Genomic DNA, 122,459 nt, shown 5'->3' with positions numbered 1-122,459 from the left:
ATTAACTTTTAGTTTCCATGTTGTACAGTATTCATGCAGTGAGTCGAGTTGCTTTTGTAAGTCTATTTCTGATTCTAATAAAAGAACAATATTGTCTGCGTATAATATTAAGAAATGGTTTACAAAATAACAAATTCTCCATCTACCCTACAAGAAGGACCAGTAACATTATTACTGGACAAAATTTTCCAAATCATTAATATATTAAGAAAACAGAATAGGTGTTAAATTTTCTCCCAGTCTAACACCACCTGTGGCGAGGGAAAAAATGAGAATATTCTGTACCGTTGAAGACTCTAGATTTGATATTACTAAACATGTTTCCATCAACAAGGCCCGGACGGACGCAAAACACCATCGAATGACTTTGCAAAATCAATGATGGCACAGTAAAGCTTTTTTCCTTTTTTTCTGTCAGCATTTCATACAGCAAATATAATCTAAAAATACTAGTAGAGTATCTCTGACTGAATCCAAACTGGTTTCCATTTAGTAAAAGATCATCCTCTAAAAAAGTATTCAATCCGACATTTAGGATGGACGTAAATAGTTTACCCATACAAATAGTAATGGGTCTATAATGTTTTGGATCTGTTTTTGCTCCCTTGTTTTTGTAAAAATTAATAATATTCCCAACTAACCAACTCACGGTTTATACGAGCCAAGCACATGATCGGAAGGTTTAAGTGTCAGTCCCTGTAAGAATCAGGCAGTGGGTGAAACATTGTATGAAAAAACCATCATATTGATAGAGTTATTTGACTATTTGCACGATCAGAATCAAGGACAAGGACAAGATTTTCCATATCATGTTGGTGCATTGAGATATAGTTTCATTGAAATGCACTGGTTTCCATAATTTGTTTTCACAGTGTCCATACTATTTCGGTTATACAGCATGTCATACAGGGGTAAACATTTGCAAAGTTGACGAAGTTATCATAGGGACCATGTTTATCACTTATCTGCATCATTACTAGTTTTCCCATTAACATCTTCATTTAGGAGAATTTAGCGATAGTTTTGAGAAGACTTCAAATAATCTTGTTCTATTTCATAAAAAGAATTTTCTGATTTACAGTCTTAATTTTCTGGAGGTATATAAACGTTGCCAATGATAATATCCCCGTTTGTGTCAAACATGGTTTTAAATATTTTAAAACATGAGAGTAGTTGACTGTCTTAATCCATTGCTTGAATATATTTATCATACTCAATTTTGCATCCAAAAGCAATACCCCAAGATTTTACTTCTATTTGACTCAAAGATTTTATATATTTCAGTACAAACATATACCCTGATATCATAAGTACATCTAGATCACCAGTTTTGGACTCAACAATAGAAATGAAATCATAAACATTCACCAAATCTATAAATTCAGGATAATTTACTTTATTTAACACCCCACCACAATTTAAAGTCAATAGTCGGTAGGATAAGCTTCCTCTTCTTTTTTTAGAAAGACTCGCCGAGTTGCTCAAAAATGTTAAGTCTGTAGTAGACGAAAGAGGAAAGGAAACTATGACACATTGAACAAATCAGCTTTCATAGTACAGATGGATACACTGTAATGATCCACGAGTTCATGATGACGACCATAAAACTTCTGCAGTGATGACTTCGATCTTGTAGCAACATGACCCTGTTCCAGAAGCCGAATTGTAAAAAGTCCAGAGCGATACAAAAAGTTTGCGCAGTTACGGCAAGCTCTGGAATAAAGTATGAGTTGTGATATGAAAACTATATATACGCAGGTGCTGAAAGGATGTCACCACAGATGAAAAAAAAGTTGACATTTCTGAGTGAAAAGTCATCACGTTTGTCGTAAGTTTGGTCAATAGTTTTACTTTACCATCAATCTCTAAGTGTAGATCAAGATATGATGCTGACTTCATAGTCTCTGTAGTATCCTTTATCTCAAGTTCTTTGGGGTCAAATTCCTAAAACTAAGACTGTTTCACGATAATACGTCATGTATATAGCAGAAACTGAGATAAATGGATCTAGCTAAATAATGTTCTTTCTTTCTGGTCTGATCAATTATAAGGTCAGCCTCATTAGGCCAGCAAGTAGAGGAGCACAATTAGTTACTGTTTGTTGAAAAACGCGTCCACCACACTGGACAAATATGGTGTCGATAAAAAAAATCCGGCATTCTGAAAACACCTTTTTTATATTTGGAAGCCGATATGGAATTATTTTTTACAAAGAATAGGGAATCTCTACCAATAACTATATATATATATTTGTATTTAGGTGTATCATCTTTTTTTGGAGAAACAGCGATGTATAATGTTTTTAAGTCGGGATTTTACCTGATTATGAGGAATTGAAGTATAAAAAGTTGAAAAATCATAGGTTTTAATGCTATTATAATGTGATAATAATCTTGATTGAGGAGCTCCAGAAGATCTTTCGAATTGTTCAGGATCCACATTGAATTAATACCACTACGGGAGAAACAAGTGATGTGGTAGGACTGGGGACCCTCTTTGACAGCTGTGAGTATAGAAGTTAGAAGTTTTGAAAGAGGTTTGGTGGTATATTTTACACATCCAGCTATACAGCGTTCTTTGTATGGATTCTTGGGGAGTTTAGGAATTCAGTACATAGACGGTAAATCACAATTATCGTCCTTGGTAGAGAGACCAAAAGAGGATAGCACAGATTTATGGTTTTCCATTATTTTTTCTTTGGAGAGTGTAGTGGCAGTATAGGTTTTATCACTGCTATTATTCTCTCCGACTATCTCTGATAATAAAGATTAGATGAAATACGTTTTGCAGTTAAAACAATGTGGTTTTGGGCTTTGTTAGATGGTACGCCAACATATTTGTCATGTATAGTAGACAATGTTTTTGCTACATCGGGGTCTTTGAAAACTGGTGTAGCATTGACACTCATTGACCTACTTAAAACATTCATACGTTTCAAAATTGAAGACTCCACGGCCTTTACCGACTCTGACAGAGAGTCAATGCCTTCTTGTTCTCGTTTTATCATTCTTCTTGTGTAGTCCTCCACGGAATCTATAAGAACTTTAATGTTATAATTAAAATTTATGGAGCGTGGTTCACGGTACGTGGGACCTTTAGAAAGGACCTTACGCAGAGATTCGTTTTTTATGACGCTTAAATCTCTCGTAAAGACGTGACCGGAAGGATCACATTTGAATGGAGAGTTTTTGCTGCTTTTATTACTTTGTATGTATTATTTTAGTTACTTTGTGTTCTTTGTTGTGTATGTCTGTTTTCCATGCCTGGTCTTTGTCCCTGGATTACATTCTTTTCATTACCGCTGTAACCTTGGTTCCCTTGATTACTCTTTGCAAGAACAGTCAGGTGGTTTAGCTTTGAAGTCCTCAATCTCGAGGTTCTGCAATAGCCTTTTATAACTGAAAATTTCAGATGCAATAGGTGAAGTATAGGAATATGAAATAATCGGTATTGATTTGTCCTTGAAATATGGGGGAACTTTGTTGGTTACGTTTTTGTGATGGAGGATGTTACCCAAATTAATTGCATCTATATTGACAAACGGTGGCGGAAGAAATGATTGTTTTTCTTCCTCTTGTGACCCTTTACACAAACTGGTTTAAAGAATCTGTGGAAACCAATATCCAAAATGATGGCCACAAGTCTGTATAATGATAAGGTCGGTTCGGGAGTGTCAAGACTTGTTTTGTAAAGGGAGTGTAGTAGAGTAAGAGGTATGGAATAGAGTTAAGTTTCAATGTGATGAAATCCAAGAGGTTTTTGTATGGAAGAAAGAAGATCATCTATGAGACATCATGCATCTTAGGTGACGTATAATGGCGATGGCCATGACTCTTTATCCGTCTCGGATTTTTGTCAAATAAATTTATCACTTTTATGTTATTATTGTATTGGCTTGAAAGGTTTCCTATACCTTTGATATTGTCATTGCACCCTAAGGTATTGCAGTACCTAGTCTGTTTATCCAATATTCCTCTCTTTCTCTGCAATAGTTTTTACTTGGGACATGATTGTTCGTTGGATTGTATTTTTTTTTTCAAGAATACGAACTTATAGAATCACCCTGTTGATTAATTTGGTAGTATTAATTTTCGAACGATGACCGCACATTCGTTCAATCAAAGTTGATATTCAGGATAATTCCCTCTAGGTATTGAGCTTTGGATTTTTGATCCACGAAAAAGCGAGGCCGCTTTTACAAAAAAAAAAAGAACGTAGCTTTTCTGAGTGATTCAGACTCTCTAGAGCTTCTAGTTAATGAAAGTTGCCCACTTTGGCTTCCCATACGACTGTGTAACATTGCAAAATGTGATATTCGGCGTTTGCTGGATGTATATTTTTTTCTATTTGAAGACCAAAACATTTAGTAGCCTTTCGGGTCTCATGCGGACGGAACTAATTGTCATTTCATGTTCATTTTATCATCCACTTCATGTTCATCGCCTGAATATAGCTGAAATACTGCTGCTCGGGCGTTAAAACCCAACAATCAATTAATCAATCGGAACTAATTGTACTTCACTGTACTCTATGGTTTAAAATATAAGTGTTGGTTATTAGCTAAACTGACGAATGCGGAGGAATATTTGCAGACGACGCACCTGTTTTAAAAAAGAGAAATAAACGAAAATTTTCCTGACCTGTTTGTAATGAAATAAGATAAAATATAAAACGAAAAATGAAAATATTTTTCATATTGGGAGCTAAGTCCACTTAATATTTGTGATGCTGTAATGATAAAAACCCAATTACACGTTGTTTGAATTCGCGAAAAAATAAGTTCGTTATCTGACTTTCTTTCAGTTATAAATGCAATGTTTTAGAAGTATTTTTTTTAATCGAAGCTGAAGTTTTTTGTTTTAAACATTAATGGTAGGTAAATAGAGTGCAGTGGCTGCTTTTTTAATATTTAATTAAATCATGCGAAACTACGATGACGTTGGTCGGCTAACTCGATGGTAGAAACATTGGCGAGATGAACGGTACAGTGCATTGACAAATTCTGGTGTTTTGCATCGTGGTCTTTGATGTTTTAACTGTTTCTTTACTCAGATCTGTTATATTTTTTGTGGATTTACAGTGACTAGATATGAATTTTGAAATTCCGGCAGGATTAACCGACCTTTTACAGGATTTTACTGTGGCTGTTCTAAAAGAGAGACCCCCTGATCTGAAACAGTTTGCTGCTGATTATTTTGCTAGGCTAAATGACCAGAAGAACGAAGATGAGAAACCAAGAGGAGTTAGATTTGCTGGTTCAAATGCTGAGCCAATGCAGACCGAAGATGATGAAGATTCTGATGAACCAATGGGTAAAGATCTGACATTTTTCTCTATTTATGATATACTTGTCACTTGGTTAGCATGTTTAAATGGTATATGTGTTGTTGTTTTTTTTTGCATGTACATTTATAAGAATTTGATGTTTGGTTAAAATTTCGATGAATATAGGTACTAAATTATCCTCCCATTCGTACATTTTTTTCACTACACTGTTTGGACATCTGCAATAACAGAATACATGTACATTATCATAACAAATTTTTTACAAATTATGGTTTACTATCAGTATGTATATGTTCATGGATTAACACCAGCCTTAAGATGAAAAAGGCTGGGACTAGAATTGGTTTAGAATTCTAGTTAATGGTGACAATAACTTAAATGCAAAGTTAATAAATTGAAAAACTAATTTATGAAAGGGACAATCTCAAAAGATTAAAGTTTAATACCCCAGAATTGGCCCAGGGGACAATTCCCATTGTGGCAAAATGATAAAAAAATTGTGGGAATTCTGCAGTGGCACCATCCAGATTGAACACTGTTTGCACATGTACATGTACATAATGTATATGTATATACCCATAAAAGGATTTACACGTAAAAAGTATTTTATCACTAGTCTATGTATGTATTATTATACATGTACATGTTATGTTTGTGCTCAAATTTTCACACAGGGGTTCAAATTAATTTGAGGAAGGTGAAACCTAAATCGCTTTTTTTTTGTAATTGGTAAAATGTGTACTGATACATGTATACGATTTTTATTGTTCTTATGCATTCTCATATTTTCAGGGCCAAATTCTCGAGCTTTGGAACGGCGGGTTGTCATGGTCCGAAATGTCTTTGTGTCTAATTGGTTGTAGTTAACATTCTGGTGCCATGTTTTGACCATGCCTATGTTAGAACATAGCTCAGATTTGATTTGTATTTAATCATTGAAGCTAGTTTATTATTCCTAGACTGGTGTTGTCCTCAATCGCATTTGCCAAGTATACGAAAATGAAGCTACATGTACCATTATACTATTTACATATATACATTGCAAGCTCCCGATTTTACAAACTGGATGTTGATGCTTTTTCTGTCCATAAATATGCGGGAACCAGTTGATACAAATGTAATACAGTAATTTTTACAAAAATGTACATGTACATGTACATAGTAGCTGTCTAAGGTCCTGGAGCCTCAATTTCTGTTCTAAGGCCTTTGAATTTGCAGTTTCCTGGGTCCCAGACATTCAATCCTTTTCATTGATAATTTATTTAGGACTTTGAACCTTTGACTAGAAAATAGGGAAAGTCCAGGACCTTCTACTCTTGAAACAAAAATAACAAACCCTGGTTTAAATACATGTATAATTTGTAACTAAGAATTGAGAGCATCTATGAAAACCTAGACTGTACCTGCAGTATTTACACTCATGACAAAATGTGTCTAACAGTTGTCAATGTCAAAGTTTGTTAGGTCAGGGAGAATTTTTAACATTATATTGTAGAAAATATAACGAAAAAATGCCTACAGTACTAATCCTGAATTCATAATTACACTTGTTTCTTTTACTGTATGTTTACTTCCATTTCAATGATTTCAGGTTTTTTTGTTGTTGTTATTGTTGACTGTTTTTCTGTTAATTCCTCTTTTTTTTTGTGAGAATTGCAAGTGCTTCAGATTTTTATGTGATGTCATGTTTTCCTTATTATACCCTTTGCTTGAGGTGTCCACCTGTTTGTCTATGCCATATTCTAATCCAAAACTCCTCTGAAATTGTCGAATGGAATTCCTTGAAACTTTCACAGATTCTTAATTACATGTACATGATGCCATTGATTGTGCATCTTCTATTCTGCTTAATAATATGAAAGCCTTAAATCACTTTCAGAGTTTCCTATACTTTTTGTACATGTGGTTTCTAAGGATGAACTGCTTCATTGCGATATCGATGTATCACAATACTTTTGCCATTTTGGTCATGATACCATATGATATATTTGACTGAGGTTTCGATACAGGTCAAAATACAACTTTTTTTTTAAAACAATTGATGAAATTACTATGTATTTGGTAGACATGTCTTGTGAGAAAAAAATTCATTGATCTTTACTAAGATCAAAGTTATAAACTATAAGAATGTAACTGGCTTAAACGAAATTCATCATACTTACACATGTAAATCTGTTGAACATTCTTTATTCCAAATTGAAGAAAACATATGCATTATAGGCCAGCATGCTGTAGTGTATTGTATCAAAATGTATCGTATTGTTACCCCTGTATCACGATACATATCATATCATGAGATCCATTGTACATAATGTAGGTGTATTGTTGCAGCCCTAGTGGTTTCACATTATGACTTTGGCCGCATACGTGTATATGTACTTGAACTTTGATGTCTCTATTTGGTTATACCCTCCCCTAGAAAAATAGGAGGTACAATGTACATGTCAGTACTTTAGGCTTTTTCTAAATTTTTGGGTTTCCATGGAAAAAACTCTAAATGAAGAATAACTTTCCCACACATGAAGTTTGCTGTCCAAACTTACATGTAACACATCCTTTTGAAAAATTCAAGTTTTCTACTTACATGTACCAGAGGGAAAATAGGGCATAATAATAAACTTTCCCACACCAAAATTGCACTCTACCAGGGTTACAGGAAAGTGGAATCCTTGATCACTGATTATATCCACTGTACATGTTACTGTACAAATGTACATTTTACATTATACATAGTTGTCATGGTGTCCCTCAGTTCTTGTGTTTGTCTGTCCCCAGTTCTAATCTGCAACTCCTCTGAAACTGTTGTATGGAATTGGATGAAACTCAAATTCATGCATACATTTTACATTATACATAGTTCTCATGGTGTCCCTCAGTTCTTATGTTTGTCTGCCCAGTTCTAATCTGCAACTCCTCTGAAACTGTTGAATGGAATTGGATGAAACTTTCTAATTCATGCATACTTTATTACATGATAAAGTCAGTATTTGTATTTGTACATGTAATTACATGTATAGACCAATCTGTCATGTGACTTTTACCAAAAAGACAAATCAAAATATTCTTCAAATGAACATGGGAGGTTAGATTTATGTAAATATGTAAAAACTGTTTGACACAAAACTTTTAGTGACATGAATCCAAAATTCAGTTCATATTATTTCTTTAAATGGGTAGATAAAGTCGTATAATACATTGTATATGTAGGTATTTCACAACAAATTATCTGTGTTACCATTTGCAAGTGTACAGTATATAGTACAAATTGTTTATGCCACACATAATAATTATGGACTGTTAATACCGGTGCTGTATAAATATTTCATATGAATAAAGGATTCAATAAAATGAAAAGATTCTGTTAAAAATCTATCACACAGTATCATTTGACATACACTACTAAGAGTGGACATGTTATCCAATCAATTATGACAATATATTTATCTCAGATTTGCTGTCTACTTTCATTGACTGTGGTTCACCCCAATACTTTTTGTGGCTAAAACGTATATAAAATAAAATTGTGTATGTCTCTGTTTGGTTTCATTCATTGTATGGTATTGCATCAAATATCAGTGCAGACATTGGAAGACAAGCCATTATTGGGGAAACATAATGGATTTGCTGTAGAAGGGAAAAGGAAGGACGTAAAAGATTTATTTCTTTTGAATAATATGGTATCTGGTATGGAATTCTCTCAAGAAAACATTTTTAGCAGTAATTTGATTTCCGCAAGCTTCAGCTTGATGTAACGCTATAGGAAGCTCACTGTCGCAGGCAGTCTTTTACAAATTACTATTGATTAAGTCAATATCTCACTTATGGAATACAATAAACACAGAAGGAGGGGCGTTAGCGGACATTGTTCAGGTATTTGTTATTTCATTACATTGATTTGTATGGAATATGGATGTTGTTTTTGTTGCATTTGTGTAAAAGATCAGTTATTTACTGCCATCTCAATTTTTTTCTGTTGTATTTAAATTGCAGTTTGATATTATACATGTATGTCAATGGTTTTTATAAGTCTAAAAAGGTGTATAAAGTCAAGCTATTTCTTGATCTGTCTTAAGTTGTGCTATATGAACAGTATGTGGTGTGTAATTGGTTGACTTAGATAAAGCTATATTGAATTCTCTTATGTAAGAAATATTTTCTAACTTCTTGTGATCTGAATTCATACAAATTCATGTGCATGCATATGATCCCTGTATGCAGAAGAAAATACAATTGTCGAACGATACCATGGATGGAGTTATTGCCCCTAGTCTGACCTACTTCTGTGTAGAAATGATCATAACAAAATGATCATATCAATGTATTCATTGTTTATGTGACAAATTACCTTTTTACAGGCTAAGTGCATATGTGTTCTTGTATCTACTTTGTTAACCTGTAATTACTGTCAAACACAGTAGATGTTTATGTAAGGAAATGTAGACTGCACATGTCATGTTCATGATCGATATTAAATGCATGATTTCCATCAGTAATATTAAACTGTATCTAGGGAATATCTCACTTATATAATATCATTATTGTATGCCATTCACAGATGCAATGATTATTCTAGTGCTACATTTTATTTGTCTGTGTATTCACTTAACCTATACGAGTTTTTTCTGTACATGTCCAGTACAATTTTAAACGCTTGCAGATATTGACATGATTTTTGGTATATAAGTTCACCATAATAAGTTACAGGTCAAGTTTAGATTTTGTTCCACTCAGATAATTTTTACTGAAATTATGGGCATTGAACTATGCAAAATTCACAGAAAAAAAACGTTTTCTGAACAGATATTGACATGATTTTTGGCATATAAATTCACCATGAGAAGATACAGATCAATTTTAATTTTTGTTCTTCTTTGATGATTTTTATCTAAACTACAGGCCTTAAACTTAGAAAAATTCACTGAAACAAGTTTTCTGGACTTTTTTTCTTAACTCTTGCAGATATTGACATGATTTTTGGTATATTAATTCACCATGATAAGTTTCAGGTTATGTTTACGTTTGGTTCCGCTCTGATGATTTTTACTGAAATTGTAGGCCTTACACTTAGCAAAATTCACAGAAATAACTGTTTTCCGGACTTTCTTTCTAAATGTTTGCAGATATTGACATGATTTTTAGTACATGTATATCAATTCACCGTGATAAGTTACAGGACAAGTGTATGTTTTATTCCGCTATAACAGAGTTAGAAATAGTAGTCTGCCCACCAGCCCGAGACTAGCTGTTTTTTGGCATGGCTGGCTAATTTTAGCAAAAATCTATATAGCCATATGGTAAATATATTGAAAAATTGTAATCAGGACTGGCTACAATTCTAGTGAGTTTCCTACCCTGGCTATGATGATATCTACTTTGGATCTCAAAGAAATCACAGTCTGGAGTTTAAAACTACCATTCTGAGTAACAGAATTTAGTAAGAAGATAAAATTCTAAAGCCGAAAAACACAGTGATCAAATTTAAGGGGAAATACTTGCTAAATGCAAGTTGAAATTCAATTTTGTTAGTAGAAATTATTTCCACTTGCTATAATATGCTAGTGGAATTCTGTATGTAATATAGGTAAAGTCCAGAAATAACCCAAAATACTTAAATTAAGCAAGTGTAAATTTTTAGTACTTGCTAAATTTAGCTAGTGGAAAAAATTCTGAAATTCAATCCCTGAAACACTCTTTATTTCTTTTTTTTTTTTATCAGGGTCCTTCTACATGTATTTCTCTTACCAACAAATTTACTTGAGTATCCAACATTAGGATGTGTGGAGTATGTGAGCGCTCTCACTAAAGTTCTTTAATTAAATTCTGAGTATTTATCTTTTTTATAAAATTTTGAGTAGTTGTGTAATTTTAGAAGAATTTTTTTCTCCAAAAAGAATTTCTTTTATTATGGGTTTGTCCCTGGCAATGAGTGGTCTAGGGTTTGATCCTCGGTGGTGTAGTATAATTTTGTAAGTCAAATCATGCTCTCCTATTACACAGTAACATTGCACTTCCGGTTTGGTTACATTACGCAATGTTTCTTGTACCAAAATCTTTTTCCAATTCCTGTATATATTGATGCATAATACACACCTCATACTCTGAAAATGATTGCTATGTAAAAATGTGTGCATAATACACACCAAAATACGGTACATGTAACTATGGAGTAGTAAAAAGTTGGAATCTTTAGTTACGGACACATTTCATCAGGCACTGGTCATTTAATCATGGAAAGATCAACTCTATTCCCTGTAAAATTGAATTTTTGTTGCATTTTTATCATGATTTTTGATAGTTCTATTCCTTGAAGTTAACTAACCTAGTGGGCTATGCAGTGTAAAATCAAAGTCAATGTTGCATTTTTTATCATGATTTTTTTAAACAGTTGACGTTATATTTTTGATTTTATGTTTCAGAACCTCCACCATCAAGACCATTTACTAGAAGACAATCTGGTGAGTTGAACAAACCATAATGTATCTTGATACATGTAGGTTTATCATTAAGTTTTAAACATGTAAAATGCAGGCATTAGAGGGGTCATATGCATGTGCCATTTATCACTTTTTGGCTGAAAAAAAAATTCCATCAAAATCAGAAATTTTTACTAAAAATGTTGAAGAATGACTCATTGATTTTCTAATGGTTTCTCAGAAAGGCCTTTTCATAAAACTTTTCATGTTTGTAATTGACTCTTAAGTCTGGTTTGTTCTTCAGAACTGTTTGAAAATGTAAGGAAAGGAAAGATACTACTTCATTTCCAAGTTTTTATATAACTGCAAAAAAATTGCGGTCGTATATTAGTATGATGCTGTCATCGTCATGGTCTGTGTGAAGTAGTCCATAGACGCTTTGTTTTCATGCAATAAACTTTTGAGTTCGAATATCATTGCTGCTATCCTTTATGAAAGAATGTGACGATGTCAATAAAAATGTGAAACTTTGAAACCGTTTAAATATATAAACAAACTCTAGAAGATACGTTAACAAAACTCTTTTTTAACTGGAAAGACGTTATTGAGTTTTCTGGAGTTACATTTGTGTATCAGTACTTTAATATGTAAATTTATGCCCATTTAGGGTATGTCATAAGACATTCGCACTTGGCTCAAATTATAATTAGTTAATGTGCTATCTAAATTGCTAATTGCAACCAAATTTGCAGGTAACAATTATTTTTTACTGTATTTTGTAATACCAGGTAATATGGTTTATTAATACCGCTTGTAATTATGACCAATTCATTGAACAAATTTATAGCTTATTTCATGCAAGATTTATACACCTGATGATCTAAGGCTTCAGAGCCATTGACATGCCATTCAATAAAAATAATTGAACTCGCGGACAAAGTACACTTAAGCAAAAACACAAATATTAATTTAATTCATAAAAAATATACTTAGTAACATCACTGGAATAATATGCTCTTGAAAACAAACTGCTCAACTTGGATATAAATGCACACGTCCAGGGGCAGAGCCAGGATTTTAGAGGGGGGCACACAGTTAAAATTTAGGCGGTTTTAGGCTAAAACTTAATTTCTGGCTAATTTTACCACAAAATATATCTAAATTGCACCCACTCTAGAAGAATACTTCAAAAATTTGACCTGAAAAAATTTGGGGGGGGCTACACCTGCCATGCTCCCCGCCTGAATCCGCCCATGTGATTTCACTATTTCATTGTGAATCTGCCCCTGATGTCTGACACTCAACTTATCTGCCGAATTCGACTTGTCTATGTTTTTTCGTCGATTTTGGTCAAAATTAGGCAATTCGACTTACACTCCACATCGATTTATAGTCCAGAAAATACGGTACTTGACCAATTGGAACCAAAATTGGTATGAATGTTCCTAAGAGTACCCTGCATAGAACTGATGTGGGGATGTTGGATTCATTGAAAAACATGGCTGCCATTACTAAAAAGTTGAACTAAGGGGTCAGACAGAAGTCTTCTCATATATCTCCTATTAGGTTTAGCCAAATTCATACTGGGTGAAAGTGTTCAGTATGATGAGATCTATGTGTGGTCAAATTTTGTTTTAATCTGTTAAGCCATGTTGGGGTTATTGCTGTTTTTCTACATTTGATTCCAACTTTTAATGTTAGTTTATTGAAAATCGTTTCCTTTGAAACTGTGTGACCAATTTGAACCTAACTTGGTATATATATTTCTTAGGGTATTTTGCATAGATCTGGTATGGGGAGTTGTGATCTGTTGAAAAATATGGCCACTATTTTTAAAAATAGAACAAAGGTGTCAGACAGAAGTTTCTCTCCAAAACCATATGGTTTAGCCAAATTGTTTTAATTGCTGAAATGATCTTATTTTAAGGCCCACAAAAGTCGGCAAGGGATCAAAATTGTATGATGACTCTTTGTTAGAGTTATTACCCTTTAAAATGTAAAAAAATGATGTTTTTACAGTTTTTAGCATATGAATTGAAAACTATGATAGATAGAAAGAAACTTTGGAATGTTGAAATGATCCTTATGATAAGGCCTTCAAATGTCTGCTGGAGAACAATGTTGTTGGATGACTCTTTGTTAGAGATATTGCCCTTGAAAGGAGAAAAAGGATGTTTTGAGCAGTTTTCAGCCAATGTCTTGAAAACTATAATAGATGGAAAGAAACTTTCAATTGCTGAAATGACCCTTATGATAAGTCCTACCAAAATCATCTTGAGTCAAAATTGTCGAACAACTGTTTGTTAGTGTTTTTGCCCTTGAAAGGCAAAAATTAAACCAGGTGAGTTATTCAGGCTCCTAGGAGCCTCTTGTTTATTTTTAGGTCTGACTTAAAAAAATATTTGAATTTCAAACTTTGTGCAATTTAAATGTAGTGTCCAAACCATAATTAATTGTATGTCCCTATGCTTACAAGTGTGTCAAAAACTAATAATGTGTCCACACTTGCCCCATCTGATTCGAGTTTGACAACTACAGTTGTGTCATGCTGCACTCTGGGAAACTTTTTTTATTACACATTATTTCAGCTACAAATTACAATCAGTAGTTGTATACTTCTCTGATGTGGAAGCGAAGAAACATATACATTTATTTGTTAAAGCTAGACAATGTAGACTTGAAATAAAATATATTCAATAACGGAATATTGATAATCTGTCTAGTGGTCATTCAACCAGTAATTTAAGTCATTTGAGGATACCAAAGTAAAATATTTTTTACTGACTGTAGGCTAGACATTTATGTACTAAATATATACATACATGTACATGTATGTGCATTGTACAAGGTATACATGTATTTGTACAGTGAAATTAAAGCTACACATGTAGTATGGTAGCCTTGAAGATACCACCTTTACTTTAACTTACATGTAGACCTGTAGCAAAACCTGGCTGTACTTGTATTACCATGTGAACTGTTATTGAAATTGATTGTTTTTACGAAGAACCATTGTATTTTTCTGAATTTCATTGTAAAGCAAATACCACTGAATGATTATCAGGCTTACTACATACATGTACAAATGTATTTGGTAGGAATCAGAACTACATGTACATGTACATCCCATCAATGGCTTTGGGAATTCACAAAAACAGAATAAAATACATCATGTCATAGTCCTAACTGTTTTCCTAGTATGTATGAATTGACTAAGCTGAAGTTGATTAAATCCATATTAATGGATTTCACAGGAGATGGTGAATTCATGCTTCCTGAAATTGTAAATGAAAATGTCAGACTTTCATACTAATTGTGCCAGAACTAAGATTTGTATCTGATGAAATCTGACAAGCTGTCCATGTACATGCAATAGTAAATTCCATAAAGCAATCAGTGTGCTCATTCATCTGCAGATACTTGTTTATTAAGTGCATTTCATTGCTTCTGTAGATTATTAGATATGAAATGCTAGACTATCCAAGATTTTTGTGAATCCTAATGAAAGGCCCCAATTTATGCTTCACAGACTTTCATCCTAATAAAGTTGTAGACTGATATATTAGAATGTTTTGTATTAGTTCATTGGCCTAACTTAGTTCTAAGTACAGTTGGTATAATGCCAATGTATAGTAGTATGCTGTTGAAGTACCAGTTCATGTTACCAGTAATAAGTCTGATTGTGTTGGGTTGATAAAAACTATTCAGCAAGGAATTCTGTTTTATAAACTATAATATTTAGAATAACTTTTCCAGGTGTAAAATTATCACTTACTGCATGTAGAAACCAATAAAAGACCAAACATATAATCATAGATATTAAAGTCTGTTATAGCTATTACAATGTCTGAGATAGTTAGCTTTTAAAGTTTAAGACTTTATTTTGTAAAATATCAAGCAGGCTATCCACAAATAAAGTCCATGTAAGGAGAATGGATATTGTATGTCAAAAAGATAACAACCCCACTGGGATGAAAAATGTCAGCTCAAGGCTACCCATGGGTCCTTATAGCCTGAGCTCTCTAATTTCTGCTAAATTTTCACATCTTCTGACTGGTGTGAGAAAAAGTTTTCTGTTCTCTACACGACATTTATGATCTCTGCAAATGATTGATTCAAATTCCTTTGGAACATCATCAAAGCATATTGTTCTATTGAATGAGTTATAGGCAGAGATGCTTAAAGCATAACTTTATTGGATGTCACCACTCACCAGTCATTAGCAAAACAGAACAATACTTTATATTTACATTTCTACTTCCTTTATTGCTATCAACACTCATCAAACATTGCCCTTTTAGTTTAAAATTTCACTGCTTTGAATGTAGAAATGCCTTCTGACACTGGAAGCATTGTAAGATTCTACATTTCTTTGGCAGATACAGGGTTTGATACTAACTTTTCTAATTAGGTAGCCTACAGGGTTATTTGATGGATTAATTAGGTAGTCCTCAAAATAATTTTGTGGTCCTGTCCTAACTTAAAAACTAATAAAATTTTAATAATAAATTGAAGTAGCCCAAAGGAAGTAGTAGGTAGTCCTTTCTCTAATTAGGTAGGCATAGCACCACTGGTGTTCTGTTTGAGTCGAATCTTGAGATACATGTACTTCGTTAGTCAAAATTTCATCTCATTATGTGTACTATACTAGTTGTTAAAGTGAATCCTCAGTGATGAAGGTTCTTGGAAATCAGTAAAACATACCATTAAATGTACAGAAATTTGACACTTATTGAATTACTGAGTGGTACTTAGATATACATGATGCTTTTTTATTTTGATGTCAAGTTCAACTTACACAAATCTAAAGGTTGAATATTTATTCCATAACCACTGAATGACTATAGTATCCAAGTCATCATATCTTTGTATGCTTATTCCTGAGGGATGTTAATGCAGCATGTGATATGGTTTGTAACTACTAACTAGTTATTTTTTATTGTTTATTTCAGTATCTGCTGAACGTTATGATCCTGCTGATGATGAAGACTTAGATGAAAAAGTAAGTTTTTTGTTTTTTGTTATTACCATTAAACAGAGAATGTAACTACTACACAGATAAACAGGTACAACTCTTGCACAAGTACATGGTTTAGATGTAATTTAGAGTCTAGATGTGAACTCACTCATTTACTTTGTTTTCACTCTGAAAACTACTTCTCTATTCGTGCTCCACTTGGTTAAGCCTAAAAAAATTCCTGTGTTTCTGCTTACCCTGCTGACCCTAATTCTCTGTGCTTACTCTTCAAGTTTTTTGGCCATTTTTTTGACGAGCACTATTCAAGTCTGAATGTGTCTCCTATGCAAACCAGTAAAAAAACTTTTGTTAAAATAAAAAAGTTTTGCTTACCTACCAACAGAGAATGTTAGTGGAAACAGATACATATATATTTGCTCATTGCCTTATCATAGAAATGACAATTTGTTTCTGTACCTTGCCATTTGATGCATTTCAACTAGAACATCATTGAATTAAGTAAATGAATCCATGGGGTAATAATAAATATATACTTTATGCTTAGGATTGTAAAATCTGATCTTTTTAAAAGTAAGTTTGTTCTTTAATGAGATTTTTTCCTGTGTTTTTCATAGGTGGTGTATCCCAAATCAGATGAACAAAGATGTAGGCTGAATGAGGCAGTAAAACATATTCTATTATTCAGATCACTAGAACCAGTAAGTCTGTTTATTTTTAGAACAAGAGAATTTTTACATATATATTGTTTACTTGTAGGTATTAAAGTTTCCTTCTCTTAAGGGTTTTATATTTACATTTTGTGAACATCAGGTGGGTTGATGAAAAGTCAACTGGCCCACATGAAAAATAGGTTGTCCTTAGTTTAATGCATTTTGAAAAAAAAAAACAAACTTGGTTGTCCTTTGGACAAGTATCATTTAACTTTTGTTCATAGTATTTCTGGTGTGAAGTTGGACCCAAAAATGAAGATTTAATGTTTCCTGCAGTTCTTATTCTAGAACAAGTGAAAAAAGGCACATTTTAACAGTTTTGTTGTAGTGTTGTGTGTAGTAGATCCTCCACCAATATTTCTTTCAATATCAAAATCTCAATGAAACTTCAACCATGTTCTTATGTGATTTCTTAGACATTCTAAAGTGTGTATTGTATTAAAATTAATGCAAGCCCAAAAGAATGGAATAATGTTTGTTGGACAGGTCTGATTTTGTATTGGAATGCATGGAAACCTTGGAAGTCTGAGAAACAATATCAATGTACAATTATCTTGTTTTTGTCTGAAATATCACTGTAAAGTTAACTAGGTTTCCTAGAAAATTACTGATTCGCTTTCACTGTCAGTATTAGTTTGGGTCATCTTTATTCACAATACTACAAGGACTTGGTAATGGCTATTCTACAGGATTAAACTGGTCATTATTGATCAACCTTACAATAATAATATAGAGTTCATGCGTGGACAGTATTAAAAGAAATAAGATTAACCTTTCAAAGACTATTCAATGTCTTAAACTGAAGGAAAATTGCCTTGTATTTTACAGTAATTTGATTATAGCCATCCATGAACAACTATTGTCCTGTTTAACAATGATTTCCTGTCTTTATTGCTTTATCTCTTTAAAATTGTATCTCATGATTATGTATGGAAAGTATAATGGTTTTCTGATCTGCTGCAGTGTCTGGAAGATGCATTAATTCTTCCATAGTTTCTATATTCACTGTCACTGCTGATGTGTTTTACATTGATCAAGATTTCATTGGATGCATTAAACAATAAATGCACATTTGTTGACTCTAAACAATTGGTGGATATAAAGGTCAAATTTAAGTTTCTAGTTTCATAAGAAAGGTTTTAAGGTAGTTTTATTTTCTTCACATTTTTCACTAGATAGTTAACGCAACTTTACATGTAAATAGATATGATGCACTATTTGCATTGCAATAATGGATATTGCTTTTCTGGATAATGCATTACAATGTATGATTGGCAATCATTTTTCTCTCTACACTTACAATAGCTGGCCATGTCAGCAGCTCATTTGATTGATTATATTTTAATTCTCCTCTTATATAGAAAACATTGTTGTAATTAGTATATATTTGCAGAGTTCACTTACCAAGAGGTCATTTTCAGTTAATACGATGGAATTCAGTTCTCCATTACAAATGTATCTACATAAACTGTTTGTAGATTGCTGTTGATGTATAACGGTCAGTCTTATATGACCTTCAAACAGTTTTCTAATACCAATCATTAATGATGTTCGACACATGTCAGTTTTCATTCCCCCTTACCACAGTTTTGTATGTTAATTGGAGGTTGACAAGTCTTGTGATAGTCTTTGGAATCAGTGACTCTCAAACTTAAGTAAACATAAACACTTTGAAATATCACATCTTTGAGATCATTTCTTGGAAGTTTAAAAGAAATACAATGTATCACATTTTTGAGGCTTCAAAAGGACAGTTAATGGCTTTCATATTGACCAAATACTTTTTGTTTGGGGTCTGTTGTTGTTTCTCTATAGTTGTTTGTTTACAACAATCCTCTCTTAAGTCATAGATTTAATTAAGTCTATTGTTCCTTTTTAGCACACCTCTACATGTACTTCCTGTTTTGCAGTTTTTGAAATAGTTTGACATAATATTTTTTGGCCAGATATACCCTTTAATATCCCTACTTTTTTGTCTTAATGGCTTATAACATTCACTTGGCAATCTGATTTCTGGTAATTGTTTACCATTGCATAATGGAGTCTCTGGCAAACCACCCATTTAGTACTTCTTTTTAGATCTGTATTTTCTATTGTTAGTATGTGATATAAACATGGAATGTAGATCATTATAAACTGTTTAATCATGGCTTTTAATCCATCCGTCGTCTAATATATTAATACAGATTGGGATTAGTCTTCTTATTAAAACTCACAGTCTTTTAAGTTGTATAGCAGTTTTATAATGAATATTTTATGGTACTTATTTTTTAAAAATGAATTGATTTTGAAAAATTTAAAATTAGTTCATTAGTAAGACCAGATTAGTGAAAATCATTTACCAGTTATAATATTACTACCAGTATTAGAAATTTCTTCTGGAGTTTCTTCGGACGCTTTTGTTTAAATTGTTTGTTAAATTTGCATATAATTTTTGTCACTGCTAAAGTTTTTGAAAGATTTCTGACAATGATGGTGGTCAAAGAAAACTTGATGGAATAGAATCACATCTTTATTTTTTGTTGGATGAACTTTGATGGGATTTTAACGGTCAGAGTTAGTTTGGGAATAATGCAATTTAGTTCACAATTTAGTTTACAAAACAAAACACATAATAAAGTGATTGAAAAAGATTAAAAGTTTGATAGCAGGATGCTTTCCAAAACTAAAAAAAAAGTGTTGACAAATACAAGGATTAAAAAGAATTGTATGGATTGAAATATACAGTGAGGCCTGCCTATAAATCAGAGCCTCTTTTGGGCTTTAAATTCAGTTCAGTTCGACATTTTTAACAGTTCATTTTAAAATTTTAACTGATATGAAGGACTTTGGAAATTGACTGGTTTTTGTTTTATTTGGGGTTTGGTGTAGGCAGGTTTTTGGTTTATTCAGGGCTTGGTGTAGACAGGTTTTTGGTTTATTTGGGGTTTGGTGTAGACAGGTTTTTGGTTTATTCAGGATTTGGTGAAGAGAGGTTTTTGGTTCATTCAGGGTTTGTTGTAGGCAGGTTTTTGGTTTATTCAGGGTTTGGTGTAGGCAAGTTTTTTTTGTTTTTTTTGGGGTTTGGTGTAGACAGGTACATGGTTTATTTAGGTTTTGGTTTAGGTAGGTTTTTGGTCTATTCAGGGTTTGTTGTAGGCAGGTTTTTGGTTTATTCAGGGTTTGGTGTAGGCAAGTTTTTTTTGTTTTTTTTGGGGTTTGGTGTAGACAGGTACATGGTTTATTTAGGTTTTGGTTTAGGTAGGTTTTTGGTCTATTCAGGGTTTGGTGTAGGCAAGTTTTTGGTTTATTCAGGATTTGGTGTAGACAGGTGTTTGGTTCGTTCAGGGTTTGGTGTAGGCTGGGTTTTGGTTTATTCAGGATTTGGTATAGGCAGGTTTTTGGTTTATTCAGGATTTGGTGTAGACAGGTTTTTGGTTTATTCAGGGTTTGGTATAGACAGGTTTCTGGTTTATTTGGGGTTTGGTGTAGGCAGGAATTTGGTTTATTCAGGGTTTGGTGTAGGCAGGTTTTGGGTTTATTTGGGGTTTGGTGTAGACAGGTTTTTGGTTTATTTAGGGTTTAGTGTAGGCAGGTTTTTTGGTCTATTCAGGGTTTGGTATAGGCAGGTTTTTGGTTTATTCAGGATTTGGTGTAGACATGTTTTTGGTTTATTCAGGGTTTGGTGTAGGGAAGTTTTTGGTTTATTTGGGGTTTGGTTTAGGCAGGTTTTTGGTTTATTCAAGGTTTGGTGTTGACAGGTTTTTTGGATTATTTGGGGTTTGGTGCAGACAGGTTTTTGGTTCATTCAGGGTTTGGTGTAGACAGGTTTTTGGTTTATTTGGGGTTTGGTGTAGGCAGGTTTTTGGTTTATTTGGGGTTTGGTGTAGGCAGGTTTTTGGTTCATTCTGGGTTTGGTGTAGGCAGGTTTTTGGTTCATTCAGGGTTTGATGTAGGCAGGTTTTTGGTTTATTCAGGATTTGGTGTAGACAGGTTTTTGGTTTATTTAGGATTTGGTGTAGGTAGGTTTTTTGGTTTATTCATGATTTGGTGTAGGCAGGTTTTTGGTTTATTTGGGGTTTGGTGTAGACAGGTTTTTGGTTTATTCAGGGTTTGGTATAGTCAGGTTTCACCATATAATATGGAATACTTGTATAAATAACTTCTTCGTATACTTAATGATAGCCAGTGTCCCTAGTCTTCTAGGACTTCTTATAATTTAGTAATACACAACTGACGTAGTGGAGGAGTCATTCTTTGAAATATTTACGAGAGGAATATTACTATTCAGTTCCCACTTTTATTTACAAGTCAACAGAAAAAAACTGATAGTGACAATTAAGTTTTCTTTGACAAAGAATTTGATTGGACAAAACTTTGGTAGTAACACCAGAATTTTACAGCTTTTAAAATTATATTGGTTGTAGGTATCTTAACAATTTATATGATGTGGTGTAAATTACATTGTATGTAACATTTACAAGTCTTGTTCTAGTCATTCTATAAAGTTCCTTCAACGTATGGATTAACACTTCATACAAAATTCTAATACCAAAGTTTAATATGGTTTAATACCACTGAATTTTTATTCTCTATTTGTTTAAGTAGTGGATTCATTGACATTCAACAGAAGATCTTGATCCAATGAAATAATATATAATCATATAACTGAAACAGAACTGTTCTTACCTGCTTATACTCTGTAAAGTACAAGATGAATTGATTTGACAGTTACATTGTACTCTTACATGCATTACATGTTCTTTTTTGCTTTATACTCACCTTAGTCATTGTTATTTTAAAAAAAAATGTTTATTATATATTGAGTGTTAAATACGATGTTTTTTTTGGGGTTTTTTTTTGTGGGGGGGGGGGGGAGAGTTTGATCCTTCAGGTTCAAAATACCTTATGTCACCAGTATATCACTGGAACTTTCTTACTATTGCTTAACATGCACAGAAATATAGTTCAAATGTAATTTCTTTTCTATCATTCAATACCTTTTATAAACAGTATCTTGCAATTAATCAGTTCAATAATATTCTATTATTTCTGCAAATAAAATTGAGATCTAGTCTTCATATCTACTCAAGATTTGAGGGACTCTTTTTTGGCCTGGAAAGATCTTTAGTAATAAATTTCTATTTAGGAAATTCATTTCTTCCAGTAATGTGTTTAGAAGCATAAAATGTGTTAAGCGGGTTCATTTTAACATGCCTGTAAGTCAAATTATTTATAAACTTTAAGTGAAGAGCAGAGATTTTAACTAAGTAATATTGACTGGAAGATTCAAATGGATAAATGTGTCTAATTTTTTAAAATCTTGTGTTAAGGAAATTATTTCTTTAAGGTAAAATTGGTTTATTTAAGTATAATTAGAATGTAGGATAAATGCTCTGTTATTATAGGTCTTGAATGTAAATGCACAGTAACTTTTGAATAGGTTTAAAATTGGGGAAAAAGGTGAAATTGAACAAAATTTTGTAATTGTGTGTGAAGTTGTATTAGCATGAATTTTATTAACTTTTATTTCAACAGGAGAAATTTGGATTTGAACAGGTGAAAAGAGATTTTTTTCTGCTTAAGTTATAATACAAAATTCAGATTTTAACAGGTGATTTCATTGAAATGTTTCAGTGAAAATTCGCCTGGTACCTCCTCTTATTGAAAACCGTGGATCAGTAGTATGGATTGCCTCTCAGTTTATACATATTAGAAAAAAGACAGGTCATAATGTTATTTAAAATCCAAATATATGATCACAATTTTATTTAACATCATGTAATTTTTTAAAATTTTGTTCAGGCTACAATTTTTACAAGAATCAAAAACCTGCAGTGCTGTCAGCCCTTTGATTATATTTTATTACACGTACACTATATCAGAAAGCACTTGGAACTTCTTTTTTCTTTCAGCTAAAAATATCTTTCTACATGAAATTAAAAAAAATCTTAATATATTAGAGCATGATAAAATTGTCTTTATACAAGTGATGCAAAACAACAAATGGCCTTGAAGTTGGTGTAATGAAATCATTACTCGGTTATGAAGAACCATTAATTTATGAAGATATGAGCTAAAAGAGAAACCCCTGTATATTATAGTCATTTAAACAATTAATTTATGAATAAGTAATGGGATACAGTAAATATTGTTTGTTTGTTGGGGTTTAACGTCAGAGCAGCAATATTTCAGCTATATTCAGACGATGAACATGAAATTGATGATAATATGAACATGAAATGATGATGAAATGAAAAAGGAATGGGACACAAGGACAATAGGGTCGACAAATTTTGATTGCCACTGGAAATAGGGAGAGGTGGGTAGGGTCGGGCAATTTAGCCTCCTGTGGCGGAGCCCTATGGTTCCTAGTCCGGGAGAATACCACAGTAGGGTTCTTTAACGTGCGAGGAACGTGGCATCTTTCCCAACACGGTGCACCACTATGGTTTGCGGTCAGGTTTTCTGTATTATAGCCTGACAACCCCAGCATGTAAGAAACCAGGGGTACCCCATTCCACCACCTGGGGCACACATCCCAGCTGCTCTGTGGGCAGAGCACCCTAGCCCCTGGCTAGCGTTCTGAGCACTATTTAGTCACCTTTTACGACAAGCTTAGCACTGCTGCAGGCCTATTCTTTTAACACCCGGACCTGCACGGGGCAATACAGTAAATAAAAGAACAAACTGTACAAATCATGACTGGTGTGATACATAACATTGTAGTAAGATATAAAATCTACAACAAGAGTGAGTTGATTATGGAAGTTTCTCACATTGAGGGAAATTTCATAATTGACCAGCTGAAGTTGTAGATTCTTTTTCTTTTTAATTTTTCTAAATGAAAACTTGGGCATCATTCAGCATCTGTGTCATGGTGGAAATTCTAGCTATTGTCTATCTATGACTTCAACCATTGTTACAGAAAAACATCATTAGAAACGTTACAATGTCTATATCGACCAATGAGATTTTATAGACAATGCCATACAATCACACAACAATTAATCTCCTCTTTCTGTTTTGGCCAATCAGGGCCTGAGAACTTGAATCTCTCTAGAGATGAAAACTTTTTTTCTCACACTGATCAGGCGGTGTGAAAATTCATTAAAAATAGAGAAATATAGATCCTTTAGTGCTTACTGGTAAATTGAAAGTGTTAAAAGGTGTAACTACACTTAATGATAAAACAAATCTCCTTACAAAACATTTTTTCTACAATAGTAATTATTTTTAGTATATTTTATAATGTGGTTTCACCTCATATTTTGTTCATGATAATGGTTATATAACATGACTACATTGATATTTCGGCTTTCATTGTGCAATGTATTTAACTTTTTTCCAGGAACAAATGCAAGAAGTATTAGATGCCATGTTTGAAAAGAAGGTATGTAAATATTACGTTATAGTATTATATAGTTTTACCTAGACTGTCACATAAATAGTTCAATCAACATGATATTTCCTGTTTTTAATGTTACTTCAATAGCTTGTAGTCCTTATGTTGAAGTCAATGTACTTGAGATTGAAATTTATTACTTTATATGCTTGAAATTTCTCTGATGTCTAGAACAGCTACTTTGAATTGCAAATCAATTTGTTTATTAAGATCCCGGTGGATGTTTATGTTCATCCTAATCATGCTTACTGCAGCATTTCATTGACAGAAGGCTGAATGTGATTGACATTCAGCTTCTTTTTGTTTCCCATGACTTTTAATTTCAGTTCTATTTGATGGAAATAAATCTGCAGGTTACAATTAGATCTGATTTCTAGGTTTAATTGGAATTACTCTTTTTGATTCCTTGTTTTAAATCCTTTGCATACAAGTATATTGTAATAAAAGTGGTTCTCATACTAGCCCCCTTTTTTGTTGTGATGAATGTCTTTAACTCGAAATGCTTGCCTCACTATTTCTTGTATTGTTACATTTAGGAAATAATGACAAGATTTTGGCAAGTAAAAAACTTTCTGGTTTTAAATGTAAGAATTTGTTGAAATCCAAAATCTTTTTCTTAATCACTTTTAACTTTAAAAGTAAATAGAATTCAATGTTAAGAGTATTGGATATATGTGTAATTAAATTATTAGTATATGCCATATCTTTGAATGCATAATTCTTATTTGATTGACCTAAGATAAAGAAAATATACTGTAAACTACATCACTATTTTATATTGATATTGTGATAAAACTGATATAAAATGTGCACATTATTTGTAACCTGAGTTAAGTTTGTATTCTAGAAAACGGGCCTAAATCTTCAGCTGAATTAAAATCTCCTAATATTATTACACTTCTAACTCAGGAGGAGGAAATTGAATTGTTATTTATCACAGTTCAACAACAACAAGTCATAAAGAAATGTCATTTTATTGCCAGCTTTTGAACCTTTCAATCCCCTGTAAAAGAACAGGTAGTTAGGTTGTATTAAATGCTTTTCTACCAGAATAATGTATCCATGGGAAGTATAAGAGTTAAATCCTTGATAAATATTAATGTTGGTGATATACAGATTCATTTGACTGATCAGTATCAATTAAACCTACTGACATTTTATCCTTTGTCCTTGTACCCAAATACTACTATTGAATCATTTTAGTCTTGATCATGGTGATACACTGTGTAAGATATGTTCTGTCATGATCATGGTGATACACTGTGTAAGATATGTTCTGTCATGATCATGGTAATACATTATGTAAGATACGTTCCTGTCAAGGTGTATTTCTTGACATTCCTAGTTATGATCAAGTGTAGTATTTGTTCATCATTATGTCTAATTGTATTTGTTCTAAATATTCTGATATAAAACACTGTTTTCCTACTTCTTTTCGATATAAAGGCCAAAGTAAAGATGGTCCAGTTCACAGATCCATCTTTCTTTGTCTTTTCATTTTATATACATGTATAATACCTTGTATTTCTATATCTATGTTTTTCCTTTTTTCTAAGATTGAGCTTTCATAGATCTCAAGGATATATTACTTGTTTTATCACTAGTCCTTATTACTTGATTGCCATAAATCTTATTATATGTTATTTGCACATTACAAACATGTAACAAAGTGTTAATGCACTAATTACGTAGGAATGATTGGTTTTGCTATTAAAGAAACATTGATTGCTACTCCGACTTCTTATTCAATCACATGCTTGGTTCTTCCTTAGGATTCTATATTCTGAAACAACATAATCTGCAAGCCAACTGTTTGTTCATTTTATGTCAAGGAATACAAAATCTGTACTTGACTTGGAGATCATCAGCAATAGTCTAGAATTTAGAACAAGGTCAACATGTCCTCTGATTCCTTCACCTTGCTGTTCATTTATACCCCTGCATTCAAGATAAAATAATTGTTGAACCCTAAGATCATTGATTTTGTGTGTGTTTTTATTTTATTAAGAAACTAGTTGTATCAGGATTAAGTTAAACATATTGACATTAAAGCCCTGTAAAAACCAAACACAAAAACAAAAATCTAGTTTCAAGGTTGATTCTAAACTAAAGTCATTGATGTTTCTGGGATTTCCAAAACATAAGCTTACATGTAATTTTTTGTTTAATGTTTAAGTGATGGTTACCTTTACAAATCTGTTAACAAAACCCTATAGATATATCAAAACTTCACAGGAAGCATTCGGTAATGATTGACTCCCAGCTCTAATGATCAATTCAGATTCAAAATATGTATTATTTAAAAGCATAAGACAGGCTATTCTAGTTTTTTTAATCCAGTTACTTTAATGTAGACATTTTCATGGTGCATTGTGAAAATAAGGCACTAACTTGGGTACACTAGAACAAGTTGAACTAAAAATTTGTAAATATATATTTTAATGAGAAAAAAAGGACAATAGAACTATCAAATGAGAGCACATCACACAACATTTTTTAATCAGTGCTCAGCACTTTGATTGATATATAATTCAAGGACATGTTGAATGTTATATGCATTGAATAACTGGTATTGTGCCTACCACAGACTAGTATATTGTCTTAATTGTCGATTGTTTTTGATCAGATTATGACATGATCATAATAATCAATTCTTCTGGGTTGTATATATGTAGCCCAAACAAAACGCTTATTTATGAAGTACAATGACATCACTGTATTTAAATTGTGGAAGCAGGAAGGTTGGTTTTTCAAATATTGATTACAGTGTTTTAAGAGATTGAAATTAAATGAAATTTAATGGTAGTAGAAGTTAAAACCATTTAATTTTTAACTTTTCAACCATTGCTTGACATCTCAAGGGTATATAGTGATCCATATATCCATTCTTTTCGTGAGTCTGTTTTTTTTTGTGTTTTTTTTTTGTTTTTTTTTGTTCCTGGATAAAATTAAGTAACTACTTTACAGAATTTTCTCATCTTGAAATGAATTGTGTGGACCATATAGAACTAGACAAGTTTCATCATTGTATTTTTGCATTTATTGTTCAGGAATAGCATCCCTTATTTGGAATCGGTGCATCTTGGAACACTGGATCAACTTCATCTTGTTACTGAAAGCACTAACATTTATTAAAAATCGGGAAATGTCCTTGAGGAAGTTTAATGGTGTCATGTACCTTAACTATTTAAGTTATAACAGTATATAACAACTATTTAAGTTATAAAAGTATATAATTGCTCTGTCATGATTGTTGGGCTTATTGACATACATACTGAGAGCAAAGTTTCATTTGTTGGTCCTAAATGAATTCAAAACATTATGTTTAGAACTATGTTTGTAAATTCTTTATCTATAAACGTAGTATCAGTAATGTAATACAAAACCAAACTAGCAATAATGACTAGCCTATAAACTATAGTTGGGTTAATGTTTGTTAAAGCTACATTAAGACTGAGACTGGTACTGAAAGTGATGATAAATGTTTTCTATGGAAGCATTCTTTATAATGATGTTTTAGATTGATTTGCTTCTTCTAACAATTGGTATTTATACTCCAGATGATATTCTATGAAATTTGATTGTGATGACTTGATTCTGTCAAAATTCAAATTTTGTAATTGATTTTCCTTGGGCTGAATGATTGTAGATTAGTTAATGAAGAAAATTTAGATATCATTAGTTAGTATAATGATGCAGAAAATTGGTTCTTGATTTGAACTGATGCTGTTTGCGTCATTCCTACAGGCAGTTGTGATATCAAATTGATGGCAGTGTTGCCACTATGTTTGATTTTAACTTTTTTTCTGTTGGTATTTACATACAATATAAAATTCAGAATAATTAGATGTGGTTTTAGGGCAGTAGATCATGTTTAGTTGGACTTTTGCATGAATTATCTTCCTCTGTAATATTTTTCAACCCGCCAGAGAAGATTTCAAGTGGTCGACATTACATATCTAACCGAGTCATTCAATACTTCATGTTTAGGTTAAAAAAATAACTAATCATGCTTAAAAAGACATAAAATTCACTTGTTCACTTCTGAATGGGATTTTTTGCATTTTTTTTTAAATACTTGCCAGTATGTTTGTCCTTTGAATTTGGTTTATGCTGTGGAAGTTATTATTGATATCAAAGTGATCTCATATGATTTAAGATAGCTACATGTTTGTTTTTCTGTTTCTTTTAGGTTCAAGTGGATGAACATGTAATTGATCAGGGAGATGATGGTGACAACTTCTATGTTATAGACAGGTAACTACATATCTATTGACTTACTAGATCTCAGGATAGCTGATACCCATTAATGAAGATCTGGAGTACTATGAACTTACTTCCCATTTCTATCATTTAGTGTACAATTGCCAATTACATTGTATATTATTTTTATCTAATTTAAGAGTCATTTATAAGGGCAGTGGAATGATGACTGCAATTTGTCAAAGGCTGAAAGATAGTAAATATACTAAGTTTTACTCCAGATAAAGAAGAAGTTGCATAGTTTATAGCCAGTAAAATCATTTACCCATATCCCCTTTTAAAAGAGAAATACTGGTCTTGTGATTTGCAACTAATGTTGGTTTGATTTAGAGTGAATACTAAATGACAAAAGCACCACTGATTTACATCATTAATATCTTCGTTAGTAATCCTTGTAGCCATACAATTTGGACTAAAATTTCAGTTCTTATTACTTTTATTGCTGCAGGAAATAACAAGTTAAAAAAACATTTTTCACAATTTTTACTGTAAATCTTCTAGTAATTTCCTCTTAAGGCAAGGAAATCGCTTTACTTTCAGAAATAAGCATTGAAATAAAATCAACCAATACAAGTTACTATAAAAAAGGGTTTTGAAATTGCTGGGATTTATTAAATTGAAGTGTTACTAAGTTGTGTAGAACATTGATTTTTGTGGCTGTAAATGGTTTAAATAGATCTTCCTGGTTTTTAGATTCTCTTAAAACATAAGGATTTAGAACGGGTGAAATATATGCATGGTCCACTAATTCATATCATGGTTAATATTTAGGAGCTGCTGAAATTCAGACACTTATGATATTTCTTTGGTTAGCTTGCCATACTGTCATGCTGTTTGACATGGTGAAGGTAGTACCCACTTAATGAAATAGTGACATCACAAGGGTGGATTCAGGCGGGGGTGTGGCGGGCGTGCCCCCCTCCCCCCTTAAAGTTTGCAATGCATGGGTTGTCAGAGGTAGATTTAGGCAGTTTTAGGTTGAAACTTTAATTTCTCACTAATTTTACCACAAAAGGTATCTACATTTCACCCACTCTTGTAGAATATATCAAAAATTTAACCTCAAAATTTTCTAAAAAATTTTAATTGTGTCCCCCCCCCAAAAAAAAATCTTAGATCCTGGATCCACCCCTGAATCATATAATTTGAAAAAAAAAAAGATGGTATATTTAAAAACAGAATAATATTGAGTGCAGCAGGATCATTGAGTATCTGTTTATTTGTTCTGTCAAAAGTGTGCACTTTTTCAAAGTTGTTCTGACTAAAAGCGTGCAGTTTTTCAAAGTTTATCTTTTGCTTGTTTTATCATCAATAAGACCTTAATATTTTTCCTTATTACATATATTTAAGTCAATATATTCCAACATAATATATCTTGATAAAGTAGAGTTTCAGTTATAACATAAAATTTATCACAAATGGGTGAGATTTAAGGTACTGTGACGTAGATTCTATCGTTAACAACTGTGTCATTAGTATGTCAGATTTAAATCAAACTTTTATCATGGAGGAGTTCGATTTGTAATTTATTTAACCCTTTTAGCTGTTTATCAGTAATTATTAGAAAAGATAGATCATTGTACAGATCTGTACATGACTTTCTCAACACCCACTTGAAGTTGTTTATGTTGTGTCTGACTTTTAGATAAGACCATTAATGTTAGTGGATGAATGGAATCTGTAACCATATTAAGTATTCGTAATCTAAGTTTTCTAATTAGATTTACATGTACATGTTAAGATACTAGTTATTGATTCAAGTCCTACTGTTAACAAGGCTTGAGAAAAACTATGTCATTTGTGCACAGGTTTACATGTGTTCAGAGTACTAGATTTCTATGATAATTGAAACCATGATGCCAAGAGAAGAATTTCAAAAGTGTTTGATTTATTTGTCATTAAAGTGATTAAACAGATGTTAAATTCAGTCTTAAGATATATATTTTTAAAGCATTTGTCTTGATCTACAGGAATAAGCAACAATGTTTCAAAAGTACATAGACTTCGTCAATTTTTGCTACTCCTAATTGAGAAACTTTCTAGGTTTCCATATTGCTGTACTTCAAAGGTCTTTGCCATACTTTGTCTTTCATGACATAATCAGCCAATTAAATATTGCTAAGGAGAATGTATAGATGATTTTTACACAGGCTTTCACATGTCACAGGAGATTTGTGATTTTGCTATGTATCATCATAGTGAAAATAGATTACATATATATTGCCTGAAAAATGGTGCTTACATTTGTCCCTATTGAAACTGAGAGTTCTTCCACACTGCAGAGGAGTTCATTGAAACGGATAGTTCTTTCACACAGGAGAGTTCATTGAAACTTTGAGAGTTCTTCCACACTGTAGAAGAATTCATTGTCTTTTCATTTGTTCTGCTGCACTCCCCTAATGCAAAAGACAGAATTTCTCAACACTCATTCAAGAAATCCTAGATATAAAATAGGGTCTCGTGTAATTATTTATTCCTAACTACAATACATGTCAATAAACTCCACCTTGTTTTTGAAACATGCAAATATTATGTAAGGCAACTGAAATAGACTAAACCTCTAATTTCTTTTTTAAAATATGTTCACAACTTCCCCTGTGTAATTTAAATATTTCTGATAATGACTGCTATTCAGAGGAACACATACGGTGTTTACTTCCTCCAATGCTGCCAGAAAATTTGATTAAATTTCTACTACTTATACTATACTGAACTGTAAAATTTCCTGTTGGAAGCTGTAAATTTTGATGTGTTATTAATATTTTTCTGTTTCAGTGGAAAATATGACATATTTGTAAATGGGAACTTGGTAGGAAATTATGACAGCAAAGGAAGCTTTGGAGAATTAGCTTTAATGTACAATATGCCAAGAGCTGCCACTATAGTTGCTACTACAGAAGGAACATTATGGGCTATGGTAGGTGTTCAGCCACAAAAGTTCAAATTAAGTAATCAACTCATGTATTTAATTTCTTTTTAGCAGTCCTCATGAACCATTGTTATGATTTTGAAACTTCAATTTGAAAACTTTGCATTATATGTAGATGTTATATGTGCTTAAAGCAAGGCATATATTATATAATCTGTGAATTCAAAGGCTAAAGTGTAATCATTTAATGTCAGAAGAGAATTCTTCTGTTTTTTTTGTTTTTTTTGTTTTTTTTTAATTTATTTAATAAATTTCATAATAAAGATGTTACTTGAACAAATGACATTGACTCAGAACAGTTAAAACAGCTCTCTGAGGAATCATCGATTATTTTAAAATTACCAGGTCAATAGGCTTGGTTTATTGCTCTGCAAAAAATGTCTTTTAAGGTGCTTTTTATTACACTTGAGAAATTACAAACATGCATTCCATTAGTGTAATCTCTGGGATTTTGTAGTAAACCTTGTTAAGTTTATTAGTATTGTTACCCTTGTTGTATAGTTAATTTTAGATGTTCGAGACAGCATGTTATATGAGGAATATGATGATCTTATACTATCCAGTGTTTGTTTCTAAAATTTTGAGAATGGATATTTTTCGAACACATTCAGAATTTCTAGGAACTATTTTCCTACATTATTTGGAAAAAATCTTATGTTTATCAAGGAAGTTATTTTCTTAAGCTGAAATTGGATTGATTTGAGTATAATAAATAATCTGTTAGTTACTATAGTTTTTAATGTTAATACAAATGAACTTTTGGACAGTTTTTAAAACTTAGGAAAAAATTGAAATGGAACAAAAGTTTCATTTGTGTGTGAAGTTGGATCAGAAGTATGGATTGACATTCAGTTTATACATATTAGGGAAAAAACAATTATTGATATTAAATATGAAAAGTGCAAATGTATGATCACAATTTTAGTTTGATTACCACTCATAACCAAATTAAGCTACACATATGCAAAATGTATTTTACTTTGCATGAACATTTGTACATGTGTACATTTTTATCTCAGCTCAGATCTGTTCAGTACATATGCTCTTAAATTGTTGGCTTTTTCAGTTGACAGAGCTAAGTACACATGCTTGATGTTTTTTAAAACCATGCTACACTTTACCGGTTTCATCTTATAGTGTATGTTATTTAAGGTGAACTAATAGTTCTTATGTAAATACTTCAGTGCAGTATAAATTTTATTTCAGTATTTCTTATCAAATAATCTACATTGACAGATATCAATATTTTCATTTTAATTCATTACTTTAAACTTTTTATGAAGAGTTATGCAAATACTTGGGTAAGCTTCAGACCATTTAAATTTGAAAGATTCACTATTGAACATTTGAATATCTTGTCTTTTAATGTTTTTGATGTAAGAATACTGAGTATTTAATAGACATATCTTTTTTCTTTTCTTTCTTCTGTGTACAACTGTTTTTCTTTCTTTTGAAACCCTAGATTTGACATTTAATATTTTGTGCTAAATCAAGATTATGGTGACTTGGGTTTGATATTGTAATTAGACTATACGGTCAATAAATAGGACTCAGAATGAATTTTAACAAGTAATGAATTTACTACCAGTATTCAATTTTCTGTATGTCAGCCTCTTTATCAACAAAGTATGTGTCAAGATCCTTAGTCAGTCTAGACCAAAATTAGATCAATTGGTAAGATTTGCACAAAAACAGAAATGAATTGAAAAAATATTGTTCATTTAGGAGGAGGTATTCAGGAACTGTGATAGATATAAATGAGTTTCTTGTAAAATGCTTGCTTCTAAGTATTATATTGACTTCTATACAATATATTGTATTGTGGTGATCTAACTTCTAGATAGAAATATTACATTTTAATCAATGTCTTAAGTGACCTTATTTGGTAAACTATGAAAGTGTTGTGTATTTGAAGCTAGGGAGCAACTTACAGAATAAGTCTTAATTAAGTTCCTATCAGAAAATCTTTTTTACTGTTATTTTGATGTATGTACATGATGTAGATATGTTTTGGACCACCTTAGATCGATGACAGAAATGTGAAAAATAGGGAAAAGTTATCTGCAGAATTTCCCTTGTGGATTGTGTAAATGTCTATTAACTATCAGTATTGACAAAAATGCTTGGTATTTTCCAAGATATATGGCTGATAATCATCATACAGTAGTGGTAAGATTTGAGTAGCAAAGGTATAACGACTGAGGAAAAGGAAAACACAATAAAAAGAATCATGTCTACAGTTCATTTCAAAGTCTCAAGTTCATGGAAAACAAAATTTTTAGTAAGGCCTTTGCCACTCTTTCTGATAATGTTACAGCAATATAAGTCCAATAGCAATTTGGTAAACCTAAATACCTCTTGACCTGTAAAAAGACCAATTTATCATGGATTAAGCATTTACATAACTTATTGAAAATTTGGAGCATCTGGTTTTTCCATTTTTATACTCCCACCTTTTTAGATGTACATTATTATGGTATACAATTGTCTGTCTGTTGGTGTCACACTTCACACAATAACTGAAAAAGCCACCACCAATTTTTATGAAACTTAGGAGATGCTGTCATCAATTACAACATTGACTTTTTGAAAGATTGAAATTTCTCTCAACTTCTGATTTGATAATATTAGAGTCAATAATATCTTACATGCAAAATTATATTTAATGTGTATTTTACAGGACCGACAGACATTTAGAAGAATAGTACTAAAGACAGCTTTTAACAAGAGAAAGATGTATGAAACTTTGTTAGAGACTGTACCAGTTTTGAAAGCTTTAGAGGTATGAATGCATTCTTTATATGGTTTACTTGAATAGCAGCTAGGAAAACCTTCCATAACAGACTAGTATAGTTACTGAAGATTGATTAGAGGAATTAAAACAAAAATCACTTCATGTTACTTATCCAGGGTTACAGGTTACTGCTTGGAACTACCATTAATTTTTATCATTATGTGATACCTGTTCTGCCATGAAATAACTGATAAATAGTCTTGTGTAAATTTGTGTGTGTGCATGTTCGTGTGTCTGACCCATGTGTTGCCTGGCCTCTGCACTATTGTTACATAAGTTTTTGAAAAGAGGCTTACCAAAATATAGGATGGAGAATTTTTAAATAAAGTGCCTTTTTTTATACTTTTTTTGAAGAAAATGAATGAGTAATTTTGCATTATTTATAAACAGAACAAAGTAACTATGAGGTTAATGTATGGATTTTTGTTTAACCAGATGCTCAGAGAAAAGCAGCAATAATAATTCTGCCATTGGATTGTTACATGGTTGTGCTATTTAACAAATTTGATAAAATTTGTTTTAAAGGATACAGTTATGCCAATTTGGCAATCCATTTGAAATTCATCAACATATAGGCTATTGTCAGAATTTCATAACTTCTTTCTTATCATTAAGTAGGGTTAGACAGCTATAATGCTAAGTTTCAAGCATCTTATGATTTTTTTTTATTTAGAAATATTTTTATTCAAATCTTGACATCATCAAGTACCAGTACCTTAGGCTAAGTAAGCATGCACATGATGGACATTTCAGAATTTCATAATTATAATTGGTACTGTCCATGGATGGAATTATATCTCTCAAATGTATTTTTTTAATTATCTAATAATTTGATCAAGAAGTACAGTTCAGAAAGATAGATATCTGTAAGAAAAAAACAGAAGCATCAGCAGTTGGATGATTCAAATAATCGATTATTTATGTAATTATATCATTTCTTAACTTTGAAGGAGAAATGTTCAGTTAAGTGACGTCAATAATTTTTATAAAGGCTCTAAGATTTGCACATTCGACCTTACGACATTCCAAATAGACCACAAATCATCTGTAATACATACTATGTTTATGTATAATTATATATAAAAGTACAGATGTGAGTGATAGTCTTCCTTTTTACCAGTACACCAACTTCACTTTAAATATTGTTGTCATAATTGAACATTAAAAACACTTCATTTCAATTTCACTGTCCATGAAACCTATCAGTATTGTTATATTTAAGATACTGTCAAAATATGTCTCCCTGTTCATTCAAGAATGATAATGTAAATGTTCTTTTAATTACCATAGATTTAGGAGACATTTTTTTCCCCAAGCATGTACAGGCTTTGGGAAAAACTTATAAAAATGTACGACTAAATCATGACTTGCCTATTGAAATTTTATTGTATAAATTATACTGAAGGCTTAACATTATATTGGAGAGATAGATTTAACTGTTCTTACTGCTGTGATTTTAAACTTTTGATATAAGTTACTCTTCAAAATTAGGCATGTGGTGGACTTTCCATTGAAATATTTTATTTGAATCCAAATTTACCAACTTGATTCCTGTAGATGTGTATTGGTACCGAGTTTTATTTGTATCCCATTACTTAGGGTAGCCTAAAATGAAATTATTTACATTAAGCATGAGGCCTGATTACCCATGCCAGTAAAGTTCAGGTTGTCATGGGCTTGTCTTATTATGAAACAAAATTGATTGTAGGTACTTTGGAAGTACTGGAAATGTAATATTTAGCCGTGTAATTCAAGAAATGTAAAATGATTTGCTGCTTCAGGCAGAAGTTTTTTCCTCCTTTTTTTTTTAACTTCATGAAATTCAATTAAATTTTTTGTTAGTATGATTAAGTCTGCCTGATTTGTAATTTTAAGAGTACTTTTAATCTTTAAGATTGTTAAGTCCATTACAAGAATTTAGCAATCCTCCTTAATATTGATTTACTGGTACCGGTAAATACAAATAAACACAAGAGAGTTTAGGTTTCAATAAACTGGATTCAACTTGTGTACTGAAATACCAGTCCATGTAAAGACACTGCCTGTGGTAAGGTGATTCATGGTGTAGAAAAAACTTGGATCAGACAATGCTTTTTTGGTCTACATATGCCATATTTTTATGTGGCAATAGTCCTTTCTGTATTTAGATCTGTACTTTTGAGAAAACTACACTTTAAGCTCCCACTTAAGTCAACCAAATCAACCCAAATCAAGAATGATAACTCTTGCAAAGTGCTAATTTTATGTACAATCTATACAAATTTTATCTCAAAAGCACAACCCCAAAAGAAAAAAGAAAGACTGGTTATGTGATCTATAACAGTTTCTGAACAAGAAGTAAAACTGAATTTGCTGGGTTTTTTGACATGCATGAATCACTTCCTGTTTGATTTTTATAAAGACTGCTACTTAAATGATAAGTGTAGAAATCTTAATATGGTACAGTCTCTACTTAAGAACTTTGCATTTACCTGCAGTCACGAATAACATTTAAAGCAATCAATTTATAACTTATATTTCTATCATTGCATTACAGAAAATTATCATTATGTTATCCTTTTTGTAAGCATAACACTTAAAATTAGAAAAAGCATTTTATTGACTGCTTTTAGTCTTTTTAAAGGAGGTTCTGAACTGGCTTATGTGGTACATAACAAATATATCTTAATTAGTTGTACACCATTCAGCACTTAACTGTATTCAGGATTTACAGAAAAATACACAGTAGTTATGTTTGTTGTAAAGGCAGTGGGAAAATGAATATTTCTATACCATGATGTGCCCTTTGATAATCTGTTTATATCCCCTTACTGTTCACCATGATGATTGATTTTGAGATTTTCCTGTAAAGCACTTTCATCCTTATGGTTGATTTGGTCAATTAAGTAAGAGATGAATCCAGCAGAACATGACAAACTTGTATTGTTAAGTGTTCTGATCAGAGATCAATACTACATCCACTCAGTCTTGTCATGTAGATTAGGTTTTCATTATAATCCTTTCTTCCTAAAGCTTTTAAGGTGTGTTATGATTTAACAGGATAATGATAGCTTTGGTGCTCTATGTCAGTGAAGCAGTTTGTTAATCAGATGTCACCAAGAATTGGAGAAGCCTGAAATTTTAAGAAAGTATCAATTTTTGTCTATGTGAGTTGGACATAAATTCAATCAACAGAAATTTTTTTTAAAGATTGAACCGTGACATCCTTGTATATTAAATTGATTTTTTTCTCTGTTAAAAGTTTTGAGTGACATTGTGGCTGACTTGTTGCTTGGTTTTAATGGCTTCATAAAATTGCTGAAGTCAACGAGGCAGAATCAGTAGGAAAAAATTGTCAGCAGCAAATGTCAAACCTTAAATTTACCCTTAATATAAAACTCAAGGGAGTCCTTCAGTAAATTGGTTCTGAAACCAAAGTGCTATATTGTATAGAGATTTAATGAATGATGCAGATGTACTTTTTTATGTGATTAATGATTCCTTTCTACAAAGATACAGTATTTCTGTTTTAGGAGATCATAGAAATTTCTTAATATGAACATTTAAACCTTTAATATTTTCTTTTTACTGTCTTAAAACAGTTTAGTTCAGGGAATTTCGAGTTCATATTTTTTTGTATTTAATTTCAAGTATGAACCTTCAAATGAAAAATTTTCATAACCAAAGAAATGATAAGATATTGCCGCTTTCCTGTAGAATTTATTTTTTATTCTTGGTTTTTACCATTTTTACTCAATTCTCCTAAAATCAACCCTAGAATGTGAATTTCATGTTTCCTACTTATGTTAGGCATTTACAAATCAAATTTTGCAAAGGGGAACATCAACATATTTTCTTAGTGTCATTTTAGTGGGGCTATCAAACTTCCTGAACTTGATCACAGCAAAGCATCCTTAAATTTTAATCCCCCTTGGCTTTAAAATCATGAAGTATATAGAGATCATGCTGTGTAAATGTTAGCTTCAGTCACCAGTTCTAATCTACAAGTTCTCTTAAACCGCTGAATGGAATTTGATGAAACTTTTACACGTTCTTTATCAAATGATGCTATTGCCCACCATCTATTTTATTTTTCCATCTGAATGATTTGTTCAGTTCTTTATGGTTTCTAGGTAGGAGAGCTGGAGTATCTATATATGAGCTTTACTTTGTTTTTATAGTTTCACATGTACTTTCATTTCAGTTGTATGAAAGGCAGAATGTAGCCGATGCCTTATTTTCCAAGGCTTTTGAAGATGGAACGTGTATTATTAAACAGGTATAACATAATCGATTTTCTTACAAAATTAGCCTATCATGTTTCATAGAATATTACCCTTTAAGTAGCAGAGTAATGCCTGCTGTTTAATAAGATTTTCCAGGAATTTATTGACAGTTGTTATGCAACTCTATTTGATTTAGATGAGAATCCCAGTACAAAGTACCGTTTTCAATCTCTGTATTTAGATTTAACTACCAGTTCTTCCTTTATTGTAGAATCTTGTTGCATCCTCTACACCTATTAATTTAACATCTCCAGTATCAGCACTTCAGGATCATTTTTTTTCTTAATTTCTGAAATAGACATTTGAGGGTTAGTTACATGATGGCAGTAACATACTGTTAATATCTGTATATTTTAGGGTGATGATGCTGATTGTATGTATTTTATTGAAGATGGAGAATGCAGGTGTACAGTTACAAATAAGGTAAAATCGGAATAATTGGAGGGACATGGAATATTACTTGTCCGTCTCTCAGTTGATCCTCATTAAAAAAAAAAATTATTTCCTATGAAACTACTTGGCATAGTGCTTAGAAATTTTTGTTAGACACATTTTTATGATAATAAATACTACCATTTTTATTTATAAAATTTTGTAGGAGACATGAGACTTATACTATTTTTAATTATTACTTAATTATAAGGTTTTATCTTGTTTATTAAATATACACATATTTTTCTCTATTTTCAAAATTTATTCAGGACAGGGCGATCTATTGCACTGTCGATGTACTATTGCACAGTGCAATAATCTCCTTGAGCAGTCTATTGCACTGACCCCATAATGACCTTTATCTAAACCTTTTGGTTGGTTGAACTTTTTTTAAGCCCTTCATTGAATTGGAATTCACACACAAAAAACTCGTGTGTAAAAACGTAGATGTGACTCTCGTCTGCCAATTCGTTAACATGGAGCGGTCAATTTCCTATTCCTGGTCGAATGGTTGTCTCTGACATATTCCCCATTTCCATTCTTTATTATATCTCATAGACAAATTAGGTAATAAAACAGTTATTAAATGGGTTGGATGCAATAGACCAGAACATTTGTCCTTTGGTACTGAGAATGATCAAGTGTTCTATTGCGCGAGGCCAACTTGATCATTCTCAGTACCTCAGGACAAATATTCTGGTCTATTGCATCCAACTCATTTAATAACTGTATACTATAACACTAGGAAACCATTTGGAAGCATTTCCTCAGATTGCTTCCATATTTGGTAATGAGTAGATTTATGCATTGTAGATGTGCATACTATAACTGAATTTTGATTCCCAAATTTGGGACTATTTTAAAATTTTCTCAGCAATACTTAACCTTGAAAAGATATCTCCTTGGAAACTGCTGGGCAGACTGCTTTTGGGTGTGGTTTAGATATACCCATTACACTGGCATTTAGATTCATCATTTTATTAGATGTTAAGAGACTATGGCAATTTTCAAATGTTTGCTGTTTCGCCAGTGGTGGAGGACTATGACTTTGAACAATCTTGTTCTGATTATAGTCAAAATAGAAGCTGAATATAATAGAATAAAGAAGTCCTAGTGTTTTCTAATGAAAATTCTTCATGGCTCTAATCTTGGTTGGAGGTGTTCTTTTTTGGAGTCCCAAAGTACCAGCCTACCATAACTGAGAGGATACACTCTTATTGTCAATGTATACTGACTGTTTTACTGAAATCCTTTACTCGAATGATCTAGCCTGAGTATAGTTTTACTTGAGGCTAAAAATGTACTGAAATGATAATTTTGAGTCTGAAAATGGTGTTTGGTCATAAGGATATATTTCTACGCAGTTTAATACCTATTTCCCATTGAACTCATAAAAAATGTGGGTATGGTGCATAAACTGGAAGTTCAATAATGCAATCTATAGTATTTGCCCATTTTATGTTGAATGAGCTGATATTGTTGGCTACCATGAAGTCATTGGTTGTAATGAATTAAATAATGTAATTGTGTTCTAAAGAATTAATGACTTCTTATCTTTTCCCAATTGACTGTTAGGTTATTACCTCTTTCTGGAGAGTGTAAACATCCATTTGTAAAATTTATCAATTTGACTTATCAGTTAGATCAAAAACTACCATTAAACCTGAAGATGAAACTGTATTAGACCATACAGGTCAGGAGTATACTCAGTAGGGGAAGCAGTCTAGACATGATGGGGTCAGCTTCATCAACATTTGAAAGGTTATTATATAAGTCAACATATAGGATAACTGTTTCATCTTCACAATGCAGGAATTCTTCATTTTTATTTTTCAATCAACATTTTATTGTTATTTTGCATGCTTATGTGTATTTAAACCCCCCCTTTCAATGAGTATTAAGAACAGTGTAGAGTTCAAGATTACCCACTCCATAGAAATATTTGATGTTGTTAAGGTAGTTCAATTTAAAACTCTAAATCTTTTTAATAAAATTTAGGCTTTTTTGTGTACTTGAGCTTGAGGTTATAAAATACAAGTTAGTTGTATGTAACATTAAAAATATTTGTTTAAAGGGTTCATTTTATTCCAAAGACATTAAGTTTGAAGTCACTGAAACATTTTGAAATGTTCTGTTAAATGTGTATTAAAACTGGATTTAAAATTTGAACACATAAATAAGTTTTCTGTAAATGAAGTGTGAATAATTGGATTGTTGAAAATAATGCTTTGATAAGTTTCTTTTGCCATTTAAAGATATAATGGTATCTTAAATTCTAAGCAGATATATAGTAAATAAATAGTGATTAATGTTAAAGATTTATGCCTGTTTTGTTATGGATAAAGGAATCAAGTTTAATACTTGTTTTGGAGAACATATGTACTTATAATTGTTTGAAGTGTTTGGTAGTAAGAGAGATCGATATATTTCACATTTACTGTTACATCAAGTATCTTTTCTCCTTTCAGTCAAAGAATTGTCTCCACTTTGTAGAGTTATCTTCTCTTTCTGTTTTAGTTTTTTTTTTTTTTGAGAAAAAAAAAATGTTTTAGTATCTAACATTTCAAGGTGTAGCCAGATATCCACAGTTTAGTTGAGTTTTGCACCTTTTGCTAGGGAAGAAAAATGAAATATAAATGGAAACTGGAAACTGGTGGTTGCTTTGGAGTTCTATTGCAGATGAGATATTTTCTGAAAAAGTAGACTTTTTTGCAATGTTTCATACATTCCAATGTGAAAGGCTTTTTTTTTAGTGACTATTTGACTTTAATGTGAAAGTGAAAGTAAGGCAATTTTTTACTATGTTAAATTGATAGGTGGATTAATAGTGAAATAGCTAAAAATCTAACTGGTAAGGCCTGTATGAAGTAGGTGTTTTCCAAGGAAGGAGTTTGGTAGTTTCAGGCCATGAAATAAAAAAATTACAATATTTTGCAGGAAATCTGCCTAATTTCATTATTTTTTGTGTGTGCAAATTTTAGCATATTTTTGCATGGTAACCATATTCAATGAGGGTATTATTTTTTTTCAGAAAATTTTTACTGCATTCTGAAGGCCTTGGTCTAACTGTTTCTATGTATAAAGATTTACAGTTGTTTGGCTTTTTTTTAAGTGATAAATGTTATAAGGCATCAGATTACAAGACCAAAATTAGGCAGTTCTACAATACTGTGGAGTGGTGGCAAGTAAATTATATGCCATATAATATTAATTTTTGTATTTTTGAAGTTTTCAAGGAAAAAAAGGGGTTTTATTTTGATGAACTTTAAAGGTTTTATCATAAAGTGAATATTTATAAACCCCAGCTTGAGTGCTATAACATCTGGTTGATGCAAAATGGTACATGTATACTGGTAAATTTGGGTCATCAGAATTTTTGGAAGCTTCCTTACCCATTGTGGTTGTGTTAAAGCATGTCTGTCACTTGGAGGACTAATTCTTTATGATGTGTATTTTAAAAGTAGTTAATATTTCATTGTTTTCAATTTTTGTAATATTTAGAAGAAAGAGCAATTAGCTTTAGTATTCTATTGAGACACTTAGTGTTTAATTGAATATATCAGTGCTTAAATTAGTCAAAGCAAAATGGGGAAAAATTGAATCTTTCATTTCAGGCTGAACCTAATGGAGATGAAGTAGAGGTTAAGAGGTATTCCAAAGGAGGATATTTTGGAGGTTTGTAACAGTACTGCAAAATTTGTACAGACAGACATGTATGCTAATAATTATTTTACTGAGACTGAAAATTATGTCCTAAAATTTCCCCCCATATTTTCTTTATTTTAGCTAGATCTGTTATGTAAATGGAACAAGCTATTTTTAGATATCACATTTGAAAGAAGGTGGTATTTTATGAAGCAGTAGACTTATTTTTTTTGTTGAGGTATTCTAATTTGGTTTGTGTGCTCTGAAACTTATTTTGAATATTATTCATCAGTTAAGTAGAACAGTAAGATTTCAGTGTATTATTCCATTTGATGTATAAGTACTGTATCTTATTACATTATTTCCTTCAGAACTTGCCTTAGTAACACATAAACCAAGAGCTGCCAATGTATATGCTGTAGGAAAGGTCAAAGTAGCAGGTAGGTATAAATAATCAATGCTTTATAATTTGGGGTATTGAGGAAAATGGAATTCAGACCATTTGTTTGGAATTTTATTCTATGGCTCAGCATAACCTCAAGAATTGGTACAAATGTACTTTACTAACAACAATTCCTATACAGTATTACATTCATTAGGAGGAAGATTGCTTGATTTGGTATCAGAAATGGGTGTAGAATTTAGCTTTGGTTATGTTTGGGATGTGATATCTTGGATAATGGGTGTATTAGACAAGTGTTTTTTCTTTCACAGTGAAATACAGTGAGGTTGTTGGATTTATCCTGTTCATACACCTCATGAATTACTTTAAACCAGGAAGTTTCTGATCTCTGTAACTTTATCTTGTCTTTCCCCAGGAGGAACTTGGATCTTCATCCATGACCTTGAATTATCAAAATTTCATATTAATCATCATTATAATCAAGATTATGAATCTGTAAAGAGTTATGAAATATTCACATGAATAATCCAAATCTCAAATCTAAATTGTCTGAATTTATTAAGTTAATTATTCCATGAATCAGAGAGTTATGAAATATTTACATAAATAATCCAAATCTCAAATCTAAATTGTCTGAATTAATATAATATGTCAATTATTCTGTGGAAAAATGAAGTGCAAATGTACCTGTTTTGAACTTTATGGATGATATACTTAATAAAATTATCACATTTTTTTCACCAACTTTTTGATTAAATCATACTTTCATATTTGTTAATGTTGTATTACTAAGTTATGTACATGTTTTAATGATGGATTTAAATCGCAGTTGGAAAGAACTAAACGAAGACCATTTATTGCATTATTGACTCTACTTATACTTGGCAACTATATTCAAGTTTATGTTACAACATTCCTGGTTGAACAAGAAAATTTAGTATTGGTTTTATTGGATTTCACATCTGAACCAATAAAAAAAATTCGCAAGGAGACAATATGTTCAATGTACTGCTGATTAAACTAACATTGTCTTATATTTACACTCTCAGATATGTAAACTTAATTAGTTGTAGTTTTAAATAGTTTTGAATATAATGAAATGCAGTTGTTCCTTAAAACTGTTAATTTTAAAAAAAAATTTTGCATAAGCATTAATGATGACAACATTATCATTGAATTACATGCTGACTCTTGATGAAATCAGAAGCCATGATACACTTGTGTCCATTAGTAGTTTTCTTACTGAATTCTCCTTCAACTGTAAGATTGATAGGTTCTTAAATGACTCTCCCTTGAAAATCTAGGGTTCCTTTCTCAAGTGGATCACAGTAGAACAAATGTAGAGACAAATGAATTTTCCTTAGGAGTTGCATTTTAAAAGCAATCCACACATAATAAGGAAGAACACTATCATTAATTCCCACAACTATTATTATGATGTTGTTTTGCCAAAGCACTGTTTACTTTTAATCAATGTCAATTTGCCAAAAAAAAAATAAGAATCATTTGAGGAATGTCCTTCACTACAAAGCAGTTGTTTTTGAATATTGTTTATTTTGTTTTGTCATATGGGAGTTTATAAAATAGGGGGAGAGGTTCGGCATAAGCTTTAGCCTAGCTGTTTAAAAATTCTTGTTGACCATAATCATGATTTCTAAAATGCTTGTTAACTTCAATTAGCATTGAATAATATGACAAGGTTTTTCATGATTTGATTATAGGTGTCAGCCTATAGTGATTAATGACAAACAATCTGAATATACTGGAACCCTTTTGTTGTGACAAATTAGGATATCTCTTTATATTGATTTTGGTTATTTTTCTGTATGTAAAAAATTGTAAGACTGGGAACATCTAATGATGTAGCTAGGACAATGTTAGTTGTTGATGTCAGAGGTCAAATAAAATCCTTTTCTCAGAATTTCTAAAGAACATGATTTTATAGTTCTGTTAGATTAGTGGATGACATGAAGGATGAATTTAGATGAGTACTGGGATATTGATTACTTTGTTGACATGAACAATTCTAGTATAATTCTTATAGCTTCATTTTTCTTCCTTGGTTCTGTTGATTCTATGGATTTATCAAGTAATTACTAATATTTAATAAGAACTAACTGCGGTGTATAATTTTAATGTCAGATGTAGAGAATCATTGATATTAAAGCTGTATAAATATAGCAGGGGTAATTTTATGATTTCTAAGAACATTCCTCAATGAAATAATGATATTTAAAAAGTTTATAGTTATAGACACAACCCTGAGTAAATTTCCTAATAAAGCCCACACAGATTATCTTCTATACATCTTCTGATGTTATTTGTACGTCATTTATTTTGATCATTTGTGATATTTATGAGGCTTCTAATTTTCCTCATTCCAGCATCAGAAAGGAAGATATTGTAAAAACAAATGAATCAAATCTTGGATGGCATTTTCCAATTACAGTCAAGTTAATCTTTCTTGAGTTATTTTGGTATTATGTAGATGGCTTTTAAAGATGTTCCTGTTTGTTCAGTTTATGATGATTGTCTATAAATTACATAAGTCTTAGTGTTTGTCTCAGAAATAGGCCCCAAAAAAGTTTCTTTCCTGCTACACTATGTTCCCCTTTTTGTGCTTACCCTAAACAATTTTATGGCCATTTTGGCTCAAGCAACATTAAAGTTAAGGTTATGTCTGATCTGTCAGAATAAATATGATAACTTTTGTGACAGATGAATGTTTTACACTAGACTACCACATATCTCCATATTTGTATTGTAGGATTTTTTTTTTTTTTAAATCTTCTAATCACATGTTTAGATTGCTTAATAATCTTTAACACAATAAAGGTTTATATAGATTTTTATATTTAGATTATGAAAACAGTTCTGAACTTGTCTTGAATCTTTATTTCTATGAAGACCACATTTTCATGGTGTGTTTGTAATGAGAACTGGTACTTCATAGCATATCAAGGTACAAAATTATTAAAATTGATAGAACATAAAACAGACCTGCATATATGGATATAATTCCTATATGTAGTACTATCAAGTAGGCAACAGCTTTGTATGAGTGCAATTCAATAAGAGAAGTGCCTGAAATTAAAAGACATATACTGGTATATCTGATATATTTTTGAATTTAATTTATGGTGATAAGGGTCTAATAAAATTTGTATTTGCAATATGCAAACTTCTGGTCAGATACCAACTTTAACTCATGAATATAGCCGATCAAATTTAAGCTATCACTTGTTCTTGATGTCATGGCCTATTATATTGTTGATGGTTAGATTTTTTTTTTTTTTCCAAATTGTCCATTTACACATTATGATATAAACTATATTTGCTGTTCATTTTTGTCAGCCCAGATTCTTTCAAATTACAGAACAGAATTTCACGAAACTTAGTACTAGTACGCAGTATGGATGCAATAGGTAGTTAAGCATATTACTTGAAATTTTGATCCTTCAGTTTTTTTCCCCCAGGACGTGTTGCGAGGGGACTTGGCATTGCTTGACAGGCGTCCGTCCGTCCTTCTGTCTGCGTTTTCCGCACTTTTGTTTGTAATGCTTGTACCAAATATGGTTGTTTTTGGTATGTGGCCTTATTATGAAGAGTTACAGATTAAGTTCAACTTTGGTTACTGTTTAATAATTTTTACAGAAGTTATGGCCCTTGGAAAATTGCAGTGAATTTACAGTTTTCTGCACTTTTTTTGTAATGCTTTCGCCTATTGATTTTATAATTTGTATGTAGTCTTACTATGAAAATTTACAGATGAAGTTCGACTTTGGTTACGGATGAATGATTTTTACAGAAGTTATGGCACTTGAATTAAAGGTTTTCCACACTTTTTTTTTCTGCGGGGGACATTGGAATGCTGTTTTTTTATTTTCATGAGTATTTTGCCCCTTTGAACTTAGTTTTCAGAAGTTTATGACCAAAGCTTCTTGTCATTGCAACTCTCTACAGACTACTATACAGAAGTTGAGAACTTTGTATGAAGTAAGGTCACAGTATTTAGCTGTGCTGATAAGTAAAACCCCTCCCATCATAAATCAAAACTGTTTATTTGCACAATCAATTTACCTTCAACCTTAAATTGACCCCTCCATCGATATGGTGAGTAGTGGTATGTTTGTATGCTCACAGTCATTAATCCTTGAATGTTGCATTTTACAGTGTTAGATGTACAAGCATTTGAACGTCTGCTAGGACCATGTATGGATATTATGAAGAGGAACATAGATGAATATGAAGAACAGTTAGTACAGGTATTTGGTTCCAAAGCCAATGTACATGATTTGCGATAGATTCCTGCAACAGACATTATCACTCATGTTTAGTTTTGAAGGCATCTTGAAGAAAGAAGGATATTCATTTTCATTTAGATCATTGTGTAGTTATGGTTCTTTGATGGTGCTGGCGTGACTTGTTGCAGTTATGTAATTAATTGATCTGGACATGATATTCCACCTAGCATCAGTTTAACAAATTTAGTGTTTGGACAGATAATTTGTCCCCAGAAGATAACTTTATACTTATCTTGTTTTTGTCTTGGTCAGTTTTCTGTTTACTTGAATAGGGCAATTTATCAAAGTTTTTAAAAGTATGTATTGCTTAGAAATGAAATGCTTCACACTTGTACATTTACATGATAAAAGACAGATCACAATACAGTGGAACTAGTAATGTTTTTCATCCTGTAAGCAAAATGTTTTTCAGAAAACGAATTTATTGTTGGAAACATTTTTGTAACTTTTAATGCATTGTAATAACATGACCAAGATTTTCCTCCAAGTTATATTACCAAGTACATGTAATTCCCAAAATGTTTCAAAAGCCCACATGTGTTATATTTGGCCACTATCATATTCTATATTGGTAAAGCCCACATGTGTAATATTTGGCCACTATGATAGTGTATACTGGTTAAGCCCACATGTGTTATATTTGGCCACTGTCATAGTCTATACTGGTTAAGAACAGAAATAATAGTGTTAACAGTATAGTCTTTCTAACCACCAAACAAATCCCTTTAGGTAACCTTTATGAATTCCAATCCTAGACAATTACAGTTTATAGTATACTTTGATATTAATGTGAGCATTAAATATTAAGGAACATAAACCCCAGGAGAAATGATATTTATTACAGTAGACACAGAATTAGTCTATAATGTTTAGCAACTGAAATGTTTTGTATGTGTAATTCTAGCTCCAAGCCCAACCCATATAGCAGTTAAAGGTAACCACAAAGCAACACTCTTATGATCCCCTCTTCACTACACTACCTCTCTAATACTTTTATTATTTGGTATAATCTACCTCAAAATTGTATTTTATTTAACAGTACACTTTTTCAGTAGAATCAAGACATTCAAAGTAGTAATAAACATATACATTTTTAGAATTATTAAACTATAGATAATCTCCCCTACCCCTTTTTTAATTTTTACATTTTCAGGAAGCTTTTTCTGTATTTTTCTATTTTCATTTTAGCTTTGAAGCTTAAAAGAGACGTAAACAAACCAGATACATATACTGTAGAATGCTTAATCAGTTCAGAAAAAAAAAACAATTGTAGGACCAATACTTTTAATGCATTTTGTATATTTGGACATAGAAAAATTTCAGCAGCAGCTGGACCTTCTGGTAGGAATTGTGGTCTTAATCTATTAAAGTTTTCTTAAAATGTTTCTGTATAAAACTGTGTGGATTAAATTAAAAATATATATTAAGGAATTATTAGTGGGTTTGTTGATTAATGCACCCAATAACATCACAGAATTCAGTCTGGTTTGTCACATTTCTGATTTTGTGTGTTTCACTCCCAAATAAAAATATACATTTGCAAAAATGCAATGTAGATGATTTTAGTGAATATTTTGTTTATTTTGCAGCTTGACTTGGTTGATGCCAAGCCTCGATAGTATCAGTAATGTAAGATTTTCTATCTTCTAATTGGTGTAGTCTTTATTTTTAACCATGATTTTGATATGAAGGTCAATGGGATAGATTGTAGTATGTCTTAAATGGCATTTAATTCACCTTGCTTTGTTTTGATTTTGTAACTACAACTACATTGTTTTTAAAATGAAATTTCAAATGAGGAATGGTAGGGGTAAATAAAGAGGAACACAATACCTAAACCTTTTACACCAAAAAAAATAAATAGACAGTTGTTAGCTTGACATAGAATGATACTCAGATGTAGAATCAGTTCTTATTCTATTTCCTGAAAGTACAGTACCGCATTGTACAAATACAAAATTATTCAAACAGGAAAAAAGTTACTTAGATTTTAAATCTTTCCATACAACAATCAAGTTCACTGAACTTATTTAAAAAAAAACATCAAGAAAAGATGGGCATTTTTTAGGACTTGTCTATCATTCCTCATCAGTTATTGCAGTTTAGCTAAGCCTATGTTGTTCAATTTTAATACACTAAAAGTGTGTGAAAAAAAATCTAAATTACAGAAAAGTTCATAAAGACTACTTCTTTGTACTAGTAGCTTTTAATTGCTTATGTATAGCTAACTCTTTCAATTCAAAATGGAAATTGAGTAAGTACTTCATGCTGGTGTTAAAATATGAAGTTCAGTGACCTGAGTATCAAATGAGTATGCGTTGTGATGTACCCCAATACAACTGCCCAGTTCCCTTTGATTTTGTCTTGCTGCAATGTTTTTAGAATTAATCCGTTAAGATTTACTATACTGTGTAGTAATTGGTTCTTCAGCTCCGTTTTCTTTCAATGTCCTGTGCAGTTTAAAAGCAATTTTGTTTTGGTAAAGAATTTAATTTAAGTTTTTGATGATATATACTAGTATGATACATGACAGGTTAAGGAGTTATGTTTCTTGATTAAGTTGTCTCTATGGAAATGCTTTATTCACTACCAGCTTAGTTTGAATGACTAACTGACTGACTCTAGTATAGGAATGGCTCAAATACTGCTTTGGGCATCTGCATTCAATTACAATACTACTACAATTCTGTGATCTAAATTCACTATTGGCTAGGAATATATTACTTCAAATTCTATGAATTAGCCACCTGTGTTCCCCTTTCTTCTTTTCTTTTAAAAACTTTTCATGAAAAGATAATCTTGGTGGATTTTAGTAGCACATTTTATTCATTTGTTTTCTTTTTCTGTCTCATTCCTGTATCTTGAATTACAGTAGTGTTGTAGAAGTTTATTATTTTAATATATTTGGATACATGAATATAATTTATTTAGGTTCATATTTGTCTCTTGTTGTCTGTAAAAGTATTTATTACAGTTGCATGACAAAAGTTTTATAAGCTATATATCTGTAGAATCAAGTATATTATAGATCAGAATTAGAATTCAGATATATTGTTCTGAATTTCATTTTACAGATGGAAATTTTAGGCAATATTCATCGAAAAGCATTGGACTGTTTGGGAAATAAGAAGCTATTCAGATCACCGGGAGATTGAAGTTAGTGCTGAACATTTGATTTCATTTGTGATCTCTGTTTCATTTTGTATTTTGCTCACCAAGCTGGTCATACGGTGCTGTTGTAATGTACCAGAGTTGTTCTGTAGGAAACATATTACAATACCTCTTTTTTCTGCTTCCCTATGTGTTTGAATGACATTGCATTTTCAATGTGTTGCAAGCATTTATGTAAGTTTTTTTCCTGATGCTCCACTTAACTGCTTATCTCTATAGACTCTACAATAAGTATAATTGACTTTAAACTGTTCTCTGGAATCTATCAGTGAAAGTAGGCCTGGTGATATACAAATTTTATCTTATGTCAGCAGTGTACTAGGATTCGACTTTCCAACATATGAGGCAAGCACTGTTTTGGTGTGGGAATTTTTTTTTAAATTATGTTCCACTTTCCTTTGGCATGTAGAAATCTTGATTTTTTTTAAAGGATTTGTTTAATTTAGAAAACAGACTTTAATTGAGGAAAAGTTAATCTTTATTTGTTTTTGTTTTTTCATGGAAAAACCCTAGAACACTGTAACAAATACAAACTACTATCTGTAAATCAAAACTTAAGTCTTCAAACTTTGCTGTTGATATTATTAAATATTAGTTTTATATATCTATTAATATCAGAGTAGAATGACAGTTAGTTCTATCATATTTCAAAACTGATTGTTTTCTCTTGCTGTGTATTATCCTGTAGTTGTGAGATACTGTTTTGTTTAGTAAATATATATATATTTTTTTAATTTAAATTTAATTTTGCACCTTGTGTATGTTTTTGTACTGTAAATGGTTAAAATAATACCATTCCAGATGGGAAAACTATTCAGGTGATCATATTTACTGTCATCATTCATGAGAAAACTATAAAAATGTGTTCTAGTCATATAGATGGTTGAAAAGATGTTTTTTTCTTCTCAGTAATGATGTTGTCTCATTTCTGGAAATATCTGAATTATGGAAATGTTATTAAATTTATCATAAGTATGAGTACTTTAGCAGATTGTATCTTGGAGGAAAAAATGGTAGTAATGGTAGAACCAACCAGATGCTTTCGGAGGGAATTGAATGGAACCCATGATCATATACAGAATTGACTCTGGTTATAGAAATTGCAAGAAGAGCTACCAGATTATGAGATTTTACAAATTTAGTTGTAACATTTTCATTTTTCAGTATTACCAAGACTTTGATATGGTCATCTTGTTTCAAAACCTAATACCAAACTTGCCATAGAATATTATTCCATCAATTGTGATAACTTGCTATTGTGTTATGTGTGTGTTGAGATGTGTGTCAGTGAATGTTCTATTTAACAGGTATTTTTGTTTTGAAATACATGTATGTACATGGAATTTTTATCAGATGTAAAAAATTGATATTAACAGTACCTGAAATAATCTTTCAGTAATTTATTATTTAGGAAGTTTGTTTTTTTTCTGTTTTGTTTATGTCATTTACAGTAGAATACTATTACATGTATTAGTTATTTGTGGATATTATTGAGAATGTCTTATTATATGACTAATTTGGTATTAGTGGACATCTATCCACAACAGATATAATACCTTTAGATCTGAGCTTAAAAATTAATTTTCAATTATTAATATAATAATTAATATTCACATTATAAAAACTTGAATATTAGTTTCCAAAGTTAAAAACTTTGATTTTGTTTTGTGCTTTAGTTGATTTTTAAGCATGTTTATGTTTTTTTGTTTAAAGGCTAATTAAGCCATTGTATATAAAGTTAATAAAAGTGCTGTAATCAAGGAAGATTAATGCCAAACATTTTCAGTTATTATTGTTAAAGCATGGCTGTTTCCATTCTCTTTATCTTTTCTGAATGGACATTTTATAGCCATTTAGTTCAGAATAAAACTAACGATATTTACATAAAATGATGATTACATCATGTTCCAGTAGCTTTAGTTGGAAATATAACAGAAACTGATTACTGAAATAAATGTACTTCTGTAGTATAGATAGATGGATTATAGGCCACAACAAGGTATTGTTTAATATTCCCAAATCACCATTAACTTAACCTTCAACAATTAAATACATGTACAACTTTACTTCAACTGAGATTTCATAATTTCCATGGCATTTTTTTTTCTTTTTATTTAAACCTAAGACTTATCTATTTTCCAATTTTACAGTGAGGGAGTATTATTGCATTAACTCTGTTGTTACCTTAATGAAATGTTAATGGAAAGGAGATTTTTATAGTTTGTTCCTCTAATATATTATAGTGTATTTAATATTATTTTGATATTTAGATACTTAGTTATAGTGCTTTATGATTTTCACCCAAAGTATTGGTCTGTAAATGAATGTATAAGATAACATGGAGGGAATGGTTTAGTTCCTTACTTACCTGAATTAATGCTGAGTTGTCAACATAATTTATGGTCATTTTTTACATTATTGAGATAAAAAAATGTTAAAATTATTGGTTCCTACTTGAAACAATTGTTTTATTAGAGAAAAAATATTAGCATGACAATATTAAAGTTAAATAGCTATAAGCTGAAATAATTTGCTTCTGTGAAAAGGCATAAATTTGTTTTCAAGTCTTCATAGTTTGTTGTTTACATCTTGCATACTTCTCACATGTTATTGAATATATTCAAAAAACATCATTACATAGGGAAAAATGTAAAATCTTCATTTGAATAAAGATCTGACTTATTGTTTGTTGTAGTCTGTTTTAAATAATTACCATATTCTACAAACATGCCATTAGTTTGGTCTGTTTTTGAACTGTTGGGATGCATTTTCATGGTACCAAGATAGTAAGTGGATTACATTTCAGGTAAAACTTTTTATTTTTTCCTTGGTAATTAATAATATTGTACATGAAGCTATAGAGAAAACTCCCTTGAAATTACACAGAACATGGTAATTAGACTGCAATTTCTTGAATAATAAAAAAAAAAAACAATTCAGTACAGGTATTTGGTTTCAAAGAATCTTTTTTTTCAATAGTTTTTAGAAATGTTTTTCTTTGAATGGCTTTGTGGAAGTCTTCTATTTTGAGAATCAATTTTGTGCATGGTCAGAGTTATTATACTTACTATTCGATGATGGATAAATGCCCTTATTATACCCTTTGAAAACTAAGTAGTTACATAGGAATCCCTTGGTCGAGGTCTGCTTTTCTGTCAGGCCATTTACGTTTATAGTTGAATTCCTTTTCTGTCTAATGTACTTTTTTAAAAGAAAAAATAAAAAAGTTTTAGGGTTGGTTAGTAAAACAATTCAGGGTATATAGGAAATACCTTGGCTGTGCACAATGTTTCCATTCAAATATTTACCCTGTAAGCTTAACTTCATTTGAATTGTTAGGCAGAATTTGGACCATATGTGTTGGATGGTGCAAGGTACCGATAATTAAACCCGTTGCTTATGAAGGGAAACATCCGCTCTCTGGATTTTACTTTTCTATGACCGTTTACGCAGTTGTAGTATACTACTTTCAGTTAAAAATTGTTGAATATGTTTGCTGTTTAAAAGGGAGATGATTCAATTGATACTTGAACTCTCAAGTATGCATTGGAATAGTCATAGTATAATCTAGGTAAAAGATTGTTAAATATTGAGGAACTAGGTAATGGTTATTTTTAAGGTCTTTCTGAAATTCATATGGTATGGCACTGTTATCGTCCGTGTCGTCAGTTTTCGTGCAATAACTTGAATATTAGTTGTTTGAATATCGTTATTAATATTTTACAAGGGTCCAAACCACAAAAGCTATGCTGTATTCGATTTTGGGAATATGATCAAACCGCTCGGGAATTAGGAGCCTAAACAATATAGAACTTAACTAGTATAGTTACCTCAGTAAAGCGTATGGAAGTCCATCATATTGTGCCACAATAGAGTATTTTATACCACTAAGTCTGACTAATCATTTTTGACCCAACTGTTCAGGGGTTGACTGGTGCGCTCGTATCATGCTGTGCCCTGCAAAGCATTTTATTGAATAAGGTGGAAAAATATTGAATTCATAAAATACATATACTAGCAACTGTATAACTGAAGTATAAGCTGTGCCACTTACCACAACATTCTATACAAAGGTCAAACCAAAATTTATTTTTGGGGTTATGACCTGAACCATTTAGGAATAATGGGCTGCAAAGTACAAAAAAAAAAAATTAGATAAAAAAATAATTAAGAAGAGTACGTTTTTTTTTCATTTCCAAACAATAGATTTGGTAAAAGTATGGGACTCTTTGAAGTTGAGCAATACGTTCCATATCACAAAAGAATGGTTTTAGATGATTTATGGGTTTTAACCATTCTTATTTAGTAAACGAGATCAGAAGCATGTGATAATTGTTCTTATCACCAGTATCCGTTGTTACACACGATGAACTAATTTATAGAATTCATAACTTTAATCAAACCATACAACCTCTTAGTAAACGTCCGCATGATTCAGTCCGAAATTTAAAATTTGAATTGTATTTTATTCAAATCCAATAGCAAAGCAAATCTGGAAAAAATCTAACAGAACAAAAATGCCACAAATTTGAAATCAGTTATGATTTTTTTATTATTGTTATTGTATTAGTATTACCCTAGTAGTGTGTCATGTGCAGAAAAATGGAGGACCATCATCTTAAACAAAAATCTAAACGGGTTTCGTATGACTTCGTTCCCATTTTAGGACCTTTTAACCAGGGAACGAAACCGCTGAAGCTTTATTCGTGCGACTTGAATTACGCAGAAATTCACTTTCAAATGAAATGAAGTCTTATTTTATGTTGAAGAATCAGATTGATTAACAATTGTTACCAAAGGGTATGTTTGGAAATTTAAACGACTAAATGATTTTCTTAGGGAAACTTCATGTTCAGTGATTATTTGGTTCGGTTGACAGAGATTACAAGACAGTAAGTGACATTTTCTCGTTAGTAACGTCGACCAAAAGGCAAGGGCATTGAAAGAAGTTGTATATCTAAAATAGGACGGCGGGCAGGGTAGACAGGGGTATTGGGCGAGAGAAAGGAGAAAGGTACACCCTGTCTGCCCCTCATAAACAGGGACTTTATATTACAATCTACTATACACTCCCTGTCTTAAACAGTAATCAAGGGAACCAAGGTTATAGCGGTAATCAAAAGAATGTAATCCACGGAGAAAGACCAGACATGAAAAACAGACATACACAACAAAGAACATAAAGTAACTAAAAACATGCATACAAAGTAACAAAAGCAAATGAGCAACATGGACTCCACTAAAAACTGGGAGGATGGACCAGGTGCACCGGTAGGGTAAGCGTCCTCTGCTTTTCTAGAAACACCCGCCGAGTTGTTCATAAAAAGTCAAGTCCGGAGTAGACGAAAGAGGCAAGGAAAACTATGGCACGTTGAACAAATCAGTTTTCATGGCGCAGATAGATACACCGTAACGATCCACGAGTTCATGATGACGACCATAAAACTTTAGTAGTGATGACTTCAATCTTGTAGCAACATAACCCTGCTCCAGAGGAATATTTGTTAGAATTCTAGCGCGATACAAAAAGTCTGCGTAGTCTCGGCAAGCTCTGGCATAATGTATGTGTTGTGATAAGAACACTCCATACGCAGGTGCTGAAGGGGTGTTGCCACAGATGAAAGGAAAGTTGACAATTTTGAATGAAAAGTCTTCACGTTTGTCGTATCGTAAAGTTTGGTCAATAGTTTTCCTTTGCCATCGATTTCTAAGTGTATGTCAAGATATGAGGCTGTCTGTAGTATCCTTTATCTCTTTGGAGTAGATGTGATGTATCAAATACCCAAAATTAGGATTGTTTAAAGATAATACGTCATCTATATAGCGGAAACTTAGATTAAAAGATCTAGCTAACGATAGGTTTTCTTTCGGATCAGATCAACTATAAAGTCAGCCTCATAAGAGTGAAGGAATAGGTCAGCAAGTAGAGGAGCACAATTTGTTCCCATCGGAATGCCGACCGTTTGTTGAAAAACGCGTCCACCACACTGGACAAATATGTTGTCGATTAAAAAAATAGAAGAAATCATAGGTTTTAATGCTATTATATTCTGATAATAGTCTTGAACTGATTGTCTCAAAAATATCTTTCGAATTTTTCAGGATCCACATCGAATTAATACCACCACGGGAGTAACAAGTGTTGTGGTAGGACTGCAAACCCTCTTTGACAGCTGTGAGTATAGAAGTTAAAAGTTTTGAAAGAGGTTTGGTGGTACATTTTGCAGATTCAGCTATGTAACGTTGTTAGTAAGGATTCTTGTGGAGTTTAGGAAGCCTGTACATAGACGGCAAATCACAGTCATCGTCCTTGGTAGAGAGACCAGAATAGGATAGCACAGATTTATGATTTTCCACAATTTCTTCTTTGGAGAGTGTGATAGCAGTATAGGTCTTATCACTGCTATTATTTTCTACGTGTATCTCTGATAATAAATATTGAATGTATAAAACGTTTTGCAAACAAAAACAATGTTGTTTTGGGCTTTGTCTGCTGGTACGACAACATATTTGTCATGTATAGTAGACAATGTTTTTGCTACATCGGGGTCTTTGAAAAACTGATGTAGCATTAGCACTCATTGACCTACTAAAAACTTTCATTCGTTTCAAAATTAAAGACCTCACGCGGCCTTTAACAACTCTGACAGAGAATCAATGCCTTCTTGTTCTCATTTTATCCATTTTCTTGCGTAGTCCTCCACGGCATCCATAAGAACTTTAAAGCTATAATTCCAATTCATCACATTTATGCTATTGTTATATTGGCTTGAAAGGTTTCCTATACTTTTGATGTTGTAATTGCATCTGTAATGTATTGCAGTAGCTAGTCTACGTATCCAGTACTCCTCTCTTTTCCTGCGATAGTATTTACTTAGAACGGGACTGTTCATAGGATGGTATTTTTTTTCCAAAATAAATGAGTATTTATACTAGTCGGGCTGCATATTTGATAGTGGGAGAAAATTAAGCCCCTGTGGATGGGCATATAGTTCCGAATCCCGAAAAATACTTACTTCAGCCGCTAGAGGTTGTCTGGCAAACTATTTCCTGACTAGGTGTCATCCTGGTGCCTTGGAGTATGGAGGAAAGGAATTCCAATCTCTTACGTTGAATGAGTAGAACATTAGAATACAGTGATAAAAATGAATTACATAAAACAACACATGGCAAAATCGCAGTCTCGTGTTGTTTTGAACTTTTTATGATTTCGCAAACGAACAAAAGTATTTTTAAAAATAAATACTTACCTACACCAACAAAAAATCTTAAAAGTAAAAGCGTTGTGGAACGTTCTATAATGGGGCGAATATGTACTAGGGCGAACGGACCCTGATTCGGAACGACATCGTTTTTTTGTCGTTACAATTCCCGTTCTGTAATTTACTCATTACACATGCGAGGCCTTTCCAAAATCAAAACTGAGTAAAACACCGTAAGTGAGGTAGTTAAGTAATTCAAGTATGAAAACCAACACCATTTTATACAAGTGAATGAATTAAATTTAAAATATGACATTAATTACAGATAAAACACGCTTTAACTTGACATATTTTATTTAAACTTGGCGAGAGTGTTCCTTATAATGTATGGGCCAGTTACTGAGTTGTGGTATGCTGCCCAAAGCACGTGTTTTGATTTTTAATCTTTTTAAAATATAGCCAACATGCCCATTGACAGAAAACAAAGGAGAAAGCCACTTATTTCAAGGAATATCTAAAAATCAGTAGCTCAGCAGGAAATCTGACATACTCCTACAGATATACATGTAGATAAATAAACAGAGTTAGAAATTATAGCCTGCCTGCTAACCCTTCCACTGAGATGGCCTGTTTAATGATTGGGCGGTCAAAAATTAAATTTCAAGAGCTTGATGGTCGGGCTATTTTTACAGGTGATTGGGATTACCCTTTTCTGGTTTTTCAATGAGTTTTTGGTATTACCTCATTCATAAGAATCAAACCGATCAAGTAACGTTACATTACCACATGTTTTGACTCTATTTCTGCAGGGAGCATGGTAAGCTCTTGCGTATGTAAAATGAAAGATAAAAATATTGACAAAAAGGGAGAGAAAGAATTTGTTTTTGTTAAATTTGCAAAAGTTATGTCTTTATGACAATATTTTAGGCTTCCCTCCCCTAAAAAGCAACCTGCTCTTGATTCCAAGGAAAAGAATAAATTGTTTGATTAATCTTAGCGAAAACAATCAATTGTCAATTGTTCCAAGTTGGAAAACAGAGTTTGAATGGTTCATTTGCGACGACCAGCATGGAAAATTATATAGTCAACCATGCTCACAAATAGGGCTGATTTTGAAACTGCTGCAGCCAGCACTGATAAAGCTGCAGAATCAGAATATGTTTAAAATTTAAGTAACAATAAATAAAATCAAAATTTTTATTTATTTACTTAAAGTGGTTTCAGATAACAGGTACAAACAGCATGCTGAATTATATTGTAGACCAAAAATCTACCCATTGAAAATGAAACGCTCATAATAGTCACCAGCTATATGCAGTGTGTTTTCACCAAGTGAAAAATCATAAGTCATACATATTACAGAACATGTTTAAGTTATACTTTTCAGTCATGCAAACATTTTAAACATCAAAATCCATTAGAATCTGAGAAGGGAAATTGATTGGCATTTTATTGCATAAATTTTCAGATCTGGTTAATTTTAATCAGGACAGGTAACTTTTTGATATAGGCAGCCCTGTGGTCTGGCAGATATTTTCAGTGGGTTTCCCACTCTGAAATAAAGTGACCTACCTTCCTTGGCTTGAATAGGTCTTGAATAGTTTTCATTGGCTTGAAGTCGTAAGACAGCTGTTTATTACAGTAATTGCCCCTGAAAGGTGATAAATGACATTTTGCAGTTTTTCATCAGACAGTATCATGAAAACCATAATAGATAGAAAAAATCTTTCAAATGATGAAATGATAATCACAATAAATCCTCCAAAAGTCTCACTGAGTCAAAATTGTAGGATGACTCATTGTTAGAGTTATTGCCCTTGAAAGACTAAAGATGAACCAAGTGACTGATTTGGGCTCCTGGGAGCTTATATATCTTGTCATTTTTTTAATTCTTTTCAGATAAAGTAAGAGATTTAAGTATAGTTAAAGAGTTAAAGACATGTTAACTCCTGCATTTGAGATTCAACAGGATGAGATCTTTATAAATATAATTATAAAAGCACCATATGCAAGGGTATGTTGGATTCATATATTATAAAACGTGTTATATTTTTTAACAACTTCAATTTTTTGGGATAAATTTATTTGTGGCAAAGTTTTTAATATACTGTACCAGTACTTATTCTGAACAGTAATTAAATACATTTTCAAGTTGGATAATTTGTTCACAAATGTTGGTTTATGAGAAGTTCATACTTGTACATCAACTATTTAATTGTTTGACCTTTATTTGGCATCCTAATAGCAAAATACATGTACTTGTTCATACAGATGCTAGTGGATGGACTAACTATGTACAAAATACATGTACTTGTTCATTCAGATGCTACTGGATGGCTTAACTATGTACAAAAATGTATGTTGATTTATTTTACTAGGATTTACATTTTAGGTCTCAGATACAGAAATATTTATTGAAGAAAATGAATTCAGGTTTCATTCCAAGCCATATTTTTTAAGGTTTGTAAGATGTACATGAAATGTAAAAAAAAACCATTTATTATCAATATTGTGAACATATTACATAGACAAAATATCAGATGATTTTTTGAGTTGCTCAAAATGTTCTTAACTGGTTACCAAAAATTGTATTTCACTGTATTTATACATCAATGCTTTGATGTTGTTTTTTTAATTTATTTTACAATTCATCAACACTTACTTAATTTTAAAAGAGATATTAACACAAAATAAAACATAATCAGGTTAATTTATGAAATACAAATGCCACCCTATTTGTTTTGACATTAGAGACAGACAGGTTCTGAACTTTGGTCTTGTATATTTTGTTGAAGTTAATGTTTTACAATTACTGCAGAGCGTCTTATTGCTATTTATGCTCCATATTCTCAGATGGATATTTATGTCATTTGTGAATGGTTAACTCTTTTGATGCTGAGTTGTAAAACTTTTTTTCTTGTGCATCATTTTGTAGGTTGACACTTCCCGGTAATATTATTGAAGATGGTAGGGAAGAAGCTAAATATGATGCAGATCAAGGTACATGGAATATACCATTATTAATGGAAAATACTGAATATCTACATGAGTTAAAGGACCATGATATAAATGTCAAAACAATTAAGTACCGGTAGTGCACTCTTCATGTTAGATGCACAAACTAAATCTGATAGTATTATCAGCATGAGTGGTCATATAAGTTTTCAGTACTTCTTGGTGATAATGTTTTTCCAATGATACAGATTGCTTTTCCCTTAATTTTTTCATTATCAGGCGATTGCTCACATTTGTTGTGTGTAGACACTTGGTTTTGAGGCATTGCTTAAGTATATTTGAATGGATCTCTATAGATTTATACCATAAATGAAAGTTGGGGTTGAATCTAACGTGTATTATTTTTTTTGGATTTTGAGCTGAACAAAAAAAAAATGTTAAGAAGTCTTTGTAACTTTTAACATGAGAAATAGTTTGATGTATCTATCAACTAAGATTATTTTCATTAATAGAAATTCTGAATGAAATGACTATTTAAATATATTAGTCCCTTAAAACTTCAGATACTGCCCATACTTAAGCGATTCATGGTGAGGAAAATTCTACCAAACAAAGAATATTTTTTTTCAGTTTACATATGCTATACTTCAATGTAATGATAGTCCCTCATGTATTAGAATTTGGGTTTTGGAGAAACCTGTATATTCATCTCTCTCTTCAACCCATTCAAACTGAATCAAGAATGGTTACTCTTGCAAAGTGCCAATGATACTTTTTTAATCTCAGAAGTGCAAAGTCTAAATGACAAACTAAGACAGGTGGTCTGTACATGTTACTGAAATATAAATAAAAGTGAATTTGGTGGGTTTTTGACATGCATGAATGACATCCTGCCTGATTTTTAAAAATACTGCTATTTAAAGACTTACTAAATGCTGAGTTAATTTTTTCATTGTCCATGTATTTTACCTTTTGGTTCAATGATCACAACCCAAAATTTTATTGAAAAACAAGCACCTGGTAAACAAATAAGGTTTCTACTACCTTATTTTCATGCAAAAACAAAGCCTTGTTTGCAAATTGTATTTTTTTGCAACATATGAAATAACACTGATTTAAAAAAAGAAGAAAACAAAATAGACACATTTGTGTAAAAGAAAGTAAAAGAGAGAATGTGTTATTTCTGGCTGCCTAATGAAGTAACTTATTGTTATTAAAAATTTCCAGGAACTTATACTGTTAAAGTACCAAAAGAAACCAATGGAGAGGTCTTTGAAGGTTTAGATATGATAACCAAACTACTCACCCCAAAAGGAAAGGACAAAGTAGATGCCCCTTTAATTGAAGTGTTAAGTAAGTACACACTATAAACTTGTACCTATTAAGAGAGTGTCCATGCAATAACCAGGCAGTGGGTGGCAAATTACAAATTTTGTTTTCAAAAATTGTTCACCCATTTCATATCACAGATGAATCCTTTCTCAAATTTGAATGTTGGTTTTGGATCAAATGAAACGATAAAAGAGAAATAAATTACCATACATAAAAGCTTTGAAATTCTTTGAAAAAAGGGAGATTACTCCTTAATTTGAGCAAAATTTGGTAGCTTTCCAAAACATTTTCTGAGCCATCAGTTGCTGATTCAAAATGTACTTTATACGTTTTTGACATGGACAGCCTCTTAATAGAGAAAAAAATGGAGTCAGGGAATGCATCAAAGAGAGGACAACCCTACCATATTATAAAAATATAACAGTCAAAGGGAGTCTTTAGTCTTGAACAGTCAGAAATTTCCAGTATCCATAGTCTGTCAAGTTTGTTTCGATTGTATGCCACCTGTTACCTTACCAATACATCAATACAATGTCTTCAGAAATATTTTTACAGTTTCAAAAAAATGCATGTTGTATAAACAATTATTGTTACTCACAATATAACTGTTTTATTTTAAATGATGCTTAAAATAAATGATGTTTTGTTTCTTCAATTCCATGTCCGTAAACCCTCCCACATTAGTTGAGAGACTCCAAAAAAAATATATATAAAAATTAGAATCTCCCACGTAAAAAAATAAAGATTTGTTGGAGATTTTTGGTTAAAAGCACTATTTTCTGTGAAAAATATTACTGGTAAATAATTAAAAATTTTACATAGAAATTTCATGGACACTGTTAATGGGGAGAATTTCCCACATGAACTGCTCCAAAGGTTAACATGTATGTCAATCCTCACCATCAGAAACAGTGTAAATAATAAAACTTCATTGCCAGAACTATATCAGATATCATTGTATTCATTTTCTGTTTTCTGGTTTGCTTCCATTTTGATAAAAAAAAGAAATGCATATATTGTCTTGCTTACCTCCCTTCAGTTTGAAATAAACAATGTACATGTACATGCACATGTATTAATGTTTGGCCTTTGAAAAAAATGACTTAATTACAGCAATTGATGTCTGAATTAGGCCAAAAAACTATGTCTTGTTTCCTGCTACCCTACCTATCCTAGTTTTTTGTACCTACCCTGAACATTTTATTACCATTTGACTCAAGCACTCTTCAAGTCTAGATTGTTCCCCAGTTAATGTAAAATGTTTTGAAAAATAAAATGATGTCCCTACCTACCTATCTTAGCAAGTAGTAGTAAGCAAATAGGACATTTATAAAAGACATTACACAATCAAATTGTCAAATAAAATTACTTTATTTTATACCACATCATAATATCCTTGAAATTTATCTTTTATGACTATTTACGTGTATAAGACTATATTTAAGATTAGATGAAGAAAAACATAGTCTTGTGTTTAAAGGTGAAACAACCAATGAAGATCAACCAGAAAATGATTCAGAGGAAGAAGAGGAAGAATTTGATTGGCATGTTGAACAGGTCCCTTTTACAGAAGAAAAGATACTATTGGATGGCCAAAAGTATGGATTTGCCAATCAGATGTCAGGAATTTTTACAAGATTACAGGTTTCTAGTTATTTCAGAATAGTATATGACGATTTATCTTTGTGTAGGATTCTTTTACAATTCTTTTGCAGTAATTATGTTTTTTAGACATTAACCCTTTATATGACAGATAATTATTACCTCAAATATTTTTTTAGGAAAAAAAAAAAAAATATTTGTGTATGATTTTATAGTATTATTGTGTAAGGTTTTTCATATTGGCGTAGATATTGATCCGAGGCTAGCCATATTGGACAGAGGCATAGCCGAAGTCTAATATTGCTAGCAGAGAACCAATGACTTGGTCAATTTGGAAAACCTTACTCAATTACACCTTTATTGATTAATTAATCCAGGCCAATATGATGTATTTGACAGGTAAAAGCCATTTTGGATGGCTAAATCACGTATTGGTGCACTTTGTATTTTGTATTGTATTGGCAGTTTTGATCATATTTAGGCTAATATTCGAATGTTATTCAATAAAGGTTAATATTACACACTTATCTGTTAGAGTAAGGAAAAGATAATGTGGTCCTCTAATACCTAATGTGAGTTGATAATGATAAAAATCAGTCAAAATAGATACGTTTTTTTCATCAGGAAGCTAATAATTCAAATAAAGAATTCAAGCAAACCCTTTCAGATTACCTCCATATCAACCAGATTTAGTTGGACTTATGATGCACATCTATAAACTGTATATAAAGTTTGTTTTAAATCAAGATTGTATGACTCAGAAAAAACGAATTTCAAAGTTCCTAACAAAGCAACCAAATTTTACTCAAATTAAAGAGTTATTTCCCTTTCTTCAATGGATTTCAATGTTTTTTTTTATGTATATTATTTCTCTTTAATCAAATATCAACATTTAACTGTGGGAAAGGATGCATTTGTGATATAAAATGGATGACATTTTTTTTAAAATAAAATTTGTCATGTGCCACCCACAGTCTGGTTTTTGCATGGACTCCCCCAAAAACTAATTGTATTTATGTATTGTTTCCAATTTAGGATGAAGTTATAGAAATTGTAGATCTGAAGGATCCTGATCATTGTTGTACTGCAGAGAGACGAGAGAAAAAATTGACAGTGGAAAACGACAAGTTTGATGAAGATCATTACATGTAAGTGAGGATTAGCATGCGTGAGATGAAATTAAACATGTACAAAATGCAATTCAGAAAAAAACTTCTTTAACATTATAATTAACTAAACACTAAAAGTAATTAACAACATAAACAATATAGTGTTACCCAGGAAATATTTCACAAAATTATAGATATTGTTGTCAATGAAGATTATAATACACCAATCCATAAGATGTAACAATGCAGTGCCTGAAATAAGGGCCAGCCAGACTTTCCGTTTTAGAAAGGGGCCAAAAAGTGTAAAAATAGGAAAATAGGTGTTTTATTAAAACCATTGTAAAATGTTTACTTAAATTATTCTTGTTTATTGTGTGCCTTATTTAATTCTGGTAAACAAATGTATCAGCAGATTTTATGTCTTTTGGACCTATTTCAATTTATAGAGGGACGGAGTACCTTTTTTTTTTTTTTTGGTCAAATATGGAAATTTTTTATATTGCATTTTTTCAATTAGATTTCAGATATCTTTTCAAGTTATATGGGGTCAAAGGGGCCACACCTGAAAAAAGTCGACTTTGTAATTTTGGTTTGATTTTGAAATTTTTAATTGAATATAAAATTTGTGCAATATAGTGTACAAACCATTTGTTGTGTCCATAATAAATTGTAAGTCCTTATGCTTAAGTGTGTAAAAAACTAAAATTATGTCCACACTTGCCTAAACTGTTCAGGGTTTTACCACTGCAGTTGTATCATGCTGTGCTCTGTGAAGCTTTTTATTCTGTATCATTATAAAGTTCTCATCTCATTGACTTTGAATTGTAGCGCTGACCTTTATGATGACAGTGTCATTCAAGATTTGATCTCCTACAGCCCTGATATGTCAGGTACTTATAAACTATAAATAGATTCTTCCTTGATTAGAAAGTAGGAAAAAAGTCATGGATAAAAAGTCTCAGGACAAAAGTCACAGGAAAAAGATAACATACAATAGCAATAGCTTTCGATTAGCATGTGACATCACTAAGTTGGTTCAGTACTGATACAAGTACTGCATGTTAATATGTTACCAAAGAATATTCTGTAAATATTTTTACGATCCTGCTTTCCTTATCACCAAAACATGCTGTCTTGTCAAGTTTATAATTGCACAAATGATATTTTTTTTTGTTTTTTTGGCAGGCAACACAATCACTCTTCGGAGGTAGCCATTAGATTTCCCCAGAAATACTGACTGGTCTTCTAGCTGCAAATAATCATCAATGTTTTCTGACATTTACTTACATGTTGTGACCAATCTCTTCTTTTGTGTATTTAGGATTGAAATTGTTGGGGAAAAGTCCCTAATTTAAGCTTTCTTCAGACATCATAATCATTGTTACTTATTTACTTTCACTTTACAAACCAACTTCTTGACATCACAGCTCAACCGATCATGTCCCACCCATATGCGCAGAAAATTTAAATTCCTTAATTATCACTAGTTATTAGTTAAGAAAAGAAAATCATTTCTTTTTCAATTTAATTTTCACAAACATTTAGCTGATTAGTTTCTATATTCATGACTTGCATAATAACATAGTTTTCTCCTTTAATACATTTATGGAGTTTTTAAGGAACATATCAACTGTAAAGGGCAAGTAAGTCATTTACTTATAGTTTCTAAATTTACTTATTATATGTAATTAAAAAAGGGGAGGCTACATCTACGAGAACAAAGGTGACACTAACCAGGGCCTGTTTTGTTTGTTTTATATATAATGAATTATTATTACATACTGCAATGGAAACTTTTATGTGACAACATGGTTACAATTAACATGTACATGAAACCATACCTACTAGGATGTATGATTTTAAACATTGTAACACATGAATATGATATTTTTCTCTAGCAAATATTGTGACCATTTTTTTCTGTGACATTTTTCCTGTGACTTTTTTCCTACTGAAATTGTGACTCTTTTCCTGTGACTTTTTCCCCGTTGACTGTTGATTATTGTATTCCTACAAATGAAGAGAGTTAAACTTTTGAATTTCCAGACTATGCTAAATTTGTGTGTTTAACTTAAAAGTTTTGATGGAATAGCCAGCTATTAGTTGAGTAAAATTCTTTTTCTTTTGAACTTGAAATAGCATCCTGTCAGCTGTATTTGTATTACATATAAAACTAAAATTATGCATATTGCTTGCCCAGTATAGCAAAGTGTTTTGACAAAGGAGTTCTAAGTGGCAGATTTACAGCACAGTAATAGGTCTTTTTAATCATTGCTTTCGACCAAAATAAGTAACAAATACCTTTCTTCAATTTTAAAAAGTCTTCCTGTCTTTATGGTTTGTAATGATAGAAGTTCAATCCAATTTGTCTTTAATTAAACATATTTGTCTGAGCCTATTTATATACTGATTTGAAGAATGCACACATATACTGTGAAAGTACTTTAATTCGTGGTTACCAATTTTCGTGGATCAAGGAATAAATACAATTTTGTGGATTCTTGAGTTCGTGGTCAGGAAGTTTTCAGTATACACATCAATGGGAATCTACTATTCGTTTGGAACCAAATTTCGTGGTTTTTACCTACCCTCGAAAACCATGAAAATTGGTACTCCATGAACAAAAATACTTTCACAGTAAATATTTTTTTTTAATAATTTATGTAGGTATTTCATCATCATATTCCTTGACCTTGGAAACTTCAATTTTATTGGAAGTTGTATTCTTATGTAAGCACTGAACAAGAGCTCAAATAAACAATGGTCTCAATAAAAGGGCATGACCGGTTACTGCATTTATTTGTAGAGTGGTTATCAGACAAAACACCTTTAAAAATGCAAGTCACATGACTCTTCAAGATCATAAAAATTGTATCTTTAAATGCATTTTTTTCAATATTTTTAGCAGGAATGAATAAATTTTCCATGAAAACTAGAGTAAGCTTTTTGCACACTCAGATTTTGAAATAATTACGACCTTACACTTCAAATATAAGTTTTATAATATTGCAATCTTCACTTTGAACTTATGATATCATTTATTTGTATTAATAGTTGTTATCGCATTATGAAAAATATGATGAAATATGATTTTTTATATTTCTTAGAATCTCTTTTAGTATAAACATTAAAGCAGTGTATATTTACAGAAGGTTTGGATGATGAAGACAAAGAATTAATGAGAAATTTACCAAAGAAACAGTGTATCCTTGGTATGCAAAACTTGTTTAAAAATGGAAAGCTAGTCGATCATTTCTTGTTTCACTTACCAATGGTGTTTGTGATCTCTTTTCATTTGTTTCTTCAAAACTATCAAGCATAATGGAAATTTTGTTATAAATACTGCAGGAAACACTTCTAAGGTGCAAGAATTAATCACGAATATAAGCATATATTTGATTGAATACAAAATAGTACATATTTTGTGATTTATTTTATGTGTATGTTTAAGCTTGACGACTATTGTTATTTTTTATTTTGACTTGAAAATGTGGAAGGCAAATTTTGGAAAAGTGCAAACTCTGATGTTTTTAGCATGAGAGCACAAAATTACAATCTTAAGCACACCATCTTTGCTGTCACATCAATGATTTCCCCATTTGATATTGGATTCAGAGGTTGTTTCAGCTTGTTTCGAATGTTATTTTACAACTTGTACATACTATTATACATGTTAAACAAAACCAACTTTAAAAAAGTATCATGGAGCAGGACGATTCAAGTGAAAGTTCTTGAAAATCGAAAAATCTATAGCTTCTGGGCTGCTGAAAGTGGACACCAATCAAATTATCTATCTACAAAAACAATCAGTACGTGGTAGCTTTCTTTTGACTTCATGGGGGTGACACTGGAAAGCTTTATCAGTGTTATACCTCATAGGGTATTTTATACCTTGTAAATTCCCTACAGATTGGTAATTAAATGTCTTTGTTCAATAATGATTTTTATTGTGTCAACCTAACAAAAAATATTGATCTTAACAACCCTAGACATTGTAGAGAACAAAGTATCAGTTTTTCTTGGCCTTGTTGACATTTTATTTGCCTACTGCTATGATGTAAGGACTACAGAAGGAGAACACAGTGTAAGTATTTGTTGGCCTTGTTGACATTTTATTTGCCTACTGCTATGATGTAAGGACTACAGAAGGAGAACACAGTGTAAGTATTTGTTGTGTAACAGTAGTGCACAATCATCTGCTAAAATCTTAACTATACCAGTTAGGAATCATATGCCAGACCCTTGGCACTGTAAGCCAGTGCTTTATCCAAGTGAGCCAAAGAATTCTTTACTATCACAGCTAATGGATTATTGTGTATTAAAGTTACTTTTTGATAGAGGTGTAAATTACTACTTTATCAATTTGAAAAAAAAACAATGTTTTTGATCAAAGTATCAAATATAGGAAAATTAAATAAGTATGCTTGCTTTGGAAACTTAAATGTGAAATTGTAAGTACCAATGAAACATAAGATGCAGTGCTTGGAAATAGTTATTTCCTCCTTTGCTTTTCCATGCATGGGAAAAAAAGTAAAAGACAATAAGTCTGAAATATTATTTCTTTAAAATGGTATTAGGACTTACTGGTATGGTCTCACTAACCACTTCCCATTACTTTTCATGTTAAAAAAGTAATTTTCTAAGTTTCACTGTTAATTCCCAGGACAGATGACATCTTGATGTTGCATACTATTGCATAGGATGGAAATTAAGGCTTTCAAAATCATTATGCTAATGGCACAATAATTGTTGAATTTTTTCACAAAATTGATTTGAATGAATAATACATGTACTGAAAATCCACATTTTTACCTTTTCTGCTAACTGACAGCATGACACATATGTAAACAAAATTCATATACTTTTGTAGTAAATTACAAATATGATTTTAAACTACATTTTCTCAGCTTTATGTTGACTAATTTTGATCAACATACACTCAGATTATGCTCTTACAATGCATAGATCTAGGTCCAGTGTGTTTTTGGTACTATTTAGAGGGAGGCCATCTGACCTGGAAGTGGTAAGTGAGACCTATGTGTAATTATATGATTACATACACAATGTGAATTATAAGTAGAATAATGGTGAGCTCAATTATAAATTTAAATGATTAAGGCATTTAATTGTTTGGATTGTTATTTTGCAGGTTGAATCACCTTGGACATTAAGTAAACTAAGTTCAACATTATCTTGGCTTGATGTAAGTCTAGCTTTTAGATTTCAACTAATGATTTATTGTGGTTGTGGTAAACAAAAAAATATGCATACACAATATTGTATGTTATTATTACATCTAAGTAGCATTTAAGAAATCAATCACAGAAACTCCATTTTATCATTGTTTTACCAAGGGTTGGATTCTAATAGAACATTTATTGTGCTTTTTCAATATTTTGTGACCGAAAGCTCTTTCATTTGGTGAACACACACCATATGACAGAATTAATACATGTTTAAGGTTGTGGTGTTCATACATGGTCCTAAATTTTACAACATGTGTACTAAATCATTGTGTTGTGTGTTTTGTCTACTGTAAGGCCATTATTTTTTTTTTCAAAAAATTTCACAGAATTCTGTTTATATTGTTTTACAAGATCAAAGAATTTATGGGAGGTAATTATAATTTTCACAGACACAAACCATATCCGTTTCAGCACTTGCTTCTCGTATGGCAATTGAAATTCAAAGCCTTTAAAGGACATTGAGTAAGAGCACATTGTTTCACCTTAGATAGATGTCAATTACATAAATCTCAGATAGAACTTCTACATATATTTGCTACTTTAAATTCTTCATTAAAATGTATTGTTTTTATTGTTATGGGAACTTTCACTGTCTGGTATTGTCTATCTATATCAGGGTACTGCTTCAGTAGTAAAAAATCTCACCCTATTTAGACTTTATTTGATATACATCTATCTTGACTTCATTAAATTGTCTTTATTTTGTATGTAATATGTAATTTTTATCAGATCATGCAGGATTTAAACCTGATATTTTATTAAATCACATCAACTGATTGTATTGTTCTAAATGATTTCAGACTTTTTCATCAGTAGAGGAAACACTGACAGCTTGCTATAGGAGGTGTTTGTCATACCCTCTCTACAGAAATTGGCAATTATTGAAGACAGTACAACAGGACACAGCCTGTATATTCAATAGTGGTAGGTTGTAGATATATAGTTGAATTGCTTAAATATTTCTTATCAATTTTTCAACTTCCAAAAAAAAACAAAACTTTGTTTCAGCAATGGCCCTTCTTAGTAACCAGTTACTCTTTTTTGTGTTCTATTGGTTGAAGATTTTCAACATTGGGTTAAAATATTTGAATAATAATTTATCCTGGATAGTGATAAGACACAATGTGATTTTTTGTATTATGTGTACATGTGTGATATTGATATAGAAAATTATGTATTTTAAAATAAAAAATAACACATGCTGAAGAATTATAGAAGACTGTCTATTTTACCTGTTACAAATGATTTCTACAATTGATGGACATATTCTCAGAGATGACTCTCACAAAATTACAAGTATGATGTCATGCTCAGTGTAAATATAAAAAGGGATTTATTGTCCAATTTTGAAACTCAAAAATATTAAACCCGTCCATCTGAATTTTGTTGCAATTATCTTGGCTCCCAATGACTGGATTGTTTTCAAATTTGGCATGTAGCTTTACATACATGGAGCATGCCTTAAAAACGATATTAAATTCATGTACAAGAGGGCCTAGCATGACAATGCATAAGACTTAACGTTTGATTTATTGTTACAAGAAGTAGAGAAACAGACTACCTAACTGGAGATGGTTTATTATTGTGTCTCAAAGTCTTATATTAGGCTTAGAATTTGAATAAACTTGTAAACTTCATGTATTTACTTTTAATATAAACAGGTCGACAAAGGATTCTTAAGTGTTTATTGGATATTCACAGATGTTTTCAAGGCAGTTATCCTCACTATTTGTTGAACGATCTTTACATAACGGACTACTGTGTTTGGATCCAAACTGTAGAGTAAGTTCTCATAATAGGTACATAACTTGGTTATTTATGTGTGAGCCTCAAAATAGTGATTTCCTATTTGGCAAATTAAACTTATATTTTTCTTATTGTGTTTAAAATTTTGGAAGCTTGTGCAATTAGTTAACAAACATTAGAAATATGGTCCAACTGAAACAATCTAATGGCTTCAGTACTGTTGTATAAATAGTCGAAGTTAGCTAAAGTTCCATGTTAGAAAAATGCGAAAAAAAAACTAAGGTAAGGTTTCCCCAAATACCGTATGTTTACCTTTAACTTCAAATTTATTGCTCTCACAACATATCAGTGTCACCTTGGAATATTTTTTTTCAATAAATGTTATTTTCTCTTTTATATAAATAAAAAAAACAAATGAATGGATCTTTCTACTTTATTTGATATGAAGTTAGGATTACCTTTTGGATAAAAAATACTGAAGTATATATATCTCATTTATAACCAAAGATTTGTCTGACCAGTTAGTATTCATTTTCATTTTCCAGAGAAAAGAAAATACAGTCTTTATCAGAAGCCATCAAACAGGTATACACCATGTTGTATTCATGCAGTATTTGTCCTATCTTTGTCTTGTTTACTTAAAATTAGCTACAGTAACAAATTACGACGTAATCAGTGCCATACAAATAGAACATAATATGGTAGGTTGATTATACAGGTACTAAAATTGTATTCAAGGTAGTAAGTAAATAACTGATAAAATCACCTTTTGGTATTGAAAAGATAATTGATTGCAGCAAAAATAGAAAAAAAAACTAGAAATACTGTAAGCAAGTTGAGAATATTCCCCACTTTAAGTGACTTAAATGTGAGATGCTTGTTGGATTATCTGCTTTTGGCATCATCCAACAGTAATTATATTCCTTCATGCATATCTACATATGATACGAACCTTCCTATAAAATTACATCAAAATCCCTTGAGCGGTAAAGGAGTTAGGCTTCAAGATTTTACCATGTAAAACCCTTAATTTTAGTTATCTCCCTTCGGGGACCTCTGACAGTAACTGTATTCCTTCATGAACATGTACATATGATATCCAACCTTCCTATAAAATTACATCAAAATCCCTTGGGGGTTTAGGGGGAGTTGCTCTTACAAGAAATATGGACATATGGACGGACAGACAGGGTGATTCCTTAATACTCCCCAACTTTGTTTGCAGGGGGTATAAAATATTTTTTTTATTTACCAATATATATTGATGATAATAGTTAAAAGTCCAAACATAGAAGCATTATGTTGACATTATTGTGGATATTTTGCAGTGTAACATGAAAAAGTCAGAAATTGGATTTGATTTAGATTCTATTGAAAGAACAGCAGAAGTTGCCCTAGCAGACGATTCAGTGGATAACTTAGCAAAGGATGTGTCAAAGGTTAAATTGTCACATGACAGTGATGATGACAGTACAGATAGTTCAGGGACATGCACAGATATTGATGATGAAAGCACAAGTTCTGAGACAAGTTCAACACAAAGTGCTGATGAAGTAGACAATGAAACTATTGATAATGGGTTTAATAAATTGACACACAAATGTGTAGAAACTAATCAGAAGACTTTAGATAATAGTTTTAACGATGATAAAAAGGAGGATCTCCAAACCAAACATATCTTGTAAATGATGTAAGCTAATAAATATCAAGTACGCTATATTGTTGATTTATCAAAATTTCCATGTGTTATGTCCTTATGATAGCACATACTCTGAAAAAATGGCTAGATTAAATACTTTTAAGTCACAGATTACCCAAAGTGAACACCCATTAATATACTGGACAGACAGATTGGAGCGGCTACTAGACCTGCCGCTATCACCAATATTAGTGATGCTGGTAAAAAGATTAATAGGTTCTTACACAAGTCTCTATTGAAGTTTGGGGATTTCTTCCACAATGTAAAAAATTCGGTCTGATGAAGAGTAGAGCACAGTGGAATGAGTGAAAAGACGAATATCTCACACAAGTGGAAGAAATTCAAGATCTTTAATAGATGATGAGTGTAAGAACATATTTCTTCCGTTTGACAGCTAATTGTTGTGGAATTACAATAAAGGTCAACAAGTAATTTGCATAAAATATGTGCCTTATTACAGGGCACAGATTAATCATGTGCAATTAACAGTTATCATCCCAAAAATTCTGTTGTGTAGCAATGAAGTTTTTGTATAATTTGAATATATATTAACATAAATTGTAATATAAAGATGTGGACCTGCGTACAAAAAGTTGGATAAATTTATTTATTGACCCTCTGAACTTTACTGGACTACTTTTACTTTCTTTGTTGCAATTGGCTATTTAACCTGTGAGAGATACAGTCCGTCATAGCCAAAAAACAAAAATGAAAGAACAAATGTTCTGTAAATCTTTTCTGACTTATAAAACCCTACCTCTCATTAAACAAGAAGTAGATATTTTTGCACAGGTTCATAATCTTACACCATTCCTTTATAAAGCTTAAGTCAAAATATTGAATGGCTGTGATGAGTAACTAACAAATAACTAAATGACATAGTGTAATTCTGAAATTACATGTTAAGCAATTGTTATAATAAGAACAGAAAAAATTGTTACAAAATTTTGTTAAATGATTAAAGGACAGACACACAATACCATTTTACGCCCTCCTCCTACATGGTGAGCTCTAAAATGTTGGTTAATACACATCTCTCTTTATTAAAGAAAACAACATGATATGAAAATACTGTTTATTGGATAAACATGATAATATGATAACAAGTAAAGCAGGGCATGATTAATAACATGACCACTCCCATATGTAACATGTTATACTTCAACAAAACAAAACACAAAACATTTCATTTACCTTACAAAAAGAACAATTTTAAATCCAAGATTTAGTACCAATACAAAACAAATATAAAGGTCTAGTTAGAATCTGGCCCTCCAACTCAAAATTTTCAATTTGATACACGTATAATTAATATTTAGTGAAACATTTGACTTTTGGAGAAGTTGGGGTCAAATTTGAAATACGGGTAAAAATTGCAAGATACCGTGTAATTGGCTATGATAAAAAAAAAGGGGGGAAAACATCACTGTATAGATAATAATAATCTAAGCAGAACAGATTGGCAGTCATCTGAATGTTGCAATATGCTACGTAGGTGAAATCCATTTATGTATCTATACAATTTCTAATATTACTAATATAACCAGTGTCAAAACAGCATTTTAGTTAATAAATTAATAGAATACATAATATTTCTAAAAATATTGTGGTGTAAATGTTTTCTTAGGCATTACAATCAAAAGTTTTTGCCCATCTTAACAAATAGAAATCATTTGCCCTAATGTACGAACATAGAGAAGCTTACCATTACTGCAACCAATTTATGAACGAATAAGAGGAACTTTATTTTGGCCTACTACATATATTTTTAGATAGTTATTTTTTTAGGTGAAGATTTTACAACATAGACTGAAGTATTTTTATACAAGTATGATGCAACAAAACTTATCTGTACAACTACTGTATTTTTACTTTGTAAGTCATTATGAATAGAAGCAACACAAGTTATAAGCAATCTGAATCCATTCTTTTTTGTTTAATAATATCCATGAGCTCAAAATAAATATGCAAGAACAAAACAAAACAATTATGTCACAATGAATTAAATTCCAACAAAACAAAACATTGAAATTGGCTGGAAGGGGAGTTCTCCTGACATGTGAAATTTGAATATGAAATAAGTCAGTAAAACATAAGGCCACAAAAAATTGATTTATAAGTTCTTCAATATTTCAAAAATACATAAGCAAGTAATTCTTTAGTAGTTCTGTAGTAATTTCACTTTCCTACAATTTTTATTTACTTTTACCTTATGAACTTGATAGCAGAGCAATAAACATTTTTCAAGTAAAATAATATTTTTTTGCATAGTAAGAAATACAAAAAGGGTAGCAAAATATGAAACAAAGAGGTTTTCTTAAAATTTGGAATATTTATTTGAGACAAAAGAACAAGTAAAAATTTAAGAGTGGCCTAATAGGTATGATGTTTCACAAGACCCAAACATGATAAAAAAAGAGTTTGACCAGCAACATTACAACAAATTCTTTTAATTTTTTCTTTCACCCATGATTCTTAGAATATGTAAGAAGAGATTAACAATGTCTAGGTATAGATTAACAGCTGCCACAATGTATTCCTCCGGACTATGCTTGTGCATCAGAAGGTGAGTATCAAAGATGATAAACAAGGAAAATACCAAGGCTCCTCCTACACCAATAGCTTTGTCCATTATCTCAGTTGGGAAGAAAATCTACAACAAAAAAGTATTTCATTCAAAACCATAGTAGTAATGCAGTAGCTCAATACAGTATGCAACCCTTTTTTTCATTGGTACACATATATTTTGATATAATTTATGACACCTTAAATGAAATGTATTTTACTGGAGTTAAATACACAAACTAATTCTGCAATTTGATTGGTTAGCTTGACAGGAGATCTGAGACCATATACCTGTGGCAGATGTGGGCATGTGAATAACGTTTTCATAAAAGTGGAGATAAAATAAATATCCAATCATACAAATTATGCGGGAAGTCGATGTCTTTTTGAATAAGAATATATGAAAATAAAGAAAAATAGCTGTTTATCTTGATGTGTCACGTCACAAACTTCATGCATATTTAAGGTTGATGACTGGAACAGATTTTTAATTAGAAAAAAAATAAACCCCAGAAGAACATATTTGTTATTCAGGACATCCAATGGGATATGGTCTCATATTCCCCGATAACTTTGGGAATACAGAATGCTGAGAGAGAATATGAGCCTAGTATATCACCTAAGAAGATCCAGTATAATATAAAATATTCATATAATAAAGGTAAAACTAGTTTTAGCTTAGTGGGGTGCACAACAGAATGAGAACCAAGGCCTTAACTTCAAAATTGAGTTAAAAGATTTTCCAGTTATAAATTGTAAAGGTGTCGTTTTCTTACTTTTAAACCTTGTATTTCTATGGTTATTCACTGCATTTAACTTGAAAAAGTGCCATTTACTGGAGAATATATATATTCTTCCTGTGGACGCCATATTTTATCATCAAAATATACTTACCTGAAGTATGCCAGCAATGATTAAAACCCACAAAGCTGCAAACAATCTGAAACCAGAGAAACAGTGGTTTTATTAAAATCTGACATTCTACAAAAACATGGTCACAACTGAAGTTCTATCAACATACTAAAACTGGTACGTCAGGACAGTCAATGTCAAGAATTGCATAGGTCGCTATAGTCATCGTGAAAACAAAAACTTTCGAGAAAGTGAACTAATTCGTATACATGCATAATTGTTCCTGATTCAAACCACTTCAGTTCCATGATAATTCCAGATAATGCATCTTCACAATATTAGGGCTCATGTGTCAAATTTGATTTCATGTGACCCCTGACAAGCTTCATACACGTAAAAATACAAATACAAATATTTTTTTTGCCCCAACATAACAACTCAAGCATTTTAATATAAGTATGATGCAACAAAACTTTTCTGTATCATTATTGTATTTTTACTTGATAAGTCCTTATGAATAGAAGCAACACAACAATAATTGGTTCAGGTCTTTGCTGACATAAGTGTTTACTGCCAGTGATTTAGACTCATGATATCTCTATACTGAAATATTCACCGATCATGAAGTTGGTCTACATGAAAATTCAGTTATTGTTATGGGCACCTTCGAAGTTAAATTGTCGCCAAATATATTCCTTCTAATAAGCCAAACAAATTAAATATAAAGTATTTATGTTTGGAAATGTTACTTGTACTTCAGTGATTTTTTTATTGCCTGTGTAACATACTCAATATGTTACTAATGACAAATGGCTAATAATCAGTTGAGATTTATGAATGAATGATCTTTGAACCAAGATATACAAAATTACTTAGAAAAAGATGAAGTTTCCATTGTAAAGAAATGCTTAGTACATATCTTCTTTTTTTTATTTCCTATTTACTTTATTAAAGCAATGATATGGATAAAAAATTTTGATAATGAGCTATTCTTAATCAATAGACATTAATTTGTTATAAACTTTTGATATTTATAGAACATTTCAGCTTACATGGCCTAATACCTCTAATGAACTTTCAACTGAGTCAGACAAAAAAGTAGTACTACACAGAAACAATAATGTAACTGCTTTTGGAATTATTGTGCAAATACCATCACCACTGTAATAAAGCTAGACTGCAACTTCACAAAAAATGTGTTAAATTAGAGGTGAAATTGAAAAATTTTTTTGAAGTGAAAATAGTGCCAGTTTCTTGGATTGTTTTTTGGCATGGGGGGACTCATTACACCTTTCCTTCGGGTTAAGAATAATCATATATATTCCCGATTTTTTAACAGGAGTCTATCCCAGTCGATTTGAGTGGCTTTTTATGTCCCAATGGATAATATGGTTCAAACTACAACAAAAATTTTTGGTGAAATATGTATGGAACCCTATGGAATCAACAATTAAAGAGCTGGGTCATATGTGATGAGTGATAATCATTTACATTAAAAATCCTGAATAAAAAAAACATAAAAGACCACTTCAATAAATGCAAAATATTTCACTCTCTTAGGTCTGCACCAGTTTGACTAACTTTGTGCTTGTCTGTATCATTAAAAATTTACCCTGCTCCCCATGAACTGAAATCTCTCTTGCTCTGTAGCGTATATATAGTAAGTGCAGCAGTCACAGCAAAAGTCAACATAAAAGCTTCAATCACTGAATGGACCTTATAAAATGTTACTGTAATAACAGAAAGTAAAGTTCAAGGTTCTCAATTTCATAATTATATTGTATTTTCATAACAACACTGACTTTCATAATTACATTGTATTTTCATAATTATATTGTATTTTTGTATTCATATTGTACTTTCTTAACAGCATTGACTTTCATTATTACATTGTATTGTCATAATAACACTGACTTTCATAATTATATTGTATTTTCATAATTATATTTTATTTTCATAATTATATTGTATTTTCATAATGACATTGAATACCAACATAACTGCCTTAAAAGAAGTGAAGTGTAATAAATCTACAGAAAATGTTGTAGATGACTTGTTTGTAAACTGTTTAAATACACAAATTATTGTTTGGAAGATTTTATAAACCAAACCCATATACCACAAGTTCTTTGTTCATACACTTGTTCTGTCATCAGAGATCAAAATTTCACAGACATTATAATACAGTGCTACAAAAACATGACGTGTTTTGGAAGGTTTCTGCTTTACTCAGGACTAGTTGGACAACTTTTGCTGTTTTTTATCTTTTTTACAAGGTTTTTTTTTCGTGAATGTACCTTACAAAAATTTCAGATTAATCTATAGACCTCAAGCTTGTGCTTTTAAAGATGTCCATGCCAAAGTATGGAAATTTACCAGTATAGGTGATTCAAAACCAGAAATCAGTATTTAACGCACGCTGGTCATATAAGAAATTTTGTACACTTTGCAAACATGCATAAGCAAAGAAACTGAAGCTTACCAATCACACCAATACTGTATGCTTCCATTAAAGTCTGCAAACAAACAAAAAAATAACATTTTGAAATAAGAATAATCAAATTTGATCAAATTTCAGAAAGCACTCTAGGCTGAAACTACATATTACAAATAAAAGTTGAATTACAAATGAAAAACTGATTGTAAACCGCTAAGTTAATCTTAAGACTGAAATAAATAAATTTATGTAACAATGTCCTCATATTCTGATCCTGATTAATTTTTAGGATATGCCAAATTACTTACGAAAATTCCCAAAAATATGTAGTTATGTGGTGTTTGATGTCTGAAGATCATCAGAGGAAACAGTACACCAAGTGTTCCAATCAGAGCAATAAGTAGTAGCCAATTGCTAAAAAAAATCAACAGAAATAAAGGAAGAAATCAAAACCAAATTGCTCAACAATTATACAATTCAATGCAATGTAGCTGCTTTATGCCACTAATGAATGGTTTTAACTGACTGTACACAACATGGCATGTTTTTGGTTTTTTCTTAACTTCTATTTTCCTAGTATTGTGCAAATATTTTTTTTGAAATCTTTGTTGAATCTTTATACATGTATGGTCTAGAAGCAGAGAAAAGTGGCTTTCTGATGAATATAAATTGCATGAAATAATATTTTGGGGATGAAAATTGAGCAATTTGAAGCAAAAGGGCAAATGAAAAAGTTTTGGCATTTCTAACTGGCCAATGATATTAGTGCACTAATTACTTAGGCTTTCGGTAATTTCAGACAGAGCCCTATATAATACCAAAAGCTTTTTTGAAAATTACCCACTATACGATATCTACTATTGGACTAAAACCAATCAATCAAAAGTGTACAAATACTGTAAAATGGAAGTTATTGTGTGCATTTTTAATTAAGATCTGGTCATTTTAAAATAAAGCATCATTTTTGATATTTTGACAAAATGCACACATTAAGTACCATAAATAAAAACCAAACTGGGTGCCAAAAAAATATCATTTTATTTTTTTTAAATTAACAGTATTAAGTCCACTGATGAGTTATCTTTGTCAATTCATAAAAACAACCCCTTCATTCATGACATACATGTACATGTACTAAAGATTCACTCTTGATGCATGTATAAGGCAGGTCTTAAGTCAGGATCTAAAACCATTAGTCACTTTCACTTTGCAAAATAATGAAGTACTATTTCAGAAACAGGCGTTTTATTTCCATCAAGGACTTTATATTACTATGCTCATATAGTTCCTGATTCTAAAACATATCATTTGTGGTCTAATTAAATTTATCTTAAAATATAATATAATTTTTTTTTATAAATTTTCAACAATCTTGATTCTTTTTACAAGTGAAACCAGTTTTAGCAAACTACCACAGACCATTTATTGTGTCCCTTTTTAATCATCTCTAGTTCTCTTATACACCAGCTTGATATCTGAATATTTATGACTTAATGCCTTCAGTGTTTCATTAATTAAATTCTGGAAATACCCATTCTATTTGTTTACCGGTTTTCCTGCCGAAAAAAAGCCACATGGCAAAAGTGTAAACAAATATCATCCATTTTCTTTTATCAATTCTTGCAATTTGAGGTGTTTTAGACAAATCTTGATGGGATAATCATTGTTAATTGGATTTAATTTATTCTAATATCTGTTTATGAATGTATCATATGGTTTAACAGGGCTGTGAGCTTGTATGTAGCCATGTGCACATGGCCATGATTGTGTTTACCTTTGGCCAAATGATGAGAATTTTGATTGGTTCAATAACATATTTACATCTGATTGACACCTCCCATGAGTATGTTGCGAGTCACGGTCAACTAGTCTAATTACCTTTGATTGGCTTCAGTCTTAAATTTGTTCTAGTCAGTCAACTCCGACCAGGTGTCAACAGAATTGTTAAATAGGAGAAAAATATCTGTTGCTGACAAACATCCTGTCAATTTCAATATACAAAACCTACACGTCAAGAAAATTGCTAACTGGTTATTCTTGTCAGCAGAACAAATTAAAAATTGCAAATTGCGACATTGGCGAAGCCCAGCGCGATCCTTGCCTCCAGCCTGATTTTTAGAAAGACTGCTACTTGAGTTTTGTTAAAAATTCCATTATGAAAGTTTGAATTATTTATACTCCAATTTAAAAATCGATCACATTTTCACAATAATTTCAAAATTTCTAGTATTAGTAAATTGTGTATAGTTTGAAAATTTTCATTTAAAGTGGCACCTGCTATCCAGATAATTGATATGCCTGAACCATTTTTCTCCTTTATATTCCTACATGCAAATTACAAAAAGATGATAAAAAGACAAATTTTAATCTTTTTTTTTGTGTTCAAGTTTGTGAAGAAATGCATAATATCTCTGCATTAAAATTCTTTCATAAATATTTCTCATTATCAATAGACATATTTAATGTACATAAAATTTTAAAACATCTTGACATAGTCATGGTACATGTCATGGGGGTTCTTACTTTTGTTGTACAAACTGTGTAGCTGTTTCACTTGCCATTATTAATCCTGCCACTACAGTACTGAGAAGTATCTGTGCTGACAAAATACCATACACTTTCCTAAGAAAGCCTATTGAAAGAAAAAGTAAATGGAAAAAGGATTAATACATAAAGGTGAAGGAGGAGAAATAAGTATTACATGTATATTTCCATATTACATCATGCATATTTCAATTGCGTAACTTAGTAATTGTGCATCTATTCTTTCTAGATTTCGAAATATCTAGAATCAGTCACTGCAAGCATGGGTTCATGTATTACCTTTCAAATCATGAACTGATCGTTTTTGTTCACACATGGGTTTAATTAAAATTGGCCAAGTACCCTAAGGCTAGTCAATTTTAGGAAGAGTTTGTGAAAGATTTATTGGCAGGCTTATCTTATTGAATGATCTAAAAGGTACTCAACAAGTGGTGCACCTAATGTATCTACTCTGTATTTATATCTATCAGTGAAATGAAGCTATTGATACTCTTGTACACCAGTATGATACCCAATCCTTCCAGTTTCCACAAAAATATTTAACTTGATACTTTCCATACATTTGTAGTTATACATAAATAAATCAAACAATATTTTTTTTCAATATCTTTGCTATAAACCTGTCTGGATCACCATGTAGTGACAGATTCAACCTATACATGTATTTGTACAACATACCCTACCTGATATAAAAATGTGCTACATGTACTTGTATAACATACCCATCCTGATATAAACATGTGCAGATGCCACATTGGATCCATACATAAAATCATCCACAATAGAATCTTTTCCACTTCCTTTACCATCCATAGAAGTAAACATCTTGAAGATTATCTACCTTAAAATAAAAGATACAAATACATGTACACTTTGTACCACACATGTACATTGTCTAACTTAATGCACATGAATAGTTTTTTTTATCACCAATAACCCCATCCTTTTATAAGCATTGATGCAATATACTTACTTTCACATACATTTGTACCAGTAACTACACAGTATGTGGCTGATTTCCATAAAGTGTTTGCAAATACACGTACATGTATATTGTATGTACAAAGAAAGCACGAAACAAATTAAGTAACAACAAAACTAAGTGACCATTTATATGCATTATTTATAGGCATTATTTACTCTAAAGGTTTTGGTTTGTAACTGAAAATTGAGATATTTTTATGATACAATGTACATTTTGTACATGTATGTATGTAAAAACATGTTTTGCCATGTATGTGACCATGTAGTTTGTAAATGTCCTGTTCAAATGTATTTTGACATCATGACTACTTAACATGAAATGTACATCTACCTAGCTTGTCTCATTATGGTCTTTTTTAAGGGTCATGCAGCCACTAGTGCTTTAATGGCTACCATAAATATGCAGTAATGTTGCCAGCAAAGAATAAAGGCATATGGTTAATGTTTAGCCAATGATTATAGTCTTCAGTAATCAAATTTAAGGGGAAATACTTGCTAAATGCAAGTTAAAATTCAATTTTGCTAATTGAAATTATTTCCACTTGTAAAAAAATTTGCTAGTGGAATTCTATATGTCATATGGGTAAAGTCCAGAAATAATTCCAAAAAGTTAAATTTAACAAGTGTAAATTTTCAGTACTTGCTAAATTAAGCGTGGAAAAATTTATAAAATTCAATCCCTGGACTTAGACAAACAACTGGGCCATTGGAACATACCAGATTTCTTTCTTTTTCATTTCATCATGTGGTATTTATTTCATATTTTTATTTTTTTTTAAATGATAAAAGGAACCGTATTATAAGTCCGTACCCCAAGCCAAGCTACAGATTCTGAGCATCACTGTCAAAGGACATATTTGAAAATTTGCTGAAATAAAATATTAGTAAAAAGACAAATCTTTCCTCTACAATTGTAACAGAGGATACAGCATACATGTTACACAAATTAATCAAAAACAACAATAACAAACTAAAGGATTGTGTGTTCCTACTCCCTGTTAACTTAAACTGCACATCTGTACCATGAGACTGTGCATGTCATCTATGCAGTTTAGAGCAGATGGAGGTTAATTTAGGAACTGCTGTCAATGTAATTATTTTGCAAGGGGGAACATGTAGGTCAATATTTTCATAAAAAGCTTTGCAGAATATGACCACAGCCAGCTGAACTCATGCTCACTTGAGGACACAATAGTAGTTTTAGTACTTTGTTACATGTGTCTCAAAAACAGTAATTGATCGGGTTAATTTGGTAAGCATACTTCTTAAAGATCTTGTATTTAGGCTTGTATTTTATTGTGTCAAAATCTTGCCAAAAAATGGGGGTCCCATTTGACCTCTTATAACTTGAAAACCAAGTCTTTGCAGTTAAGCAGTAGTCTGAGGCCCAAGGCTTGTCAAAATGGAGGTGGGCCTGTAAAATTGACTTCTACATGCCAACAGTCACCATATAAAAAGTTTCTGAAAAATGAAATTAGGGCCTGTGAACTGGAAAGTTAGTTGTGAAGACTGAAAACTGTAAGAGATATCTGAATCTGATTGAAAAAGTAGGCAGGGATTTTCACGAGAGATCTGATATTTTCTTTTCATGTTGCAATAAAAGAAAAACAAAATTTTTTTTCAGGAGTGGCCACTTCTGGCCCCTTACAATCCAAAAACTGTAAAAGTTATCTGAAATCTGATTGAAAAACACAGGCAATGTTTTGCAGGATGAATCTAATAAAAAAAATTCAAAATTAGACCAAAAATAAACAAGCTATCATCAAATAATCAGGGAAAAAAACTTGTTTCTGGCCCCTTCGTCTTACTTGACTCAAGTCACAGCCCCAAAAATCAATACAAGTCTTCATTTTGTGGAACATGGCACCTTGTAATACAATTTCAAAAAAGATTCATTCAAGTTATTGTCTTGGACATCAGGAAAATGTGTGTCTCAAGCCCCTATTTTTTGGCCCCTTATTTCTAAGGAGTTCAAGATTTTACCCTTAAAAAATAAACCCAGGTCTGAACATTTTAATTTTAGTAAAGAATATTTTGGAACATTACCATAGACATTCCTATGCTTTCATTGGATTTACAGTTTATAGTGAAATTTGACAAAATGCTGGCTTTAGGCTACTTTTTGGCCCACGATTCCAAAATGATTGGGGCCATAGCTCTCACAATAAAAACCAACCTTTCTTTTGTCGTTTTGAACCTAGTTATTAATTTGATAATGATCACCAACTACATTTTGTAATACACAAGTTACTGCATGATAAAACAAAGGGTACACGTAAAGGGTACAGACGATGACAGAGCCATACATGTACCAACATACAACTGCAATTTTTTTACTATCGTATACATACATCAAACAATTAACCAAAAAAAAAACAAAATAAACAAAGCAAATCAATACAAACTGAGAAAAAAATTTAAGAAGGAATGGAAATAACATTTAAACATTTCTAAACTTTTTAAAATGTCAACAAATACAAGTAAATTGTTGCACAAACAAAGGACTTTATATTAAACTAATATACACTACACTCAGTGACAACTGTTTCTCTCACACTCGTCCGAACTGAGTGAAACACAGTGTTACACCAACATTTTGAGTGTTTACCATCCAGATTCCACCTAGCCAACACCGACCGTTTGTATATTGCAAGTCATAAAATTCAATAAGGCGTAACAGGGAATTCATTATAAGATACCATGTATATTGTGTTTCTGTTTCCTGGTAATTCGGAGCACTCCAGTTAAGATAAAAAAAAATTAGTCATGTCATCAAAAATTTGGCATCATCTTTTTTTTTATGTTTTGTACATGTTTATCAATTTTTGGTGTGTTGTTTTTTTACAGCTATGTCCAATGAGAGGAAGATATCATGTAGAAATATTACTTCGTATTTTTATCAAGTAATAATGTAATCTTCTGATATTTTAATTTTGCTTTTGTAAATTGATAATTACTATTTATAATTATAAATAAAACACTTTAAAAGTATTGATTTTAATAATTTGATTTGAATGACAGACTTGTAAAAACGGTCTGGTGACACTTTTAGTTTCTGAACGACTTTCTAGAAATAAAAAAAAACTAATTACAGGTCCAATGATAATGTGTACATGAGAATTGAATGTAGAAGCCATTGATCAGGACTGAGAATATTGTCAGTAATAATTATATAAGTTATCAGACGTTGTCCAAAAGAGGACGAGATGGTGTCCTCTGTCGGTCGTGTTTGGTCTCTAAAATGCTTCAAGTTACTCTGAGAAATTTTTTATATTCCCCACTTGCGGAGCTCGGGATGCAGCCATATTTTATCTTGTTTTTGCAGAGTTACCTCCCGTAAGAGCAGGTGTAATTTTGAAGTCTCTTTAATCGTTCAGATTCTGGTGCAGAAAAAAGAGTTAACTCGAATGAAAATGGAATCCCCAGCAGCCAAACACAACAGTGTTTCTAAAATTTACAGGGTGTTTCAATTTGTTGGTAAGTTACATAAGGATGGTTTTCATTTGTATCCCGGGTAAAGAAAATTTATGGCAAGGTCAGTAGAATGAGAAATTCCCTTTTGACTTTCGAGATTTTCTAAAGTATCATCGATATCGGATGGAAAACCTTATGTGTTCCTAATAGACACCTGTTCCAAAGGGAGTTTAATGTTGACAAAATGTTGGTCCGCAGGTCAGGAATAAAGTATGTTTCAAATACAACCTACATATGTCTTTATTTTAATGATAAGTTTTGTTAAACTGTTTCGAACTTTCATGCATGCCGACCGATTTTACTCCCTTATAAAAAATAATCCCATGACAAACCTCGCACATATATAGTTGTCTATTTTTAGAAATTTAAATGAACACATTATTTACAATGTCTGAGTTGTGTGTCTGGTTACCTTATGGACTGCAATTAAAATATAATTACCCAATACAGGACAGTCATGAAGTATGTATCAACGATAAATGTCTTTTTTACAATTTTCACATTACATTTGTCAATCTTCAATACTACGTGCTAATCGTCTCAACCACTGTTTTTTTGTGTCCATTGGATTAAAGCTGGACAAATTAAATATAAGATCGATTTCGGCGATTGGATTAAGAACTTTCACATGTCCTCCGGACTCCTTTGTTGTGATTTTCTGGGGTCCCACATAAATTTTGGAGGTCAGTGACCTGGGAGCTTGGGTACTTAAGTCCATCTTGTCAGCAAAGATCAATGAGATTAACTTCACCGTGCTGGGTGATTTTTCACCCAGGTCGGTGGTTCTCCGTACACAATTAACAACTGGAATATACGATGTCCGAGCTGGGTGGGTGTAACACTCACATTTCACTGTGAAAAAATCTGCCTGACACCGTGTTTTACTGACTAACATGGATTTAAAGCTCCGAATTGAGTGTTAGAGAAACACAAGTCGCTGAGTGTAGTGTGCAATGTCCACTCCCTGCGCAGACATATAGGAAAGCTGTAGTAATACATTTGTAGTTCAAAGATGAAAGGATATGATAAAGAGATGTCATACTCATAGGCGCAATGCAAAGGAGTTTTACTTCTGAACCTTTATCTTAGCACTAAGGTTTCTGTAGATTCGATAACATAACCCTCCCTATCTCACAGAGCTTAAGTGTAGGGAGGGTTACGTTATCGTATCTAAGGTTTCTGTGGACCCCTATTCATCTTTGGTAGTAAGTTTTCTCTTATGTTATAAAAACTTTTAACCTGTAGACACATAAACTTATGTGTGGATTTGCACTAAAATACATGTACATACGCATTTTAACACTTCAAAATAATTATTAACATGAACAGGTTCTATTCCTCGTCATTTGAGGCAGATTTGAATGCATTGGTGGACCTTGAAGTAACATTAGAATCAGATAAGCTTTTCCAATAATCAACAATCCTTATGGAGAATGAATGTATGTGAAATTCTACATGTACTACGACTGACACTTTGTCGAACTTGTTTAGTTCGGTTATTTCTCGATCTCTACAGATCTGAAAGCTATATTAATAAATGAAAGAATGCACTGTTTTAAAAGCCAACGGAATACAAAAAGAATCATCTTTTCATAGTATCGAATGATTGAAACCTACGTTTATATACACCAACTAAAGTTAAACAAGTGGTTCTACCAAGTCACGAAACAACCGGATGTTATTAGCAAGAAAAGTAGTGCAGGTGCGTCTTATGACAGCAAAATAGTCATAGACAATAAAGGACCTATATTTTTTTCCTTTCTTCATAAAAGATTTTATAGTAAAATACATGAAAGAAAAAAAAACAAATTATATATTTTTTAACATTTCAGAGGTACTAAAATTGACTGACTGATCGATCGATCGATTGATTGATTGGATATGATCAACAGTTTTACTAAATTCTTCCATTAATGTAGATTTGATGCTGAATTTTGGCTATGCTTGTTCTAGCTTCATAAAAAATGGATTTGGCATCCTAGTTTTATGGTTATGTAATAAATAAAGCTCGAAAGTTCAAACATAATCCTTTTTTTTTAGTTTGGAAAAATATTTGACTATACTTATCCGTAAGTCTCTGTGCGCATGCCCAACAAAATGGCAGGAATTTTGAACAGCTCCTGATATTTTTCGATATTTTTCACATTTCTAAATTCTAAATAGATTACAAAATTGTAGTGGTCAGTGGGTAAGATTGCATTACACAAACATCACACAGAGAAACACATCTTGAAGGCCATCATACAGAATTTTGCCCAGTAGTTGTCACCGTCAGTTTTTTTTCTGATGGGACCGTAAACAATAATGGCGTCTATGACACCAAAACTGATCTTAGTCGTCTTAATACAAGGCTTCATCATCCGATACACATCTATCCATCTGAGAGATGAAGTTCACACATTTATTATCGTAAACAAACATAGCTGTTCAACAGATTACGACTGTGTTGTTATTAGAGTGATTACTATACTCGGCGTCACATAAATAACATACTGTTAAAAATTGAATAAAAATATTTTCTACGACTTTATTGACACCAACCGTCGTTTAAATTGTCTTAAATGACTTGCTCATTCGTTTAGCCAAACAGCTTCTCAAAAACAAGTCGCTTATTAGCTTAAATCATGCGTAACAAATCCTTACGGGAAAATCCCATACTAATATCCGCCATGTTGGTTTTTACGGGACGATTTGTTTACAAACGAAGTTCGTAAGTTCCCGTCGAAGTCCGGTGACAATCGTCTGCTTGATCAACTTCTCGGTATTGTACGTTGTTCGCGTAAAATAAATCCGAGATATCCGAAATAACGCCGAAGTGCATTCTGGGTTCTTTGGTTTTTGGACAAACCATTTAAACGTAAACAACATCTCCTAGCAACCCGATCACTGTAAACATGGCCGACTTTTTACAATGTAAATATTGGCACCTAGAATTAAAATCTGACCGGAATTTAACCATTCAATGTTTAGGGAGAAGCCGTTTGGCTAAACGAATGAGCAAGTCATTTAAGACAATTTAAACGACGGTAGGTGTCAATAAAGTCGTAGAAAATATTTTTATTCAAATTTTAACAGTATGTTATTTATGTGACGCCGAGTATAATCAGAACAATGGGAGGGATATGCATGCATGTCCAAAACATCGACCTAGTATCATCTTAGCATACCTGTCCATGTTCCTTATCACAATGGCTAATGATGTAAACATCAATCCTGGACCATCAATATCTGGATCAATTTACCCATGCGGTACTTGTGACAAGCCAGTTACATGGGATGATACATGCTTTGTATGCGATACATGCAACCAATGGTATCATGCAAATTGTCAGTCCATGAGATCTAGCCTATACTTAGAACATGTCAACGACTCTGCTGTCGCTTGGGATTGCCTTGCCTGTATCTGCCCAAACTATACATCATTTTGCTTCTCCATGGTTTTCAGTACATCAAATCAGTTTAGTGTGTTATCAGACACCTCCTTTGCCAGTCCAGTTCCGTCTAACCAAATTAAACCAGTGCATACGTCAACACCAACGAGAACAACGTCAACATCAAAGCGAGTAAAACATCAGCCACTAAGAATAGTAATTGTAAATTTCCAGTCCATTAAAACAAAGCAACATCTGATCGAAAACATGATTAGCAGTACAAACCCAGATATAATATTTGGCACAGAAACTTGGGTTGATAGCAGTATAAAAGACCCACAGATTTTTCCATCAGGCTATACCATTTTCAGAAACGATCACAATCTATCAGGCGGTGGTGTCCTTATAGCAGTTAAAACAACTACATTGCTACAGCTACACCGGAACTACAAACTGACTGTGAAATAGTATGGTGCAAGTTAGAGCTGGTCGGCCACAAAGCTATATACCTTTGCACTTACTACAACCCTAGAACATCCAATGAAGAGAGTATGAACCAATTTGGCAAGAGCTTGGAAAGAGCTTCCAGAATAAAAAAATGCTTTCGTAGTGGTAGCTGGAGACTTTAATCTTCCTGGCTGGGACTGGAAAGGAAACACAATAAAGGCGAACACTCAGTATGCAAAAATTCATCAAATTTTTACAGACATATTAGACGATCATGGTCTTACACAAATAGTAGAAGAACCAACTAGAGGTACCAACACCTTAGATCTCGTCATCACAAACCACCCTTCTAGTTTCCGTAGGACAGAGATCATTCCAGGAATATCCGACCATGACATTGTTTACACTGAAATAGATATCATTCCAACTAGACAACAACAGAAACCACGACAGATTCCACTGTATAGCAAAGCAAAATGGGAAAATGTTGTCAATGATGTCAAATCCATCCATGAAGAAATCATCAATATGAAGAGCAATGGGGAATCGGTGAACTCTATGTGGAACCTTTTTCAGTCTAAATTAGAAGACAGCATAAAAAGAAACATACCACACAAAACAGCAAAAAATAAAGATGGATGTCCAGGGATAAACAGACTTAAAGAGATTGATCCGTAAGAGAGACCGATGCTATAAACGAAAGAAGAAATCTGGCAACAAAGCGGATAAGGAGAAATATAAAAAGTTAAAACAGGAAACACGGAGACAACTTACGAAAGCATATTGGCAGTATATAGAGGGCATAGTGACACCGGAAACAGATGACAGTGCTGGAAGTGGAAACTGTATGAAACGCTTCTGGACCTATATAAAGCATAACAGATCAGATAACAACAATATACCACCATTGAAAGCAGATGGAACGTTACATCCAGATTCCAAAGATAAAGCTAACATCTTAAATAAACAATTCCAGAAGGCATTTTCAACCAAGTCCGAAGTATCAGTTGAATCTTTTACTGACAATTGTAGTATGAAAGGTACATACGATACCATGCCAGACATCCAGATTACAGAAGTGGGTGTTACTAAACTATTGAAAAACCTGAACCCTCACAAGGCACCAGGACCGGACAATATTACACCAAGAGTCCTGAAAGAACTGGCCATTCACCTATCACCGATACTTACCATCATATACAGAGAGTCCTATAACACCGGAGAAATACCCAGTATCTGGAAAACAGCCTTCGTTTGTCCCATCTTCAAGAAAGGCAAGAAGTTTGAGGCTTATCGTCCAGTATCTCTGACTTGTATCGCCTGCAAAATAATGGAACATATCATCACCAGCAACATCATGGCACATGCTGACAGACATGATATATTACATCCACTACAGCATGGGTTCCGGAACGGTCTGTCCTGTGACACTCAACTTGTTGAGTTTGTTGATGATATAACCAGAAACCTTGACAACAGTAAACAAACGGACTGTCTGATTATGGATTTTAGTAAAGCTTTTGACAAAGTGTGCCACAGCTTATTGACCCACAAATTACATCATTATGGGATAAGAGGTAACACCAACAGATGGATACAAAGCTTTCTTAATAATCGAAATCAGGCAGTAGTTGTAGAAGGAGAAACATCCCAATACATACAGGTGGAATCTGGTGTTCCTCAGGGATCGGTTTTGGGCCCCAGCTTGTTCTTATACTACATCAACGACATGCCGGAAAACATCATATCAAAAACCAGATTGTTTGCAGACGACACTATTGTATATCTTATAATAACATCTGATATCGATAGGATAAGTCTACAAGATGACCTAAATAAATTGGCAGAATGGGAACAAAGATGGAAAATGAGCTTCCATCCCGAGAAATGCAATGTTCTGTCAATCTCAAGAAAGAAACAGCCTATTCAGAACAGCTATTTCCTCCATAGTCATGAACTGGAGCACGTAACAACTGCGAAATATCTAGGTGTTTCTATAACATCAGATATGAAGTGGAACCAGCACATATCAAACATCTGCAAGAAAGCAAACAACACCTTGAGCTTCTTGAGACGAAATCTTAACATCAGAAATGCCAACATTAAGGAGAAAGCTTACCAGTCATTAGTTAGACCAACCATGGAATACGCATGCACAACCTGGGACCCATACTTGAAAGAGGACAAAGACCGGATTGAAATGGTCCAGCGTAGAGCGGCCAGATATGTAGCGAACAGATACCACAACACTTCTTCAGTTACCAACATGCTAGAAGATCTAAAATGGCCAACACTAGAAGAACGTAGGAGGAGAGTTAGACTCGTACTAATGTACAAACTGGCAAATGGTCTGGTGAAAATCGACGCGACCAACAGATTGAGCAGTCCGGTAAGACTCAGTCGAAATATGGGCCTACACTCCTACCAATTACCATCATGCAACACAGTACTGAGGAAAGAGTCATTCTACCCAAGAACCATCCGGGACTGGAATGCTCTGCCCACTGACATTGCCTCTGCCAAGAGTCTTGAATCTTTCAAGGCTCATTTACTTGATTAAATTAATCAAGTTGTTTTTACTTGCACAGTTAATTGTACAGCACACTTTGTTAATTTTTCTTTTAATGGCTACTAAGTAAAATAGGGCATTGCGCACTAAAAGTGACAGTGACAGCATCATCAGTAATTGATGGCGGTCGCGAACTGGTAGAAGTAGAAGAAGAAGGGTTTTCTTCACCGTATCATTGTTAAATCTTTGAATTATGTTTTTAAATAATTAAATATTAATTAACTCTATAATATTTCGTCATACTTAATTCCTGCCATTACGTTTATCTTGGCATTTGCGCGAAGACCTTGTTTTATTCAGACAATTATTATACGTTTTCAATATATCCTGTTGGATAATATACAGACTATATGATCAATTGGTATTCTATTCCCTGTTTTCTACTATGCCAGCGGCGGTTAATAGTTCCTTTACAAAGTTCAGGATTCCCATGTAACATCGTTATGTTAATGTTTTTAAATTGACATTTGCACGAAGACCTTATTCACTTAGACATTTTATGATATATTTTCACTAAATCATGTTGGACATATTTTTATTGATGTTTTTGTTTGAGTGAGAAAGTGTGGTCATATTAGTTGCTTTTGGATTTTGAAATAGCTTACAGAAAAAGCGGGCACTCTAACGAGGTAGATACAGCTTGTATTTTGTCCTACTTGTTAAAGTATGACTAGTTAGTATCGAACTCCAGAGTTAAGTGCGAATTAAATAAAAAAAATATACATGTAGTTTGATTTATTGTTGTTTTTTTCTCAAAACTATCCCAGGTTAGGGGAGGGTTTAACGCTCAAAAACTAGTGTAACCCGGCCATACACTTTATCACATAGGCACTTGGGACCAGGATTTTTAAAAAAAATTCCTCAAAAATATCATTAAATCATTTTGTTTCCATATTTGAATTATTATGCGTGTTCTCTGACATGTCCACTGGCTATTTATTACTCTTTATACTATGCATAGTTTTCATCTATAGAGACGTATATAAATGAAAACAAGGCATAGTGTAAAGAGTGTAGTGTTCAGAAATAGTAGGAAAGTTCCAGTGAGAGACTGGCGACATAAGTTATTTTGATCCTAAAGGATATAGAAATAAGATGCCAACTTTATTCCACCGATAAAACAATAAATGGATCTTCGGATGTTTTACGGGTTTCTAATTTTGTGATCCGGCTAATTTTGGTTTATATCATATAACTCGGATCAGACGAAACTAGAGAAATCACACTTGGTGCCCTGACATTTTAACTGGTTCAGTTTATTTTAAACATATTTTATTTGCGTAATTATGCAAAAGGGATTAGTTAGACAAGTTAGACAAACTTATTAAGTCTTCTCCCATATACAGTGTGTAACAATACATATTGAAAGCATGCAAAAACAAGACAATAAATATATAAACATAATATTGACATGATATAACTAGCAAAGATTGTGATGATGTATGTGGTTGTTATAATTATACTACAGTATCAACGATACTGATTATACAATATAGAACCTCTTAGATCCTTTTATATAATTATATACATGACTAAAAATTATTGTATTTTGCTCATCGGTAAGAGCCGGATGACTACACGTTAAGGTACTTAAATTTACTCGACAATTTTCCGGTAACCAATTTAGATTAATAAGGAGTCTGCTTCTAATATCAGAATAGTGAGAATATTCAAAGAAAAAATGATTTGAATCTTCAACGCTAGCACCACATCGGCAGGATGGATCAGTTATAATGTTAACTCTCGAGAGATCATAATTTAAAAAGGAAGCCGAACATCGTATTTGTGTTAAAATAATGTTTAATTTACGATTTCCAAACTCGAAATATTTAGGAACTCTGTTTGCTGGATTTGATTTACTCCTCTTTAATTCATTTTTAAATTTACCTATAGATTCAATGTTACGAGTAGACAAATTGAGTTTTATTCCGTAACCGTATAGTTGATGGTAAAAACGAGTCTTTTGTCAAAGAGAGTCGAAAAAAAGGATGTATCAAGTCATTTCCATTACGTAAGGGGTAAACTGTTGTACTCTGAATTGTTGGTGAGATCAAATTGTATAAATATCCTGGAGCATTATTATGTTGAATACTATAGAACAACTGCAGTTTTCTTCTTTCACGTCTTTCTGCTAGAGTTTTCTATCCGATTTCACTATAAATGATTCGTGCACTAGTAAAGATTGGAAGTCCAGTTACTATTCGAGCAGCCTCTAGCTGCAATTGTTCAAGTTTATTGCAATAACCCACACCCATATTGTCCAAAACTTCACATGCATATTCAAATGACGGTCGAATAAAAGTAAGATATAGTGATTCAAGATTCTTTCTTCCTAAACTATACTTAAGTTTCCGTAATACATTTGAATGTTTCGATACATTTTTGATTATACATTCAACATGATTATTCCATTTTGCATCGTTACTAAAAGTTACACCTAAATGTTTATGCATATATGTAACTGGTATATTTTTATCATTAAATACAAAGTTTATTTTGGGAGTTTCAATATTAGAAAACAACATAATTTCCGTTTTGTCAGGATTAAAAGACATGAGCCATTTTTTGGAACAACCACTGTCTCTATGTGTGATAAGTCACGATCAGAGTAGCTCAGAGACGTGTCGTCTGCGAATAGTCTACATAAGGACAAAAGGTTTTCAGCAATATCATTAATATATATTATAAATAACTGAGCTGTAACGTTGCAAGGTTGCGAAGACGATTGTTTGATTACTACCCTTTGTTTTCTATTGTCTAAATAACTTTGAAACCAATTCAATAAATTTCCACATATACCACATGACTTCATTTTGTGTAATAACCCATGATGCCATACTTTATCAAAAGCTTTTGAAAAATCGCAAAACACAAAACAACTTACCTCCTTATTTTCTAAAGAATTTAAAATACAATTATAAATTTCTATTAGTTGATGAACTGTTGAACATTGTGGAAGAAAACCAGACTGATATTCATAAACGAGCTTATTTCTTTGTAAATGATTAAACACATGTTTATAAGCAATGCGTTCCATCACTTTTCCAACACAACTTATCAGGGATATTGGCCTATAATTAGATGGAAGAGAATTGTCTCCTTTTTTAAAGATCGCAATTACATTTGCAATTTTCCAGCTGGTGGAAAACTTACATTGTTCTAGGGATTTCTTAAATGTCATTCTTAAAGGAATTGCTACTTTTTCGGGGCATATTTTCAACATTCTATGACTTATCATGTCAGGGCCAGATGCTTTATGGGGATCTAATGTTTTTATTATGTCTACGATTTCAGATTCATTTATTTCAAGTTCTTTTAATAAAATATTTGTCTTTTCTTCAAAATCAGGAAGAGGAACATTCTCGTCCTCCAGAGAGGAAATTAGACTGAAGTATTTATTAAGCAAATTACATTTATCGTCGTCTCCGTATGCGGTATCACCAATATTTTCGTCATTAATAATATTTTTAAGTGGGGGTATTTCACCAGAGTCCTTATGAGATTTTATAAGCATCTTCATTATTTTCCAATAAGTTTTTGAGTTAGCAGCATTATTGAGTATAATATTATCCAAACTTTTTTCGAATTTTTCTTTTAAATGTTTTTTAAGATTATTTACTTTATTTCTTTGCTTTTAGTATTTATTAATGTCAGTTTCTCTTTTAGTTTTTAGGGCCTTTTTACGAAATCGGCCCCTTTTTCGAATTTCCTTTCTAAGCTGACTATCAAACCACGGTTTATCATTATTGCGTATCTGAACTAATTTTGTTGGGATACTCTCCCTTGCAATACCAATAAACCTTTGGGAAAGGGTTTTACCCATATCATCGACATCCTCGGTGTTAGACAGAAGTTCGTCCCAATCAACATTATCAAGTTGTGACGAAAAATGTTCTAAATTAATGTTATCATATTGCCAAATTTCTCTTTTGAATGATTTTTGTACATATCTTGGACATTTTAGAAATATTATTGGGGCATCATGATCACTTATTTCTGATGGTACTTTAAGTCCATCTCTACCCATAATATTTCGTCAATGGGGTTTTCGAGTTCACCTTTTCGCATCATTGATATACCATCCTTTGCAAAGATCAGTATACCGCCACCGGTATTGTTACGATCCTTACGGATAGTATTATTAGAAAAAGAATGGAGCTGCAAGTCATCATTACTGACACTTGGATCTAAATGAGTTTCAGTAACGGTTACTATATCAAATTCATCTGTGAAATTTTCTAGAAAATTGACCTTATTTCTCAGACTACGGATATTGATATTGCATATGGAGAATATGGATTCGTTAACACTAGAGGTACTGGTGCTACCATGCCTAGAAGCTTGCTCCCACTATCAGATATGCAGCCGAAATAGTATATAACCACGAAAAGGGTAATCCCGGATTTGAGGGTGCCTCGCTTCAACTCAAGTCTTTCGGATACAATCGAATATATCACTATTTACTGCTCAGCAATCACTTGACAAATGATAAATATAATGAATAAACACAGGTATCACCATCAAACACTTCACACTGATTTGAACATTAAAACTCCATATTTTTACAATCGTTTACACCATTTTCATGGTTACATGTATATACTAGTGGGGCTGCATATTTTATAGTGGGAGCAAGCCTCTGTGGTGGAACCGAGTGAACCCCAGTCGTTTTGAGTGGTCCCTGATATCCAGATAAACGGTATAGTAATTGCCTATAAAACAGAACCAGGATATCGATTGTGCAAGTCACTGCTTTTTTATATAAATTTCTAGCCATGTCATGTTCGGAATTTATACCGGATACTTTTTATAAATTCAATAGATCTACATTTTGTTAACTAAAAGTGGATGCACCAGACTGACAAATTTATGACAACTTTTGAAGATAATGACATTAATCTTAAGGTCTAAAACCTTATTAGTTTGACACATTGTTCATTAATAGACCAAATGTGCCGAAGTTGAAAGTCTGTTCAGTAGCAAGATCAAATAATTAAAGTGCTGTTAGCATTGGTGCATGGTATTTGATTCTAATAAGATTTTAACATGAACAAAATTTCAAAGATTACATGGAATAAAACATATACTGGCGTGTAATCATACATTTGTGTCCCCATATTACTTAAAACTTTTTTCCCCTAAAATATATACAAATGAATGCCAATCTTTACAACTGATTTCTGAAGTATAAACAGTCAACTTCACACACATTTTCAAATTTGGTTCCATTTTACCTTTTTATCAAAATTTTAAACCTGTCTAAAAGTTAATTTGCATTTACATTCATAAACTATTTCAACCGAGTATTTATCCTACTCTGTCATTATGCTCAAATAAAAACAATTTCAACTAAAGAAGATTATTTCCATGATGAACATAAGATTTTCCAAAGATGTAGTTTTTATCAATTTGAATCTCCAACCAACTTTTCTTGGTTAAAATCACTCCGCTTCACTTCCTGTTTTATTAAAAATAAAATATTAATGATAGAATGGAGATTTTGACAGATAAGTGTATTAAAAGGAACACGAAAGACACGCTTACTGTTTCTAGTCACAACACTGCAAGAACTAAATTCCTTAAACAGAAGCGGATCCAGGATTTTAGATTAGGGGGGAGGCGCACAGTAAAAATGTTTTGAGGTTAAATTTTGAAATATTCTTCTACAGTGGGTGAAATGTGGATATCTTTTGTGGTAAAATTAGCGAGAAATTAAAGTTACAACCTAAAAGCGCCAAAATCTACTCCCGACAACCCATGTTTTGCAAAATTTAGGGGGGGGGGAACACGCCCGCCCCTGCTAAATGAATCTTAGAACTAAACATCTTTCAAGGCCAAAAATGAGTCCCTTAAATCATCAGTTGTTTTGGATACTAAATCTTAATAACATTTCTAGAAATAATAGAATATTACTGAGTTGAATATTCTATTGCCAGAAACGTTTTATTGGTTATAGAAGATGTATTGAATAATATTATGAATTACATTTGGGCTATGTTTCAGTGTAGTGTTCAGAAATAGTAGGGAAGTTCCAGGAATGGACCGGTGACACAAGATATTTTGATCCTCAAGGATAAAAAACTCATCAACTTTAAGAGGGACATGCATGGTTTATAAAGCAAATAATTAAACTGACTTGGTTGATATAGTTTGCAAATTACTTGTACTTAGAACGTTCTGGTCTTGAAAACACTACAATAATATTGCATGTAAAGTTACATATTTTTAATAAGTAAGTGCATTTATAAGCTTCATCTAATACGGTCGAACAGATATAAATGTCGATTAGTAAAGCCCTTTAAACTCTGTCATAAGAAAACTATTAACCAATAACGGTGCATATTTGACTGTACAGAACACATTCATATTCACATGTATGACACACTGATCGAACTACGTATACAACACGTATGCACGCGTTAGAAACTAAAATAAAGAAATAAAACAGAATGTAGCACGGACTATTAAACAAATAAGCAACCTGTAAGACCATTATTATGACAAAGTTTGTCTTGTCTCATTATATTGTCATGTAAGTCGAGGATGACGCTCACATTACTACTGCCTGAAGACAAAGGGTCCAAGATTCAATGGAGTCCGGGTTGTATTCATTAACTTATTCATATGGTGTGTCTGCATATGCTGCTCACTATTTGAACCTATTTTCAATCCCTTCATCTTTATGCAATAATTCATTTTTTTTATATTACTAGAACAGTGATTAGCTTTAATGTCACTATAGTAGTTGTTATACATATAATTGGTTCTTTCTTATAGACATTTTAAGATACTAACTTTCGATTCATGCGATAGGTATTGTTATACATGTAATTGATACTTGTAGTAGATGGGTATCAGAATAAACACATTTGATATCCTTAGAGAAACTGCTAGCAAAGCAGACTAGATCAAACTCAGAAAGGAGTAGTGGCGCCCTAGTATATCTATGTAATAAAAAAATTCTAAAAGTTTCCAGCATAAGGGAGGAAGGTTCTACTTTTGCAAGGACAAAGAACCTTACCTGTTGTCCGATATGGACTTCTTGTATTATAACGATTACTTCATTTACACGCGTGACTATGTTTCTATTATTGGTTCAGACCTTATCATTAAATATCAAGATTCAAGGTCAGTTCCGCCATCTGAATGGTCACTATATGCCGTCTTCAGTTTATTTCCTTTGCATCTTTTTCGTGTGGCGATTTTAATTTTTTTTCAATTTTGCACTGGCTGTTTGAATTGAAAAATTCATAAAGTTAAAAAAAATATCCAAGTAAGTAAAAAACCTAATTTACCCTTTGTTTATATAACGATATTTATAATTCAAACACTCCTAGAAAGCTGAGAAAATGACAAGATCTGCTTAACAACGTCTGAATATTTAGAGTCTATGACAGTTTTATGGTGTCGCTGATTCTGCAAGGAATTCTCTAGCAGTTTATGGGCTGGCGGTAATGTTCGCATTGCTTGTAATGATTTAAACAAATCCGTCAAATCACCGGCGTTGATGCTCTGAATCATGAAAGACATTATCTCAGGAGCAAACTTGTCACAGTGAGCTGTAGATGCTATGATCATTGGTCTGTTAGCATTGTTAAATCTGTCACCGACTGTCTTGGCAACTGCAGTGTGAGGGTCCAGCAAATATCCTTGAAGTAAGAAGTAGAGAAAGAACTAATACGTTATCGAATAAATATTCAAAATGGAATGTTGCAAAATAATAATTATATGCCACTATATAATGATAGGGGCGTCTTTCCTTCCATTATGCAGGGGGAGGGAAGATCGCTTACCCGTTACTCCTCCTACACTATTAAATGGAATTAAATGAAACTTTCATATAATCTTTACTACATGTTCTCATTGTGAACCTTTAGATTTTGATCCAAATCAATATGGAGGTCAAAAGGTGCATGTTACTAAATGGGAGAGTAAGGGTATCAAGTAAGCGGGCATTGCTCACAGTTTTTCTAGTTTTATCTGGTTTGTGTGTATTCCACCAGGAACATTTATAAGAGAAAGACATTAGTCAATCCTGATTAGTTCAATCATATTTGACTAAAAGAATATAATAGTATAGCAATGCAAACATATGAATTTTATACAACTGTTATATTCGGTGTATAAATGAAACAAACCCGTTCTATTCAGTGTGTCTTGTATAGTCTTCTTACAGTCTTCCTCACTACACCAATCAGCACTGAAACTATCACGCATTTTGTCAAGAAGCTGAAAGTGTGAAAGTATTGGCCAGTAAAGTCAGTTGTGTTTGAAAAAAGTATGGCTGGAAGGAATTATACCCATAGTCATTTGGGTTAAACTGCTGTTGTTAATTGCAGTATCAACATTGAAAGAGAAATTTCGAAAGTGTACAACAAGGCATTTTTTTTCAGTGAAAAATGCTTACAAAAACCATTCTATATATTTTTTCGTGTTTGGTACTGAAACAAGTGCTTTTGAATGTCTTTGAGTCGTAAAAATATCAATTACTTCCTTTCACATTTATGAATTTCTTAATTTTGATGTATTACCATAGTGCATGGCTATGTAACATGTATATCTACACTTTTATAAGTATCAGGGCATGTTTTATATAGCAAAACTGCATTACCTTGTAATACAAATCGTGAAACAGTATGGCCAATTTAATGTTATACAGCATAATATTTTGGATCCGAAATTTTCATTCTCAGCAGAGAATATGTCTCTGCTGATAAGATAACCATGGATTGTATAAGTTGTCAAACAGGGAGTTGAACTCACTCAAGTCATATATACATCCAAAGGGCAGTGATATAGGCGTGAACGGACAGTTATATTAGTTTATAATAGAAAATCGCAGAGTTTATCTAAATGCTCGTTATTGTAAAGATGTTCAATCATCGTTGTTTTTTCTTATTTTGATTATTACAATACTGTATAGAGATTAAAAGTAGGGAATACATGGCTGTCTTAACTTATTGACATAGACTTGAAACGCTCTACTCAAAACAGCCAAGGTACGAACTGAATTTAATTCCATTCGTCTTTATAAGTTGTATTTAACTTTTTTACACCGTCTAAACCTTTACGGAGATACCCTACATTTTCATTTACAGACAGAACACTGAATTTCATACTACTGAATAATCATACCTCGGATGACACGCTAAACTTTCCATTCTGTTTCAGAGATTCATAACAAGATCTAACCAGGCCAGAGTCTCTGTCAGATATGTGATATATGTATCGTTCTAGGTTAGAGGATACCAATATATCAATGGCAGGAGATGTTGTTTTAATCAGCTGACGCCGTTGGAGGTTGTAATCTCCAGTATTTATAAAGTCTGTCAGAACGTTGTTGGAATTCGATGCACAAATAAAGCGTTTAATTGGAATTCCCATTTGCTAATGAAAAGAGAAATTATAACTTCAGTTTGCAATATAAACCATGTTTGTAGTCACACCTAGGAGTGGTACTCTTTATTGTTGAAAGTAACTAAATAAGAGGCTATAGTACTTGCATTTCAAAAGAAAAGAAAGTTGTTAAAATCCTAAACAAATCAACAAAGTAGATCAAAGCATATGAACAAAATCCCGCCAAAAAATATCAAAAGAATCCACAGAAAAGAGAAGAAAAGATCTATAGTAAAACATGCAGGTATACCCTGTGTAGACAAAATAGATGTTTGGAACTCGTTTTTAAAGGAAATGGCAAAAAAAAAAATAATAAAAAAATAAAAATAACCAAGTACTTGGTTATGTATCAGAATTAATACCTTAGCATAATATGCTCCTAGAATATTGCCAAAGTTACCGGTTGGTATACACAGATCGATCTCATCCCCGATGGTAATTATGTCATTTTTCACTAGATCAAGGTACGAAGATACGTGGTAAACTACTTGGGGTACTAGTCGACCCCAACTTATAGAATTCGCTGCACTGAAAAAAAAGCATTAAAATAATTAGAACAGCAGGCTCCCAGGAGCCTGAATCGCTCACCTGGTTAAATTTTGCCTTTCAAAGGCAATAAATTTAACGAGATGTTGTCCAACAATTTTGACTCAAGAATTCTTTGGTAGGACTTATCATAAGATATTCTCAACAATTTGAAAGTTTCATTTAATCTATCAAAATTTTCAAGATATTGACTGAAAACTGTTAAAAAAGGGGTCATTTTTCCCCTTTCAAGGGCAATAACTCTTAAAAGGAGTCATCTGACAACTTTTATGCCTGAAGACTTTTGTAGTCCTAATGATGTGGATCATTTCGGCTATTGAAATAATTTTGCTAAACCTAACAGTTTGGGAGATATATGCGAAAAACTACTGTCTGACCCCTATGTTCTATTTTTAGTAATGGCTGCCATGTTTTTCTACGAATCAAAAATCCCCACATCAGTTCTATACAGGATACCCCAAGGAACATTTATACAAAGTTTGGTTCGAATCAGTCAAGTAGTTTCAGAGAAGAGTTTTGTTAACGAGGACGACGACGACGGACGCCAAGTGATGGCAACAGCTCACACGGCCTTTGGCCAGGTGAGCTAAAAACGGATGTTATAAAATAGACCTCGCTGAACTAAAAACAAACAAAGAAAAAATAGGGACGTAACAGTTTAACTATTGAATGCTACACTCAATTTAAGCCATACCGTAGCTTAGAATAACTGAAAAAAATGCATTCTTCAATTGAGAAACAGCTTTTCCAAAGACGAACAATTATAATTTAATGTAATAGCTAATTCAAGAAGAACTGTTTACCATTATTAGAAATTATTCAATTTGGATATATAATTTACCTTAGTTTGAAGTTGTTATCACCTAAGAGTTTGGCATTCAGGTCTGGATCTTGAAATGCCATTTTTACAAATGACTGACAATCATCAAAATCACCATTTACGCCTGAAAATAGTGTACTTTTAAGGCTTTTTTTAATTTCTACGCACTATAATAATATACACGTAATTACTATGATAATATACACGTAATACCCTCAATTGCATAAGGATAGACCTACCTCTACCCCGTCGAGCATGGATTTGATAGATACGAGAATTAAAGCTTTTCTGAAGAGCGTTAGTATTTCTATCCCTTTGGCTTAAACTTATCATTATAAATTTTCAAATTTGTTAAACGCACCGGCCCCCTTTTTTTAAGATGTTTTTTTTGTCGTTGTCATACATCCGTCAACACATAGTGAAATATTTACCTACCTACAACATGGACATTTTCTGATCTAATGGAGGTCATTTGCCTCTTTTGAACCTCACTGATGCCATATTCTGGAAACAACACCATAACTTTTACACCGGAATCAGCTACAAAGCGACATAGAAATCGGCAGCATCAACTATTTTTTTTTATATTACTTAAAAAGTTCTACAGACTTGTACAATGAGTTCGATGACGAAGAAGTCGATTTTTATGAGCTTTGCTATGTTTATAAATAAAAAGTAAATTAATGCAATATAATGAAGTTCCACAAAACTGAAAATTAGAAAATAAATTCTGCGGCATTTGTATAACGTTTACATCTAAAAATCCAAATTTCTATGTTTTGGTCACTTAAAATCTAATATGCATGGTTTTACATTCATGATGAAATTTGCCAAACGTAACAGTGCAGTTACAAGGAAAAGCTCTACATAAGACGAACAAGTGTAACAAAGAATAGGGAGTTGAATACACCTGGATATCAAAATAATAAAAGTACCTGCATGACGAGCGAACCCATCCAACACTGCCCCTCCCGTGTCACCTGAAGTTGCTACAAGTACCATGTACCTAAAAATTTTTTAATTAAAACGTGTCACTATATGAAAAGTCTAGTTTCACTGACATAAAAATGTTGACCCATTCTGTATCCGAAAGCAAACGTCTTTTTCGCATATTATTGAACAGGACTACCCAGTGCATGTACTTCTGAAAATTATGCACTTAGTAAATGTAAATTAAATTGATGGAGTTTTGAGAGTATTTGGATTCTGTGAGATATTATGAGAATTAATTTCTGTAATTGTTTAACGTACTTGGTATTACTTTCTTGTGTCTTTTTCAGGGCATCTGTAAAAAACTGCGGCATCAACTGCAAAGCGGCGTCTTTAAAAGATGATGTGGGACCATGGAATAATTCTAACAAGTATTGATTCCTTTCAAAATGGCGAATGGGAAATATTTCTGGACAATCGAAACTCTCTATGTTGTATGCCTTGTTTATCAAACTCTTCAGCAGCCTGGGATGCATGTCCTTTGGATGTATCCATTTTTCAAGAATTCGTAACGCTCGTTCTTGATAAGAAAAATCAACCATTCTGGAAAACTGCTTTGAAGTGAACTTCGGCATTGTTTTGTTAGGAACGAAAAGTCCGCCGTCCGCTGCAAGTCCTTTAAAAATCGCTTCAGAGAAAGTTGAAGTTTTACTCCGTGTGTCATCCCTCGTAGAAACATAGCCAGAATACTCTTTATAGTCTTTTATCTGTTCTGCAATTTTCTCAGCTATGGACTCCTGAGTTTCATTTGATTCGCAAACAACTCGGATGTCATATGCTTTCTCATAAAATGTCTGTCTATAGTTAAGTATCTCTTTCATCGAGGTGCCATCTTCCTGTCCTACAATTCTGTTCACTTTCATTTTTTCTAGTCTATCGGCAATGTCTTCTTTTTTAACATCTAAAAAAACCACAACACCGGAGTTGGCAAACTGTTCCATAGCAGCCGGGTACATAGGGTTAGAACCAGTTAATGACACAATGTGGCCTTGTCGTTGGAAATGTAACGATGCAAGACCCTCTTCTTCAATAAAACGATCAGATCCTACCTTCGAAAGCTGTAATAGGAAATATGATGATTTCCTTACTTTTCTATGGCTATATAATATACCGTAAAATATGTGGATGAAAGTTCATTATTGTGTAAATGACTTTTATATAGTATTATCAATCACATCATTTTGGTACCCATTATCAGTAAATTAAATCTGTCTCCAGATGAGAAATCGAGACTTCCAAATATGATATCGACACATTGTGTGGTAAGAATCGGTTACGTTTTTTTTTGTGGTGTATTGTCAATCTCAATGTTATATAAATTATCAAATTCAGAAGTAATATACATAAAATTCACCTACCTTATCTGCTACAGACATACCCCAGTATGACTCAAGGTGATGGTCATCGACATCTACTACGGGGAGACCGAGTCGTTCTCCAAGGATCCTACCAACAGTTGTCTTACCCGCCCCTGGGCTACCCATCAGTATCACATTGTTCTGTAAATTGAAATGTCAATCACGTAAGGTAACCAATTAGCCATTTTGACCTTTGAAAACACTCGACGAGAAGAACCATACACCAAAGATTTGTATACAGCAATCTATATTGAACTCCTAGCATACATTAAAACTCCTTTTAGCTTCTGTTCGTTTTGATTGCGTTCTTGCGCATTTTACCTGTTAATAAGTTGTCATGATTGCAGTATAACTGTAACATTCTATTACAAATGCTTGCAAAAACTTTAGTTTGTCCTGCTCTGAAAAGATTGCGAACGACTTGTTCGTCTTACATATATCTATCGTCTGCAAAGAACAACGATTTTGTTTATAAATATAAGGGGATTAAGTAGCGGTCCGAATTTTTGGTATTGATCGTCAACACCGGATAATCAGACATTTTGAATTTCTACACAATATAATGTTAGAATTTATTTCTGATATGCAATAATATCAAGTATTTCTTCAACTGATATGTGCTAGGGGTATAGTATCGATTTTGCTGTACGTATGCCTATTCGTACAAGATAACACAACACACTGTGATTTGATATTTGGCTTTCAATGTACATAACAAACCTTTTTTGATAAAGTGACTGTCGATGCACATCTCATACGCAGTGAATGTTGGGCTGACTTTATCCTCAGCAGACATCGCGCTTTGCCTTTGGGCAGGTGGATGGGCGTGTTCCTCCCAAACAGCCTAAATAATGCCCTCATATCAACACAGGAAATAATAACAAATGAATTTTTGACTCGGCTACGGATAATTGCAAAAGCTGTTCCGGAATAATTTAAAAAGTTTGATGAAGTCTATAGAACGCCATAATTGCCTGTATGTAATAACTTACATTTATGTGTACGCACTTCTCAAGGTTTGAACCATACTTTTTAATATATGCATATACTTCAAGTTCCTATACATGCACATACCACTCTGTTTCGTTGTGGTAATATTTATTACCGCTTGTTCATTTAAACACAAATTTTGCACAAAATTTCCAAAAAAATAGGCGGGGTTCTAATCTGCCACTAAATCCATTACCGAGACAAATTTCCTTAATTATAATCGACATATGTAGTGTAAGTAAGTAAGTACATTGTAAGTTTATTGAAATAAAGACCAAACATTGATCTAACATCAATTAACAAAGAAACATACATACATACATACATACATACATAAACAAGAAAAGGTATCAATATCAATGCAATAAAAAAAAATGTGTTGTTACATCAATGTAATATAAAATGCCTGTTATAATATCCCAGCTGAGGAATTTTTTATGTATAGACAAAGTGGACAAAAATCAATATTTTGTATTATTAGAAAATATTTTTTTTAATATTATAAAATCATTTTAATATCAGAAAATATTTTTTCAATATTAGAAATTCATTTTGTAATATTAAAAAATTATTTTCTAATATTACAAATTCCTGATTTAGTAATATTACAAAATATCACACATTTAGTTATATAACAAATTGAATTTGTAATATTAGAAAATGAATTTGTAATATTAAAATAATCACTTTGCAATATTGCAAAATCAGTCTTATTTTTTAATATTACAAAATGATTTTCTAATATAAAAAAAATCGTAATTGAATACAACAAATACATTTTCTAATATTAGGAAATCAATTTCTAATATTAAAAAATATTTTTTTAATATTAGAAATTCAATTGAATTTTTAAAATCAAAAAATCATTTTTTAATATTAAAAGAGGGTTTTATAATATTAGAAATAAAATTTGTTATATTAAAAAATAAATTTGTAATATTAAAAAATGACTTTTTTAATATTAGAAAACACTTATTTTTTGTCCACTTTGGCTTCCATAGAATTGAGTTATCTATCTTGGACCATTTTTAGCACTGGTATAATAAACTCTAAACACAAAATCATGCAATACAAATACAATGGTGAAATGTTTTGTTTATATTCTTGATTGACAGTATACATTCTGTTTACACCAGAGATTATAACTTTAGAAGCATCTAAATCCTGACTAATCAATAAAAAAATAAATTGATCTTTAGACATTGAAGAAAATGAGGGAACTATATGGAACACCTAAACTGTCTGATTAGATACACATTTGTTTATGTGTTGTCAATTTTATATTACTTGCTGTGGTTTTATAATTACATGTGGTCGTTTTGTATTTACGTTATGTAGAAACATCTTTACATTATGTCGTTTTGTCTTTACGTTCTGCAATTTCGTCATTACGTTCTGTAATTTTGTTTTTACGTTCTGTAATTTTGTTTTTACGTTATGTCAACATATATTTACGTTATGTGAAATTATCTTTATGTGCAGTGGATTTCTTATAAAGTGAGGTCGTTTCATCTTTACGTTATGTCGATCTTTAAATACTTTATGTGCATTTTCTTTTCTTTACGTGCAGTGATTTCTTCTTTACGTGATGTGGACAAAAATTTCATGATGACGTGTGACCCTGGAACTTTTTGATCGTATAAAAACCAAAACAAAAAATTGTAATAAAAATAAAAAAATGCAAAAAAATGGGAATTTCAATTTTCCCGTAAAAAGTCGCATAACTTCGACTCTACAAGATATTATTTGACTAAAAAGTATCAAATTTTGAATCATTCGATAGAAATTAAATTTCCTGAATTAATAAACCACCATTAACTGATTTTCAAGAAAGATTTTTTTTAAATGTTTAAAAATTTAACCCCTTCCCCGAGAAAACTGGTTCAGTATCAAACATAATTCTCATTCACAGCATACCGACACTGTAAAACTCAAATTTTAGGCATTCATAATTTAAAAGATAATGATTTACCCAAAATATCTGAACAATTCAGGCGTGTGATTTTTTTTATGGGGTTACAATTACTATATAATCGTAAAAAGTGGAATCTACAGAATTTCAGAATTTCATCTATATCACCCCTTATTATCTTTTTTCAGAATACCGTAGTTTAAACAAGCTTTTTTGTGATACAGTAGATTTGTATAGTGTCTAAGCTTTCAAATCGGCCAGGTAATTAATATTCGAACTTTTCCAAGTCAAGTTGGTGCAAAAATTACTACCCCAACCTATGAAAAAATACCTCAACATGAACCAAAATGTTAGTTTTAAATTTATTAACGGTGTACAATAGGCATGGTGGGTGCTATAGTTTTCGTCATTGATAAATCCAACATCACTGCTCATTTCATGAGCGTAATAGTTTAGTTTCAAGGCGACGATAATGTGTTTTCGTAAAAAAAAAGGGGAATTTTCGGAATTTCCTTTTTCTTCCATTTCACTGTTTGGCATATTTTTTTTAAAATACCGTACTTCAAAAAGCATCTGTAAATAAATACTACTATATAGTTAAGTAGCTTTCTTGTGAGTCCAAGTTATAAATATTTGAACTTTTCCAAGTCAAGTTAGTGCAAGAAGTAACCCCTACCCAGGAAAAAAAATACCTCAACATGAACCAAAATGTTATATTTAGCATATAATCGATCTTAACAAGACATGCTGGGTACTAGTGTTTTAATTATAGACGTATTCAACATATCTACTCATTTCAGGGACCTATTGTTTCCAGTTTCAATGTGAAAATATTGTGTTTTTCATAGTAAAGAGGGGATTTTTTTTAATTTCATATTTTCTTTCATTTTAAAACCTGGTATGTGGAAGTTCTTTAAGTACCGTACTTCAAGCATGCCTTTGCATATCTAAACATATTTATATAGCATCTTAGCTTTCTAATAAGCATAGGCGATGGACCGTATTAAGGTATTTTTATCATGGGTAGGGGCAATTTTTGCACTAATTTGACTAGGAAAAGTTCAAGTACTTAACTACACTATATAGTTGTATTTCAATATACAAAAGCTCTTTTGAATTACGGTATTTGAAAAAAATACGCCAATTAACGGTGAAATGGAAGAAAAAGATTCCGGAATTTTCCATTTTTATGAAAAAAAACACATTATTGTCGCCTACACTCCTAAATGTAGCAAATATGTTGGATGCATCGATAATGAAAGCAATCGCCCGCAACATGCCCAGTGTACGACTTTTATATGTTAAAAATCAACATTTTAATAATATATATAATATTCATCATTCAGTGCTTTAATTTATTTCGGAAACAATTCAATCAACTCCTCGCAACTTTTCCTAAAAAATAAAAAAAAATTGTAAATGTATAGTCTTAGTAAATGAGATTTGAGACAGATGAAAAATTTTGTATACTAGCCCTTTAAACTAGTTGCTTAAAAGTTTTTGGCACAGACTGAAAGAATTAAACTTAGATCAAAAAATTATTTTTCCATATGTTTCAGTCAATTGTCGCAGGAATATTAAGTGAACATTTGGAAGATTGTAAATGGATGGCAGACGTCAAGAGAAAAAAACATGACTACCATGCTTATATCTCTTATATCTCAAAGAAGAGTATTACATCACAGCTGCCCATAATAGATGCAAATGAGGCAAAGCATGAAGACTGTCTTAAGATCATGGATGAATATGAAAAGATAATCACACAATTATTCACAGAAGCCAATGCTAATTGTCACAACTACAGACATCTAAGTTTTATTTCCCAAATGCTTAGTGATGTTTTGATTCACACATTTTTTGTGAGTCCAAACAAAATGGTACAACAAAAATGTTCTTTTTCTCTTTAATAAGAATTTCTTCAAGCGGTCAAGGTGTTGCATCCATGAAGTGTTCCTATACTGTTGCATGAACATATTTAAAAAGGTATGAATCGCACCCTGGTATTTCTATCTTCATCTGCATTGTGGTTCCAAAAAGTTCTAGTGGTTAAAATAATTTTGACTTATCCATTAGCCGCTAATTTGTTTTTATTACCTCTCAGAATAAATCTAATCCGGTAGAAAAATTTTGGACATAAAATTTTTTTCAAAATTAAATTTCTTTAAAATACTGATTCGTTTTTGTCTTACTTGATATAGGCTCTGATGATAAATTAAAACAATATAAAGTAATATTGGGAGGAGATCAGCTAACAAGAATTAGATTAAAGGAGGCAAAAGCATTAAGAGGTTTATCACCTGATTGGAAGAGAAGATTTGAGGATCTAGATCCTATTGTTGTGGAGCTTTGGCATGTTAAACAGGATTTGCTTGAGGTATGGGAAAATTTTTTTCTTGTTTTTCTTAAACCAAATGCAACATCCTGAAATTGCACAAATTTGCATACTTTACTTACAAGAACTATAGTGAACAAATTGTCAATACTACACACTTAAACTATTTAGAAAAACCAGTCCTTATACCAAAAATAAAATCTGATTCAGGATTTCAATGCCACAAACCATTCACTAAAGTTTAAAGAAAACATGGTAAAACTTGCAATACTGTGAGCAAGAATACCCCTTGCACATCTCCATTATGTCCAACCTTCCTATAAACTTTCATAAAAATCCCTTGAATGGTTTAGGAGGAGTTTCATGTACAATGTTTTAACACGTGAAACCCTTGATTTAGATTATGTCCCTTTGGAGGCCTTTGACAGAAATTATATTCCTTCAAGTTCATGTACATCTACTTATAATCTATACCTTCCTGTAAAGTTTCATCAAAATCTAATGAGCATTCAGAAGAAGTTGCGCTTACAAAAAATGTGGACAAACAGATGGATAGATTCCTATTTAGCGCCTAAACTTTGTTTGCAGGGGGTATAAAAATGGTGACACTATCCAGGGTACAAGATGAAATCATTAATGTCTTTTTTATAAGTCAAAACATTAAACCTCTGAAATGTTTTTGTATGATGTAAAATAACAATTAATATAACTGTGTCCTAAAAGTAATACGAAAAGATGAACAAAAGCAATTTCAACTGAACAACTAGGAGATAAGTAGGTTTACCTCAAATCAGTACTTTTAACAGAAAAAATCAAAACCACTTATGCTTAATCATACCTCTAATCCCTTTCAAAAGCTGTTTAAAGCTCTCTACAGCCCAATTAGTTTTAGAACTGTAGGCAGTTTAGCTTTCTTTAAAGTCAAACTCCAAAGATCAGACATTTCCGGAAAAGTCAAAGGCCATTTTAAGTCCCATAAGGCCTTCCTCCAACTGGTTGGTGAGGAGGTTATTACTGCTCAATGGAAGGCAATGCTCCCTGAAATAGGAGAGATTGAAATCAATGATAATGACAACAAACTGGAAATCTTAGATGAACTTCTGGATCTCTTTTTAAGAAAGTACAACTATATTGCACCAATTTGTGATCATGTTACTACAACCGAAAAAGACGAAGTGTATAACTACTTCAACAACTTGGCACAGTGGTTTAAGCATATTGAATCATTCAATCGTATGGCAAAGGAGGGAGATATCACAATGATAGTGCCAAATTTGCTGTTGTCCTTGCCATATTTTTACAAGCATTCATCATTGTCAAAATATTTAGTTGAATGTATCAACTACTGTATTCAGGTGGAATGTTTGTTATCCCCATTACAGAAATTGCGAGTGTTAGAAGGTTCTTTTGTCAATGTTCGTGGAGGCCATAACAACAATGTTGAAAGCGACCTCCTGCAAGAGCATTCAGTTCGCAACCAGAAAACTCTTATAAAACAGTTAGGGGCCAACAAAAAAGGCCACCCAGAGAGCTTCTGGAGCAGGTGGCGCTATTGCTGATATAGCTGAAAATAATGGGAAATCTTTAGGAATAAGAGTTTGTTTGTTTGTTTGTTGGGGTTTAACGTCCGAGCAGCAATATTTCAGCTATATTCAGACGATGAACATGAAATGGATGATTAAATGAACATGAAATGAAAAAAAGGATGGGACACAAGGATAATAGGGTCGACAAATTTTGATTGCCACTGGAAAAGGGGGGATGGGTAAGGTCGGGCAATTTAGCCTCCTGTGGCGGAGCACAAAGGTTCCTACTCCTATCGAATACCACAGCAGGGTTCTTTAACGTTCGAGGAACGTGGCATCTTTCCCAACACGGTGAACCACTATGGTTTGCGGTCAGGTTTTCCGTATTATAGCCTGACAACCCCGGCATGTAACACGCCAGGGGTACCCCATTCCACCACCTGGGGCACACATCCCAGTTGCTCTGTGGGCAGAGCGCCTAGCCCCCGGCTAGGTTTCTGAGCACTATTTAGTCGCCTTTTACGACAAGCTTAGCGCTGCTGCAGGCCTATTCTTTTAACACCCGGACCTGCACGGGCGAGGAATAAGAGAGAGATCATCTAAACATACTAGGACAGTGTCACAAGAGGACAAAAATGTCATATCAGCAATTTTAGAAGACATAAGATCTTTTGATTTTACACCTGGCAGGAAGTTTGAAGGGTTTGAAAAAACTTGCCGAGACTGTATTTCATAGCATCAATGGCAATAAAATGTATGTAGATTTTGAAAGAATCATAGAAAGAATACTTGCAGGACAAGTCTTCAATGATAATGACGACGATGACGATGATGATGATGATGATGATGATGATGATGATGATGATAGTATTTCAGAAAATGATGAAGATGATCTGCCAGATCTGTAAAAATAGAAAGAAAATGACTGTTACAGCAGCTTGAAATGAACTGAATAAATTTAGCACTACATCATACATGTACCAATGTGTCCTACTTCACTAATAACTGGAACACATGTGTGCTTTTTTGAATAGCTGTCAATTATGATGACTTTAACCTCTTAATCGTAATTTATACCAGAATGTTTGAGTAGCTTGTATTCTTCATTACTTCATTTCTAATGCTTGTGATTTTTAACAAACAACACTAACTTGTGAAATACTGTGGTTCATATTAATTAAGACTTACCAATAAAAAAATCTATTTAGAATACTAAAAATTAATATACATACCTGGAATTGGTATTCAACATAATAACCTACAAATTGATTTGATGTTGCCTAAGACAAAAATTATAACAATTTGTTCAAATTACCTATTTATTAGACAGGTAATAAATCAAATATAATCATACTATACAAGCAAATGAAAATCAATTTGTCAAAAAGTGACATTGAAGTACAACACATAATAATAATAGCAATGTTTGAATCTACCATGTTTTCTCAAAATTGTTACATAAATGTATGATATATCTAATAAGTATTTAAACTTTCATATTATGCCATTTTGCAGTTTCTTCTTAATTGTATACAATTAGAATGATTGGCTAGTAAAGACAGAGAGTTCATCATGCCAATTGTCTTAATCATACATTCTAAGCACTCCACTGAAGAAATAGCCCCAGAAGGAAACATTGCAATGCTTATAAAACTTACATATTTAGGTTAGGAAAACTAAAAATCAGAAAACTAATACCTTCAACTTAAGCAAAGCAGCAATTAATAGATTATCTAATATTTTTTTTAACTAGTGGGAGTTTTTCATGCTCATCTCGTCTTGTGGAAAAGCTGCTCGACAAGATCAGAATGAGAAACTCCTTCTCGATGAAAACATATTTAATAATCTAATATTAAGTTGTATATGAATTTTGATACATCTGTTGGGGAACTATGACTCCTATCTTATACCCCCCAATCATAAGTATAATATCAGGCAAGTCCAAATTTTCTTTTTAAATGAATAAATTCAATGCTGTTGCTACTTTTTTGTTCATGGGTACATTTAAACTGTAACAAATACTTACGTTCATTGGGCCTATTGTTGCAGCTGTGACACTGATGTAGATAAGCTGCAGATATCACAAGTACAGGTAAGTTTTCTAGTATTCTGGAATGGCAAAAGTAGTGCAGGCATGGAAGAGACCAATGCTCCGGAGTTTGGGCCAAAATTAATTTACGCATACCAGAAAAAAGTAGTCCCGCCTATCACGTGAGTGGGAGGAGCCAGAAAGTCGATAACCTGCTAATGTACGGATACAGCAAAAAAAAATAAAATAACCGTATACCTTTATTCGTTTAACAAATAACCTCATTGCAGGATAAAAGTATTTAGAGATCGACATAACGTAAAAATGAAACGAACTCATGTTATAAGAAAACCACTGCACGTAAAGATAAATCAATATAACGTAAATGTATGTCGACATAACGTAATCATAAAACGACAGAACGTAAAGACAAAATTGACAGAACGTAAAGACGAAATGGCAGAACGTAAAGACAAAACGACATATGTTAAGATGTTCCTACATAACGTAAATACAAAATGACCACATGTAATTATAAAACCACAGCAAGTAATATGAACAAATGTGTATCTCATCAGACAGTTTAGGCGTTCCATAGAACTATATCTAAAGTATTTTCAAAGAGTTCATCCTGTTCCTGTATTAATTTAACACATTTAATTATACAATGAAATGCATCTTCAATATCTTCATGACATAACTGACATATCCTTTTTTTCAACAGGTAAATTTACATAGCGACACTTTGCAATGTCACAATTACTTATACGAATGCGAGTATAGTTAGATAAACTCCGTTTGTCAACATTTGTGTGTAAATATTGCTCCCTCTAAAAATCGTTTTTAAATTTACGAAAAGTTTTTAAGACAATCAGTTCAAGACTATTTTATGAATATAATTGCATTAAAACCTATGATTTTTCAACACTGTATACTTCTATTCCCCATACTCAGTTAAAATCCCGACTTAAAAACATTATACATCGTTTTTCCAAAAAAGATACAAATATATAGTTCTTGGTAGAGATTCCTCATACTTTGTAAGAAATAATTCCAAATCATCTTCCAAATATACAGAGGAAGATGTTTACAAAATGCTGGAATTTTTAATTGACAACATGTTTGTCCGGTGTGGTGGACGTGTTTTTCAACAAACGGTCGGCATTCCAAATGGGAACAAATTGTGCTCCTTTATTTGCTGACCTATTCCTTCACTTTTATGAGGCTGACTTTATAGCTGATCTGATCAGAAAGAAACAATATCGTTTGGCTAGATCCTTCAATCTCAGTTTCCGCTATATAGATGACGTATTATCTTTAAACAATCCTAACTTCGGGGATTTGATACATCGCATCTACCCAAAAGAACTTGAGATAAAGGATACTACAGACACTGTGAAGTCAGCCTCATATCTTGACCTATACTTAGAAATCGATGGTAAAGAAAAACTATTGACCAAACTTTACGACAAACGTAATGACTTTTCATTCAGAACTGTCAACTTTCCTTTCATCTGTGGCAACATCCCTTCGGCTCCTGCGTATGGAGTGTTCATATCACAACTCATACGTTATGCCAGAGCTTGCCGAAACTACGCAGACTTTTTGTATCGCGCTAGAACTCTAACAAATAGGCTTCTGGAAAAGGGTTATGTTGCTACAAGATTGAAGTCATCACTACAGAAGTTTTATGGTCGTTATCATGAACTCGTGGATCGTTATGGTGTATCCATCAGCACCATGAAAACTGATTTATTCAACGGGTCATAGTTTTCCTTCCCTCGTTTGTCTACCCCGGACTTGACTTTTTATGAGCAACTCGGTGGGTGTTTCTAGAAAAGCAGAGGACGCTTACCCTACGGATACACCTGGTCCATGGTCCCAGTTTTTAGTGGAGTCCGAGTTGCTCATTTACTTTTGTTACTTTGTATGTATGATTTTAGTTACTTTATGGTCTTCGTTGTGTATGTCTGTTTTCCATGTCTGGTCTTTGTCCCTGGATTACATTCTTTTGATTACCGCTATAACCTTGGTTCCGTTGATTACTCTTTTTAACTTATTACGCCCCACAGCTCTATCATCATTAAAAAACTTAAATTGAATGCCAAAATTTGCAATATTAGTCTAGCAGCTTGTTTTGAATAGCAATCAAAGTTCTCTTGTTAGAAAAAGTTCCCTGATTTTCCCATATTATATGACCAAATCTAATTTGATACGATAAACATTTAATTTTATTAGGAAGACTATCCTTCATTGACACATTAACCTTATCTGCCTTAGAAATCAAATTGTTATGATTTGCCTTCAAAACATGTAGCCAATATTCAATACTAGATTTAATTGCTATAACATACAAGGGGAATAATCCAAGACACCCAGGACTGCCAAATTGGAGGCAGATTTATGAAGACCAAGAACATACTTGGACATTTTCAGTTGAATTCTATTGGGAACAAACTTATCAAAGTTACATTCGAACTCATCCATATTATTTCCCTTCAATAATTGAGGCAATGCCCAAATTACACTACATTATAATAATATGTATGACCTCAACAAAACAAATACGCACCAACGATCAAAAACAAAATTGAACTTTCATGCATCAGAAGAATAACTGAAAGATATTCCTTTATGCGCATATATGGAAAAGAATCCGTATATGCATATAACGAAAAAATATGTGTATCTAAAGAAAAGTATGTACAAAAATAGGAAAAGTTTGCGCATATCTTGGAAAAGTATGGTTCAAACCTTGAGAAGTGCGTGCAGATAAATGTAAATCAGCGGCAGATTCAGAAAGTGTGTATGTGTGTGTTTGTGTGTGGTGGGCGAGGCGTTAAACAACTGGGGACGCTTTTTTAAACTATTAAAGTATAAGTTCGGAAAAAGTCAACCAATATACAGGAGCTGGGCATTCCACTATTCTAAATATATCGGTTATTATGATGTTATAAAGATGGTACAATATTTTACAAATAATAATAATAATAATAATAATAAGACTTTATTCGTAAGCAACTGCTGCTCATAGAATGCAGTTTACACAAATATATATAAATCAAATATATAAATCATCATTGAAATGATCAAATTATAACTTAAAATTTAAAACATTAAAACATTTAAAAAATTAAACAGCTATGGAAAATAGGAAAATAGAGAAGAAAAAGTAAACATGAAAATGTTTGAAGCATTACTTGTTAGTTAAATCGGCTCAAAAAAGTTTTTTGAAGCTTTACTAATAAAATTTGCACACAGGTTAGAGAATTCTTTTAAGGATTGTTCAATTTCTGGACAATTTTCAAATACACCAGTAGTACGTCCCATCATAATATGGAGAAGTTCATCAGGGGTTTTGTTGTACAGTCCATCAAGAAAGAGGAAGGTCTGAATTCCGAAATTGTCAAGTATTGTCGTCCAAAAGTGATCCCGTAATTCTAAATTGCATTCACAGAAAAGCGTAAAGTGTTTTATTGTGTCCTTGTATTCAGAGTTGCATTTTTCACAAATTTTTGAGTCTGTTTGTGGTATACATGACACAATTTTGGCTAAGAAGAAAGCGTTATGTATCTCTGGGACACTTTTTGCCATCTTCCAGCCTCGGAAGCATGTCTGTTCTGGTTCACACACCTCGACAAATCGTTTGAAGTCATGACTGTTCTTCATTCGTATTGTTCGTTCGTCAGTGGCATAGTTCCAAACGCTGTTCCGCACTATGCTCTTCCATTCATGTTTATTGGGAAAAACTTTGAGACTAACATAGTTAACAAAGTATTCATCCAGTTCATATTTCACGAAAATCGCATTAATATCCGGTATATAACCATTCGTAGTCTTAGTGTTACTAAGGAACGTATATATACGGGCTGTTAAAGAGGTCCATTGTTCACATCCATATAGCACTGACGTTAACACTACGGTTTTGCAAAGATGGAGGCTCATTGATGGGTTAGTGTGCATTTGTAAACCACATATTCCAAAGTGAAAAGCTTTACGTCCTTTCTCACGCACTACACCAATAGCTTCATTAGGCTTAAGCTGTGACGTCAGAGTTACACCTAAATGTGTCTTCACTGTAGTAATATCAATTTTGTGGTCACTCAGATTCCACTGAAACGGAAAGTCATTAAGCATGCGCCCCTGTTTGAAAATTACAACATCAGTTTTTATACTACTGAATTCAAGCTTCCACCGTTTTGAATAGTCAACACATATATCAAGAAAGGACTGAAGAGCAACTGGATTTAGTGCTAGGAGTGCAAAATCGTCCACAAAAGCTGGGTTTCCACAATCAATCTTATCAACAGCGATCGCATACTTAGATGATTCTAAATCACAGAGCAGCTGGTTAATGTACAGTTTTTATAGAAAAGTCTACAACACTCCTCCTTGACGGACACCACGGGATACTGGAAACCACTTAGAAAGTTCACTGTTTAAAAAAACGTCACTATACATATCCGTATACCTAACGTTGATAATTCTTAACATGTGTCCTTGTATACCAAGTTCCTGTAATTTGGTCATAAGTCCCGCATGCCATACTGTGTCTACCATCGACCAGATCGCTTCCGTGCAAGAGAATGATATAATTAGACAGTTTAATTTTTTTTAGAACCCCTGCTGCTTTTGATTTGGAAATGGCACATCATAAAAGTCAATTCAAGTTTGAATTCTGTTTGAAATTGTCAGTTCGAATAGTTTGTATAAAGCAGATATCAAAGCAATTTGTCTGTACGATTCACATGTATATGTTGGTTTTATACCTCCTTTGTGGATCGGGATTATCATAGCCTTTTTCCACACTGTAGGAATATATCCAACGGATAGCACCACGTTAAACAGACGAGTGATAGCAATAATACATTGTTGCCCAGCATATTTTAAGTGTTTGTTTTATAAGTAGTCTATATCCGGGGCTTTTCCTAGTTTCTATGTCTTAATAGCTGAACTGATTTCTTCAAACGTAAATTCGCCGTTTAAGATCATGTTCTCTGTCGAATCGTGGATTTCACCATAGGATTCATCATATCTTTTGTCATTCGAATGTGAGATTTCACAGTAATAGTTCGCAAACTCATCGGCAATTTCTTAGGGAGTACGTATTGTTCTGTCCGACACCCGTATCTCGTTACAGAAAGAGAGTTTCTTCTTACGTCAGTTTCACATTTTCCAAAAGAGACGGAGATTACATTCAGCTGCATTATTCAGTTTATCAGCAATGTCATTTTGATAGTTGTTACAAGCCTCATTTTGTTTACGATTAAATGTTCGTTTCGCTGCTTTATACTTCTTGTAGCTTTCGTATTGCATCCCGCGTGGACCCCACCAGATCGATGCATTCTCGTCGCATTTCTCTCGCAGCCCTCGTACCTCCATAGTCTAATACGGTTTCAATCTAGCGTTGTAGTTGGTAAGGGAATGTTTTGATAAGATGCTTTTAATGCGATATAAATAATCACACTATTCAGTTGGTCTATTTCTGATTCTGAATTTATATCTACTAGTGTACACAATAAATGTCGCATATCTTTATCGACTGCTAACTGATAGTTTATTATATTTTCTGTAGTGGCCTAAAACCAGGACAGTGTTCGTGGTTTTTCGTTATTTGTATCGTGTTGCACAATTGGAACTTTAAGTTGGCAGTAAATTGGCAAGTGTTCCGAAGCTACATTCCGATATACAGTCAATAAACGAAAGAGGAATAAGAATATAATCAATTGTGGTCTGTAGAGGAGAAAATGTATAAGAGAATCCTGAACAGATATTTGATTTGTTAACTGCAGTTAATGAATTTGTGTGTACAAAGTTTTTGAACAACTGTGCTTTGCGCTGCATTGATGAAGAGAATGGAATCGTATCATAGTGTGCATTGAAGTCACCCGCAATAATAATTGTACAAGTCATGAATATAATTAAGAAATCTAGGTAATTTTCCAACGAATTGTCACTAGGTAAATACACCCCGAACAAGTAAATGCATTGGTTATTATTACATTTCAATTCTATACCGTGAACTCTGTCACAGAGATTTGTGTCGATTGTTTTAATGCTAAATTCTATTCAACGATTGACGAGAATTGCTATTGTTCCGCTTCCAAGTTTCATTTAAGCTATATGAGGATGAAATTACTCCTCGGACATTCCATGCAAGAATTGAAAAGTAGCGGGCGTAACTGTCATTTTCAAGGGTACATAATCTATACTTCGGATGGAGATAATCTAGAAAAATTCGGCATCTCTCGGACAATCTTAGTTCAGATATCACAACAATATCTATATCTAGTGTTTCTAAAGTTTCATTTAAGCTATATGAGGATGAAATTACTCCTCGGACATTCCATGCAAGAATTGAAAAGTTCAACATTACGGCTATTACGATAGTACAAGTCATAACGGATGATCGATTCTTAGTGTTATTGCTTTTAATAATTGTTTGTATTATAATCAGATCCACCGTTACCGTAATAACGTTCCCATTTCAAGTTCCATGAATTTTGTGACATCCGCTTTCGACATTTCACGTTAGGAGGCCAAAATCCGGGTTGCTCTAATAAGTTAGCTTGGTCACGATCTATATTAACTTTAGCTGATAGTGTCTGGTTTCTACCATTAAACAGTGATACGCGAAGTACATTAACTCCTTTGCTTTCGATAAAGTAAGCGATACCGGACTGTGTTGACCGTTCGTCGATATTACCGATGTAATGACTAGCTGGTCGTTTCCGTTTGACCACTCCGAAGAAAATATCAATGTTACCTTCGCCGTTTGAACCTCCGATGTTACTCGGTCAATATAAACTGGTATTTTATAGTTCACAGTATTGGTGATTGTTCATTATTATCGTCTGAATTGACATGCTTACTGGTTTGAGTAGGTACCGACGGTAATTTATCGGGTTCTGAATTTCCACGGTCAGTATTAATAGCCTCGCGCAGATGTGTATTGCGATCATTATTTGAAGTATCGCTTGGCTGGTCATCACTCTGTTTTGATTGAACACATTTTTATTGATTAAATCACATCGTTGTCTATCGTCTAGACGGATCGTTACCTCTGATCCAGCAAATGAATTGTTCTCGGTTTGGTGTGTTAAGTCACTTGTAATTAATGACGCACCGTTACTTGGAAGTTCACAACAAAGTCTATCTTTTGTAATATTCATGAGAGACGGATGAGGGGATTTGAGCTTAGATTCTATTGCCGATATACGTTTTTCGTTTACGTCATTTTCAAATTCTCCGAAAGCCCTAAGCTTCCCGTCTAACGTTTTCTTGTGAGCTATTTATAAGATTGCTTATTTTCGGACTTGTCTCACTAATGTCCTGTTGTAACTGGTTTGACAATTCATCGATCGTTGAGTTTGCGTTCTTAAGGTCACAGGAAAGACGAAAAACTGTCCTTTTTTGGTCTTTAACTTCGTTTTCTAGAACCGATACCTG

At 32.3% G+C, this 122,459-nt stretch overlaps 5 protein-coding genes across 11 annotated transcripts; 3 read left to right on the top strand and 2 right to left on the bottom strand.

Moving 5' to 3' along the window:
- The first annotated feature begins 4,932 nt into the window (after nucleotides 1-4,932).
- LOC148627543 (cAMP-dependent protein kinase type II regulatory subunit-like) lies at nucleotides 4,933-53,664 on the top strand. Of its 5 annotated transcripts, XM_088574531.1 has the most exons (15): nucleotides 4,933-5,312; nucleotides 11,703-11,741; nucleotides 16,652-16,701; nucleotides 17,292-17,375; nucleotides 24,718-24,759; nucleotides 28,964-29,028; nucleotides 31,810-31,951; nucleotides 34,644-34,745; nucleotides 38,941-39,015; nucleotides 39,380-39,445; nucleotides 43,069-43,129; nucleotides 43,471-43,539; nucleotides 47,676-47,767; nucleotides 49,396-49,435; nucleotides 50,881-53,664. In XM_088574531.1, the coding sequence occupies exons 1-14, from the start codon at nucleotides 5,090-5,092 to the stop codon at nucleotides 49,423-49,425; spliced, it is 1,140 nt and encodes a 379-aa protein (XP_088430657.1). In that variant the 5' UTR covers nucleotides 4,933-5,089; the 3' UTR covers nucleotides 49,426-49,435; nucleotides 50,881-53,664. The 5 variants fall into 5 exon arrangements, with proteins under 5 accessions (XP_088430657.1, XP_088430639.1, XP_088430667.1 ...); XM_088574513.1 differs by lacking the exon at nucleotides 49,396-49,435 and having other exon boundaries at nucleotides 4,949-5,312; nucleotides 50,881-51,110; XM_088574541.1 differs by lacking the exon at nucleotides 50,881-53,664 and having other exon boundaries at nucleotides 4,949-5,312; nucleotides 49,396-49,667.
- Nucleotides 53,665-58,326: 4,662 nt separating this feature from the next.
- On the top strand, nucleotides 58,327-73,886 carry LOC148627542 (protein SHQ1 homolog). Of its 2 annotated transcripts, none has more exons than XM_088574479.1 (15): nucleotides 58,327-58,412; nucleotides 60,079-60,193; nucleotides 60,572-60,639; nucleotides 61,115-61,179; nucleotides 62,362-62,487; nucleotides 63,947-64,110; nucleotides 65,104-65,216; nucleotides 66,006-66,067; nucleotides 68,327-68,380; nucleotides 69,167-69,261; nucleotides 70,327-70,380; nucleotides 71,224-71,347; nucleotides 72,085-72,205; nucleotides 72,715-72,754; nucleotides 73,498-73,886. In XM_088574479.1, the coding sequence occupies exons 2-15, from the start codon at nucleotides 60,119-60,121 to the stop codon at nucleotides 73,852-73,854; spliced, it is 1,518 nt and encodes a 505-aa protein (XP_088430605.1). In that variant the 5' UTR covers nucleotides 58,327-58,412; nucleotides 60,079-60,118; the 3' UTR covers nucleotides 73,855-73,886. The 2 variants fall into 2 exon arrangements, with proteins under 2 accessions (XP_088430605.1, XP_088430613.1); XM_088574487.1 differs by having other exon boundaries at nucleotides 58,352-58,421.
- A 1,043-nt stretch (nucleotides 73,887-74,929) lies between these two features.
- On the bottom strand, nucleotides 74,930-88,422 carry LOC148627541 (protein lifeguard 4-like). Its single transcript, XM_088574500.1, has 8 exons — nucleotides 88,342-88,422; nucleotides 82,989-83,107; nucleotides 82,246-82,354; nucleotides 80,031-80,136; nucleotides 79,768-79,801; nucleotides 78,898-79,015; nucleotides 77,328-77,373; nucleotides 74,930-76,521 (listed from the first exon to the last, which is right to left on the bottom strand). The coding sequence occupies exons 2-8, from the start codon at nucleotides 83,089-83,091 to the stop codon at nucleotides 76,318-76,320; spliced, it is 720 nt and encodes a 239-aa protein (XP_088430626.1). The 5' UTR covers nucleotides 83,092-83,107; nucleotides 88,342-88,422; the 3' UTR covers nucleotides 74,930-76,317.
- Nucleotides 88,423-99,321: 10,899 nt separating this feature from the next.
- On the bottom strand, nucleotides 99,322-112,432 carry LOC148627540 (threonine synthase-like 1). Of its 2 annotated transcripts, XM_088574467.1 has the most exons (11): nucleotides 112,294-112,432; nucleotides 106,942-107,065; nucleotides 106,222-106,362; nucleotides 105,125-105,921; nucleotides 104,809-104,879; nucleotides 104,309-104,413; nucleotides 103,895-103,997; nucleotides 102,870-103,035; nucleotides 102,247-102,498; nucleotides 101,250-101,340; nucleotides 99,322-100,760 (listed from the first exon to the last, which is right to left on the bottom strand). In XM_088574467.1, exons 2-11 carry the CDS (start codon nucleotides 106,975-106,977, stop codon nucleotides 100,435-100,437), a joined length of 2,088 nt encoding a protein of 695 aa, XP_088430593.1. In that variant the 5' UTR covers nucleotides 106,978-107,065; nucleotides 112,294-112,432; the 3' UTR covers nucleotides 99,322-100,434. The 2 variants fall into 2 exon arrangements, with proteins under 2 accessions (XP_088430593.1, XP_088430584.1); XM_088574458.1 differs by lacking the exon at nucleotides 112,294-112,432 and having other exon boundaries at nucleotides 106,942-107,451.
- On the top strand, nucleotides 110,117-113,889 carry LOC148627539 (uncharacterized). The gene is made up of 5 exons (XM_088572595.1): nucleotides 110,117-110,131; nucleotides 110,683-110,914; nucleotides 111,322-111,497; nucleotides 112,313-112,994; nucleotides 113,672-113,889. The coding sequence occupies exons 1-5, from the start codon at nucleotides 110,117-110,119 to the stop codon at nucleotides 113,887-113,889; spliced, it is 1,323 nt and encodes a 440-aa protein (XP_088428721.1).
- The last annotated feature ends 8,570 nt before the right edge of the window (nucleotides 113,890-122,459 follow it).

Source organism: Perna viridis, chromosome 1, assembly GCF_037379345.1.
Source record: "Perna viridis isolate PV_CMFRI_1.1 ecotype Kerala chromosome 1, ASM3737934v1, whole genome shotgun sequence".
NCBI lineage: Eukaryota > Metazoa > Mollusca > Bivalvia > Mytilida > Mytilidae > Perna > Perna viridis.
Note: the sequence above shows the minus strand (reverse complement) of the source record. Positions and strands in the feature narration are given on the sequence as shown.

Coding starts and splice junctions, on each gene's coding strand:
- LOC148627543 (XM_088574513.1), top strand. CDS start 5,090: ATGAATTTTGAAATTCCGGCAGGATTAACCGACCTTTTACAGGATTTT. Junction 29,029..31,809: donor AACTTCTATGTTATAGACAG/GTAACTACATAT, acceptor TTTCTGTTTCAG/TGGAAAATATGACATATTTG. Junction 39,446..43,068: donor GGTGTACAGTTACAAATAAG/GTAAAATCGGAA, acceptor CTTTCATTTCAG/GCTGAACCTAATGGAGATGA.
- LOC148627542 (XM_088574479.1), top strand. CDS start 60,119: ATGTTAACTCCTGCATTTGAGATTCAACAGGATGAGATCTTTATAAAT. Junction 60,640..61,114: donor TCCAAGCCATATTTTTTAAG/GTTTGTAAGATG, acceptor ATCATTTTGTAG/GTTGACACTTCCCGGTAATA. Junction 66,068..68,326: donor CTACAGCCCTGATATGTCAG/GTACTTATAAAC, acceptor GTATATTTACAG/AAGGTTTGGATGATGAAGAC.
- LOC148627541 (XM_088574500.1), bottom strand. CDS start 83,091: ATGTTTACTTCTATGGATGGTAAAGGAAGTGGAAAAGATTCTATTGTG. Junction 82,355..82,988: donor ACATGTTTATATCAGGATGG/GTATGTTATACA, acceptor TTCTTTCAATAG/GCTTTCTTAGGAAAGTGTAT. Junction 80,137..82,245: donor ACACAGTTTGTACAACAAAA/GTAAGAACCCCC, acceptor GATTTTTTTTAG/CAATTGGCTACTACTTATTG.
- LOC148627540 (XM_088574458.1), bottom strand. CDS start 107,082: ATGAGGGCATTATTTAGGCTGTTTGGGAGGAACACGCCCATCCACCTG. Junction 105,922..106,221: donor GTATGTCTGTAGCAGATAAG/GTAGGTGAATTT, acceptor TTCCTATTACAG/CTTTCGAAGGTAGGATCTGA. Junction 104,414..104,808: donor TGGGTTCGCTCGTCATGCAG/GTACTTTTATTA, acceptor GTCGCTTTGTAG/CTGATTCCGGTGTAAAAGTT.
- LOC148627539 (XM_088572595.1), top strand. Junction 111,498..112,312: donor TTAAACAGGATTTGCTTGAG/GTATGGGAAAAT, acceptor CCCTTTCAAAAG/CTGTTTAAAGCTCTCTACAG. Junction 112,995..113,671: donor CCACCCAGAGAGCTTCTGGA/GCAGGTGGCGCT, acceptor TACACCTGGCAG/GAAGTTTGAAGGGTTTGAAA.